The 108696-nt window shown below is 36.1% G+C and overlaps 2 protein-coding genes and 1 long non-coding RNA gene across 4 annotated transcripts; 1 reads left to right on the top strand and 2 right to left on the bottom strand.

Moving 5' to 3' along the window:
• Positions 1-3535: 3535 nt before the first annotated feature.
• LOC105750854 lies at positions 3536-4791 on the bottom strand. Its single transcript, XR_001121263.1, has 2 exons — positions 4476-4791; positions 3536-3869 (listed from the first exon to the last, which is right to left on the bottom strand). It is a non-coding gene; the product is annotated as an uncharacterized LOC105750854 (long non-coding RNA).
• Positions 4673-39168, top strand: COPS4 (COP9 signalosome subunit 4). The gene is made up of 10 exons (XM_003772878.4): positions 4673-4795; positions 16455-16534; positions 20461-20612; positions 21553-21656; positions 23773-23926; positions 25372-25522; positions 28189-28359; positions 30398-30513; positions 37819-37903; positions 38640-39168. Exons 1-10 carry the CDS (start codon positions 4722-4724, stop codon positions 38771-38773), a joined length of 1221 nt encoding a protein of 406 aa, XP_003772926.1. The 5' UTR covers positions 4673-4721; the 3' UTR covers positions 38774-39168.
• A 383-nt stretch (positions 39169-39551) lies between these two features.
• Positions 39552-68332, bottom strand: PLAC8 (placenta associated 8). Of its 2 annotated transcripts, XM_012551979.3 has the most exons (6): positions 68185-68316; positions 51590-51683; positions 50124-50256; positions 44102-44226; positions 41962-42077; positions 39552-39815 (listed from the first exon to the last, which is right to left on the bottom strand). In XM_012551979.3, exons 2-5 carry the CDS (start codon positions 51590-51592, stop codon positions 41973-41975), a joined length of 366 nt encoding a protein of 121 aa, XP_012407433.1. In that variant the 5' UTR covers positions 51593-51683; positions 68185-68316; the 3' UTR covers positions 39552-39815; positions 41962-41972. The 2 variants fall into 2 exon arrangements, with proteins under 2 accessions (XP_012407433.1, XP_003772930.1); XM_003772882.4 differs by lacking the exon at positions 51590-51683 and having other exon boundaries at positions 68185-68332.
• Between the last annotated feature and the right edge of the window lie 40364 nt (positions 68333-108696).

Raw genomic sequence — 108696 nt, forward strand, 5'->3', positions numbered from 1 at the left:
GTGTTCATGTAGTTCCTGACTTTGCCTTGGCAGATAGACTCCCAAATTTTATATATTGTCTACAGTTATTTTAAATGGAATTTCTCTTTGTATCTCTTGCTGCTGGATTTTGTTGGTAATACATAAAAATACTGATGATTTATGTAGATTTACTTTGTATCCTGCAACTTTGCTAAAGTTGTGAATTGTTTCTAGTAGTTTTTTAGTTGGTTCTCTAGGGTTCTCTAAGTATAGCCACATATATCATTTGTAAAGAGTGACAATCTGGTTTCCTTATTAACTACTATAATTTTTTTTTCTTTTATTGCCAAAGCTAACATTTCTAATACAACATTGAATAGTAATGGTGATAATGGGCAACCTTTTTTCACCCCTGATCTTATTGGGAATAGTTCTAATTTATCCCTATTATATATGATGCTTGCTGATAGCTTTAAGTAGATACTGTTGAGCATTTTAAGGAAAACTCCATTTATTCTTATACTCTCTAGTGTTTTTAATAGGAATGGTTGTTGGATTTTGTCAAATGCTTTTTTCTGCATCTATTCAGATATATGATTTTTGTTAATCTGGTTATTGATATAGTCAATTGTGCTAATAGTTTTCCTAATATTGAACCAGCCATGCATTCATTGTATAAATCTTACTTGGTCATGGTATATTATCCTGGGGATAATTTACTGTAATCTCTTTGCTAGTATTTTAGTTAAGATTTTTACATCAATATTCATTAGGGAACTTGGTCTATAATTTTCTTTCTGATTTAACACTTTCTGGTTTAGGTATTAGCACCATGTCTGTGATATAAAAAGGATTTGGTAGGATTCCTTCTATTCTATTTTTCCAAATAGTTTGCATAGTATTGGAATTAGTTGTTCTTTAAATGTTTGGTAGAAGTCACATATAAATCCATCTGGCCCTGGAGATTTTTTTCTAATGGAATTAATTAACTTGTCCAATTTCTTTTTCTAATGAGACTAAGTAATTTATTTCCTCCTCTGTTAATCTAGGCAATTTATATTTTTGTAAGTATTCATCCATTTCACTTAGATTATCAGATTTATTGGCATACAGTTGGACAAAATAGCTCTTAATTATTGCTCTAATTTCCTCTTCATTGGTGGAAAGTTCACTCTTTTCATTTTGATACTAAGAATTTGATTTTCTTATTTCCTTTTTTCAAATTAAATTAACTAAAAGCTTATATATTTTGTTGGGGTTTTTTTATGTAACCAACTCTAAGTTTTATTAATTCAATAGTTTTTTTTTTCTTTCAGTTTTATTACTCTCCTCTTTTATTTTCAGAATTTCAAATTTGGTATTTAAATGGGGGTACCATTCATGTTGAGCCCCACAATCAAGAGATGTTATTATCTCCATTTCACAGATGAGGAAGCTGAGGCAGGTAGGGGTGAAGGGATCTGACCAGGATCACAGAACTAGTAAAGCTGATTTTGAATTCAGTCATCCTCACTCCAGGTCCAACATTTTACCCACTGTGCCACCTCAAATTCTGGCAGTGCTAATAATACAAATAATGGCAAAATGATAAATAATAATAATAATAGCTTTGAATTGGGTGGACTTGTGGCATGCCAGCTTCAGAATTTGGCTTTTAACGCCAGAAGGAGTAGGATCTGAGACAGTGGGGTGATCTATTACTTCTAGATGTTGAATCAGGAAAGACCTGAATTTGAATTCTGTCTAACATAGTAGCCTGTGTGACCATGAACAAATCATTTAATCTCTTTCAGCCTCAGTTTCTCTCTTTTGTAAAATGGGTCCAATAAATAGCTCTTGCTTTACAATATTGTGAGAATCACATGAAATAATGTATATGCATGTACTTTGCAAACCTGGTTGTTCTTTGTCTTTCATTTTTGAAAAGGGCAATGACTTCATGAGTGAGGTCCCGATTTGCCTGTAAATTGGATTTAAGTGAGGCAGAGTTATACAAAGTCAGCCTCATTTTCTCTTCCAGAGTCATCAAAGTCCCAGTGGCAGGACAAAAGTTAGTTGTTTTGATATTCAGTGGATTTCTTGGTGTCTTTGATGTTGGATCAAGCTCTAAGCACTTCACGGTGCCATTTGAACAAATTATTTTCATCTGTTCATTCTACTAGAGAGAATCTTTATATCCTTGGAGTGGACAGATCCCATAACTGATAAGTTTGAGGCCTGTCAAGCTTTTTAGCTCATCTATTTTAGTAGGGTGTGGCCACATGCATGTACAGCTTCTTGGAGCCATAGGTGAGAAAATGCAATAGTCATAAACATGAAATGTCAGAGAGAACTTGCAAGAGGTTTAGGAGGAATGAAATAAAACCTGGCATCAAGGACAGAGAAAGAGGAAGAAAAGAGCTGCAATAGAAACAAGCTATTTTGCTTATAATTACAAGAGTAAAACTCTCCCTGTTACTAACTTTATTTGTAGAGCAGAGTGGGATGATCAAAGAGAAAAAAATGTCAAGAAAATAATACATTTGAGAGAAATATACATTTAACATGAATATGAATGGGATGAACTCACTCAATAAAACGGAAGAGGATAACAAAATGAATTAGAAAAGATAATTCAACAATGTTTAAAAAAAACACTTGAAACACAAAGATTCCAATAGCTAAAATGAGGAGTTGAAGAAAAATCTGTTATACTTCTCCAGAATTAAAAAAAAGGAGACACAGCCATCATAATTCCAGATAAGTTTATAGCAAATATAGACATGATAGAAATAGATAAGCAGGGAGTTTATGCTTAAAGTTACTATGGATCAACTTCAGTACTTAATATACATGTACCTAAATAGCACAGGAATTAAATATTTAAAGGAAAAGTTAACTGGAGAGAGATAATGAATGGATAATAAATAGATAACTGCTGGGAAAAGTGGACAGTTGCCTGGAAGAAAAAAGGTTGAGAACATCTGACATCAAATACCAAGATAAATTACAAATGCATACATTAAAAGAATACAACATAAATTAAGAGAAGCAGGGAAGAAATTGCCTTTCAGTTCTATACATAGAGGAAGAATAAATTAATAAAGAAGCATGCTAACATAATAGAAAATGAACAATTCTGGTTTTATGAAATTAAATTTTTTCTTTGGGAAAAACCCAATTTGGTCAAAAATGAAAGAAAAGAAAACCATAGAAAATATTCACAATCCACCATAACATATTCCCAGATTCATGTTGCCTAAAATCGTTTGTCTCATGAAGTGGGTGGTGTATTTCATCTTTAGTCTTCTGGACTCAAGGTTTATCAGTGCTTGATCAGAGAGAACAGCTTTTAGCTTGTTTTTCCTTTGTAATGTGGTCATTTATAAATTATTCTCCTGGATTTTATTTATCTCTACCTCTGTTTATGGAATTCTCTTCTTTGAAAACTGTCCATTTCATTATTTCTTTAGGCATAATAACATTTCATTAAATTAATATAAGTAAAATAATATAATTAATAATAAGTACATAATTTATGTAATTTAGTTTCTAAAGTTTGATAACAATGAAAAGAGCTTCTTTGAATGTTTTTAAACTTGAGATTTTTCTCTTTATTTCTTTGAGGTAGAATCTTAGCAATGATAAAAGTGGGTCACAAGTATGAACATAAACATTTCTTTCTTTCTATTTATTTCTATTTATTTATTTTTAAATTTAAATAACTTTTTATTGACAGAACCCATTATCCCTTGCACTCACTTCCGTTCTGATTTTTCCCCTCCCTTCCTCCACCCCCTCCCCCAGATGGCAAGCAGTCTTATACATGTTAAATAGGTTACAGTAGATCTTGGATACAATATATGTGTGCAGAACCGAACAGTTCTCTTGTTGCAGAGGGAGAATTGGATTTAGAAGGTATAAATAACCTGGGAAGAAGAACAAAAATGCAAATAGTTTACATTAATTTCCTAGTGTTCTTTCTTTGGGTGTAGCTGCTTCTGTCCATCCTTGATCAATTGAAACTAAGTTAGATCTGAACACAAACATTTCTAATAACTTTTTGGGAATACTTCCAAATTGCTTTCCAGAGTGTCTGCAACAGTTTATAGCTCCACCAGTAGCACAAATGTCCCTGTTTTCCCACAACCCCTCCTGTTAGTCATTTTCCTTTTTTTAAGAATCTTTGCCAATATTCTGAGTCAGGTGCATCCTCAAAGTCGCTTTAATTTGCATTTTTTCTAATTAGTGATTTAGAACTTTTTGATTTGTCGGTAGTCTGGATTTTTTTCCTTTTAAACGTTCGCATTTTTTGACTATTCGTTTATCGGATGAATGGTTCTTAAATCTTAATAAATTAATTCCTTATGGATCTTGACTATGACACCTTTAATAGAGATTCCGTAAATATATATATATATATTTTTTTTTTTTTGGCAATCTTAAAAGTGTTATTTAAGCGTTAGCTTTATTATTGTAACTGTTGTTGCATCACCTCTGCCACTAGTTGCCTCTTTGGGATTCCGTTTCCCCACCTGTAAAATAAGGAGATCCCAACTCCCAAGACTTGACTTCCACTGAGGGGCTGTCCCTGTCCAGGGCTTCCGGTTCCCCCCACTTCCGGCGGGGGGAGGAGGAAGGAAGAGAGATACTCTAGCCTTCTCCCGGCTTCTCGATGATCCTTCTGGCCGAGTGCTGGAGGCTCGCTCTCGTATTCTCTCTTCCGGGAAAAAGTGACGTTCTTCGCCTGTGTTGGGGGCGGGGCCGAAGCCGGAGCGAAGATGGCGGCGGCAGTGCGACAGGACTTGGGCCAGCTTATGAACTCGAGCGGGTCTCACAAGGACCTAGCGGGCAAGTGAGTGCCAAACGGGAAAGGCTGGAGGAGGCGCTGCGGGCAGAAGCAGGAGGGTCCAGGCCGCGGCGGGCCGGCGGGGAGCGGCGGGGAGCGGAGGCGGAGCCCGCCCGGGCCTTTAGAGGCGTTAGGATGGGATGGGATGGGATAGGATGGAGGGGGAGGGGGAGGGAAGGAGGGGACGCTCTAGAAGGTGCGCGTGCGCGCGAGACCCGGCCTGGCTTGGGGCTGGGGCGCTGGGGGTCCTGCCCCGCGCTCCGGAGCGCGCTCGGAGCGGGCCTCGGGCCTGCCCTGAAGACGTCGTGGTCGGAGCCTGCGGTTTCTCGTATTTGTGCACCTCCCCGATACACCTCCCTCACCCTCTTACCTGTCGGATGCGTTGACACCTTCTGCCCCTCTTTCTGCCCCCGTACCCCGCTATCGAGGAATACTGGCTTCCTCCTGCGTCCTCTAACATCCCCTCCGTCATCCGCTTCGGTGACGCCTCCCTGGCGTCCTCCTGTCCTCCGTTCTCAGCCACATCTTACAGCTTCTTATTTGTTCTCCCCCCTTCCGCTTGTTTATTATTTGTTCATAATATTTTACATGTTGTCTCTTCTGTGGGCTCCTCACCCAGCCTTCTCTCCCTCCCGTAGTGGAGGCTTCATAAAGGCTTGTTTGAGGGACTGACTGACTTTTTGGGGCACTTTCCCCCTGAATCCAGGGAAGGGATCGTTCTGGCACAATGGTGGTCAGTGTCAGCTGAGCCCACCCAGTCATCAGAATGGATTGAAGTTGGAAAGTAGCATTTCTTCTACCTGGATAATTCTATTAATCAGACCTGTTAATCATGAAACATGTATCCAGTATCTACTTTGTGTCGGGCACTATGCTAAACAAGGGGGATACAAAAAGTATCAAAAGACCCCTCAGGAAGCTGAAAACTTAATGCATCTCTCCAAGAGAGGCGCTTAAACATCTGTTTATTCTTTTCATATTCTGTGTGTTGAAAATATAATGATAAGAGACAGGATCGAGGGAAGAGGAGTAGGAAAAAGCACTGAATTTGGAGTCTGGGAACCCTTCATGTTTGGTCCCCTGTTCTGAACCTTAGCATTCCCATCTGCAAAATAAAGAGTTTGGACTAGTTGACTTAAGAAGATCCTTCCAGTTCTAAATCCTAATTATTTTCAAAAAGCTTACTGGGGGAATACTCTCTCTTTAAAAATAAGTACCATAAATGGTAGCATTCTTGATGTCCTTAAAACCCAGCTCATGTTCCTGAGATTAAGACCCATTCCCCAGTAATTGAATGGTGGAAGCATGTTTTTTGGATGTAGATTGAGGACAGATTCATAATACAATAAGTATATCAGTGGGACACATTGACGAAACTAATAATAACTACTTCTCAGGATGTACTACTACTTTTGTCAAAAAGAGAAATTGCCCAATAATTGGTTTTGACAGGAACATAAAACAGCTTTACATACCTTGAATGTAAGAATGAATCTTCAAATATTCTCTCTAGTAAATAAGAGTGTAGAAATTTTGTCAGCATATAAAAGTTCCCCTTCTAGATCATGTGCCTCTGGATCCACAATTAGGTAGAAGTTGTGATAGTGGACAAGCCTTTTTTAATAAAAAGGCTGACTCACCTGTGACATTATCTTCTGTAAATATAATCCAAAGAAGAAATGCTGATTGACTCCTGAAACAAATGTGTATTTTATGAACCCTAGTCATGTTCATAAACAAACTGAGAAACAAGTCATCAGTTCAGTATATTGGAATGCAGATCTTGGGAAGTATAAAGTTCCCCCCAGTGGGGATGTTCAAGTGAAAACTGGAGGAGCTTTTTTATCTTTTGTTGAGCCTGAGTGTCATGTAGCCCAATGAACTAGATTAGATTAAATGTAGGTTAATTAAATGAGATGTAAATCAGAAATATTTAATAACATAAAAATACAGCATAGATAATATTACATTTTAAAACTAAGTCAATATGAGATAATTTCCCCATCCTTTCCTACATTTGTCTAGTTGCATGGTTCTCTCCTCTATTCAGATATATAATTTAAAATATATTAGAAAGGTGAAAAGTGTGCAGTGATTTGCTTTTGACAGTAGTGAACTTGGATACTCATTCAACAGGCATGAGGCACTTTATATGTACCAGGCATTGCTAGGTACTTGGGATATAATAACAAAAAAGAAAAGAGCCCTTACCACCAAGGATCTAATATTTTATTAGTGGGGAAAAGCAGGGGGTGGGGGGAGGACACTACACAATAGATTCACAGGGATTGTGCAGAGGGAAGATTAGCACCTGGGAGGGTTCAGAACAGCACCAGTAGGGTGTGATACTAGAGTGAGCTTTAGGAAGCAGGGGTGAGGTGGTGGTGTACATTAGGGTAAAGACAAAGGCTTGGAGGCAGGAGTTAGACTGTCTCTGGAGATAGCTTTAAATACCAAACAAGGAATTTGTTTTTTCTACTAGAGGCACTACCCAAGGTTTCCGGGCAGGAGAGTTGTGCCACATGGTCAGAGTTGGGCTTTAGGAATGTCTCTTTGACATGGGTCTGAAGGGAGACTAAGAAAGACAGTGTTCTCATCTCTAAGAGGTTGTGACTGTAAGGAGAGGACAGATAGGAAAGATGTTTTGGAGGTGACAACAACCAGGCCTTTCATCTGAGACTCTGTGGAGTAATGTTGTGCTAAATTTGTAGATCTTGGTGCCTGGAAGGATGGGGGTGTCCTGAATTTGATAATTTACAGGTTATTCAAGTTCTCTATCCTTTCTCATGAAAAAACTATTTGTTGCTTTTTCCTATCCATTCACTTTCACGCTTTGAATTACAGCTCTCCAAATTTGTCAGTGTTTTTTTTTTTGATTTCCTAATTCTTTAGTAATTAAAATTGGAGTAATCCTAGTCCTTGGCCCTTCTACAGAATTTTCCAGTGTTGGGTTTTTGTGATATTGCTTACCATGTCTTTCTTCTGCTGAAAAAGTTCCATTCTGCCTCAGGATATAATTATATCCTTTTTGACATATAAACCTTGACATAAACCTGCTTATTCCTGTTTGACATATAAACCTCATAAACTGGCTTCAGTCTAATTTCCTATACTTACTATAAAACATGCCTCTTCACAGAACTCTTTATGTTTGGGCCAAATTGCCTACTATTCCTACTATTCACTATGCAGAAAGTTGCAAAGTCTCATTTCCATACTTTTGTACAGGATCTTAAGTATACTTCTGCATTATCTCAACCTATTAGAATTCTTAACTTTCTTCACAATACTGCTTAATTGCCAACTATTGCATAATGACTTTATCTCTCCAGCTGCTAGTGCTTCCTTTTGAAATTACCTTGTGTACTTGTTGGTTCCCTAGTAGATGAAAACTCCATCACAAATACTTTAACATTTTTGCCTTTGTATACTCAGTATTTAGTATGTCATTCAGTTGTCTTGAAGGAGCTCACAAACTACCTGACACACAAATTAGGTGATCAATAAGTGATTATAATAAATAATTGGAGTCCCTACTATGATAAAATCACAGATCCACCACTTTAGTATTGTTTGGTATCACTCGTTGAACTGTGTATTTTATTTGAATTTTGCTTAAGTTCCTAGCAGTCTTCTGGATGCAGTAGGCACTTACTGGACATTTCAAAAGAGTCTCACCTTACATACCCTGCTCAGATCATATCTGAATGTTTTGTTAAGTTTTGAATGTCTGCCAGAGTTTTGACCCAGACTCTCTTCTCTCTACAGTATTCTTGGAGAGCTCTTCAATTACCATAAGTTCACTTATCTCTGTGACAATGATTCCCAGATCTCACTAACCAGCCCAGATTTCTCCTGGGTTCCTATATCATCTGTGGATCTTCAGTAAAAACCAAAAGCTCAACAAATCCCAGACTGATTTTATTACCTTTTCTTTCTAAACCCATTCCTCTTTCATACTTTTTTTGGAGGGTGCCACCATCTTTAGAGAACCTAGGCATTCTTGTTGACTTCTCTTTGCCTCATCTTCCTCTGTTTAATCAGTGGCCAGCTATTTTCAATTCTACTTCCATACCATAGGAAGTATTCATCCCTTTCTTTTTACCACTTTAGTTCAGATCTTGTCTTAGCCTCTTTCCTTGTCTTTCCCCTTCAAGGTATGTTCTCCACCTAGCTGGCCAAATCAGCTGCTTAAAGTACAAATTGCCATTGTCACTTTCTTGTCCTCAGGAACCTTCAGTGAATCCCTGTGGGCTATAGGAGAAAATACAAATTTATCAACTTGCCATATAAAGTCACAGTCTTACTCTTATCTTTCCTTTCCAGGTTTATTACATATTATTTCCATACATGAACTTCAGCCTATTAGTCTGCTCACTGTTCTTCTAATTCTGCTTCCAACATTTATGCCTTTTCAATCTCTTAAGTCCTTTTGCTTTCTTCAACACATACTACTACCTATGAGGTTCCTTCCTGATTCTTCTGCATCTTCAAATAATAATTACAATGTACATATATTTATATTTATCTGTTTACATGTTGTATTTTACTCTACCCCCAGTAAAATATGAGCTGTTTGATAGTAGGGATTTTCTAGTTTTGTCTTTGAATCCCTAGCTCCCAGTACACCGTCTTATATATAGTAGGTAATAAGTGCCTGTTGATTGACAAAGATATTAACTAGCTGGAGTAAATGCAGCCAAGGAAACCATGCTGACACAGCCCTGTTACCTCAACAGTGCCATATTGGTTGAAGGAATTGGGTACATTGATTGAAGAAGACTTGAGAGTCTTGATAGCTCTTTCTGTTTTAGGTTATCATTTTCATTAGAGATTAGAATCAAGTGTGTGATCCTTTATTTTTCCAGCTTTCATGAGAAGGAAGTATTTTGAATTGAAAATAAAATTGGATTTTAAAAAAGAAAGTAAAATGGAATTATAAAAGTCCTGGATTTAATAACTATATTATCTGGAAGTACAAAGAGCCTCAGGAATTATAGTCCAATCCATACCTAAACATATGTATAATATGCAAAACAAATTCCCACATTAGTCATATCTAAATAGAAAGAAGGAAAAACATGCTTTGGTCTGCCCTCTGAGACCATCAATTTAGTCTCTAGAGGTGAATAGCATTTCATCATCAGCCCTTTGAAATTGTGGTAGATCATTCCACTGTCTTTTTTGCTTACAGTTATTTTTTCTTTCTCATTGCCTACCAAACCAGAAAAATAGAACTTTGTCTTTAAAATATGAAAAAAGTAGAACGTTGAAATAGATGCCAGTTCCAAATATAAATTTTAATCATTAAGAACTGAACTATGCCTGTGCTCTTAGAAAATCAAATTGCAAACTGACAATTTTTGAGCTTCTGTGGCCTGTTTAGGTAAACTGACCATGTCTGTAGTTCCAGAGAAGAACATAATTTGATTATGATTATATGTCTCTAAAAGAAGTTTTTAGGATTTAATATCTTGCTGTTTTATGGAAAAGATGGAGAAAGATGGAGTAGGTTTAAGTACAAGTCAGAAGAGTGTTTAGATAGGAGTTAGAGAAGAAAAAGATCTGTGAATTGGAGTGAACCCTTCCCCACTGTGAGCTCACAGTGCCTTGTGGCAGTGGTGCCAGAAAGTTAATGTGAACATGAGCTGCATTAAGAGAGGCACAGTTTCTAGGGAGAAGCAGGAATACTACTTTGCTGATCAGACTAAAACTATAATTCATTTCTGAGTGTCATATTTTAGGAAGAAGTTTGATAAGCTGGAGAGTTTCTAGACAAAGATGAATTTAGGTTAGATGGTAGTGGCATAGCAAAAGTGGAATTATTTGGCCATAGTCTATTGGCCTTCCTTCCTCCTCCCTCTGCCTTTCCAAACCAGACCCTACTATAGACCATTATGATTGGGTCTACCACAAATGTTAAACAATTTCATTTGGGCCTTTGCTGCTTCTAGACTATCCTACTATGTCTCCCTTACTGACTTGCTCTCCCATTCTCCATAGTGGCTCTTCTATAACTTTTAAAGCTTCCTCATATTTGTGTCCTTCCTGTGTCATTCTCCCTCCCCCAATTCTGTCAGGTGAAAACTGCCTCATATTATACAGCAAAAATTGAAGCCATTTACAATGAGTAATTTCTCCCCTCTTCTTCATTTCTTTCTGCCACTATTTCCTTCACCCCCAACTCACATGAAGATGTGGCCCTATTCCTTGTGATCTTATTTCATCCCATCTTCTCCAGCAGATTGTCCCCTTTGTCATCCTCTTTCAGATTCTTTCCCTATTGTTTAACAATATGCCCATGTTTTCCCCTTTTTCCAAAAAAATCCTCACTTGATCTTTCCATCTCTATTGTCATCCTATATCTGAAATTTTCTGCCCTTTATGGCTTCATCTCCTCCTTGATATACTTCCTAGGTTTTGGGGACACCACTCTTCTGGTTCTCTTCCTACTTCTCTGAAAATCCTTCTCAGTCACTTTTGTTGGATTTTCATCCAGCTCTCTCCCACCATCAGAGTCCCACAGAGGTCTGTCCTGGGTCCTCTTCTCTGACACTCACAGGTTCCCTTGGATTTGATGATTATCTTTGTGCTGATTCTCAGATCTGCCCCTCCTGCCCTCACTTCTCTGCTGATTTCCAGACTTGCATCTCTGTCTTTCAGACATCTTAAATTGGATGTCCAGTTGACATTTTCAATTCAGCATATCTAAAAGTGAACTTAATATCCTTCCCCTTATCTTTCCCACTCCAAACTTCCCTATCATATAATATTTTCTTAGATACAAGGTAATACCATCCTCTCTACTCCTTCATTCTCAGAACCTAGGTATTATCCTTTGATCTTCTGTCTTTCATCCCTCCTTGCTAATCTGTTGCCAAGGCCTATTGATTTCACCTTTGCGGCATCTCTTCAATATCTCCCCTACTCTCCTTTGATACTGCCTCTCACCTACCCTACTGCAGGCCCTCATTTTCTCACATGATATTACAATAGCCTATTGGGGGGTCTGCCTGCCTCAAGTCTCCCTGCTCTCCAATCCATTATCCATTAAGTTAGCAAAGTGATTTTTCTTATAAATTCTTAACATATTGTAGGATTCTGACTTAATCTACTCTGCTCTCTGCTTTTATTTTATGGGAGAATTCATCCCACTCACATTCACAGTTAAGATTACTAACTCTGTATTTTCCAGCATCTTATTTTTTCTCATTTAAACATTTCTCTTTCCTTTCACCCTTTCCCTCCTTACCAGTATTTTGCTTTTGACCCCCATCTCCCTCAATCTGCCTTTCCTTTTATTAATCCTCCCCTTCTTTATCCCTTTCTCCTTCTACTTTTGCCCTCCCTTCTCTTAGCTTCTTCCTTTCCTTTTCCCTTTCCCCCCCTGCTTCCCTGTTGGGTGAGACAAATTTCTATATCAAATTGAGTATGTATGTTATTCCCTTTTTGAGCCAAATCTAATGAAATTAAAATTAAAACAATGCTTATCCCCCTTCTTTTTTTCCCTCCACTGTTAAAGGTCTTTTGTGCCTTTTCATGTGATGTAGTTTACCACATTTTACCTCCCCTTTCCTATTCTCCCAGTACATTCCTTTTTTTTAATCCCTTAATTTCTTTTTCATATCACCACTAAAATCAACTTATACACACACCTTCACTATATGTATACCCCTTCTAACTACCCTGTCAAAGATATTCTTTTTTTATTCTTTTTGTTTTTTTTTTAAAAAAAGCTTTTTATTTTCAAAACCTATCTATAATTTTCAAAACCTTTGCAAAACCTTGTGTTCCAAATTTTTTCTCTCTCCCCCCGTGCTCTCCCCAGATGACAAGTGATCCAATATGTTAAACATGTGCAATTCTTCTATATATATTTCCACAATTGTCATGCTGCACAAGAAAAATGAGATCAAAAAGGGGAAAAAAATCAGAAAAAAAACCAAAAAGCAAGCAAAAAACAACCAAAAAAAGTGAAAAACTATGTTGTGATTCACACAGTCTCCACGGTCCTCTCTCAGGTTGCAGATGGCTGTCTTCATCATGAGTCTATCGGAACTGCCCTGAATCACCTCGATAATGAAAAGAGCCACATCTCTCAGAGTTGAACATTGTATAATCTTTTTGCTGCTGTATGATATTCTCTTGGTTCTACTCATTTCACTTAGCATCAGTTCATATAAGTCTCTCCAGGCTTTTATGAAATCATCCTGCTGATTGTTTGTTATAGAACAATAATATTCCATAATATCCACATACCACAACTTATTCAGCCATTCCCCAACTGATGGGCATCTACTTAGTTTCCAGTTTCTTGTCACTACCAAAAGGGCTGCTACGAACATTTTTGCACATGTGGGTCCTTTTCCCCAAAGATAAAGTTCTCAAGAGTTAGAAGTATCATCTTCTCATGTAAGAATCTAAACATTTTAACTTTCAAAAAAAAAGGAAAAACTTCTTTAACTTTTTATGCTTCTCTTGAGTCTTATATTTGAAAATCAAATATTCTGTTCAACTCTAACCTTTTCATCAGAAATGATTGAAAATCACCTATTTCATTGAATGTTCATCTTTCCCCCTGAAAGATAATACTTAATTTTGCTGGGTAGTTGATTCTTGGTTGGAGTCCAAGCTCTTCTTTAAATACAGCTTTGAGCTTTCTATATCAATTCATTTTGTTGTTGTTATTGTTGTTTATTTTTGTGGGATCATAGATTTAGAGTAGGAGAGGACCCCATAGGTCACCAATTCTAATCTTCTGGTTTCCTGAATTTTTATGTTACAGTTTAGTTGGCTTTATTTATATTTTATTGGTATGTTCTTTCTCTCTTTTACTGATGAAAGTGTTTAAGGAAAAGTTTTTTTCTTAACAACATATTTCAAGTTGTAAAGTCCAGACTAGCTCCTTGGAGGCCTCAGGAACAGCCGGAGTCAGGATAAGTAAAAGTCCTTGGTCTTCAGGGGGAGAAGTGAAGGAGACAAACAAACTGCAGCAAGCTCACCACCAACCTCCCTTCTCCTGGTCCTGCTGCAAAGTGAACTTCTCTCTCCTCTCTCACCCCACCCCTTAATCCTTACCTACAATTATCTGTTTACACCAAACATCGAGCCAGTATGGAACAGTGAGAAGGGTCATTTTTCCAAACATATGCTAATAGAATCATTGTCCTATAGGTAATTAGCTTTAAGTGCTCAGTTGTCTGATTCAAGCAAACCTTTTAAGAGTTTCAGCCTTTTACAACTAGTTTTGTTGCACTCCAGTTGTTTTTGTAATTTACTTTCATTATTGTAATCTTTCGGAAATTATCTATTGTTTCTGTGATTTGTTCTTTGACCCACAAAGTATTTAGAATCAAGTTATTTGAACTTAAGATTGAATCCCAAAGATCCTTTATTGATTACAATTATTATTTCATTATGGTCAATAAAAGGATATGTTTAGTATTTCTTCTTTTCTCTATTCTTTCATGAGGCTTTTATAAATATGTAGTCAATTTTTATGATGGTTCTAAGTGTAGTTGAGATTATGTATTCTCCTTTTGATTCCATGATTGTGGTTCTTGAAAGTTACATCAGCCAGCAAGTTTTGGCAGAATTTCCTGAGCCTTCCTTAAAGGTTTCAAGTATGAACTTTGTGACAAAATTTTGAAGACCCTCCTGGCCAAAATTCAGAGTCTTGCTATTAAAAGATTGATCCTTAGGTGATGAATTTATCTTAGTCATAGCAGTTCGTGGGGAGCAATTTGTCAGGGGAGTGATTATTCCACATTGATAAAATAACATATTTGTTACTAATGTGGAAGTGTGAAAAATGAGGGTGAGAAATCCCCTGGCTGGTCCCACTGGCTTTGCAAAGAATTCACAGTCCTGAATGAATTGAGACAAGGTTTGTGGCAAAAATGGGTTTATTGCACTGAGAAGAAAATATCTTCATCAGTGGGCAAAATCCTGTTAGGATCTTTTGCAGAGATGGGTTTACAGGCTTTTGGTTACATTGGATTTTTATTCCCCTGAGCTAGGGAGCAATTTGAGGGACTAATTTTCAACCCAATGGAGGGTGGTAATTATGCTCCCAGGCCAAGATCTCCAATTGAATAGGAGATTACAGTTTGGGAATTTCCCCTATGAACTGGAAGGTGGTGCCCCTCCCAGAGGTCAGGACCGGTTTGAGATTTTAGGGTTTCTCTCACCCAGGACCACCCTTCCCCCAAAGATCAAAGGGGACACAGTTTACATTATTCCCTCCTCAGGCAGCCACCCGAAATTCATTTGGGGCAAAAGGATGAAGTTCTCATCTTCTGGAGCTACTTCAAGCTGACAAGGGCCATAGAACTGTCACTGTGTTCATTGGGGTTTCAGGCCTGGAGGGGAAGTGTGAAATCTGTAGGTGGCAGTAGCATCTAGGAGATGTTGGTGTCCAAGTCAGTTGTCCCATGATCTTCAGAGTGATCGAGTATCTGGAAGTTTGTAGCTTGGAGCCTGGAGGAAAAAAAATTTCACAAACAAGTTAAAAATGGAGTGGCATCCAGGGTGGATATGGTGACATTTGGGAATGGGGGCCTTTGCAAATAATGCATCAGGTCCCATCTGTGGGCTGCCTTTAGGATGCTGAGGGTCTACCTAACAATCCTCAATTCCCCACTGCCCACGGAGCTCCCCAGGGTAAGGAGGAGTCAACTACTGGTAGGGGCCATAGAGTGACATCAAGAAAAGTAGGAGAGAAAATGCTGGGAGCAAAATTCTCATTCTTGGAGTGGGAAAAAGGAAGGAAATTATAGTGAGAGAAAGAAGGATACAGACAATTTCACCCTTGTTTCTCCAGAGTGTTTTCAGAGGTTCTACGGAAGACTAAGATTCAGGTGAACCCCTCTATGGATTCACAGGAATATTCTGAGATATCTGAAGGAGAGATAACAAGCATCATTTTTACCACTCTTGGACACAGTTTATATTACTAATGATCTAAAAAAAATCAGTGGCTATGGTTTCAGTTGAATATGAAGTGAGAATGTTATTTGATATTTCTTGGGTAATAGTTATGTCTGTTTCCCTATCAGTTCTTTTTCAGAATTTCAGAAAGTCTTGCTTTTTCATCTAAACTGTTGAGAAAGCACCTAGAAAACTTTCAGAGGTGTATGTCTAAAAAAGATAAAATATAATTTAAATTAGCTTAAGTATAACTATCTTTATGTTTCAAAGTAATGGAAACTTATAGACTAAATATGTTCTGTGTTATAGGATCTTAGGAAATTACATAATTCAGTGTTGTCATGCTCATAGAAACTGAGCCTTGCTTGACTGCATATTGATTTAGAAAACCAAAAATTAACATTATCTTTGTGTTTTATTTTTATCTATTTGGTTAAACACTAATTACATTTTAATCTGGCTGACCACATCAGAAGAGCAGTTGGCTGTCTGGGAAGTTTGACACTTGCCTGTTTTGTAGATATTCTCTGACACCTAGAGAAGTAAAAGTCATGGCCAAGGTCTTGCATATATTAAAATAGCAGAGCTTGAATTCAAGGTCATATCCTCTTGAAATACAAATCTAGTATTCTTCCCACATTATCACACTGTCCAGAGATCAGTTAATTAAGGCACTGTAAAGAGAAAGTAAGTCCACTGAGCATCTGTTACAGTAATTTTAATTTTGTCTTATTAGATATCGGCAGATATTGGAAAAAGCCATTCAGTTGCCTGGGGCAGAACAGCTTGAGGCTTTAAAAGCCTTTGTGGAAGCAAGTAAGTGGAATTGAAATTTAACACTTGGGTTTCCTATGTATTATTGAGCTTTGAAAATAAAAACTTTTTAATAATGAAGCTAATCATTATCAATTTTGGTGACCCTATGTATTTTTCAAAATACCATCTAGAGATTTTTAAACTATGTATGTCCTAGGATTTATTTTGAAATAGATTGAAATTTAAGGACAGATTGCATATTTATAGTCGGTAATTTCTGAATTATGAAATGTCTTATCAAATATTACTTCAAGCATTACTCAGATTTTATACATTTAATTTGTAGTAAAATTTTCTTGTAGTCTGTAATTCAATTTCATAATCATTTGTTAAGCATATACTGTAGCCTCAAGCAAAGTTTCTTAAACTGTGGGTAGAGACCCTATATGAGGTTGCAACTGTATAAGATATCTGATGTTCTGCCAAGATTTAATTCTTGTGTAAAAATAAACAAGCATATCCAATCTCAGTATACAATTTACTTTTCATCTTTAGGATTTATTGATTACCAAAGAATTGTTTTAAGATAAAGTTCCTTATTTATTTGCAATTTCAGTAATTGTTTGATTTGTGTACCTATTGTATATCCAAATAGGGATATTTGTGTACAATAGGTATACAAATCAATTATTGATAATAAATCATAAATTTCTTTGGGATTGCACAAAAATTTCTTGGATGAAAAGAGATTGTGAATTGAAAAAGTTTAAGAAGTCCTGCTCCAGAGATTATTAGACACTAAATTATTAGGATTAAAGAAAATCTGGAAGCAGTGCCTACCCTCTAGGAATCTGCCTCCCATTGGGAGAATGAGACAGTGTTGATATAAGTAAACTTCTGATGATTTGAGGAAGGGGAGAGCATTAACAAGTGGAAGGGACCAGCAAGTATTTGGTAAAGATTTCTTATTTGAGATGAGCCTCGAGGGAATTAATGAATAAGTGCCCAGTATTGTGTTATGTGCTGGGGATCGAAATAAAAATCATCAACAGTTCCTGCTTTCAAGGATCTTAAGTTCTACTGATGCCAGGAAGAGTTCTAAGGATCATTGGTGGGGCCATGGGAAGAGGATTTTAATATACCCTTTTCCAGGATTAATAATAAAGCTGAGTTAACAATAATAGTAGTGGTAGTAGGAGCTATGTGTTATCTCAACTGATCATCACAATAACCTTGGAAAATAGGTATGATTATTTTCTCCATTTTACAGATGAGGAAACAGGAGAACCAGGATAGGTAGGTGGCTTGCCCAGGGTCACATGTATTTGAGGACAGAATATATTCAAGTCTTCCGGGTTCCAGGCCCAGCACTCTAGCCACCATTATTCCACAATTTGATTTGAGTAGGGTTTTAAAACTGGAATGCGGGGGAGGGTGGTGCTGACAAGGTGGTAGTCATTGAGTGGGAAAAGAAATGAAATCAGGGCTGGAATGAACCCTAAAAGGTAGTGAATCATCAGCCAGGGTGTGGGGTCTGGTCTTAGAATTGGCAGCTGTTGAGGTAGCCTGGGAAGGAAGGATTTTGAAAAGTAGGGGAGATAGGGAACTCATAAAAAATAAAGATGGCATCAGCTTTCTTTGGCAAGTAGAAGGCCAAGTCATATGAGAAAGATTGGAGATGTTTCATAACCAAGGAAATTTGGAACACTTTTTGTGAGGCTTGTGCTAGAGAATGTTGGCAGCTAAGTCAAAGGATTTGCTATGATGGAGGCGAAGTGGGATAACATGAGTTTGTGGCTCACCAGTTGGCATGGTTTCATGACCTTTTCTAGAAAAGGAGGGACTGAAGGTTGAAACTGGACTGGATATGAGTAGCAGACAGTTTTAAATGACATTTCTTGGAATAGCTGCTTTAGCTGCTGCTATTATTCCATAATAAGCCAGAGCTGATGACGGGTTCTGGTAGGACATTTGAATAGCTTCTGAATTCCTCTAAGAAAGAAGCCAGGGACTAAGGCTGATGGTATTGTGTGGAGGAGCAGAGCACTGGGGGAGCAACATTAGTGATCAGGAAGAGGGCTTCTGGGCTGGGGCAAAGCTGCTGGGGTCCAGACCGTGGGTGGCTCTAGGACTGAGGAGGGAGCCCTGACATTGGCTCTTAAAGCTGCATGGCTCCTCAGAGGCAGTCCTACAGGCCAGTTCCTGAGATGAGATAGCTCCAGTACCAGAGGGGTCCTTGGGGCTAGGCTCGATGGGGGAAGGAGACAGGGGGCCATACCTTCCTGGTGACCTATTCAAGGAATCTCTTGAAAAGCCTGGGACCCTTCCCATCTTCCAGATTTTTATAAATCTGGGACAATCATCCCAAATGAGCTGCTCCCCAAATTCAAGTGAGGAAAAAAACAAAAGAATTCTTGGGTACCTCAGTTCTTTCTCAAGGAGTTTGGTTTTGTCATATGGAAAATGGGAAAGTAGTATAGTGCAGTGGAACAGGTGCAGAATTTGAAGCCATTCTTAGGCCTCAGGTTATCCATTTAATGGACAAAAGCTAGAAATTGGCTCCTGCAAGTGCCTCTTTAGGCTTAGGAGGTAACCACATACTCTCTGCATTCTTCCCTGAGAAAAATATTATCTCCTGGTCCTACCTCCACCTGTCCCATGTAGTGTAGTCTGGGGGAAGTGTACCTTCCTCATCTGCTTCAGGCTTTCTGGGTGTTGCTGGTGATCTTGGAGCAGGAAGGAGAGAGAGTTCTCTTTTGTGCTCAGCTGTTTGTTCTGAGTTTTGACACCAGCGGTGATGCTCCGGAAGAGCAGCCCTCCAGAGGTGCCCAAATGTCAGCAGCCTGGCAGAGAGACCAGAGCTGTGCAAGGCACTGACTGCGTCCCTCTTTCCCCCTCTGTAAAATGAGATTAAACAAAGGTTCCCTTGCAGGCTTGACATCTGTCAGTCTGTTTCACCTCAATCTCAATTTCATTAGTGTCTCTGTGACCTCAGGCAAGGCTTTTCTTCTTTTGGGGATTTAATTTTCTCTTTTGTAAAATCAATGAATTGAACTAAGTGATCCCTTCTGTCTCTTAATACCTTGTTGTTTTTATTGGGAGGTGGGTGTTGAAAGAGGGGGTGGCCTTTTTCAATCCCTTTCCCCAAAACATCTTTGTTATAGAGCATCTACTACCTCTTGGCTTAAGTAGTAAGTGTGAAGAAGTAGGTAATGTTTCTGTGGAAGTCTGTGGGAGGATCAGTTTCAGTTTAAAGCTTCCTTATGACTCTTTCATTGGGATGGGAGATTGGATAATCCTTGCCTTGGCCTTGTGGGGTCTGGAGGCTCTAAAGAGGAGGGTCTGCTCTCCCCATCCCTTCCCAAAGTAAGGGAATTTGGCATACCATTTGCTCCTCACTGCAGGTCTGGTACTGACATCAAGGTCAATAATTTGCCAGCTAGTGTTTCTGATCGTAATCTATTCCATTTAATGTTATCAATTAATGAACAAAAAATACATTATCAGCTTTGTGTTTTAAAAATAGGATCTTCACCCTAGTTCTTAAAAGCAGCTTGTTTATAGCATAGATATTAATTGATTTTAATAGTGCTTGATTAATTTCATTGTGGAGAACTGCGTAACCATTTCTGTTAAATTTTGCTTTTTTATATTAGATTCCTAGCTATTATGTTTAGTAATTTAAAAAAAACAAGTAAATGTAGGTAGGGAAAAGAATGCTTTCTCAGTTCTTAACTCCTTATGAAAATTATCTTTGAATATTATTTTTTAAAAATCAAATGTTTAAGTTGGTGCAGATAATGTTTTTTTTCATATTTTTGTCATCAAGATAAAATCTTAATGGTTTTGTGAGATGAGTTAATTCATTTCAGTAAATATAAGATGCTTCCTGTGTAAGAATTAAACAAATGAAAAATTTGTCTTGTGAAATATTTGCAAAGTATGTAAGTTACTCATATTTCTTTGTCTCATGTTTTCAAACCAAGTGGTAAATGAGAATGTCAGTCTAGTGATCTCTCGGCAGTTGCTGACTGATTTCTGCACACACCTACCTAATCTGCCTGACAGCACGGCCAAAGAAATCTATCATTTCACCTTGGAAAAGATCCAGCCCAGAGTCATTTCATTTGAGGAGCAGGTAAAAGCAAGGAACCAGATCCTATTTATAAAGTCGAGAGCAGTGATTCCAAACCTTGATTATCTGTCAGCTTTCAAAATTGCTGAGGCAGTTGGGGTTAAGTGACTTGCTCAGGGTCACACAGCCAGAAAGTGTTAAGTGTCTGAGACCATATTTGAACTCAGGTCCTCCTGACTTCAGGGCTGGTGCTCTATCCACTGTGGCTCCAAAGAGTTTTTTAAGGGATGTCATGAAATTCTGAAAAATAAAATGCACATTAAAGAGACGTGAGATTATCAAGTAATAGGATTTATACACACTCCAGAAAGTTTGGGAATTACTAGTGAATTTCCAAGTACTTAGCACTGTGATTTTTGAAATGCTACTAAAAATAATCAGTAATGCCAAGCTTGTGCTCAGAGTTTAGAACTAAGAAAATTTACCTTTCTTTTCATTGAAGAAGTTGGTATCTGTGGCTATGAAACGTTGCACAGATTCTCAGATTTGGGGAGGCATTTACTGCTCTTATCCAGGGTTTTTTATCTTTTAATCTTTTTTACAAAGATTAAAGGAGGGAAGAAATATATTTGGAATAAATGTTTTAAAAAATGTTTCAATAAGAATTAGGAACAGTGCTAATCAACTATACAATGTAAATAATGTTGATCAGATGTTTTTATAGTAATAATCTACAGGGGAATTTTTAATGAATTGTCATTTCTCTTTAAGGAATATTACTAGAACTGTAGCACATCACTAGTTCTGTATAGTAGATTAGTTTGAAGTTTTAACTTTTTAAAAATATCTCTGAAAAAATAATGGTGTTTTATGATAATTTTTATTATTTGAGAGCTTCAGGTCACTAATATTTGAGATTGTTTACTCTGGACAATTAAAAATAACTATCATTTGAAATTGGATCAAATTAACAGTTGGATTTTTTTCTTTTTAAATTATTAAGGTTGCTTCAATAAGACAGCATCTTGCATCAATATATGAGAAAGAAGAAGACTGGAGAAATGCAGCACAAGTGTTGGTGGGAATTCCCTTGGAAACAGGACAAAAGTATAGTAAATACTGAAAGATGCTTTTTTTCTTTCTAAAATTTGCTTTACATGTTCTACTAGTACTTAAGTGCTAATGGGTTCTAATTGTTTAAAATGAAGATTTTTAAAAAAAATTTATTTAAAGAATTCTGAACTTAGATGCAGATAAGACATTTTTCTATATAAAACAGAATAGAAGAATAATATCGATAGCATGAATGGCCATGAATTTATACCGCGGAGAACTTTGCTTCATTCTCCCTTTAAGTATACATCAAATCTGAGATGTATTTTTCAGACCTGTCCTGCTTGACTGTATTTACAACTGACCTTTCTTCTGTGCATTTTAAAAACCACTTCAAAGACACATTTATTTATATTTTTGTTATTTATTTACATTTTGGTGACCCTGTTGCTATCCTCAGTTTCCCCCAACAAAAAAATTGAATGAAAGAAAAACAAAAATCCTTATAAAAGAAACCTCACATGGGCTGTTTCTGAAGAACTCTAGATATTTTACATTTTGACTTCACCTGTCTCTTCGAAAGTAGGTAGCATGTATAAGTATCAGTTTTCTGAAATTGTGGTTGGTTACTGCATTGATTAGATTTCTTCCTAATTCTTTGTTAATTATTTTTCCTTATGGTGTTGTTTTTGAGCAACTTACTTTAAATCTATTCTTTTTTCTTATTATTGAGTCATTTAAAAAAAAATTTAGTCTTGTTTATTGCTTGACTGGTAATTTATTGATTTATTTGCTAATAAGAATACTACCTCAGTAAGTATAGGTCAGCATCTTCTTTGCAATTGATAGTCTTAGACTGTTGTCACCCAGGTAGTGAAAACTTAATTGATTTGCCCACAGTCTCACACACCTGTATATGTCATAATTGGGAATTAAACTTAGGTCTTCCTCTTTTCAAGGACAACTACATTCTACTTCTTTATATAGATTAATGTGTATTAAATCATATTCATGGCTTTTTCTTTGAATATTGAAAAGATAAAGGCCATATTTCTGTTCATTCATAAACTAGTCTTTTCTTCACAATGGATGTGGATTACTACATGCCTAGGAAGCTGGAGTACTCAAAATCAAATAATCACTTGGCCCGAAATCCACTTTCTCTAATTCACTGACCAGGCCTTCTGGATAGGATGGCTGGGTTCTTGAGAGTTCACTTTGATTTTCTCATGGTAAAAGATTGTCAGACATAACCATTATGTTCCAACTGATTTTATCACTTCCAGTTTTAATTTTTTACCTTATTTGTAAGTTTTGAACATAGGAAGTACTTTGGTTTGAAAGTGTGTGTGTGTGTGTGTGTGTGTGTGTGAGATTTCCAAGTATTTCGCATCTTTTCCAGTTGATGGTAGGTTCTGTCTACATAAATTTTGTAATGGTGAAAAAGATACCAGTATAGACTTTTGTTCCATTAACATTTATGTTATGAAACAGCTTGGTAGTGACACTACTGAAAAGAAGCTAATTGAAAGAGATCTTTTTAGTATATAATAAACCATTCTTGTCTTAAAAGCATATTTGGTGACACACATTTATTCCTTCAGTAGTTGTGAAATGCAAGGCTTCTGACAATATTTCTTATAGATTTTTGTTATTTTTTTAATTTAAAAATAATTTCTCTTGGTTTTTCTTACAGCATAGATTGATAAGGGAATTGCATATTGGCCATTTGGTTTAATTGATTTTTTTCTTAATAGCAGTGGAATTACTGTCTTCCTTGTTTGGGAAAACGGATACTGTGTTGTTGTTGTTGTTGTTGTTTTAATTTTAAATTAAAGTAGTAAGCATTAAAGCAAATATCTGCCATAGAAGGTTGGCAACTTTTTGAGTATTTAGGTAAAGGAGCTAAGATATAGTGTAAATAAAGCAAAAAAGGAAGAACATTAAAATATAACCAAGCACTATGATGTAAGATAGAGGTCTAAATGATATACATTTACTAAGCTCAATAATATTTTGTTTCTAATGATATGAAAATATTGTATTAATTGTGATACATCGGATAACATTTAAGCTTGTGGGTCTTCTTTGAGAAGTTAGGATTCCATATAAGAGAATGGATATTGTTTTTTAAAGTTGACATGCTGGGTTTTTAATTTTTTAATTGCAGGCAGTACAATGTGGATTATAAATTGGAGACCTATCTGAAAATTGCCAGACTCTATCTGGAGGATGATGATCCTGTTCAGGCAGAGGCTTACATCAACCGAGCTTCCCTGCTCCAGAATGAATCAACCAATGAACAGTTGCAGATCCATTACAAGGTGATCCTACTTTGGCACTTACTTGTTTTCTTTTTTTCTCTTTAAACAGCTCATAATATAAATATTTGAATAATTATTTAATGGAATCAGGTTCCAGAGTAGAAGGAAAGATTCCGTGAAAGTACAATGGAACAATTTACAAATTAGAGGACCTAGAAGAAAAGAGCAGTTATATTGAAGATCCAACAGTTTGTTTTTGTTAAGCTTACCCCATTATTTTGTTGGACTTGCTTTTTAAATTTTATTTTTGGAATTTTTCTCCATTAAGAATGGTGATAAAGGATAGAGAAAACTTCCCAAACAGAAAAATCCCATTTAATTTCTTTTTAAATTCAGAGTCATTTGTTGTATGGACATGTTTTTAACTTACTAAACCTACCCTTTGAAAAAGTTATTTAGGAATCAGCCAGACTCATGTTGTAATAAAAATGTTAAAGATTGATACTGGGTTTGGTTTTTTTGGTTGTTATTAATGTATAAATTTTAATTGTTAATATCTTTTTCAGTCTTGTCAGAGCTCCAGCTACAAATTGAAAGGGTGAGGAGATGTGTAAAGTGGGATTATGAGTATATGAGTACAACATGCAGAAATCAAAAAAATGTAGTTAAAGAAGTTCTTAGTAGAAAAGGCTTTACAAATGACTTCCACCAGAGAACCTTAAGAGCAGGTTGATCCCCCAAGCATCTTGGGGAATTCTTAAGTTTTGAGGTGAGGAGGGAAGCCTGCAGAAGAAAACCCAGTTAACGTATAAATATGTATACATATATTGTATTTAACATATACGTTAACATATTTAACATGTATAGTACTACCTGCCATCTAGAGGAGAGGATGGGGGAAGGAGGGGAAAAGTTGGAACAGAAGGTTTTGCAAAGGTCAATGTTGAAAAATTACCCATGCATATGTTTTGTAATTTAAAAGCTATAATTAAAAAAAAAAAGGAAAGAAAACCCAGTTACCTGCCTCAGAAGCTGAAGAAGGAAGTAGTGCAGAGGTTTTCCCTCTCTTCTTTTTCTTCTTTCCTTACTCTATCCCTTCTTTTCTTCCTTCCTCTCTGCTTCCTCCATTCCTTCCTTCTGTAGCATTATTTGCACAGTGTAATTTCAGGAAAAGTGGATGATAGAATGATTGTGAAACGTGTTCTAGAGAAAATTTTAATTATCGGTTGGATTAGAGTAGAGATTCTTAATCTGGCATCTGGGAAGTTGGCTTTTGTTATATTTTGATAAATGGATTTCAGTACAGTTGGTTGTTGGAGTCCTTTGTATTTCATCTTATACATAATAGAACTTCATTCTAAGAAGGAGATAATTAGCTGTCCAAGATTCCACAATACACACAAGTCATGGACCCTTTGACTGGATGGATATGAAGGGAGACCCATTGATCCTTCGATTTTTAATTTTAATTTTTTGCTAATTTAGACATACTCTTGCTGCTGCAGGTGTGCTATGCTCGTGTTCTTGATTATAGAAGAAAATTCATTGAAGCTGCCCAAAGATACAATGAGCTCTCATATAAGACAATAGTCCATGAAAGTGAGAGACTAGAGGCCTTAAAACATGCTTTGCATTGTACCATCTTAGCATCAGCAGGTAAGTACATTATTCAGTATCTGAATCCCCTGTATCAAATGATGACTCTTCAATAACTTTCAGCTAGTTGTTATTAACAAATTTTGTAGAGAGAATCATCTACATATGATGAATAGCTAATATTTTTGGTAGATAAAAGTCGTGTTAACAAAAGGGAGGTCAATGTACTGAATAACTGCTTTTTTCTTTAATGTCTTATTTCTAAATATATACTTATGTTTAATGACTCATATATCATACTGGTACTTAAGCATTGTGCCTTGCTGTACTCTAAAGAGTTCTAAACAAGGAATCAGACACCATTTAAGGCTATTGTGAAGGTTAAGGTTTAAGAATTTAAGTTTAAGGTAATTGTGAAGATTATGTAAGATTTATCTCTGTGGAAGTGCTTTGTGAATTTTCAAAAGGTAATGAATGACGTGACATAAAATTGATTGTAACAAATAAGGCATGCTCAGATAAAAACTAAGAGTCTTCCTTAATTTGGGGGTGAATTGTTAACATTTTTAGAAAGCTATTTATACCAATCTACATAATGTAATCACTCCAGTTCAAAAAAATAAGAAAGGAATTGATAAGCATAAGTTTTAATCGCATTAAACACGACTTTTTGAAATATGAAATCTTTTAATCTTGGTCTCTGTTTGCTTAAGAAATTACATTAAAGACAATACTATCTAAACTAATCTATTTATTTAGCGCTATGCCAGTCAGACTCCCAAAAAACTGTTTTAATGTAACAACAACAATAGTTCATATGGAAAAACAAAAGGTCAAGAATTTCAAGGGAATTAATGAAAAAACAATCAAATGAAGGTGGCCTAGCTATACCAGATCTAAAATTATATTATAAAGCAGCAGTTATCAAAACCATTTGGTATTGGCTAAGAAATAGATTAGTTGATCAGTTAGGTTAGGTTCAAAGGACAAAACAGTTAATAACTTTAATAATCTAGTGTTTGACAAACCCAAAGACTCCAGCTTTTGGGATAAGAACTCACTGTTTGGCAAAAATTACTGGGAAAATTGGAAATTATTATGGCAGAAACTAGGCATTGACCCACACTAACACCATACACCAAGATAAGGTCAAAATGGATTCATGACTTAGGCATAACGAATGAGATTATAAATAAATTAGAGGAACATATGATAGTTTACCTCTCAGACCTGTGGAAGAGGAAGGAATTTATGATCAAAGAAGAACTAAAGATCATTATTGATCATAAAATAGAAAATTTTGATTATATCAAATTGAAAAGTTTTTGTACAAACAAAACTAATGCAGACAAAATTAGAAGGGAAGCAATAAACTGGGAAAACATTTTCACAGTTAAAGGTTCTATTAAAGGCCTAATTTCCAAAATATATAGAGAATTGACTCTAATTTATAAGAAATCAAGCCATTCTCCAATTGATAAATGGTCAAAGGATATGAACAGACAGTTCTCAGATGAAGAAATTGAAACTGTTTCTAGCCATATGAAAAGATGCTCCAAATCATCATTAATCAGAGAAGTGCAAATTAAGACAACTTTGAGATACCACTACACACCTGTCAGACTAGCTAGAATGACAGGAAAAGATAATGCGGAATATTGGAGAGATGTGGGAAAACGAGGACACTGATACATTGTTGGTGGAATTGTGAATACATCCAGCCATTCTGGAGAGCGATTTGGAACTATGCTCAAAAAGTTATCAAACAGTGCATACCCTTTGGTCTAGCAGTGCTACTACTGGGCTTATATCCCAAAGAGATCATAAAGAAGGGAAAGGGACCTCTATGTGCAAGAATGTTTGTGGCAGCCTTCTTTATAGTGGCCAGAAACTGAAAACTAAGTGAATGCCCATCAATTGGAGAATGACTGAATAAATTGTGGTATATGAATATTATGGAATATTATTGTTCTGTAAGAAATGACCAGCAGGATGATTTCAGAAAGTCCTGGAGAGACTTAAATGAACTGATGCTGAGTGAAATGAGCAGGACCAGGAGATCATTATATACTTCAACAACAATACTATGTGATGATCAATTCTGATGCATGTGTCCCTCTTCAACAATGAGATGAACCAAATCAGTTCCAATAGAGCAGTAATGAATTGAACCAGCTACATCAGCAAAAGAACTTTGGGAAATTAGTGTGAACCACTACATAGCATTTCCAATCCCTCTGTTTTTGTCTGCCTGCACTTTTGATTTCCTTCATAGGCTAATTGTATACTATTTCAAAGTCCAATTGTTTTAGTACAGCAAAATAACTGTTTGGACATGCATACATATATTGTATTTAACATATACTTTAACATATTTAGCATGTATTGGTCAACCTACCTCTGGGAGAAGGGAGTAGGGGGAAGGAGGGGAAAAGTTGGAACAGAAGGTTTTGCAATTGTCAATGCTGAAAAATTACCTATTCATATATCTTGTAAATAAAAAGCTATAATAATAATAAATAAAGTTGACAAATTACCTTCTCTTAAAAAAAAAAAGTAAATTACATTAAAGATATTTGAGCTAGACTCTTCATGTAAAGCCAGCAGTCCAATTTTTAAGAAACATCTTAACAAATTCCATATAGTTTATTAATGCTTAAAGGCATAAATAATAAGTTTTCTACTACAGAAATGTATTGATGATGCTTTTGTTTGTTTTTCTCTAGGACAACAGCGCTCTCGAATGCTAGCCACTCTTTTTAAAGATGAAAGGTGTCAGCAGCTTGCAGCCTATGGAATCCTAGAGAAAATGTATCTGGATAGGATTATCAGAGGAAATCAGCTTCAAGAATTTGCTGCTATGTTGATGCCTCACCAAAAAGCAACTACAGCTGATGGTATAGATTTTATGAATAGCAGTAATACTGATAATCTGATTTATAAATGTCATGGTCCTGTGAGTTTTTAAACATTTTTACGCTAGTAGATATCAGGCTAACTTTAATTGTAATTTTAATTTATATGTCATACATCTTGAACTGTTAAAAATGTTACATGTGTTATGTACAAAGTTAATTCTACTAGGGAAAATTACTGCAAGCCAGTAGATTTTTTTTTTTAAATGCCATGTACAAACGCAGTGTCTACTTTTTCATATCTTAAGGCACTTAAACATCGTAATTATCCTCAAACATCATGAATCAATATGAGCACATATATTATTAATTTTGTTTTATTTGGAGAAAAATTAAGTACATTATCATTTGAGCACCTCCATATAGTGAAGTAGGGGCAAAGGCCAGTAATTTAGCCCTTATTGTCTTCATTATCCTCTTATTTCTTGGCCTTCTTTAAAGTGCTTTATAAGAGACAGTATGATCTAGAGAAAAGAACAAATGATATAGTTTTAACTCTGAAAGTGATCAGCCATATGACTTTGGGTGAGTCACCACTACAAAGCTTTCATCCAGGTTTTATCAACTTTATATCTTAAGACAATAATCCATACTCTGATTTAGAATTTTTTGTGAGGGTTAAATAAGATTTTTCTTTTTGTAAATACAAATCAGTATTTTTTAATTCAGTGAGCTGCTTTTTGTTACTCCCTATCATTTCATCTAATCTAGAGAGCCTTTTCTTAGGGTATCTAAAATCCAGGAGAAAAAGAGTCATCTTTCCTAGGTTCTTTGTTATCCTATAGTGACTTTGGCCCTGTAGATATTTGGTAAAGCACCTGTTGTTGGCTTGTGAATGGATTTTTTCCTACTTTTTGATTTTCATAGACTCTATTTGATTTTTGCTGAAATCTTTTTCAAGTCAGGAAAACAAGGAGTAGATAGTAGATATTACCCTTAAAAATGAAACCTTCATTTTTAAGTATATATTTTTATTCAACTTTTATGGATTATTGATTGAATAGTAGTTATATTTTACCCCCTTAGAAGCAAGAGAAATATATTGAAAGCTTTCTTTACTCAGTAATTCCCTGTGTAAGGGAAACGAGTTTTCTTGCCTTTGATAGAGATCTCTAAGCAAAGCCCTGATGACCGTTTGTCAGAGATATTGTGAGAGTACTTCTTAGTCAGTTATGAGCTAAACCTTCTGGCCTTTAATCTCCTGCCACGCTCTGAGATTCTGTCACTGTGATTAGTTATGGCTAAAATAACTGAATGCCTGGAAAAATAATGCAGTTAAGTTTGACCAAGGATTGCTTAGGTTCTGTATGTTTTAACCAAATTGGTTTGTATTTTTACTAATATTTTATTTATTAGGAATATACTGTGTGGTCAAAACTTTAGATTAGATTTAGATTAGAATTAGAAACTTTAGATTAGATTAGAAATCTATAAATGCCTACAATAATATTTCTGATTCAAATTATGTGTATTTTTTTCATTTCTTTTTTAAAGGTAAAAAGTCATTTTTTGAAAAAAGTCACCATTTACTCTTATCTTGAAAAATGTTCAATATTTTTTTTTTCTCTTTTAAAAAGTAACAAGATCTGCCTTGGTGTTTTTGTTTGTTTTGTATGAGGTACTATGGGTTAAGTAACTTCCCCAGTGTCACATATCTAGTAATGATCCAAGTTTCTGAGGCTGAATGTGATCCTCGGGGGCTTGCTTTCTGATTCTGGCGCCAGTTCTTTATTCACTGTACCATCTTATTATGCCTTATCTTGGTTTTAAGAAGAGCCCAAAAGTTGAATTCATTCAGCCAATTAGCATTTTTCAAAATTAGTTCCACTTGATTGAATTTAGAACTAATATTTTGCTAAAGCCAGTATGTGGTGACAGCCTAAACTGACTTTTTTTTGTGTGTGGTTGGAAGGATCATACAGATAATGGTATAGTATTACATGCAAAGAAATTAATGTAATTTTGGAATACAGAACAAAATTAGTTGAGAGCTTATCATTATCTATTTAAATTTATAAAGGTTCCAGCATCTTGGACAGAGCTGTCATTGAGCACAATTTGTTGTCTGCAAGCAAGTTATATAATAATATCACATTTGAAGAGCTCGGAGCTCTATTAGAGATCCCTGCAGCTAAGGTATTTCCTTATATTGTATATCAAATAATAGTAATAAAATTTCAGGGGGGGCAGAATGTTAGAATTAATTCCTTTGTCATTGAGCATCTGCCAAGTGTCAGATGCTGGGAAATTTACAAAGATGAATACAACAATCTGTGTCCTTAAGAAGTTCAGGATCAATGGTTATTGATATAGGCCCAGATGAAAAACTGTGGTAAATGGCAGAATATATTTGGTATCTTAAGGCATACAAAGGGCTGGGGAAATTTGTTTGATTTGGCCTTGAAGGATTGGCAGCTATTACCGATACATATGGGTAGTATGGAGAAGGATATTCATTATAAGTATAGGGAACTGTATGAACAAAGACAGAAAAGCAAAGAACCTAGCCACAAAAAAGAGAGTTTGGTTTAGCTAGAGCCTGGTGCTTACATGGAAGAATGGGGAATAAAACTGGAATGATTAGATCTTCTCTCCCTCAACATCTCATGGTCTTCTAGCATTCACAGAAATCTGGCCAGAGGCATCCCAGGACACGATACAGAGTTGAGAAAGTTTCTGTACATGATTATACTCTTCCATCCTCCAGGCCTCATTCCTCTTAATGATGTCCTTTGTACTTCCTGTGATATCTTCATTCTACTCCTTAGTGCTCCCCCAGGACATTTTCTTTATTAAGTCTCACTTTACTCATATCACTTTGGAACCTGTAGTTAACCAATTCAACTGTACAGTCTTATATTCTCCCATTTTTCCCCCCTTTGCCTTGTGCCTCCTAATGTCTTGCCAGGCTTTGAACCCTCTTGTGCTACTGATGGCAATGAAGGTAGATGTCCAACCACAGTTGTGTAATCTCACATCAGCTGGGCTCTGGCTGCTCCACAGCAGTGCTTTACTTTTTTCCTTATTGATTCATCACACTCTGCAAAGTAGTTATTTCAGATATTCTCTTCTTCCTTGTGAATTTCCTCTTCTGTACCTCACAATCCCTTAACATCATTTCCCTTTTTTTTCTCTTTTGATCTAGTCTCTGATAAAGAGGTAGCCCTTCTCACCAAGACCAGCCCCATTACTTGTGCCTTTGGTTCCATCCTGCTCTGTCTCCTCCAGCAGACTGCCTTTTTGTTTGTATTGTCTGTTTCAAATTGTCAGTTTCCCTATCTACTGATTCTTCTGCTACCTCCAAACATGTTTAGGCCTCCCTCCATCCTTGAATAATCTTTACCTAACTGTACCATTTCTTCATGCTTTTATTCATTCTTTCACAGTTTCAGAAAAAAGCCTCTCATTGTTTCTGCTTTTCTTTAACCTACTTGACTTTGACTTTAGACCTCATTGCTTAGATGAAACTCCCTCTGCAGTGGTTACTAGCAGTTCATTAATTGCTAAATCCAGTGACCTTTCTCATTCTTTTTTGCCCCTTTGCAGCATGTTATTTCCTTCCTGAGTTTTCATATTGTTCTTACCTAGCTTTCTTCTTGTTTGCTTCTTTTTAGTCCCCTTTGCCTAAATCATGATTTGTATCCTACTTTCTTAACCTGAACATTTCACAAAGATCTCTTCCTTTCTCTCTCTATAGCCATTCTTTTGATGATCTCATCGTTTCCTCATTTCTACACAAGTGACTTGCAAATCTAGCCCTAGTTTTTCTTAGTTTTGTTCATGTGTCACCAGTTGTCTCTTGGACATTTCCAATAAGATGTTTGGACTTAACATGTCCAAAATAAAACTCCTCTTTCAGTCTTTTCACACATCCCTATTTCTCCTGAAGGCATCACTCACCTAGAGGTCCCTGGGTTTTTGAAGTCATGGTCAGATCATCTTTCTCCCCATCACCTGTATTTTTCCTATTACTAAGACTTGTGAGTTATACTAACATGTGAGAAGCAGCATTCCCTTTCCCCTTCTACAGACACCTTTATTCAGGCCCCCATAAACTCTCTCCTAAACCATGTTATTTTCTAACTGGATTCTCAGCTTCTGTTTTCTCCCCTTTCCAATACATCCTCCAACCAAGCCGATGTAATAATTTCCCTATAGCCTAAGTTTAACTGCATTGTTCTCTCTTCAGGAGCCTCAGTGGTTTTATGTTGCTGACTTCTCTGTTGGTCATTTCAAGTCCTTTCTGGTTATGTCAGCATACTAGCCTGCCTACAGTATTAATCCATGTCACTACTGCGCAAACTAACCTGTTCTCTGTTCTCTAGTCTCCACATTCATTCCACATCTTGTATAGATGCCTTTGTACCCGACTGTGCTTCCTGCCTGGACAATGCTTCTTCCTTGAATCCCCTGAGCTGCTTCTTCATCTTTTAAGTGCTCACTCTTCCAGGAAGCAGTTTTGGAGCCATGTGCTTCCTCAAATTATCAAGTGTCGATCTGTTTGAAGTTGTAGCCACAATTCTTCACATGTGGTAGATATAATAAATTTATGTTGGAATGGGCTAGTTTGCAATTTAATTTTGAAATCCCTTAAGATTTTTGAGCAAGGGAATGACTTGGTGAAATTTGTTTTTTGAGAGTATGTATAATTTGGGTGGAGGAAAAGAGAATGGAGAAGTTATAGATTCCTTAGAGCTTCACAGAATTGAGGGGATATGAGGGAAGCTTAATGAAATGGAAAGTAATAAATGATGTAGCATAAAAGTGAAATTATTTTTGTTTTTAAAAAATATATTTTGCAACAAGAGTAACATAAAATGGAAACTTACATATTTTAATGTTCTATAATTTGGCAAGCAAAAAGTAAAGTGATACTCAAGAACAAGGATTCCTAACCTTTACTGTGTAATGGCGTAGTGTGATTAAAAAAAAATTAATATGACATTTGAAAGTTTGCAAGGAAAGGACTTTAAAAATAGTATCTCATTGGCTTCTCACAACAGATAGATGGTATTATACCCATTTTGTGGCTGAGAAAACGAGACAGACAAGGGGTAGATAACTTGCCCAGATTCACACAGCTAAATCCGGGCCCATCATTCTTTCCACTGTGCAATTAGCTCCCTATAAAAATTTATAGGAAACTTATGGATCCCTTTCAGAATAATGTTTGGTTTCCTACATATAATTGAAGGAAATTCTGAATTTCAGTTAGATAAAAACAAATAAAAATGTAAATTTTTTCCTATTCAAACCCAAGATATTCTGAAATCTTAGGTTAAGAATCCCTGCTCTCAAGTTTCTTATTAAAACTTTTCCCCTTAATTTAATTTATAATTCTACTTGTTAGGTAATTTAATTTTGTCCTAAAATTGTCTTTAAAAGTGAGGGTCAGATCTCAAGAGTGCCAGTGTTTAAGAGACAGTAAATTGGTAAAAAACATATGTGGTGAATCTTGAGATTGTCAAGGAAAAAAACCCATCTCCTGCAGTACATTAATTATCAGTTCATATTTTATTTTATATTCCCTAAGCCTTGGTCAGGGAAAGAAAAGGAAATATCTTTTTTCTTTTTTTTTTCTTTGTAAACTTTTTTTTTTTAAATAACTTTATTGACAGAACCCATGCCAGGGTAATTTTTTACAACATTATCCCTTGCACTCACTTCTGTTCCGATTTTTTCCCTCCCTTCCTCCACCCCCTTCCCCAGATGGCAAGAAGTTTTATATATGTTAAATAGGTTACAGTATATCTTAGATACAATATATGTGTGCAGAACCGAACAGTTCTCTTGTAGCACGGGGAGATTTGGATTCAGAAGGTGGAAATAACCCAGGAAGAAAAACAAAAATGCAAGCAGTTTACATTCAATTCCCAGTGTTCTTTCTTTGGGTGTAGCTGCTTCTGTCCATGAAAAGGAAATATCTTAAGTGATTACTTGCCAAGTTGCTCACCAAACTTCATTCTTCCCTTACATGCATATGAATATATATCTGTAAACCCACATTGGTTTCTATTTACTTTAAATGTTGAAAAGTCAGCTAATAAACAAAAGTTGTGAACCCTATTCCAGTCGCTGTCTCCCTCCCCACTCACTCCCTACCCCCGCTTTCTAATTGTAGCCTTCAAATAGCATAAAACTATTTATTTAGTTCCAGATACAAATAGAAAAAATAGTAAGTGATTTTGATATTTACTTGTGTAATAATGAATAGTAGGTATGTGAAATAGACACACACACACACACAGGCTCATTTGTGTACATTTACATAAATGTATGTATACACACTGAAAGACTAAAACAGTGAAAATAGAAAATTGAATTTTTGGTTTTCTTTTATCCTATTTGAGCAATTTTCAAATATCATCAGAAAAAATTAAATTTCTAAGTGACCTGGTAAATAATCCATATCCTAACTGTCTCACAGAATCTTTTATGAGAGTTGAATGACATCTTTCTTTTTGTAAACAAAACAGTATTTTTAACCTACCTCAAAGATGATGACCAAATATTTGTTATATTTGTCATTCTTTGGTATGTGTGTGTGGTGTGTTGTTTTTTTTTTCTCCCACCAGAAGGAAGCCTTTTCTTAGGAAGATTAATGAAACTCCTCGGTAGCACAGTAGTCAGAGAACTGGGCCTACAGTTAGGGAGACCCAGTGGCCCTGGGCAAACCTCTGTTTGTCTATTTTTCCTCAACTGTAAAATGGGGCTAACAGCACTTAGCTTGCAGGGTGGTTGTATGGATCAAAAGAGATAACATATGGCTAAGATGACAGGAAAAAGATAATGTCAAATGTTCGAGGGGATGTGGGAAAATTGGGACACTGATACACTGATACAGTGTTGGTGGAATTGTGAACGAATCCAAACATTCTGGAGAGCGATTTGAAACTATGCCCAAAGGGCTATAAAACTTTGTGTACCCTAGGATCCAGCAGTGTTTCTACTGGGCTTATGTTCCAAAGGGATATAAAAGAATATATAATATATATATATAAAGAAGGGAAAGGGACTCACACTTGCAAAAATGTGGCAGCCCTTTTTACAGTGGCTAGAAACTGGAAACTGAGGGGATGCCCATCAATTGGAGAATGGCTGAATAAATTGTGGTATATGAATGTTATGGAATATTATTGTTCTGTAAGAAATGGTCAGCAGGATGATTTCAGAAAGGCCTGGAAAGACTTACATGAACTAATGCTTAGTGAAGTGAGTAGAAGCAGGAGATCATTGTACACGGCAACAACAAGACTATACAATGATCAGATCTGATGAATGTGACTCTCTTCAACAATGAGAGGATTCAGACCAATTCTAATGATCTTGTGATGAAGAGAGCCATAGAGAGGACCATGGGAATTAAGTGTGGAACATAATATAGCATTTTCACTCTTTGTTATTGTTTGCTTGCATTTTTGTTTTCCTTCTCAGATTTTTTTTTTTCCTAGAACCGATTTTTCTTGTGCAGCAAGATAACTGTATAAATATGTATACATGTATTGGATTTAATATACATTTTGACATATTTAACATGTATTGGACTACCTGCCAGCTGGGGGAGGGTGTGGGGGGAAGAGGAGAAAATTTGGAACAGAAGGTTTTGCAAGGGTCAGTGTTGAAAAATTACCCATGCATATGGTTTGTAAATAAAAAAATAAAATTAAAAAAAAGATATTATAATAGTAGGTGTAATAGAAATGCTTATTTCTGAAAGAAGATACTGGGCCAAAACACTCAGAATGAGGAGGCCTTCATGGCATGAGAGAGAAATCAAATCACCCTGAAGCTCTGGAAGCCAAGAAAAAGACTGCCATCCTTATAGCTTGCCCCATTTTGATCACATCACCTATTTTTGATTCTGTACTGCTTGGTCACCAAGCCAATCTGGCTCTTGCCCAGTTTTCTTCTCTAGGAACTCTTCTTTCAGTTGAGTCTTGATGAAAATAAGGATTCCAAAGGGTGGAAAGCCCTCTCTGAAAAATGCTAGAATAAAAATGCCTGCAAATTTCTGGGAAGACAGTGGAATGAGAAAGGTTGCAAAGAAGCCAGATTCCTAATGTTCTACCTCAAAAATTTCAATAGAAATGCTGAAAACAAAATTACCAGAAATCTTTACAAGAAAATTAAAACTTGCCAAAAGACAGTGACCAAACTGAAGAAAAGCACACTTTCTTTTTTTTTTTTTTTTTTAATTAAAGAAAAAGAGAAACAAGGGAGGGAAATATTAGAAGTGCAAAAACAATATGAAAAGTTGCATGAGGAACAAAATAATAGAGGTGGACTCAAGTGGATAACAGAATAAAAGGAAAATTTTACATATTCCTTCCCCCATCACCAAAAATATAGCTTAATGCAGCAGAGAAATCTCAAGAGGAATTAAAGTAAGAATTAAGAGATCATAGAAAAACTTATCAAGATGGATAATGGAGAGAATTTGGAAAAATTCAATGGGTCTGGCCAAAAAACAATGCATTGGAGGAAAAAACATAGCTGAAGTAGAAAAACAAGGTCAGAAAGTAACCCAACTGGAAAAAATATTTGGAAGCCATGCAGGTGCAAATTTCAGATTTGGAAGATGGGTCTAGGAGAAAAACAATCTCAAAATTTAGGAGTGAAGGAGCACCAGAAAATATTGGAGATATTAACCTTCCCCCTCCTTTTTTTAAATTTTTTTTTTTAATGTAGACACAAAGGCGGCTTTAATCATGAGCATGAGTAATCATGAACAAATCATAAAACTTTCCGACATTTAATTTCCAGATCTGTAAAATGGGTGGAGGGAAAAAAAAGGAGGCAAGTAGTAGTAAGAAACCTAGAGAACTTAAATTCAAGGTTATGAAGAGCAAATGTAATGAAGCCATTTTTAAATGTCAAAATTTCCTAACTTAATTTAATAACAATGAATACTTGGATTAAAAAAAAAAATGCTTATTTCTTCCCTTCTTTTCTAAATCCCAGAAAGAGGTAAATTACCTTCCTTAAGTCTTCTGCTATTCTGTGACAATGTGGGAATTTAGTAAAACTCCAGTGGATAAATTCTGAATACCTTTTTTCATACCACTCTGGTATGCATAGACTCCCTCCCCTTTGAATCTTTTTCAGTTTAGGAAAATGAGGACAGAGATTTTAAATGCTTTAAAAAAAAAAAAAAGCCCTATAAAATTACACTTTTAAGTTTTTTTTCCCCCCAGACTTTGCATTATAGATTTAGAAGTCTTGAATTATACCTGTTGAGAAGTTAATCTTAATTCATTATTGAATTTTATATTATGGGAATGGGCCTGCCCCAAGACATTGTAGATTCTCCTTGTTAGAAATCTCCCAGCAGAGAATGGGTGATGAATCACTTTTTGTTGGGGTGTTAAGAGTATTGTTGTCAGGGGTGGGTAGAACTCCCAGTTCTGAGATTCTATTATTTTTTAAATTTTTGCTTTTCAGGCAGAAAAGATTGCATCTCAAATGATTACAGAAGGCCGAATGAATGGATTTATTGATCAAATTGATGGAATAGTTCATTTTGAAAGTAAGAAGAATTTTCATTTTATTGTTATTGTTAAAATGCAAGTCAGTAAGTGGACATATGAAAAAAGAATTCTTTCCCCAATAGATGGCAGTAATTTTATTCATAGGAAGACTGTGACATTGTACCCAATATAAGGAGACTGTCTAATAATTATTATGATTTTCTAAGAATAGTAATAATCTTTGTGCTTTTTTGCTTTGGTGACACATTTTTATACTATTCTTAATGATTGTTTCATAATCAATTTATTCTTTTGTGTTAGAAGAAATTGTAGGAGAGGTCTGATCTTGAATCTGTAGTCTTGTTTTGACTCAAAGGCAGCTTGGTATAATGGAGAGAGAGAGAGCTGTCCTGAAGACAAAAAGATCTGGATGCATGTCCTGCCTGGGTGACTCATGGCAGCTCCCTCATACTGTAAATTATAAAGCAGACACCAGTCTACATGGATGGAGGGAGGACCTAGGAAAGCCCCTAGGCCAGTGGTGTCAAATGGAAATGGATCTCTGAAGGCACAGTGACTTAGAAAACCACAATTAAGTTTTGTCTGTGTTGTGCTGTGTTATTATTTAATTTGTTAAAACATTTCCCATTTACATTATAATCTGGTTCCTATATTCTTCCTATATATCTCTATCTTAAACCAGTGGAATCACAAGTCTAGTCCTTGTCCCTATCTTTCTACTTAGAAGTACTGCAGATCAATGAAGTTTTTATGTTTTTCCTTTTTTTACTTTAGCTCGTGAGGCTTTGCCAACATGGGACAAACAGATTCAATCACTTTGTTTCCAAGTGAATAACCTTTTGGAGAAGATAAGTCAGACAGCACCAGAGTGGACAGCACAGGCCATGGAAGCTCAGATGGCTCAGTGACTCAACACTAATTTGATGGTTTCTATAGTGTCTCCTTTATTATACAGATTAATTTCACTACAACTCCAAAGAATCTGTGTTATGACCCTTCACATTTCAGAGTCCTCTTACAGCAGAATCTATTTAAAGAAGCATTATTTAAGAGGAGATGGTATGAATGAACACTTTAAAATTTCTAAATCCTTAGTACCCGTTTGGTGGGTGTCTATGAGACTAATTCAATTGTTTTGAAAGTGTTTGTTTAAATTGATGGAGTGAAATCTCTGTGACTAAAAAGATTTGTTACAGTTCTTTACTTTGTGGTATGTTGTATATGTGCTTTCTTCCTCTCAGATGTTCCAATAAAGAGGGGAATGAGCCAAATAAAAAAATTTTTGTGTGTTTTAGTTATTAAATATTTTTTCTCTTCAGTTTCCTATAGTTATATAAGAAAAAAGTTCCTTTCTATGGCTTCACATCTGTTCCTAATTTTTTTTTATTTAAAAAAACCATATCATTACGTGTTCCATATTTACATGCTTAAATATTTATTATATCTCAAAAAATGGGCCATATATATAGCCCATTGCTAAAGTTGAGATTTAGAGAGTTAGGGTATCATTATTAAGTCATTTAGAGAATTTCCTCAAAAGGATGCAAAATCTTATTTTTTGTAACATATACACTAGAGTTCATTGTCAGTAAACTAAAGATTTCTGAGAGAATTAAATTATTGTTATATGAATAAAAAGTATAAAAATTAGTTATCACTTGAATAATATAAAATGTATGCAGAAAATCTTATCTGAATATTCTTTATTTGTTTTACATTCAAAAAGGTCAAGCCACATGTTACAAATCAAAAATTATTATAAGAATCACAGTAAGTTGCAGGTTAAATAAAGTCTTCTGGGCAGAGGTCTTAGAAATAAAGAAGAGCTTCACTTCCATGGCACTCATTTGTGATTAAACATCTTTTTGGCATGTAGCAATTTAGAAGCAAGAATTAGAGGAATATCTAAAGAAATAATTTTTCAGTTGTTTCTTCATTAACAAACTTCATCTGCAAAGACAAAAAATAGCTGGATTAGAATCTAAGGTAATTTAAAAATATAACCTTGTTCTAATTCTCATGTCTTTAATTCTTCTCCAATATTTTGTTTATTTAAAGTCTTAAAAGTTTGGGGAACAGGAGAGTGGGTCAAAGAAATGAGCAAGTTTTAAGATTGACTTAAAGGAGATTCTTACTTTAAGCCAGATCAGAGAGATAGTCACTGTAGTTTCCTCTATACTAAAATCTTAGGAATCATTGAGTCCTCTAAAAATTCATATTACCTAATCTCCAATGAACCCTCATACTCCTGCTGATTCTAGTTTTTCTTGTGACACAACGAAACAAACACAAGATTGCATATGAAACCGAATTCTTCACTTCATACCACTTTAAAAAATTAAATAGCAAATTCCACACATTACTTTCAAGACATGTATTTTCTTCTCTTTTTTAAAATTAAAAAAAATTTTTTTTGCAATTAGATGTAAAAACAATTTATACCCTTTTAAATGTTGTAAATTCCAACTTCTATACCTTCCTTTCTATGTCCTTCCAAATTTCTGCTTGTTCATTAAAAAAAAAAAATTCCAACACCTCCTCCTCCCTTTGTTTTTCTGACATCAATAATACCCACTTGACCTTCCTGCCTTTAGTTTTCTCTCTCCACCATTGTCAAAATCTGTCCAAAGCCCAAGAAACTGCCTCAGTAGCTTACTTGTAGCCTCAGAAGTAAAAGACTACCTTTATTTGACATTTCAGGCCTTTCATGAGCTGTCTCCCTCTCATCGTTTCAGACTCATCATATATGATTTCTCATGCTGTGTTTCAGCCAAGTTCCTCTTCTCTGTATGATTTAAAGGCTACTCTTCTGCCCATTGCCTCCTCTTGAGACTCAGGCCCAGTGCTAACCCCTTACACAAAGCTTTTCATAATCCCCTAGTTGTTAATACTTTTTTTTTTTTTTTTAAATAATAGCCTTTTATTTTCAAAATACATGCAAAGATAAAGTTCAACATTCACAAAACCTTGTTCCAAGTTTTTTCCCTACCTTTCCCTCCCTCCCCAGACAGCAAGTAATCCAGTTATATGTTAAATATGTGCAATTCTTCTATACATATTTCCACAATTATCATTCTGCACTAGAAAAATCAGATTAAAAAGGAAAAAAAATTGCAAACAACAAAAAAAGTGAAAATACTATGTTGTGATCCACATTCGGTCCCCTCTTTCTCTCTGGTGTAGATGGCTCTCTCCATCACAACATCATTGGAACTGGCTGGAATCATCTCATTGTTGAAAGCCACAAATGTAAGAATTGATCATTGTACAATCTTGCTTTGGCCGTGTACAATGTTCTCCTGGTTCTGCTCATTTCACTATTTCACTTATCATCAGTTCATGCAAGTCTCTCCAGGCCTCTCTGAAATCATCCTGCTGGTCATTTCTTACAGAACAGTAATATTCCATAGCATTCATACCCATAATTTATTCAGCTGTTCAACACTGTCCATTAAATTGACCTAATCTAACCCTTTTATTTTTACAAATGAGATTGAGGCTCATGGAAGTTCAACATTCATATGAAAGTGCTTTGAGTGCAAATCCTCTACTGGATTTTAGTCTATCAAAATATAAAATTGAGTGGGGAAGGAAGAGAACACACAGAACAATGTTTTAAGGACATTAGATACTGGCTCTAGTGCATAGGGGAGCCAGTTTATGATTATGATAATGATTGCTTTATTTAGTTCAAGACTCAAATCTTGCCAAGTAAGCTTTTATTTTGATCAGTCCCTTCATTTATAGCCATCGCAAACTCAGATTGACATTTTGCAGTTGTCACTCCAATCTGACTCCCTGAAGTCAGAGATAATACTGCATTTGTTTTATTTCTTTTTGGTACCTGGTAAAGGATTTGTTACATGTTGGAAGGGCTTAATGATTTTTGACAGATTGACCAAATCCTGAGTAGGCTCCTGGGAAATCAACCATTCTAATTAATTGTACCTGTCCACTGAAATGGGGTGCCAAACTAAACCAAATTTATTTCCCCTGAAGAAATCAACCTTTATGATAGCGAGAGATCTGTTTTCTTGATTGAAAAATGCCAAATTTAAGAAGTCCAGAGTTCTTAAAAGACCTGTAGGAGACTCACCGTTAGCTTATTCAGAAAACATTCATATTCTTTCTCTTGTTAATATCTCTCTTAATTTGGCAAAGGGAACATGTAGTACAGAACACAGTCGCCATGAAATCATTGCAAATAGATCCCTGTTGAAAGAAATCAGAATCAAAATCATTAAGCTCATGACTTTTATTTATTTTTGTTTGCTTTGTTTTAAGATTCAATCAGGATTAAGTGTCTTGCCCAGAGTCATACAGAGCTAATTGTCAAATGTCTGAAGCTTATGACTTAAATGGTTTCAAAATATGTTGGAAGCAAAACCAGACAGTGAATCCAATTTGATAAAATCAAATTCGTTGGTTTTAGTAAAGGAAGTTTCCTGTTTTTTCATGCAAATTTCCCTTTTTATATTTTTTCCAATACTTCATAGTATTGGGTGCAGGAGATCCTGATATATTGGGGTTCAGGACTGGTATCATGGGTGTCCCAAAAGATTTGGAAGCTTAGATAATTTTTAAGTCAAGAGGCAAAGTTTTATTATAAATGTAGCACCAATTAATGCAGGCTAAATCCCAAAACTTGAAGATAGCCAAGAGCAAGGAACAAGCTGGTAAATTTGGAGGAGGAGGAGTTGGGGAGTACAGAACAAAGAGCAGAGCAGGGTAAGTGCCATCATGGATTTGGGGTTCATAGGACTAGTGGGAAGTTTGGTCATGGGGGCTAACAATGACTCCCCCCCCCCTTTCTTCTTTCATGGAACTAAGTGTTTATTGTTTGGGTCCAGGTGCAAGATAGCAGCCCAGGCTTTGGGATGACAAACCATACATCCTTGAAAGATAGCTCAGTAAAACAAAGATATTAGGCCCAACTCCCTTTCTTTCACACACATCTCAAGGCTGGGCCACATCACTCCCAGTAGCTACATTCCGAAGGTGATTACATCATTCCCAGGGTCTGATCGGCTGGGATTTCTTGAAAAAGATTGGGATCCCGACTCCTCTTGGGATTTCCACTATTTCATTCCCAAAATCAGGTAGTTATCCCAACATTCCTAAAGGATCTTCCACATCAATGCTATTAGGAAGACTCCAATATTTCAAAGACCCGTCATTTTGACCCATGGATAGAGAGCCATATAATTCAGTGTGTGATCTTTAGCACTGTATCCACACTGGTCCAGGGATGGCAGACAGAGCGGAAATCATAGGAGCCACACTTAGGCCTTTCCAGCTCCTGCTGACCCTGTCTGCCAAGATCCCCGGTCACTTCTCCACCAAAGACTTGGGGGCAAGTACATGAACGGTGTCAGTTAGGAAGCAGCTAGGTGTCCCAGGGGGAGAGTGCTGGGCCTGAAGGGAGAAAAACCTGCTTTCAGACAGCTGAGTGACACTGGGGAAGTCACTGAATCTTTGTTCAGTTTGCTCAGCTCTAAAATCGGGTCTGTCATTCAGATAAAATGAAAAAATATTTGTAAACACAGCACAACACCTTGCACCTAGTAGGCTTTTTTTCTTCCTTTTTTAATCCTCCCCCCCATTTCTCCCTCTATTCCAATCACTATAGAACAAACACTTCATGTTTATTTGTACCAGTATTGCCTAGGGTATGGCTACTACAATAGCTGAAATATAATGGACATTATATGTACCAATAGGATGCAAAAAGTAAATGCAGGGATTGTTAAGTACATCCTAAGGCATTCAGTTATGTCCTAGAGCCAGGGATTCTTAACCCAAGATCCACGAACTTGGTTGTTTTTAAACTGGAAAACAACATAATTGCTTTCTTTGACTCTTATGTATTTTATACATTTAAAGACACCGTGAGAAGTGGTCAAATTGCCAAAGGAACCCATGAAAAACAATCTAAGAATCCTTGCCCTAAAAGAATTTCAGTGAGTAAAGCAGAGACAGCCCTAGTTCTCTTCCCCACCCCACGGTGCATTTTAATTCTTTTATTCAAACAAGAAATGAAGAAGGAGGCAACATTGCTGGGCAGCCAGTGAGTTGCAAATAATTCAGGATCTCCCCCACTAGGTCAAATTTTATCAATCAATATTTAAGTCCCTATTGTGTTCCTGGTACGGAGGTAAAAGCACAATTTCTAATAATATGAACATATAACGTCCGTTTGTATAGCAGGCATCACTTAAGCGGAGGAGCTGACTCACAGGGATGCCGTATCTGGTCCGGTAGAGGGTCCTCATGGCTACACTTGTTCCACACAAACAGCATTCGTTCATGTCAGAAGCCACTTGGCAGGACAGGCAGATAGTACAGAAGGTCCCACAGAGGCCTTAGGGAAGAAACCACAGGCAAGAGTTATCTTATTAAATCTTGAATTCTCCCTTAAAGAGAAACTTATATCCAGTGTATTTGGGGCGAGGGGGAGGGATAAAATACATCATAATGCACGAAATAGCCATTATTTCGACAGTGATGAAGCATTCCATGCTCTCCTTATTTTCCTAGCTTGCTCTTATATACCATTTAGCATGTACAAACTTTCATAAGATCTGCATGAATAATAATATGTTGAGCTCCCATAGTGGTCCAACATGGCTTATGAAAAACCTGAGTATGGTCTCTAATTAATATTATTTCTTGTGCATGTATAGGTGATTAATTATAGATCCATGCATTTGTTGTATAAAAATAAGGTAACAAAGGTGATGGTAAAATCTTTTTTTTAATTGTAGTATTTTTAATACACATTGCTTTATGAATCATACTTGGAGAGAAAAATCAGAGCAAAAGGAAAAAAAAAACATGGGAGAGATTAAAAAAGAAGTGAATATAGCATGTGGTGATTTACATTCAGTCTCCTTAATTCTTTTTCTGGATGCAGATGGCATTTTCTGTCCAATCTATTGGGATTGCTTTGGATCACTTGAACCAGTAAGAAGAACCAAGCCTTTCATAGTTGATCAAATATTCCTGCTATTATTATGTACATTATATTCCTGGTTCTGTTTCTTGCTCTCAGCATCAGTTTGTGTAAATCTTTCCAAACCTTTCTATAATCAGTTACCTTTTTTTAATAGAATATAAATATTATATATATATATGTATAATATTGTAATATTCCATTTATATACTACAGCTTGTTTAGCCAGTCCCCAACTGATGGGCATCTACTCCTTTTCCAATTCTTTACTACCATAAAAACAGGATTCTACAAACATTTTTGCACATATGGGTCCTTTCCCTCTTTTATTATTTCCTTGTGATACAGACCCAGTAATAGCACTGCTGGGTCAAAGGGCATGCACAGTTTGATAGCCCTTTTTGACAAATTGCTCTCCAGAATGGTCGGATCGTTTCACAACTCCACCAACAATGCATCAGTGTCCCAGTTTTCCCACATCCCCTCCAACATTTATCATTATCTTTTCCTGTCATTTTAGCCAATCTGAGAGGTAGGAGGTGGTACCTCAGAGTTATTTTAATTTACATTTCTCTAATCAATAGTGATTTAGAGCATTTTTTCCATATAACTATAAATGGCTTTAATTTTGTCATCTGGAAATTGTCTGTTCATATCCTTTGACCATTTATCAATTGGGGAATGACTTGATTTCTTATAAATTTAACACAGTTCTTTATGTATTTTAGAAATGAGACCTTTATCAGAAATACTGGCTATAAAGACTTTTTCCCACCTTTGTACTTCCTTTTTAATCTTGTTTCTATTGGTTTTATTTGTGCAAAACCTTTTTAATTTAATGTATTAAAAGTGGTCCATTTTGCCTTTCATAATGTTCTCTAGTTCTTCTTTGGTTATAAATTTCTCCCTTTTTCAAAGATCTGAAGGTAAATTATCCCTTGTTCTCCTAATTTGTTTATGGTATCATCCTTTATCCCCAAAGCATGTATCTATTTTGACCTTATTTTGGTCTGGGGTGTGAGATGTAGGTCTATGCTGAGTTTCTGACATATTATTTTCCAGTTTTCCCAGAAATTTTTGTCAAGAGTGAGTTCTTATTCTAGAAGCTGGAGTTTGGGGATTTATCAAATACTAGATTGCCATAGGCCTTGATCATAGATGGTGGTAAATTCTTAATGAAACTGTGTCATTTCTAAAGAATAGAGTGATTCAGGCAGATTGAGAAAATTTAGAGATGGAATAAGGAAGGACAGACTAAAATTGAAAACCAAAAACAAACCAGCAGTCCTCATAAGGCAGAATTCTGCAAGTCTAAAGAATTAGGTGAATTAGATGATTAGATCTCTATTTACTCTATATTCTATATTAATCAGCTAGTGATTTTATAATGGTGATTAGCAGTAATTATTAATATATCAGTATATCTATAATCACTATACACTTAGTCAATCAAATTAACCAAATAAATCAATATACATTTAGTCAATCAATATATCTGTTATCAGTATACATGTGCTTAATCAATTAACATTACTTATCACTGTATATTTAATCAAGAATGATCAAATAAAATATATTCTTTCTTTTAAAGGATTTTTTTCATAAAAAATCTTTTATGAAAGGCCTCGAACTGTATATCATATAATTAGAAAGTCATTTACCAAGAAGTTTGCTTACTTAATAGAAAGCTAACTAGAAAACCTTCCTCTTCTCTTCCTGCTGAGTAGGAGTGACAGATGTGGCTTAATTACACAGAAACTCCCCCAGCCATTCTATTGCCCCTCTACCATTAGCTTTTTATTGGCCAATGAGGAAATGACTATGAGCTTTGGCCAAAGAGTGACCATGGTTGCCTGGCTGCAGCACATGCAGATATTTTAACATCTGTTCATCAGCCCAGTCCCATGAGTCTGCTCCTCCATTTTGGAAGGACCTCTTGGAAAGTCAAAAGAGGTCTCTTAAGGTCAGTTTGCAAGTCTGTCAGCTAATGGGATTCTATATTTTGTGTAGATCCTCTGGAAGGTCAAGGGCAAAATTTATCCATCAATTAGACTATATTTTTGATCTGTTCCTTTGTACTGTCTGGGAAGCAAGTAAGGTCCTGGAGGGTAAGGAGGTTAATCTCCAATTGTGAGGAAAGTCTGAGGACCCATTCATTAAATGGGGCCAGGTCCCTAAATGGCTAATTAGCTTGAAGTTCTGCCTCAGTGATTTTTCTTGCAAATTAGATGTTATAGCATCTATGTGGTGGATAGAATGTCAGTCCTGGAATCAGGAAGATTCATCTTCCTAAGTTCAAATGTGGCTCAGATACTTACTAGCTGGGTGACCCTGGGCCATTGTCATTGTTGTTTCCTGATTTGTAAAATGAACTAGAGAAAGAAAAGGCAAACCACTCCAGGACCTTTGCCAAGAAAATGCCAAATGGGGTCATGAAACATTAAACACAACTAAAACTGCTCAATTAAAGAAATTGAGTCCCATTTTCCAGTACCACATACAAGTAAATTGCCTAGAAATAATGGAGACAGTCCACTGATAGAAACCAAAGAATGCTGACCAAGAGGAGCTCTAATTTTTATTCTCCCAGTAGTCCCATGTCCCAGGGCTTCAAATCAAAAAATAAATCTTACAAGCAGCCAAAAAGATGAGATTTACATATCAACATTGTGGTGGGAGCAATATCTTAAATCTTCCCGGTATGGCTGGTTTTTCCTTTAAATGTATTGAGATAATCCTTGAGATTTGGTTGTTTTGGGGGACTAAAGGCTGAAACCATTGGACACTGTTTTTTCATCATCAAGAGTTCAAAGCATCTACAATGAGCTCTGATACGTGGCTAGGGAATTAAGACTGAAGCTTTCTTTGCTTAACTAAGTCACTTCAAGGGCTTCTCAATGCTTATACTTGTTGAAAGATTTTTCGTGATACAAATAAATACATCTCCTTTTGTTAACTGTTGAATGACCCAAGAATGTTTCCTTTTGTTCCAAAATCAATCTAAACTACCCAAAAAACCTAGCCCAAGTCGGGCCCAGCTTAGACAAAACAAGTACACATTTACATCATGTAGAATAATTTAAAAATACAGGAGGGGGCTGGAATATGACATTTGGAAAATAAGAGAAATCTGCTGCCCCCTAAAATTGCTTCTGAAAAACTGAGCATACTAAGATCATGAATAAAGGTGATTTTTCAATGAGATTAGAGGGGGAAAAATTTATATATATATATATATATATATATATATATATATACACACACACACATACACATATTTTATTATTATTTTTTGGCACATCAAAATTCCAAAAGTACCAAGGAATTGATACTTCAACCAGATAATCTTGAATACAACTAGAAAGTAAAGAACAACTCAACGTTCCAGCTTGATAAGTCTACTGTAGCTTCTAAACCACACTTAATATGAGTGTCATTGAAAAAACAAACAATAATGTAAAATGAGGATCAAAATTAAAAAGCTAAGAATTTGTGGGAGAGATCATTTAAACATTATCTTAAAAATAGTTAGCATTTATATATTACTTTGTTGTTGAGTTATTTTGGTTGTGTCTAACTCTCCACATGACTTCATTTGGGGTTTTCTTGAAAACCATACTAGAGTGGTTTGCCATTTCCTTCTCTAGTTCATTTTAAATAAAGGTTAATCAGATCATGTGGTAGGGTTATTTGGACCATGCCAGAAGGATAAGCAAAAACAAAGATAATGCAATTAAAGAGGTTAGGGGATTTGCCCACTTTATAGGGTGGGAAAGAGATTCAAGGCTTTTGACAGTTTTCTGACATTTCTCCTACACTGCAGTATCATTATAAAGTAACATGGTTGATTTTTGTGTAGGGATTTGATATGCATTTAGAAGTAAGTAGAGCAATCTAGTTCTTCCTCACATATGACTTTCCATATCTCCTCCCTCTGACCTCAACTTATGCAAAATGTGGCAGGAATGCTTTCCCTACTCCGTCTCCAAGAATTCTACCTTTTTTTAAATGCCATCTCTTACTTGAGATCTTTTCAAATGTCTTTTTATTTAAATTAATGAACTCAATTAATTAAATTAATTTTAATTGATTAATCCAAAATTACTTTTTATTTAAATAGCAAATGCTACATGTATTTGTATGTACATGTTGTTTTCCCCTAGTGGACATTTAATTTAAATTTTTGATATTTTATGTCCAGAAGTTAGCCATTCCTGACACATGATGGGTATTTTAAAAATGGTTGTTTATTGATTGACAATATTCTATTTAATAAAAATGAAAGAAAATAAATTTTAGATCTAATTATGAACTATATACTTACTTATCAGTGGTCAGTGATCAGTTGTTTCCTCAACTTTTAAATATATTCCAGGATAATCTGGGGCTCAAGGTTATTTGCACAAAATTCTCCTCTTTGGTAGAGAGAGGCTTCAATGCATTTTGTTTCTTTATGTGAGAATCAGTGAGAACTTGGGAGAGAACCTAGTTAACATTTTCCATCAATAAGGAGAATCTTATGCAAATAATCTTTTTTTTTTTAAAATTAAAGCTTTTTATTTCAAACCTTGTGTTCCAATTTTCCTCCCTCCCCACCCTCCTCCCTTAGATGGCAGGTATATGTTAAACATGGTAGAAATGTATGTTAAATCCAATATATGCATACATATTTACAGAGTTATTTTTTTATGCAAATAATCTTGAGCCATACGTAAGATTCCTCACTGACAAGTACAAAGATGGTGTATAAATCCTTTGGTGACCATTATTAGATGCTTTTTTTTTTTTTTTTTTTTTTTAAATTTAATAGCCTTTTATTTACAGGTTATATGCATGGGTAACTTTACAGCATTAACAATTGCCAAACCTCTTGTTCCAATTCTTCCCCTCCCTCCCCCCACCCCCTCCCCCAGATGGCAGGATGACCAGTAGATGTTAAATATATTAAAATATAAATTAGATACACAATAAGTATACATGACCAAACCGTTATTTTGCTGTACAAAAAGAATCAGACTCTGAAATATTGTACAATTAGCTTGTGAAGGAAATCAAAAATGCAGGTGGGCATAAATATAGGGATTGGGAATTCAATGTAACGGTTTTTGGTCATCTCCCAGAGTTCTTTCTCTGGGCGTAGCTGGTTCAGTTATTAGATGCTTTTAAAAAAGACAACATTACATTGACTAGGAATGGATATATGTCATTTGGAACATGCTCTATAGAGACAGAAGAATGAGAAAGGATGATTGGAAATTTGATTTTAAATCAATGACGTTCAATATTAACTCAGCCTAAGGACTCACAGACTCCACAGTCACTGAAACAGTCTAGAAGACCCGTCTGCCAGGTGGAGCTCTGAGGACAGATACCCCCCCTCTGGGGCTGAGTCATGATGACCACCGGCTGTGTTTGTTGCATTTTTGAGACGTCTACAGCCTGAAAAGAAAAGAGAGAAATGATGTGTCTTCAGAAACTCAAGGTTATTGATGGCCTGGGGCCATTAGATCCTCTGGATCGAGCTGCTTCTCAGTGTATGTGAACGAGATGAGATGAGATCTTTCAAGGCAGTTGTGAAAATCGAGTAAGGTTCATCTACTTCATAGTTTGAGTCGATCTGAAGGACTTTGAGTCAAGGGCATATTTAAGTCCCCTTCCTGCTATCCTCCCATGACATCAATTTCTCCCTATTTCAGTCAAATATGGGCAACTATGTACTTATCGGTCAAGTTCAATTTCTTGGGTAGTTCCCGCGTTAGAATGTAAGACCCTCAGCCAATGAGGATGAGGGTCAGTGGTGGGAGTGGGTATTTGCATTAGGGTTTGTTGTTGACCCCGTCCCAGAAGGTGCTTCCTCCCTTCCATTGTCTGCTCGACGGGAAAATGAATAATAAATTTTGCTTTGCTTCTAGAGATCTCTCCAGCTTTTTTATTAAATGGTGACCCTTACCATTTCTGCACCATACATATGGGATAATGCAAGAAGCATCTTTGGAAAACTTTAGTCTTTCTTAGCTATAGAACATGATAATTAGTAATAATAATAATAATAAATTAAGGGGTCAGTAAGGTGCTACATTACTGATGTAAAATAGAAGGCATCAATAAAACATTTTTAAAGTAATAAAAATTAAATGGGAATAACATTGGTACTAGCTAACTCATGAAGTTGTTTGCATGTTTTCATTTATTTATTCACTTAGTCAATCAGCTCAGACCTATGCAATTGCTGGGAAAGGAAACTCCCCATTAGCAAACTTTCTCTACCAATATAGACCAGTCTGTGCTATGAAATTTATAGTCAGGGAGTTCCCTAGGGGGATTAAGTTTCTTATGAAATTCAACATGTCAAAAGAGAATTTATTATCTTTTCCTCATTCTTTTTTTATATCCAGTTCTTTTTTTTTTTTTTAAATCAATAATAGACTTTCCTTATTTCTATCTCAGGTACCTTCATTTCTCTAGTCTATCAGCATAATCTCAGCTTCATCCTGGACTCCTCACTCTCACTCCACCAATAGCCAAGTCTGGTTGCTTAAACATCCACAAGATATCTCAAAATCTTGACCCACACAGAATACTACCCAAATTCAAGCCCCCCCCCCCCCAATCACTTCTTACTTAGACTATTATAATGGTTTCCTAATTGTTCTTGCCTCAAGTCTCACCTCTTCCAGTCTATCATCTACATAGCTGCCAAAATGATTTTCCTTAAGTACAGCTCTAACCATGTTATTTTAAAAAACAAAAACAAAAAACTCCAGTGCCTTACCATTGTCTCTAGAATAAAAGATAAATTCCTTTGTTTAGCTTAAAAATGTTTCTCCAATTATTGGGCATTCACTTTTTTCTTCCCTTGCTTCCTCCTTACACAATAAAGGAAGGAAAAAAAGAAGAAAGGAAAAGGAAGGAAGGAAGAAAAAAAAGAAAGAATATATATATATATATATAAAATCAATTCATCATCTCCCTGTCACTAAGTGGGCAATTCTTTGGAATCATTGTTGATCATTCAGTTAGTAAATATTCTTAAGTCTCACCCAATTGGTTGATTTTATAATATTGATATTTTATTATAAATTATTCTAGTTTTGCTCACCTCATTTTGTGTAAGTACTTACCTGTACGTGTCTCTTTGAAACCACTTTTCCCCCTAATTTCTTTTAGCACAGAAATACTCCAACATGTTCATGCATGATAATTTGTTTAGCCATTTAGCCATTCCCCAGTGGGAACTCCTTCACCCCTCATTTCCAGAGGTTTGTGTAGCCATGAAAGGAGTTGTGACAAATATTTTGCACATGTAAGATCATCTCTTTCTTTGATCTCTTTAGTCTGTAAACCTAGCAGTGATATAGGTCTAAGGGCATGCAGAATTTAGTAATTTGGGGGGCATAGTCACAAAATGCTTTCCAGAATGGCTGGACCCATTCACAACTCCTTGCTTTCCTACAGGCTTGCCAACATTTGTCATTTTTTTCTCTCATCATCTTTGCCAATCTGATGGGTGTGAGATAGAACCTCAGAATGAGGTTTGCATTTCGCTAATGATTAATGATTTAAGGCATTTTTTGTGTGTGTGTGATCTAAATAGCCTGAGTTTCTTCCTTTTAAAATTGCCTGTTCATATCCTTAAAGTATTTATCAATTGAGAAAAGTTCTTATTATAAATTTGAATTAGTTCCTCATATATTTTAGAAATGAGAATTTTATCAGAGAAACAAGTTTCAAAGTTTCTTCCTGGTTGTTTCCTTACTAATCTTAGTCATATAAGTTTTTGTTTTTTTACCAAACTAATTATTTATTTTTGAAAACTTTTTTATTTTATTTTATTTTCTGGTTATACATGTATATTTATTTTAAATAAACACACACTTTTTAAATGAATCATGTTGGGAGAGAAAAATAAGAATAAAAGAGAAAAACCACGGGAAAAAAAAAAGAAAAAACATGAAAAAACTGAACATAGCAAGTGTTGATTTATATTCAGTCTCCAGTAAGGTTTGTTTTTGCAAAAAATTTGATTTTATTTTATGCAATCAAAATTATTGATTTTATCTTCTCTGATGCCATCTCTTGTTTGATCATGAATAATCTACCCTCTACACAAAGATCCCATTCGTGATTTCTTACTCATTTCTCTAATTTATTTATTATGTGAACTTTTATATCTAGGTCATATGTCTATTTAGAGCTTATTTTGTATAAATTTTATAGGTGTAACCTATATAGGTAGAGGTATAAATCAAATGTCTTTTGTGCAGTTTTCCAATTTCCCCAGACATTTTTTATCAAATTGGTTTATTTCTATGAAACAATAGCTTATAGTTGCATTCACAGAGTTCCTAAGTGAGCTGTGGTAGGTAGACTCCCAAGTGTTTTATACATTCTGTGTTATTTTTATTTTTTTGTTTTGTAATCAAGTTTAGTTGCCTTTGGTATTCTAAGAGAAAATGAAAAGACGTTTGTCTCCCCTATTCTTCCATCCCTTTGTGGCCCTTCTTCTTTTTTTTTTTTTTTTTTTTTTTTTTATTAAGAAGGATTGTCCTTTTTTATTGAATGAAAATCTCCACCTGTCCATCATTACCACTGCCTTCTTTTTTCTTTTTTTTTTAAATTTATTTAATAGCCTATTTAGTTACATGGGTAACTTTACAGCATTAACAATTGTGTGGCCCTTCTTCTAGGCCCACACTAAGCTTACTGGAATGGGAGGAGAGGAAAGGAGGATATCACAGAAACTCCCTGGCTGGTACGCCCTAAGAGGTAGCTAAGGTGTGAAGTGAGGGACAGTTCACGCTATAATCTGAGGGATTCCTGGTGAGGTCCCAAGGTATATTCCTTAAGTCTTCTGTGGTTATTTTAAATAAAATTTCATTTTCTATCTCTTCTTCCTGGGTTATACTGCAAAGCTGATAATTTGTATGGATTATATCCTTATATATATCTTATATCCTTCAACTCTACTGAAGTTATTGCTTCTCCAAGTATTCTATCATACCATATGCAATTATTTTGTTTTATTTCATTGCTGCCTATTTCTACAATTTCTTTTTTTTCTGTCTTGATGGCATAGTCAATATTTCTAGCACTGTGTCAGATAGAAGTGGTGACAATGAATATTCTTGTTTCATCTCTGGTTTTAATGGAAATGATTCTAGTATATAATGCTGGCTCTTCTTTTAGATATATATTATATATTTCATAAAAAAGGTACATTTATCCTTGTGTTTTTGTGTGTGTGTGTGTGTGTTTTAACAAAAATGGTTGTAGTTTAAGGCTAATTCTGCATCTATCAATATAATCATATGATTTCTTTTTTTAATATTAACATGGTTAATTAAGTTTATAGTTTTTAAAATATTAAACCAATCTTGCATTTCTGATATAAACCCAACCTGGTAATGACCTATGATTGTAGCCTTTTTGCTAATATTAAAATTTTTGCATCAATATTGGTCTTTGGTTTTCTTTTTTCTGTTTTTTCTCTCCCTAGTTCAGATATCAAGACCATATTTGCGTCATAGAAGGAATTTGAGAGAATCCATCTTTTGCTATATTTACCACAGTTTATGCTATATTAGGCTGAATTATTTTCTGAAAGTTTGAGAGTGAATTCACTTTTGAATCCATCTGGTCCTGGTTTTGCTCCTCATTCCCTTTTGGTAGTTCATTTATAGCTAACTCAGTTTCTTTTTCTGAAGTTATTTGGCTTTATAAAGCCCTTTGCACCCTTGCCCCAATATGTCTTTACATCCCTTTTGTACATTATTCCCCTTTCTTCACTTTAGTACAGCCAAACTGGCCTTCTTTCTATTTCTCATATCTAACATTGTCATCTCTGCTTCTTTGCACTGGCTATTCTACAAGGCTAGAAAGCATCCCTTTTCACTCCCACCTCATAGAATTTCTCTCTTCCTTCAAGACTCATATTCTACAATAAAGCCTTTTTTGATCTTAATTTCAAATCTTCCCTCCCTAACTACCTCATTTTTTATTTTGTGTATATTTATAAATGTGCATCTTGTTGCCTTTTAGAATGTAAGTTCCTTGAGAGCAGGAATTCTTTCTTTCTCCCTCCCTCTTTTTTTTCTGGAGTGATTCCTTCCTCAGTTCATTTTATAGATCAGGAATCTGAGGCGATGAGGGTTAAGTGACTTGCACAGGGTCACACAGCTAGTAAATGTCTGAGGCAGGATTTGGACTCGGGAAAATGAGTCTTCCTGATCCCCCTACACCCCTAACTCCATCATATCACACCTAAAGTGCTACATAAACAGAAGCTAATACGGTTACTACCCTTGTTTCAATGTAGAACAAAACCTAAGATATTTCTGATGAAGAAATGGTATTTACTAAGCTGTTACCATAGCACAAAAAATGAATTGGAGAGCCTTGAATATCGCCATGTATTCTGTGTCTCCATCCTTCTCCCTCTTTGTTCCCCTCCCCAGATTCCCCGCCATCAGGGCTGTGGAGATAAATGAGCCATTTTTATAACTACCCTGTGATGTGTGCCTTTAGGTTTTATGGAAATAGTTTTCCTATAAAGCAATAAATCAAGGAAAATAAGGAAAGCAACAAGTCAAGTCAGTAAATTCTGAAAAGGTGTTACATTTTGGTAGGCAATGGTCTGTTCACTAAATTAGTTTCCTTTTAATGAACCATTTTGACTTTTACATATGCAATGCGTGAAGCTAGAGGGAGAACACCTTCACATATCAGAACTCAGATACTAGAGGGGGTTCATGGCTTTAACTGACCACTGTGCCCTTCTAATAAACTGGACAAGTCTCATTTTTTGTGGAATTGATGAGGTTTAGACTTAAGGAACCCAAATGAAATTAGGGTTTCTGGTGGTCAGGGAGTTAAATGATAAGGTCTAGTGGCAGCTTTGGGTTTCAGGGAATAAAATGGACCTCCTTTGCAACCCCTTGGGATTCGGTGCAATGGTAGGGAGTTTTGGGAACTCCCTTCTGGTGGCACAGTGGTTCTCCGTAAAGGAATTTACAGACCCAAAAACCTAGATTGAGAAAAGACATTTATTCTGGGGTTGGAAGCATAAAGTCTGGTTAGGGAAATAGGTGAGGATAATGAGAGGATGGCACTGGAAAAGAATATTATTCCAGTGGGCAGATCTATGGACAGTGGAGTTTTACATTGAGAATGCAGTTCTCAATGGACAGAAGGTCCTGGCAGTAAAGGGAACTGCCAAGGTCCATCTGCAAAGACCTTAGTTGATGGAAGTTCATTATATTAATTGTCTTGGTGGGGGTTGGGAAACCTGAGCAGATCAGAATGGGAGCTGGGACAACCAGAGCAGATCAGAACCAAGAGCTCAAGTTGACTCAGATCCAGTGGGGACTGGGACAAGCCCGGATCTCCTATTGGAATTCAGAGGGATGCGTTTGACCAGGATTTGACCAGGGAATAATCTGAAAGGAATCACAAATCAATAGGAAATACAGTTTCTTAAAGGGATAAGAAAGATCTCCTCCCTCATCTCTACCTCCTAGCTTCCCTGATTTTCAAGTTTCAGCCAAAGTTGCCCTTTTTGCTAGCAGAATCTCTGAGTCTGAAGCGGGTTGTGTTCCCTTTAAGAAACTACATTTGTGATTCCTTTCAGATTGATTTATTCCTTTCTGATTCCCAGCCCCTCCTGCCTGATGCATTATCAATTCAGGAAGCTAGGACCTAGGTTTTCAGGTCTGTAAATTCCTTTACAGAGAACCTCTGCACCACCAGGAGGGAGATCCCCCAAACTCCCTACCCTTGTGCCAAATCCCAAGGGATTTCAGGGGAGGTCCATTTGACTCCCTGAACCCCAAACCTGCCACTAGACCTCATTTAACTCCCTGACCCACCAGTAACCCTAATTTCATTTGGGTACCCCAAATCTAAACCTCATCATTATCACAATATCTGACAGATGCTTAATGAATGCTAACTAGTTGATGAACTCATTTTCCTTGTCTGTAAAATGGGGATAATAATAATATTTGTATTACCTACCTAAGAAAGATGCTGACCATATAAACGTGAGTTATATCTCAAAGGATTATGGCAAATCTCTTTTCTTTTCTTGGAAAGCAGAAGTTTACAAAGGCAGAGTGGTTTCTTAGGTGGAATCCTACTGAAATTGAAGTCAGGAAGAGCCTAGGCAATACAGACTCTGGATCTCAGTTTCTTCATCAATAAAATGGGGATGTTGGACTAGACAAATTCTAAGGTCCCTTGCTAATTTAAGGGAATGGCATTTACTTTTCAATATTATCATTGATATTATCACCAATAACTGTTGAGTCCTGGATAATAAGCCATAGCCACCCTCACTTTCTTGCCATTAGGACTGGGAAAATTTAGTTTAGAAAAGAGCCCAGGAAACCCTTGAAGCTCTGAGACTCCTTTACATCCATTGTGTCATAAACATCCAGATGCATTGTCTCAATCCTTGCTAGGATAATTTCCTCCTCCGTTTGAGTATTCCCCTATCTCCTGTCCTTGACCTTCTTATCTGGACCCCTATCTTGTCAGGATTGTTATGATCCTTTTCTGGAATTATGGCTTGTCCATCCTCCCAGTGTCCTCGCTCCCCTTTATCTGCTTTTGTTTCCCTTAAAGTTAACAGCTGTTAGGATAAAATAGTATACTCAGGTTATATATTCTGTTTGCAAACCCTAGTTAGCCAAAACCCTATATAATCTCTCTGCTTCTGTTTATCTGCACCAAATACTTTGGATTGTAGTCCCATTCAGTGAGCTAGCTTAAGCTCTCCACATTAAAAACTAAAAAACAATCTTTACTTGCCTCAGTCTCTCTGGTATTACATAACATTTCAAGAAATGTTTCAAGAAACATTCAAAGAAAATTTGGGGAAGAGTACACATACACAGGTATGTGTTTTATAGATTCAAAACACAAAAATCAATGATTCATTGTCACAAACCTGCTGATGGAAAAAGGAGATGGCAGATGGTAAGAATAAGTACTAAAACAGAAAAAACCAAACCAAACCAAAAAACCTTTTATCCCTGAAGTATTTAAGGTTCTTTAAAACCATTTTTGTTTGAAGTTTTGAGTTCAAAATTCTCTTTCCTTCCTCTCTTCTCTCCCTTAGACAGTAAGCATGTTCAATTATAAAAACATTTTCATGATTATTATTTTGTACAAGAAGACTCAAATAATAGAAAAAAATGAAAAAAAAAAGTTAAAAATAGCTTGCTTCAGTCTATATTTAGTCAATGTCAGTTCTTCCTCTGGAGGCTGATGATATACTTCATCATTAGTCCACAAGGATTATCTTGGATCATTGCTGAGAGTAGCTGTCATTTTCAATTTACAAAGAATTTACAATTCTTCATCAAAGATGTGCACAATGTTCTCCTGGTTCTATTCACTATACATCAGTTCTTAGCCACAACAAAAAGAACTGCTATAATTATTTTTGTACAAATAGGTCCTTTTTCTTTTTTTCTTTTTTCTTTTTTGATTATCTTTGGGATATAGACCTAGCAACGGTACTCCTAGTTCAAAGAGTATGCAGTTTTATAGCCCTTTGGGCAGTGTTCCAAATTATTCTCCAGAATGATTAGATCAGTTCACAATTCCATGAACAGTTCATTAATTTATGGTTCTTAAAAGGCAACAGAATAAAGATTTAGTCAAGCAATCTCTAGTTTCATCTTGATAAAAAGCAACAACACCCTTTTTAAGAACTTCAAACCCATTTTCCCTAATCAAGAGTACAGGGAAATAAAAGGGAAAAAAAGTTCAATTTCTATTACTCACACTATTACTCACACTTTTTACGATAATGTTAGGAAGACTTAAACACACCCTTTCTTCTCAAATAGATAGGAGTTACCTTTGCCAATCTTCCTTTTTTTCCTAGAGCTCTTATTTTTAGATTCAACTTAAATTAAATGGACTAGCATTCATTCATATAAAAAAAAAATCAGGGCTTAATAAAAATAAATAACAAATAACAATAACTCACCTTTACCAAGCAATTTAGGATTAAAATAATAATAATAGCTAGTATTTCTATAACCCTCTAAGGTTATATAGCACTTACAAAGATTGTTTCATTTGATTTTCACAACAACCCCTGAGATAGGTGCTACTATTTTCCCCATTTTACAGATGGAGAAACTGAGGCTGAAGGAGCCAAAGTCCCCACAACTAGCAAATATTAGGGGAAATATTTGAACTCAGTGTTTTTCTGACTTAAGTCCAGCATTCTACAGCCACAATATCCATCCGCTAATCAGTAAACACTTATTTAGTACCTACTATGTGTCAGGCTAAGTTAATTGACAAAGAAAGAGAAAAGATAAAAGAAAAAGAACATTACCCCCCTCTATTATTAAAGGCAGGTAGAGGGATTTGAGTCCCAACCTTAGAAACTTGATACCTCTGAGTCTCTAGGGGAGTCACTTTGCTTTTCTCAATCTCGGTTTACCTATCTGTAAAATGACCATAGAGTTATGAAAATCAAATGAGATGATATTTGTAAAGCACTTTGCAAACCTTAAAAGGTTATTGTTATTATTATAATGACCAAATTTGACCCAAAAGATGAATTGAGACAATATACTTTCTTTTGTTGCGGAAGTAAAGAAGTATCAATATGAAATATTATATATATATGTACATATATATACATATTATATGTTATCAGATGTGGTTGATTTTGCTAAATTGCTTTTTTCCTTTTTTTTTTTTTTTTTAAACAAACTGATTAAAAAGTATGTCTTGCTGCTGGGGGAGGAATATATGTGTAAATTGGACGATGTTAAGCAAAAACATTAAGAAAAATCAGATTTCTTTTTTCTTTTCTTTTTCTTTTTTTTCTTTTTTAAAGAAAACTCAGCTTGAAAATCTGGTTATTCCTAAAATTCTGGGGTTCAGGGTCCTGGGCTATCTCCATCAGGACCTGAAGGGAGATGGTGGTCCAGCTGGTGGTGGTTTGCCTAGTCTGCCCCGTGATGCCTCAGCTGGACTGGGTGCCCACTGGGTGGGTAGCCACTGGTTGGCAGTTAGTGGGCACGACTGGGCCCTTCTCCATAGGATTCACTCCCCTGGATGATGGCTCTTAGAGTTCGGAGGTCTGGTGGGGTTGCCTGCCATCCCCAGGACTCCCTGCTTGGTTCTCCTGTCTCCGATTAATTCACTGCATCAGTGTTTGGCACCTGGTAGATATTTAATAGGCACTCAGACACGAACTAACTGGGTGACCCCGTCATTTTGTGGAGGTTCAGAAAGGAGACCCTAAAATGTTGGAGTCTCAGACTGGCAACATCAGGTGTCTCAAAAGAATTTGCAGGCTCGAACCCATCTCCAAATCAAGGGGCAAAATAAAGTGTAATTGTAAAGCCAATTCAAGTGGGCTAAGTTCCAAAAGGATTTAGCAAAGAATCAGGGGCAAGAAGACAAATTTATAAGAAAAGCTATAGAAACTAGAGCTTCTCGTTATTTATTTGCTAATTTTATGGCTTATGGGTTTGAGGAGTGGTCTATTCACTATTATCTCAGGAACTTGGTTATCACTGACCAGCAGATTATCTGTATTACAGTTATCAATGTTTGTAAAACTAATCTTAAAGCCAGAGGACATTAGAATCATTGACAGACAGATTGTTAGAACAATAGTACTCTAAGGTCAGTGGACTTTAGGATTACTGCTATATTTCCCTAACATCTAGGAAAAGAAATATATAGCTATATGATTATATTTCTATTTTTTTAATCAAAAAATCTTTTTTTGTTAAAGATTTTTATTTTCAAAACTTATGCAACGTAATTTTCAACATTCATCCTTGCAAAATCTTGTGTTCCAGATTTTTCCCTTTCCTTCCCTCCACCCCTCTCCTAGATGGCAACTTATCCAATATATGTTAAATATGTGCAATTCTTCTATATACATTTCTACAATTATCATCCTGCCAAGAAAAATATGATTATATTTCGAAGTCCAGAATCATTGACAGACATTGTTAGATCTATAGCACTCTCAGGTCAGCGGACCTTAGGATTACTGCTATATTTCTCCTGGAAGCTGTACCATATCAATGTCATCCTGTTCACTTCAGTTTTCTCATCTGTAAAATGGAGAAGATTTCCCAAGAAAACCCCAAATGGGGTCAGGAAGAGTTGGACTTGACTGAAACAACTGAACAACAGGCACTTAATAAATGCTTGTTAATAGATTTTCTGAGGGTAAATACAAGAAAGTTGTAGCATATTTCTGATGATGGTCTGTGGATGTGATTAGCAAGAATTACATATGAGTGGAAAATGAAGTGACCCACTCATTTAGTAAGAATGCACACCTTAAGTTTTATACTGTTGCGTGGGAAATCTAATGTGAGAGGGAAAGTAGGGAATAAGCATTTACAGAGCACCTATTCTGCCCCAGGCACTATGCTAAATTCTTCACAAATATCTCATTTAATCCTTACAAGGTAAGTGCTATTTTTATCCTTATTTTACAATGGAGGAAACTGAGGCAGACAGCGATTTAAATGACTTCTCAAAGCTAATAAATGTCTGAAATAAGACCTAGAAAAAGTTTTCTACTATGCTGAATAGATTCCCTGTGGAAAATCTTTGGAAGAACAGGGAGAAAAATCCATTAGGATTAGTAATTATATATATATATATATATGTATATATAAATGTTAATATACATATTAATATTTATACACTGCCTCCTGTGCTAGGCACTATACCTATCATGTGCTCAGTACTGTGCTAAGTACTTTACAAATATTGTCTTTTTTGATCCTCACAACAACAATGGGAAGTAGGTGCTATTATCATTTTATCCCCATTTTACAGTTGAGGAAATTGAGGCAGACAAGTGACCTTGTCCAAGGTCACACAGCTAGTAAAAGTTTAAGCTATCTAGCTGCCTCCTGACACTTATTCTATCAAGATTCCCAAATCCCTCAACTCTAAAAACCTAGAAAAGAAACTGATAAAATGCACTTAGCTGGAAATGACCTCCTATGTATACTCATTCGGTCATCTTTACTACTTTTAATCTCAACAAGTCTTAGTTGGTTTGTGACCCAAGAATTCACTAAGCTTTTTTTGTCAGGTGGAAGGTTTGACCGGGGTGGTCTGGTCAATTGAGCAGCTAGGTAGTGGGGAGAGTGTCAGGTCTGAAGTTAGAAACATTCATCAACCTGAGTTCAAATCTGACCTCAGACACTTACTGTGTGACCCTGGGCAAGTCATTTAACCTGTTTGCCTCAGTTTCCTCATCTATAAAATGAACTGGAGAAGCAAATGGCTTTCCATTCCAGTATCTTTACCAAGAAAACCCCAAATAAGGTCACAAAGAGTCAGGATTGAAAATGAACAACAATCAGTTGAGAGTTAAGGAGTTGACTTCTTTATTCTGTTCTAGGAGAGATTTTTTGGTAAAGGGAATAAAAGAGAGAATCTTGTTATTGTGTCTGTTGATGGGCTCTGCCCCCACCTCACTGCTACCATCTCTTTGGCTGGCTGGTTCCCTCTTCCTCAGGGACTTCTCTGTCCTCCCTTTTCTCTCCTCCCGGCTCTGAGCTAAGAAAGTTCTTGGATTAGATGGGGAGGATTTGTAAGCTTCTCTGACCTGAGCCTGCCAGGATATAGTATCTTTTTGTCTTTGATCCTGCTGTACTTGACTCTCAGGTCAGCATTTTATGGACCAGGTTGGAAGGTCTTGGGTTCAATTCACAACTGTCCATGTCACCAGACATGTTCGTGACTTTGGGCAAATTAGTCTCTCTGGACTTCAGTTAGTTACCTCTTAACCAGCAAAATAACAATGACATTTTTTGAGTGTTTACTATATGCCAGGAACTATGAACTCCAAGAAAAGGATGAAAAACTGCTCTTTCCCCAAGGAAGATGCTTTTTGAGAGGGATATATCATTAAATGGGTAAATGTGTACATATATGGCAATTTGAGAAGGAAGAATAGACAGCAATAAGCAGTGGACAAGGAAAGGTTTATCATGGCAGGTGGCTTGTAAGTTGACTTGGAAGGAGGGGAGGATTCTAAGTGGTAGAAATGGAGATGAAGTTTTTTCTAGACTTGAGATGAGGAGCAAATCCACTGGGAATTCAGGGCAGAAAGACAAGATGGTTCCATCTAGAAGTTTGAGAGTTATCAACATGGAGATGAGAACTGAAATCATGGGAAATGACTAGGATACCAAGAAACAAGGATAGAGAAAGAGCAAAATTAAAAGTTCCACAACATCACCTTATCAAGACATGAAGACCCAGAAAAGAAGGATAAAAAGGATTGGTCAGACAATTAGAAGAATCAACTGCAGGGATCCCTGAAACCCAGGAAAGACCCAATCATGGTCCAGGAGGACTGTCAGATGTTGCAGGAAGCTCAAGATAGATGAAGACAGAGAAATCACTGAATTTAGCAATTAAGAAACACTTGGAGGAAGCAGTTTCAGCTGAGTGGTGAACTAAAAAGTAACCCAGAGTGACAGAAGAAACAGTCAAGGAAGTAGAAGGCTTTTGTTTGGTTGTTAGGAAAGAGAAATGCAGCACAAAAGCCTGAGACGATTGGCAGGGTCAAGTGATGGGGTTTTGTTTGTTTTTAAAGAATGGGGAACATTTGAGTATATTTGAGGGCAACAATAAAGGAACCAGGTGACAGCAAAATACTGAAGATTGTCGAGTGAGGGGGATGACTGAGGATTTACACATAAAGATGATTTTTTTTTTTGGCAAGATAATTGCGGTTAAGTGACTTGCCTAAGATCACACAGCTAACAAATGTTAATTGTCAGACTACACATTTGAACTCAGGTCTTTCTGTCTCTAAGGCTGGTGCTCTATCCACTGTGCCATCTAGCTTCCTCTAAAGACTATTTTCAACATTCATTTTTTGGAAAGATTTTGAGTTTCAACATTTTCTCCCTTCCTCTCTCCCTTCCCCATTCCTCAAGATGGCAAGCCATCATGGCAAACATATTTACACATTAGTTACATTGTGAAAAAAAGAAATGGAACAAAAGGAAAAAATCATGAAAAAAAAAAAAAAACAGGTGAAAATAGTAGGCTCTGATTTGCCTTCAGACTCCATCAGTTCTTTCTCTAAATGTGGCTAGTATTTTTCATCATCGTTTTTTGGGAATTATTCCTTCCTTTCCTGTTCTCCCCAATACTAATGTCCTTTCCGGACAAAATTACCTTGTATTTATTTTGTTATACTGAGAATGTCCTACTTATAGGTATTCAAAAAAGCAGCGTGGGTGAGAAGTGGAAGAGGAACATAAGTAAAATAGGACATTCGTCCTCTGTGTGAATGAGGACAAAGGGACTGATATGGGCAGCTTGAAGGGGGAAAGACTGTTGGAGGGTGCATTAGTGAGTCAATAAAGGGGAGAAGGTTTGCCTCAGGAAAGCTCAATTGGTCACTCAATCAGTCGGTCAACGGGCCTTTACTGAGTTCTTAATAGGTGTCAGGCTGCCCAAATGAGATCAAAGAACACAGGTTCTTCCTGCACCGATGGACAAAGCCTAAGGTTCAGATATGGCCTGAGTGCAAATAAGGTGGGTGGGGGGTGACCCAGGGCTTGGGTTGAGCAATACAGGACTGTTGATAAGACTTTACGTCAAGAGATTCTAGAGCAGAGGTCAGAGGATAATTGGAATGGTTGGACACACAAAAACACACACACAAATGTATAATATACCTTTATATGTATATGACACATGTTACACATACACATCATACATAAACATGTGTGTATAAGTATATGCACATACATGTAGGTATATATATATGTTTGTGTGTATATATGTGTGTGTATTGTATACACCTACATATTTATCTTTTTGTTCTTGGTACTCCAAAAAGACCAATGACATCAAGAAAGTGCTATATTGACACACACTTATATACTCATACATATACACATATTCATATATACTTAATTTCTTGTTATTCTAAATGTGAAAAACAAACCTGCATGAATCTCTCACATATAAAGAGGAATAGAAAAAGAATTGTATGTGGAACTGTGAATAACTGTTCTGTTGTTGTTCATTTGTTTTAATGGTGTACAACTCTTTGTGACCCTATTTAGTGTTTTCTTGGCAAAGATACTTGGAATGGTTTGGTATTTCCTTTTTTAGCTCATTTTAGAGATGAGGAACTAAATTACACAGCTAGTGAGTATTGGAGGCCAGATAGGAATTCAGGATTATGAGTAAGGATTCCTGACTCCAGGTCTGGCATTCTAGCCACAGTGGAATAATAATAATGATAATGATAATAATAATAATAATATCAACATTGCATTTTAAGGTTTGCAAAGCAATTTACTTATACAGGGTATCCCAAAAGTTTATTTAAAGCTTAAAGGGTAGTTTAAATAAAATTTAAATTTATTCAAAACTTGGGACACCAAATAAATATTAAGAATACATATTGGGGTAACTAGATGGCACAGTGTATACAGCACCAGTCCTGAAGTCAGGAGGACCTGAGTTCAAATTTGACCTCAGACATCTAATACTTCCTAGCTGTATGACCCTAGGCAAGTCACTTGACCCCAATTGCCTCAGCAAAAATACAAACAAAAAGGAATATAAGTCATTACAAACTCTTGGAGGTCAGGAATTATTTTCCCCATTGTAACTGATATTTGTGGAACATTTTAACTGTTTTCAAAGTGTTAATCATACATTATCTCATCCAATTCTTACAGTCACTGTTGGAAGCCACTATTATTCCCATTGAATAGATACACACAGTGAGGCTCAACAGAGAGGGAGATGACTGCTGAAAAGTGTCCTTTACCGTAAGATGGTGTTAGAGGTAATGAAGACTATAGATCCCCGTCCAAGAGCAAGCCCTGGGATTCCGGCCCTGTGAAGGAACAGAAGGCCTGGTCTAGGCCAGCAGCCATGGGGGCTGACCTATCTGCAGGCCAGCAGCCCTGCTAGACTGCTTCCTCACAGGAAATGTCCTTTCAGTTGGACTTTCTCTGTGACAGCGGGCAAGGGGCCGATTCCTCTCCGGGAAGTAAAAGGCTTGTACTGGATGGTTTCTAATGACCCTTTCCCTTCCATATCTAAGACCCTATGGCAGTGGTTCTCAAAGTAAAGTCCAGAGATTCTCTGATGGTCTCTGAAACTCTTTCAGAGTCTGCAAATTCAAATTTTTTTTCTAATATGGTAAATATCTATCAATATAACCCACATAAACAAAAATTCTTCAGACAGATGCTCAATAGTTTTTTAAATAGTATAAAGATAGTGAAAACAAAAGTTTGAGAACCACTGCCCTATGGTTAAGTTCACAAAATTATCAAGAATCTCGGTCAGAATTCAAATTCCGGTTCTCTAACTTCAAATCTAGCTCCTTCTGCAAACATCAATTTAATGAATAAAAATTCCCTACCAAAACTCTCCTTGAAATCTTATTTTTTTTTTTGAAATCTCATTTTTCTAAACAAAACGCCTTTTTGCTTCCTTGAAAGAAGTGTTCCTTTTACTGCTTTCCATTTGAGAGGATGTGAAAGGAGAAAGTGTTGAAGATCCATTCATTTGTGACCTTTGGAAAGCTTCAGGAAGTTCAGAATGAGCCTCTCTTAATGGTAAGCCAGATAAAGCCCACAGGATATCCCCATCATGAAACTGCTCCCATCCATTTCCACCCGTTCAAGAAACTGCCCAAAGTGACCCAAACTTCAAGTAACTGGAGAGATGCTTTGGGGCAAACTTTAAAGGCATGATACAATTAGGCTGTTAAATCAGTAGGTCAGTAAACATTTGTTAAGTGTCAGGCACAATGCTAAATAAACCCTGAGAGGTCTCGAGGGGATATAAGGAAAGGTAGAAAAATAATCCCTACTCACAGGTAATGAGAGTGAGATCATATAAATTGTTGTTCAGTCCTGTCTGACTCTTTGTGACCCCATTTGGGGTTTTCTTGGGAAAGATATTATAGAGGTTTGTCATTTTCCTCTCCAACTCATTTTACAGATGAGGAAACTGAGGCAGGCAGAGTTAAGTGAATTGTTCAGGATCACCCAAAGAAGCTGAGGCTAAATTTGAATTTAGTAAAATAAGTCAGCCTGACTCTTCAGTTACCTAGCTGCCCATAACTCAGTACAAACAATTACTGGGTAAAATGTAGACAATTAACAAAGAGTTAGTGTCTCAGCTGAAAGTTAACCCCCATCTTCTACTTGCCTATTTTATTTTTCAATTATTTTCATTATTCCAGAGTTAGACCTCCCCTTATTTAATGCTTCCTACCTCATGGGTCTGAATTTATAGCCAGAGTATCTCATTTTCTCTCCTTTGCAGGTCTAGCATATGAGTTAAGAAGAATAGTGCTTGGATTTTTCTTACTGATGTCACTCATACTCCCTCATTTCGGTTTTTGATGGATAAAATTTCTCATTCTAATGCTATCATTTCACATGGTAGGCATTCTCCCACAAATAAGAATTAGGCAAGGCAAGAAGTATTCTAAATACTAAAAAATGACACCCAGAAACCAAGCTAGAAAGCAGTAAATGACAATGATCCATGATGCTTCCAAAAATACTCAAAAAAAACCTCTCCCACCTCCAGAGATATTTTATTTTTAATATTTTTTTGTAATATAGCTATTGTGAAAATAGGTTTTACATGATCTTACATATATAATTTATATATTGCTTGCTATCAGTGGGTGGGAGAGGAGTAGAAGAGAGGGAAAGAATTTGGAATTCAAAATTTAAAAAGAAAAGAATGTTTAAAATAAATAAAATAATAAACATTTAAAACAATAATAATAACAAGAAAGCAACAAATTGTCCCATCCAAAGGTAAAAATTTTAGTACCTCATGCTCTTAACCTCAGTGAAACCTCAGACCACACAGATGTCACATCTTCTTTCAATTTTAAAAATAATTTGTGCAGACGAAATGTGAGAATATATCTTAAGACACACCAGGACCCTTAATAAATTTTCGTGAAAAAATTTAAATCAGGCAGTTATACTTAAATATGAATACACTTGGAAATGAATAGTGATACTAAGAAATAAAATCTGTAATTATTACCAGTTAAACAATTCAAGGATTTAGACTTGAAGAGAAAGTCAGTCCCCCTTTTCATTTGAACAACAGAATATAAGGTATTGCCTGCCCATCCGACAAAGTCTTTTTTTAATATTATCTTAAGAAACAATTAATCAACAATTGTTTCCCAAATGCCTTCTATATACTAGTTACATACAAAGTCAAGTGCTTGAGAAAGATAATGTTAAAGAAAAAAAATGCTTTTTGTGTTGAGAGATAATAATCACAAAAGCACTTATTTATTGTTTATTTTACCAAATAAATACTCACAGTCCAAAGCCAGTTGCAGAGTTGGAGAGCGAGCTCTTCTCTGCTGGGTGTTCACAACAGAAGTGAAACCTATGTAAAGCAGGGGGAAAGTACAAATGTTTCTTCTACAGTAATTAAGTGGAACAAAGGATAAGCTCAGAGGCACTCGAGTTTTAGAGTGTGTTTATGATACCCAGTGGAAAAAAAGTGAAAAAACAGTCTTCTAGAAGAGGTGTATTTATTTACATATTTTGAGCCTACCTAAGATTTTACTAGAAGTGGTCAAAGAAAAGAGAAGTATATTTGCATCCAAATTTGTATCTCACAACTGATAGGTTTTATCTAAATATTTCTACTTCCCCAGTATCTGAATAGCAAATATGTTACCATGGGGTTATAGAAAAACGGATATAGAAAAACATACCAGTATGTTTTGCCACATATCAAGCCACTGTCACTTAATTTTTTTTATTATTATAATTTTTTTTTTAGTGTATAAAAATACCATCATATTCTAGATGAGGTGAAAATATCCTGAAGCAAAGAGAGAAATCAGTCACATAGCAGACTAGAGGATCATCTCCTTGTCAATATGATCAAAAAAACCCTCCATGAGCCTCATTTTCTCCCCCTGTAAAATAAAGGATTTTAATTCTATGCCTGAAAGTTCTGCAAGTTCTAGAAGTATGAATTGCACATATTTAACTTCTATCAGATTGCTTACTGTATTGGGGAGGGGGAAAGATAAGGAAGGGAGAAAAATCTGGAACACAAAAGTCTTTTTTTTTTAAATTAAAGCCTTTTATTTTCAAAACATATACACGGATAATTTTTCGACAATGACCCTTGCAAAATCTTGTTTTTCAAATTTTTCTCCTCCATCCCCCCATTCCCTCCCCTAAATGTCAAGTAATCCAATATATGTTATAAATGTTAAAAAATATATGTTTAAATCCAATATACATATACATATTTATATAATTGTGATGGAACACAAAGTCTGACAAAAATGAATGTGAAAAACTATTTTTACATGTATTTGGAAAAATAAAATACTACTCAAATTTTTTTAAAAAAAGAAAGCCATAATAAAAAATAGAGAAAATAATTTTAAAAAAAGTTATAGGTCCATGATCCTCTGATTCCTCATGTGATATGATTAGAAGATAAATCTAGAAAAGGAGGAAAGGAAGGTTTATTTTGGGTTTTTTTTCAAAAGCTGTCTGACAATTCTGCTTTCGGTCCTGGAGACAGAGCCCAACCCAGAAGCAAATTCTCTACACTGGAGCTGTAAAAGAACACACATTTGTGGAGTGAATTGTACCCTCTGCCAAAGCCTTCTGGCATCTGTGGTATCTCTCGAGTCCAGCAGCCCTCAAGAGATCCCCCACTTCCTTCATCCTTCCCAGAAGTGCACCATTGCTGTGGGAGAGCCTTTGGTTGGGAGTGGGAGTGAGAACATTCTCTCAAGATTTTCTTTAGGTCAAAAGTTTCATTTGGCCAAAGTGGGCAGGCCAAATAGCATGGATAACTAATTGGCAATTAGGGTCCAGGGGAAATAAAGTTTTTCTGCCATAATTCTGGCTCTAAGTCATGTTAGAAATGTTTAAAACTGCTAAAAACAAAATCTCTTTTTATGTTAAAAGCAACTTGGTACCTGAATTCAAAAAACAGGGCAAGTGTTTCTTCTATGGCTCAACAAATCTAAACTTGTTCTAACATATATATATATATATATATATATATATATATATATATATATATATATATTATAATTTATGTTAGTGATTTTAGAAAATCACTAGAAACATTTAGAAAAAAATTAGAAAATGTTTGTTAGTAATTTTCATAAGCTAGAATAGGCCCAGGGTCAGGGTCCAGCAGGTCTCTACAGCATCTGCCCCAAGATCACTCATGGCAGCCCTCAGTCAATAAAGAGACAAAGGGAGAGGGGGAGGGATATTTTGCCTTGTAGAAAGGTGCAAAGAATTCCCAGTCCCACTCCCACTCCCTGTTGGGGAAGAGGCCTAGAATCAGGCCCCTGAATTTCAGGGACCACATTAACCAAGAACTTTAAGGCAAGCTCTTGGGGATTAAGGGGGACAGAACTGAAAAGGAGGCCTGCCAGTCCTAAGTCCTTGTAGGAATGAATTTGCCATTCCCTTAAAAATGGAACGAAGTTAAATGACTTGGAACAGGAATGTTTGTACCCTTGGGCCCAATAGCATTTTTTTCCTGCTTCCATTTTGTGGTAGAAAGTGAAAATGAATGGAAGGACAAAGTAGGGCCAGTCAGGGCAACCTACCCACTTCCAGGGTAACTTTTGGCCGAAGAATTTGTTATAACTATTATAATTTTAAAAAAGCGAACTGAGCCTTTCCCTTCCTCTTTCCCTCAACTGCTCCCTCCACTCCAGTGTAGCTGCTGGGAATCACCAGGAAATGAAATAGCTTCTTTTATAGTAATAGGTAACAGATTAATACCCTAGCTGAGTAGGGAGAGTCTCCTACTGCCTCTGGTCTGTTTACAATGAATGATAAACATGGATTCAAATTTCACTGCAGCATCTAGTGGAAAAGTCATAAGGGGTATAAGAAGGAAAATAAACCAGTTATACTCAAGAGGGAATGCTAACACATCACAATCTGTGATCAGCCTTAATGAAAGTTCTCATTTTGACCTGATGTATAATTTAAGATGTTAAAATTTGTGTAATACAAATGTAATCATCTGGAATTGTAGAAAAATATCATTTTGTTAATAATGATGGAAGCTGCTATTCTATGCTATGGTGTAATTAAAAAATAACTTTTGTGTCTTACCTCATTGTTGCTTTTAATATATTTACTTTTTTTGCCCTGGAGATGGTGTGGGCAACATTGTCTATACTGATAGTTTGGATTCAGAGATTAGACTATTTGGAACTTTGCAAATCAGAGGTGCATATTACTTAGTCATTCCCCTGACTCCTTGGGCCTTTTCCATCATGATGGTGAACCTATCATTTATATAGATATTTCAGGGTAGTGAAGTACTTTATAAATGTTATTTCATTATATATTCACAACAATTCTAGGAGATAGGTTCGATTATTATCCCCATATTACAGAAAAGAGCACTAAAGTTAAGTGATAACCTGGGATGTCATAGCTAGAAAGTATCCAAGCCTAGAGCTGAACTCCTAAAAATGAATTCATGATTTTGAGTCTATTGCTCTACTTATTGCACCACCTAGTTGCCTCAGAGAGTAGCAGGTTTTCTCTTTTTTATGTGTGATAGGAGTGGAGATTATATATATATATATATATATATATATATATATATATATATTTATAAAGAAAGAGAGAGACAGAGAGAGAGACAGCTAGCTCATGGACAACATGGGTAGATTTAATCTGAAATCTGATCCACGTGTCCAGAGGTTAGAAGGAGGGATCTGCCCACCAAGCATGTGAGTGGAGAAAGTGGCAGGATCCAGGGAGGTTGAGGCTGAAAGCTAGTGTTCAAGAAAGATATCAAAATACATCATGACCAAGTAGGAGTTATACCAGGAATGCAGGGCTGGTTCAAAATTAGAAAAATTATTAGCATAATTGGCTACATAAATAACCAAATTAACAAAAACCATATGATTACCTCAATAGATGCCAAAAAAGCATTTGATAAAATCCAACATCTATTTCTATTAAAAACACTAGAGAGTATAGGAATAAATGGACTTTTCCTTAAAATAGTCAGTAGCATCTATTTAAAACCATCAGTAAGCATAATAGGTAATGGGGATAAACTGGAACCATTCCCAATAACATCAGGAGTAAAGCAAGGTTGCCTGTTATCACCATTACTATTCAACATTGTATTAGAAATGCTAGCTTCAGCAATAAGAGAAGAAAGATAACAAGCTAGGCTTATTTCTGCCAGCCACCTACATATATCTCTAGTCCAGGGATACAATTCTAAGATTCAGAACAAAAGTCCCTTTCAGGTGAATAAACCTACAATCAACATTTTAGTCCCTTCTACCAAATGCTAGTTACAAAAGGAAACTCTTTGTCAGTGAAAAGAGCAAATAGAAATTAGGGAAATTTTTACAAATTAGAATATACAGAGAAAACACAAGTGTAAATGATTTCCTCAATTGGAAGCAAAATAAAGATTTCAGCTAAACCAAGATCTTGGCTAAAAAGGGTATGATTTCACCAGGGGAGTCCATCCATTTTAGAAGCTAAGGAATATGTAGAAGGCTGGCTTCAACACATGTGGACAACAGAAGGGATTTCTGGTGATTATGCACAAGTTCCCTTGCCTTTCACAACCCCCTTCCTGGAATCCTACTGCAAAGTTTCTTTCAAAAATCTCAATTACATGAGTACAAGGCATTGTGCGCAGCCAATCAGGAGTCATGTCTCCTTCCATATGTGTAGCAGAGGTGACAGGATTATATTCAATTAGAAATATTCTAAACTAAAACACTAAATGAAATAAGCATTCCATATACAGAACAGAATAGAAATAGATGATTACATTTATATTATATTATATTTTTATATTATATTACATATATACATATATAAAATAAAATAAATTCATCATATTACCTTTAAAACCCTTTTACTTGTCTATTTCCTTCTGGCTTTCCTTCATACAAAAACAGCAACAAAATAACATATTGTTTGAAAAATTGAAAAACTCTAGTAACTGCTGTAAGGACTCACTATTCAATAAAAACAACTGGGAATTTTGCAGTCTGGCAGAAATTAAATTTAGATTAATATTTCATACTATAACCTAAGTTAAACTCTAAATGGACACATGACGTAGATATAAAAGGACAGTTGGTCAACAGACATTTATGAAACATTTGTTATGTGCTAGGCATTGTGTCAAGTGCTGGGGATAGAAGGAAAAGCAAAAACACAGTCTGTTATCAAGGAGCTCACTTTTTAATGGGGGAGACAATATGCAAATGATAATGTACAATCAAGATTTTCACAGGGTAAAGTGGAGATAGTCTCAGAAGGAAGACACAAACAGTGGGTAGGACTGGGAAATGTCACATCATAAACAAAATTGTGAAGCAAGGAACACATATAAGAGAAAATATTTATATAGTATTTGCTATGTGCCAGGAATTATGCTAAGGGCTTTATAATTATTATTTCACTGGTTCCTCACAGCAACCCTGGGAAATGGGAAGTCTTATCATCCCCATCTTACAGATGAAGAAATAGAATTACATATAATGATTGGGGAAGAATTCATTACTAAATAAATGATGGAGATTATACAATATAAAATAATTTTGATTGCATAACCTTTTTATTTTTCCAAATACATACAAAAAATAGTTTTTAATATTTATCTTTGCAAAACATTGTGTTCCAAATTTTTCTCTTTCCCTCCCTCCTCCTTCCCATAGATAACAAGCAATCCAATATAAGTTAAATGTGTAATTCTTCTAAACATATTTCCTTATTTGTGTGCATAATATTTTTAAAAAAAGCAATTTGGAATTATGTACCAAAAGTCACTAAACTGTGCATGCCTCAAAGAGATCAAAGGAGGGAAAGGAAGCACTTATATATACAAAAATATTTATAATAAGTCTTTTTTTGGGTAATAGCAAAAAACCAGAAACTGAGAAAAAATTATAAACTAAGAAGATGCCTATTACTTAGAAATATATATGCAATGGAATATTGGGAATTAGAATGTAATAGAATATGCTGTTTCAGGAAAAGCAGAGAAGTATGAAGTGGTACATAATGAAGTGAATAAACCAATGAAAAAATTTACACAATAACAACAATTTTGAAAAGCTTAAGAATTGTGATTAGTGAAATGATCAGCCATAAAGCGAGAAAACTGATGATAAATCATACTAAACATAAGATATACGTTTTCAGACATGGCTAATGTGGGAATTTGTATTGCTTGATTATGGCTATTTGTTACAAAGGCTTTGTTTTTCTTTCTTTCTTTTTTTGGGGAAAGGGAGATGTGTCACAGTGAATTAGGATAGGGTTGCTCCCCTCAAAGAAAAAATCTCATTGTCTTGGGGCTAGTCGGAATTTGTGAAAAATCTGAATTATATAATAAATAAAAATCTTTATTTCCTGAATGCCAACTCACTTTATTTAAGCACTTGGAAGGCTAGTCCTCAAAATTTCTCTGCCAACTAACTTGGGCTACATACCCAGGACAGCTTTTAGAAACTGCTGCCCATATCTCACAGGGTTGAAAACTTGTGTACTGTAACTCAGCCAATCAATCATTTACCAGGTTTGTTACTAACAGGAGAAGTAGGTTCCCCATTTCTAATACTCATTGGGTTAAACCATGAGAATAACCTTACTGAGCTAATCTGGAAAGCTGATATTTTTATGTTTCCTCAATGTCTGTCTCTATTGCACAACAATTTGAATTAAACTTAGAATGGGTCTTCATTCCCTCACAGAAAATGATAAGTTTAAGAGAATCACAGTGTATATTAACAGATTAAACAAAATTCAATATAGAAAGACAGTGGTTAAATAGTGCATTTATTAAATACTACATGCCAAGCACTGTGCTAAGAGCTTTGGGTTAGAAATGCAAGAAAGGAAGAAAATTTCTGCTCTCAAAAAATTTATGTTTTAATAGAAGAAGACTTTACATAAGGGGGAGGTAGAGAAAGGGATACTCCAGTGGCAACATAGCAGGGAAATATTGTGGAAAAACAGGTCTTGATAAGATAAAGCAAAAGCTGACATGTCAGAGCTGATGGATTCATGGGTAGAGTCTAGTTTACCAATAGGGAGGAGGTGGAGTAAAGTAATAGTGACGTGGCTGAAGCAGAACAGGAATTAATATCGCTAGATCAAAAGATAGAAACAATTTAATAACTTTGAGATATAGTTGCAAATTAATTCCACTCTGGAAAATGGTTGACAGCTTCACCAAGAGTGGATTAGTGGATTAATGTGCCTGTTTCCCCATAATCCACCTAACAATTTATATTTCCTTCTTTTTCCATCTTTTGCCAATCTTATAACTGGAAGTGGAACCTTAGAATTGTCATAATTCACCAATGACCTTTTTTTTTTTTCCTTAGGGATGTTTTCTTTTTTTTTTTTTATTTAAAACTTTTTATTTTTTAAAACATATTCATGGATAATTCTTCATCATTGACCCTTTCAAAACCTCATGTTCCATTTTCCCCCTTCCTTTCCCCCTCCCCTTCCCAAGATGGCAAGTAGTCCAATATATGTTAAACACATCTAAGACCTCTTAAAAGTAAAACTGAAGACTTTTTTTCAGGCATCTTTCTTGATCTTCCTCTCCAGTTCCTGTATTTTGGGGAGGCTCCAGACCTTTGGATATTCATAAAGACAATCAGTGGTCTAAGTATATGACCAGCTAGCTGAGTTCATGACTAGGTTATAAACTCCTTGAAGGCAAGGATTGTCTTTTGCCTCTTTTTGTAGCCCCAGTTTAGCTCCATACCCATATATGACACATAGAAGGCAATTAATAAGTGTTCATTGATTGACTGAGAATTTATGTCAGAAGTGGTGGCTTCCATTACCAATGTATCAGGTGGAGAGAGGCTGTCTTCCTCTACCCCTTACTGAAATCATATTTTGTCACTGGAGGACTGTATTCAAGAGGCAGGAATGGTACCACATTTCATCACCTCTCCTAGATCAGAAACCAATCAGGGGACTTTCCTCACTGAATCATAAATGGCTTTCCCCCCCAAACTGCACCAGATGTAGGCAATGAATATTTTCATATTCTGAAATGGGGATGGGGGGGGCGGAGATAATTCCATTACATATATAAATAGAATAACATGGAAACTGAAGCAGGTATATAGTGTCTGAAAGTTGGCAGAGAAGCAACATTATTATTTGGGATTGTGATCTTTTCCTAGAGAGAGAATACATAGAATGCAAACACTTGGCTTTGGTTAATTCATATATAAAATGGTGGGCTTGGATTCTATGACTTCAATGATTTAGGTCCCTTTTAACTTTAAATTTAAAATCCTATGATCTTGCTACCCATAAAATACTGAGAAAATCCCTTAATCTCTCTGGACTTCAGGTAATTTATCTGGGAAATTAAGAAGTTGTATTACTAAGATTCCTTCTAGTACTAAATCAGTAATCCTAGTCAAGTCAAAAGGTAAAATGTAAAATTGGATACTTCATAAATATTAAATTGGGGCAGCTGGATGGTGAGTGGAGCACCAGCCCTGAAGTCAGGAAGACCTGAGTTCAAATCTGACCTCAGACACTTAATATGTTCTAGCTATGTGACCCTGGGCAAGTCACTTAACCCCAATTGCCTCAGGAAAAAAAAAGAATAAATATAATATTTTAATATTCTTATGTAATAAGAATAAGAATCATCACTGTTGTTTATCACTCCTGAGTTTAGTTCATATCATTTCATATAATCAGGTTCTGCCCTAAGTGAGTGTGGGGAAAACTCTGGAAGAAGTCAAGGACAACTATTTGCTATGAGAGACGCAAAAGAAGTAGAAGATATAGGTTTTGCCCTCAAGCAGTTGATAATCTACTTAGAGAGAAGTTAAAGAATAGTATAAAACAATATCTTGCTAGATAGCTATGCCACATCTGCAGCCTTTAAGTACTCCTGATATTGAGAAATGGAAAGATCACTATGGTCTGCAGCAGAAATAGAAAATTTTCACCTCACAACAATCTCTGCACAGATAATAGTGGTGATAATAACTCATCATATCAAGTATTTTTAAAATCTTTTTTTATTGAAGTTTTTTGTTTTCAAAACATATGCAAGGATAACTTTTTACCATTGATTCTTGCAATGCCTTGTATTCCAATTTCTTCCCTTTCCTCCCATCCCCTCTCCTCAGTGGCAAGTAATCCAATATATGTTAAGCATGGTAAAAATTACATCAAGTATTTTAAAACTCATCAAGGACTTTCCCCATGACAACCTGGGAGGTAGGTACAAGTCCAACCTAGAGAGAAGTGCTATTGGATACCTAGGGGATGGTATACTATACCAGTCCCTCTTTTGTACCCACTCATGTGGCTTAGACCAGTTTCAGTCTGAGAACTGCCTTCTAAAAAAAGAAGGTTCCCTTTTCTCACCTTTTCTGACTTATTAAACACCACCCTACTGCCCAGAGATGATCTTACTTATGATTTACTTAATGGTTCACATCTAGAGTTTCCTCAAAAGGGGGGAGAAAGGGTACTCAACATATAAAATGAATTGAGTATTGAGTGTAGGGCAGGTAGTTGGTTTTTATACACACAAAAGAAACACTAACAATGAAAGTACACATCAGTAAAAAAACAAATAGGATTCTGTAACTTGCAATTACTCTTGTAATGCGCTGGGAAACTGATATTTCAACTTCATGGGAGTATAAAGAAGTTTTCAGGACTGCAAATTAAGCATTCTATATTTTACTTCATTTCAACATTGTCCAAACAACTCTGGGTACATACCTATAGCTAAAATGTCTACTTTAGGCTGATTCTCTTGTGGGTGATACTTTCCAAGAACATGGGAGCAGTTCCCAGGGACTCTTCCCCTACTGTACCATTACAACAACCAAAGGGGTTTCTTTGTAGTTGTTTAGTCATTTTAGCCATGTCTGATTCTTCATGACCCCATTGGAGATTTTCTTGACAAAGATACTAGAATGGTTTTCTGTTTCCTTTCCCAGCTCATTTTACAGAGGAAGAACTGAGGCAATCAGGGTAAAGTGACTTGCCCTGTATCGCACAGCTACAGTGTCTGAGGTTGGATTTGAACTGAGGTCCTCCTGACTCTAGGCCCAGTGCTCTATCTGCTGCTACATCTAGCTGCCCCAAAGAGACTTCTAGGATCTCTTAAACTCATAAGGTTATACCTTCAAGAACCATGCTCAGTCAACTATTATTATTATTTTTATTGAGGCGATTGGGGTTAAGTAACTTGCCCAAGATCTCACAACTAGGAAATGTTAAGTATCTGAAACCAGATTTAAGCTCAGGTCCTCCTGACTTCAAGTCTGGTGTTCTGTCCACTGCTTCTCAATCAACTATAAATAAAGGAAATACAAAATACACATAATCACGCAGAAGCCCCATGTGGGAGAGGAGTGGGAGGAAGAGCACTGCTACTTTTCCTCCCCTCCCTGTACATAGAGAAACTATCTGCCATGTTGGTGAATCAAGTAAGAAGCCAGAATCAGGCTCTTCTCTTAATTTTATTTATTTATTATTTTTTTTCTGAGGCAATTGGGATTAAGTGATTTGCCCAGGGTTGTCACAGGTAGGAAGTGTTGAATGTCTGAGAACAGATTTGAACTCTCTTAATTTTATGTTTAATAGGGAAGGACCAAGACACTATCAAAGTTTATCCTCTTTTACTAAAATTCCCGATCCTCCCAGTGCTAGGCCACCCATGGCCAAAAGCAGGAGCCAGCTTTGACGTGGCTAATGGAGTCAAGAAGGGCCCTTAGCACATTTTAAGGAAATGCACATGCATGACTAATATGTCAAACAAGCAGTATCATTCCAGCTTTATGGATAAGGAAGTTAGGTCTGAGAAGGGAGACAACTTGTTCAAGTCGTAGGGGTCAGAGCAAAAAAACCCAAAACCCTTCGGGTTGGAGTAATGGGACAGGAGGGGGGGAGTCCCTTGGAACTGGCCTGAGCCAAGTTTTAATCCTATGCCAATGCAAAATATCCACCAGGCAGTTAGTTTGATGGGGCTGATGCTTGGGAGAGAGACTGGATCTCTCCATCTGGGAGTCATCAGCATAAAGATTATCAGTGAACTTGTGGGACCTAATGGGGATCACTGAGTGAGAGTCCAAGGTAAAGGGAAGAAGGTCCACTTCAGACCATTGGGAGTCATCCACATTTAATGGACATACAAGAGTGGGCACAATATTTCCCTAAGGAGTTAGAGGAGGTAAACATATGTTGGTTCTTGCTACATCTTTGAAGTAAATATACCTTAGTAAAAGCTAATTTAATATTAAGGGGATAAATGGAACTAAAGGTGTTAGTCCCCATACCCATGAAAAATTGAAGGGAACACAATTGGTGGTGGTGGTTGGGGGGGGGGGGGGTTTGAGCTGATAGCAGAGAAGAGAGATACATACAAATGTCTTAGGATGCCTTAAAACCCTGACTGCAGATATATGGCTTGTCCAGCTTTGAAAAGGGGGTTGCTATAAAGGAAAGAAATAACTAGTTAAATTTGATATACTGTCACTTAAGCATTTATTAAGTGCTTACTGTATGTAAGACACTGTGCTAAGTGCTGCATAAAGACAAAAAAAAAAAAAAAAAAAAACAGTCCCTGTACTCAAGGAGCTTATATTCTTGTAGGGGAGATAGCACATAAATAAATAAGTACCTACAAGATATATTCAGAATAGAAAAGTAACCTTAGAGAAAGTTTCTTGCAAATAATGGCATTTAAGCTAAATCTTGGTTTTTCTTCTTCACAATATGATGAAATGTGTGATCTCCCTATCTGACAATTCCAAGTTTTTAAAAGATAATAGTCCTTTTTTTCTTTTTTATTATAACTTTTTATTGACAGAACATGTGCCTGGATAATTTTATACAACATTATCCCTTGCACTCACTTCTGTTCTGACTTTTCCCTTTCCTCTCTTCACTCCCTCCCCTAGATGGCAAGCAGTCTTATATATGTTAAATATGTTATATATATATCCTAGATACAATATATGTGTGCAGAACCAAACAGTTCTCTTGTTGCACAGGGAGAATTGGATTCAGAAGGTAAAAATAACCTGGGAAGAATAACAAAAATGCAAACAGTTTACACTCATTTCCCAGTGTTCCTTCTCTGGGTGTAGCTGCTTCTGTGCATCATTGATCAATTGGAACTGAGTTAGATCTTCTCTTTGTCGAAGATATCCACTTCCATCAGAATACATCCTCATATAGTATCATTCTTGAAGTATGTAATGATCTCCTGGTTCTGCTCATTTCACTCAGCATCAGTTCATGTGAGTCTCTCCAGCCCTCTCTGAAATCATCCTGCTGGTCATTTCTTACAGAACAATAATATTCCATAACATTCCTATACCACTATTTATTCAGCCATTCTCCAACTGATGGGCATCCACTCAGTTTCCAGTTTCTTGCCAAGGGCTGCCACAAAGATCTTTGCACATGTGGGTCCCTTTCCCTCCTTTATGATCTTTTTGGGATATAAGCCCAGTAGAAACACTGCTGGATCTAAGGATATGCACAGTTTGATAACTTTTTGAGCACAGTTCCAAATTGCTCTCCAGAATGGTTGGATCTGTTCACAATTCCACCAACAATGCATTAGTGGACAGACACTTTCAAGGTCGAACTACAGTCTTTGGTCCACTACCTTGGCAGTTTCTTATTTCAAAAGCATAGAAACACTTCTTGAATGTGATGGGATTCAATGAAAGATACTCTGATGTAGGAGTTGTTCCAGATATTTGGGGAGCTGGAGTTGGAGAGAATGAGACCAATTTAGACACAATTTTGAACATCATCATAGGTTAGGATAATTCCCCGCTTATATATTGGAGCATTTTGCTTAGAAAGCTTTTTTTTAAGTATTAACTTTCCAAGAAATAATATTTAAAGAGAACAGAACAATGATCAATATCATTAATGGGAAGAGATCAATCTCCTCATGTAGAAGAGTCATAAGAAGAACATTTTTTGGTACTTCTTAGGACAAATTATGAATTGCTTGTGGGTCCCAAAATAAGACTGAAGAGAGTCAACTGACTTTGTTCCATAATTCATTAGCTAGAGACAAGTAAGCACTCAACTGAATAAGCTGATAACAAAACAATAACCAATTCCAGGTCTTTTATGTTGCCAAAAAATGCAGGTTTGATCTATAATATGAAGACTCAGAAAAAGAATTCAGTTCTCAGGTCTGTTTTCTTACTAAGATTCCATTCAATCTCACGCTTTTTCTATTAGAGTCTAAATGACTAGCTCTATCTCAACACCAAATTGTTTACTTTATTTAAAGATCAAAAACAATTGTGACCCAATGGCTTAGGGTAACACATGAGAGATGTTATAGCGAGAGTTAAGCTGAAATTTAGACATTTAGAAAGGTTTATCAAGGAGTTCATAGCAAAACTCTTGAGGTAGGGTATGATAGATTATTTATTCATCTTACAAATGAAGAAACTGAGGTTTAGTGACATGATCACAGAGCTAGTAACTGGAAATCTATGTTTTCCCCCATCTCTCTACCCCCTTCCTTCCCCCATTAGTACAGGGACTCTATCCTTTTGGTAAGATTCAGGTGATTTCTCTGGAGTTTTAGAAGAATTTCTAGAAGTATATAATCCATTTGTAATACCAGCCCATTTATTATTAGTCTTCTACTCAGATAGTCAAATTAGTTTCACAGTGAGGTTACCTTTGTACCTTTGTACTCCATTTGCATCCAGTTCTCAGCAAAGACATCCGCTATTGCAAATTGATTCTAAAAATATCAGTCAGCCAATTCTGGTCCCAAGGCAGGTGAGGAAATAGAACAATGGGGAAAATCCTGCTTCCCTCCAACCTCTTCCCCATCCCAAACACCCATATAACTGATATATGGTGACCTAGGGAATGGTAAACTCGTTCTGGGAAGTGCAGCAACTGAAAAAGAATGGAAGCTGGCAGCCGACTGAGTTGCTTCCATTAGGAATGGAGTAGCTCATTTTACTTAACAGAGCAAACAGTGGCTCTGAATGAAAGCGTGACTTTGTGGCTGCTACAAATAAAATAGCTTGGAGATGAACAGGATTTCAGATCAGCAGATAGGGACTGACCCTGGAAAAACAACAGAGTTCTGAGACCAGAATCCCTTCAAGTTTACATTTTACAACTAAAATGAAATTTAGAGAGCTACCTTTCCTGCCTGGAGGCAAGAATTAGTCCTGGAGACTTAGGACATAGAAATTTATCATTTTTCATTCAGTCACTAAAATCACAGTGATTTTTTAGGGATGAATTAGTAATGATATTTTAGAAAGTCAATATTAAAGCATCAGACATAGCAGCTTTCTAGGGGAACTCAGTTATAATAAAATCTGGAATTTCAACTGCATTACCTTTTTGCATTTGTTGTTTTAGTACAACCCTTAATTTAAACTGGATTACTTTCCATAAAATGTCCGCACAGAGTACATGAGACTGAACAAGCAGGATCTAGAACACTTGTCTAATTTCAAGGCTCTGCTGCTTCATCTATGCCATTATTCCCTGAAAATCTATATGGAACAGGATCACAATTTTCAACAGAAAGGGGAGAAATATCCATTCAAAGCTAATTTCATGAACCGATAAATTAGCTGAATTTATATTAAGAATCTCAAATCCACAGTTTAATTAGGGTTAGTTTTAAATGAATGTAAGCAGAAGGACTGAAAATCAACTTAAAATATTTAATCTAACTGGGAATTAGTTTTTTCCCCTCAGAATTAATCTGAAAGGCCAAACTATTTATGATGTTTCTATGGCATGGATGTGTTTGGGACAAGACTCCAGATAAATCAAGGAGATTTCTCAAGGCAAAAGCAGAAAGGAATTTTATTACTATAGCGAGAGAAAGGGCATCTTCCTTCCCACAAACAGCCAGACAAGAAGAGGGGGGCACAGCTAACAGACAAGAATTATATAGGGGCCTGGGCTAACACTTCCTATAGGCAGGATCTTGGCCCTTTTTAGCCAGGGCAAATGACCTCACTTCTAAGTCATAAATGAGGAAAAACTTGCAACCCGACCACACCTTTAGGATGACTAAATTATCTTCTATGGGAGTTTTTCAATGTTCAGGTGGCCCCAACTTAGTTTGGGGCAGCTAGGTGGTGCAGTAGTTAAAGTACCAAGTCAGGAAGATCTGAGTTCAAAACTGGTCTCAGGCACTTAATACTTTCTGGCTGTGTGACCCTGGGCAAGTCACTTAACCCTAATTGCCTCAGGGAGAAAAAAATCTTACTCCTTGTAAATCCTGTGATTTCTGGAAAAAGAAATCTGGCCCTGGACCCCAGCCGACCTTCATTCAGTCTTTAGAATGCTGTGTCCATCTTGTGAGACAACTTTCACAGTTCATTTCATTCAGTTCCCCCCTTCTTTGATCAGTTGAAAGCTTCTCACACCAAAGTATACACATTTCTTTGACTCCTTGACCGACTTCATTTTTGGGGTCTGACCTATCCTCCCAGGTCCTGGTTCCCATCTTTGAGAGCACCATCAATTGCACTAATACCATGATTGTATCTTCTATTTTAATGATTTTGGACAGAGTTTTCTAAACCACATGGGTAATAAGTTATATTGTTCAGGAGGAACATAACTCCACTGAGGGCTCTCAGGATAAACCATAGAGCCTATCTCCAACAGGCTCCTCCAAACCAAGACCACCAAGAGGCTTTATTAAAAGGAGAGGTCCAAGCTTGAATCAGAACATGTGCTAATTTTCTGGTGTCTTTATATATATAAAATCATTTATAGGGTTTTACATAACCATAAAAGATGGTTATATCTTTTACCAAGGCAATAGTCAGGATTTTCTCCTGGAAACATAATCTTTTCTCATGGGAATATTAACTATGAAATCACCCAGACAGTTTCCTCCCTTCCTGGCCCTTCATTCTAATCATCTTGAATAATACAGATGGGAATAGGAGGATCCCAACAAGTGCTACAAAGATAACCTTCCACACACATCCCCTCCTTATTGATTGGAGTTTTCCTCTTGGGCTTAGGTAGCAGGGCCATCTATTATCCCAACCACTTATGCCCCCTATGATTGGGGTAAGTAACCTTTCACAAATAAAGATGCCCTTCACAAAAGCCAACAGATAGATAGGTGACTAGGTCAAATACTCACCTACGTTAGGCTATAATGACCACATATTTTTTTGAATTGTGCTCATGGCTTCTACTGACCATTTGCTCTGATTATATAAACTTGCCCTAAGAGAAAAAAACAGGGACATGATTATAATAGCATCAAAACATGTCTTTCAGGGCTTGATAGTAACAATTCCACCTTATATCAGACTCAGGAACAATTAGGTGGTTTCTTATTCAAAAGAACATCAATGGGAAACTGAGTCAGAAGGCTCCACCGTAAGCAGAGATCAAGGTCGTCCTCACAACTCTTGCCCAGATACCAATTTCCACCTGTAACAATTCAGGATTGCATTCTTCTGAGTAGCTTGTGGCACATTTCTTTCAGATGGTGGATTACTGGCTTGATGATCCATCAGACAATCATCCCTGAATATAAAACTCCAAATAATATCAGCTACAGCCCCAGGAGAATTCCAATAGCAAATCTCATCATCAAAACTTCAGGTGAATGTAGCTCTCAAGGATCACACCTAAAGAGGTATTGACTATGACCTTACATTGATATCAGTAAGAAATTCATCCTAGAAGGTTTTCACTTATCTTTCATATCTAAGTAGATGGTTTTAAGCTCACCATTACACAAATCATTTTGCTTTTAAAATGCTTAATGCATAGAAATGCTCAATAAATAAATAAATATGCTCAATAGATAAAACGCTCAATATATAGAAAAATTCTAAATTGCATATTGTCCATAACAGATACATGGTCAAAGGGACAAAAACAAAAATGATTATTCCCAGAGTCCCTTTAAATAATGGGTATAACTTTAAGATGACACAATACAACCTATTAAACCATATACAGAATATAGAATATTCTAATTTCACATAAAAGAACCTCATTAGAATTAACATTAATGATTTCTTCATTCTAAAAAAATCTTAATTCAACTTTCTCCAATTGAGAAATCCTTTTAAACTTTTTTTTGAAATACAAATATTATATTATTAAATAAATATAAATATTAATACAACACTAATATTATTACATTTGTCTAAGTACAAACATTCCTATTTCCTACCTAAACATTCCTAATTGCAAAGTCAATTTTAGAGATTATAAATTGTCCTTAATAGTTCATTCTTGAGGTCCTCCACAGGTCCTGTAAGCCAGGTGTTATTCAGGCTCCAGACTGCAATCACAGTCATCTGTACCAGGTTTTGGAATTATTTCTCACATTGTTACATACTATGCAGGCAAAAAAGAACCTTTTGGCTACATGGGGATAGTGTGAGCAATGATATCCATTGGGTTCCTAGGCTTCATTGTATGGGCTCACCATATATTTACTGTCGGACTAGATGTTGATACACAAGCATACTTCACATCAGCCACAATAATCATTGCTATCCCCACAGTCTGGTAAGCTCCTTCCCACTCTGCTTCTTCCAGGACTTAATAAGTGTCCACTCTCCTGAAAACTGCAAAGTCCAAAGGTATTGCCTGGGTCAGCAATCCTTGTTTCCTAAGGGCTAAAGAGGGATAAGAACATAACCAGTAAATGATTCCTTAAAAACTTATCCTTTGTTTCAAAAGAGGGCCTTTCCCTTTCTACTCCCAAATAAAATAAACAAATTTCATATGAGGAAAGTCTTCTTTTTGGGAACCATTCTAATTCTTTAACAAAGCAATAAACAAACATTTGGTCCAAGGCAATTTAGTCTCTAACATCAATTTAGCAATCAGTTTCTTATGAATCTGATTCATTCTGTCACTCCCCATTATTTCTTATAAAACCTTAAAATAAAAATATGTTCTTTTATCAAAATCAATATTCTCTTCCAATTCATACTTAGGTACAATTTGTTCCAATGTTATTCCACTAAGCCTGCTGAAAGCAGCAGAGCTCAGGGGAAAGCTTCCATTCATCGCCCTATATCTCAGTTTCTCCACTGTGTCATTTCATTAAAACCTAACCTAAATATCTTGGAGCCAGACTCCCTTTCTCTCCGGGAGATACCTCCTCAATACCTCCCTATTTATCTTTAGACATGTTACACATCTTTCACCGACACAATTTGTTCTGCAATTACACACATCCCCATACACCAAATTTTCTAGCTTTTACTTCTTTGTTAAAGGGAGAAAGCAAGACAAATCTTAAGATTAACATTCTAAATAGCTTTGCATCAAATTTCACAACATTTATACCACATATCCAGCTGGATCAACAAAATATTAATAATTAATGATGGAATGGGGGCAGCTAGTTGGTGCAGTGGATAAAGCATCAGCCCTGAAGTCAGGAGGTTCAAATCTGGTCTCAGATACTTAACATGTCCTGGCTGTGTGACCCTGGGCAAGTCACTTAACCCCAATTGCCTCAGTGGAAAAAAAAAAATGATGGAATGGGCAAGTTCTCTGGGGGAACTTGCTATTTACCAGGTCAAAGGAAACACCTCATGAGGTTGAGGTTGTAGAAAGGACATAGCATCCCAAAAGAGTTAGCTAGCTGTAAGGAGAAATGGGTTGGGAGAGACAGCATGAGGAATGGGGAAGGGCAAGGGGAAAAACATTTATCAATTCCTCTGCAAACCCCACCTAACAATGAAGACCTCATTGAAGACCACATCATATTAACCCTTGCTTTCTACAAGCTGGGTTCATAGTGTCAAACTCTCCCAATGCAGATGAGACTACAAAGATTTATTCCTTGTCTGGGTACCCAGTTTGTATCCAAGGATCCCCTTATTGCTTTCGAGTGCTGAGAATAATATGTAAAACAATGGGAATCAATTCAATGTAAAGCTCTATTGCTTGCAATGGGGAGGAAGAGGAAGGAAAGAGTAGAAAGGGGGACCCAGGAAAAAACAAAATAAGAGTATGACTCATATAAGGGTAAGGCTGCATCAGGGAACACAAAGACACAAGTCCATTCAGCAGGAAGGGTGTGTTCCTTTGGGAGGGGAAGGTATGCTCCAAAGCACCCTTCTTTTTACAAACAACTTATTATTTATTTATTTAAAGTATTCTTTTCTTTTTGAATTTTGAGTTCCAAATTCTCTCCCTCCCCCAAATGCTGAGAAGATAAGCAATATATCGATTATTCATATGAAATTATGCAAAACATAATTTCATATTAGCCATCTTTCCAAAAAAAAGGCAAGAAAAAGAGAGAAAATTATATTTCAATTCATCACTCTATCTCTGGACAATAACTCCTGGAGAAATATCTTTTTTTCATTATGAGTCCTTTGGAATTGTCTTGGATCATTGTATTGATCAGAGTAGCCAAGTTTTTCAACAGTTGATCATCATTGCAACCCTGCTGTTATTATGCACAATGAATTCCCGGTTCTTCTCATTTTATTTTACATCACATAGATCTTGTCATGCTTTTTCCTATCATTTCCCACAACACAATAGTACTCCATCACAACCATATGCCACAACTTGTTCAACCATTTCCCAACTGATGAGCATTCTCTGATTTCCAATAATTTGCCACCACAAAGAGCATTCTAAATATTATATATATAATATATATTATTATTTATCTATATATATATATAGATAAATATAGATTCTTTTCCTTCTTCCTTGAATTTTTTAAGATACAACTCTATTATGGCATTCATAGGGTACAGCTTCTAGGGGAAACATAACAATAATCCTAAAGTCCCCTGCCCTTAGAGTGTTATTGTTCTAACAATCTGTTAATGATTTTATAGTTTTCTGGCCTTTGGATATCCTACAAACATTGTCAGATACATAATCTGCTGATGAGTAATAACCAAATTCCTGAGACCACTCCTCAGTTCTGCCTCTGGGCCATAAAATTAGCATGTCAGGGACATGAAGAACTGTATTGCTTCTGGTTCTTTGCCAAATTCTTTTGGAACTTATCCCATTTCAATTGGAACCACAATCACAATAAACTTTGCCCCTTGATTAGGAGGTAGGTCCAAACCTCCAAATCCTTTTGAGACACCTCAAGACATTAATTTGTGACCCCAACCTTTTGGGATATCCTTTTGAACCTCAACAGCATTGCTGGGTCAAAGGATATGCCCAGTTTTATAGTTCTTTGGGCCGAGTCCCATTATTCTCCAGAATGATAGGATCAATTCACTATTCCACCAAGAGTTCATTACTGTATTTATTTTTCCCTCATTCCTTCCAGCATTTGTTATTTCTCCTAGGTTGAGAGAGTAGCTCAGAGTTATTTTAATATTCCTTTCTCTAATCAGTAGTGTTTTAGAGTATTTCTTCCATATGATTATAGATAGCTTTAATTTCTTCTTAAAATCTTTAATATTACTTCTTTGTCTATGGTACCTTTTACCAAAATGTAGCTCCTCTGATTATCCCTTTTAATCAGATCTATTTGCTTTGTCTAAGATCATGATTGCTAGGCCTATCTTTTATTTTTAAGTTTGGGATGAAGTATTAGATTCTGCTCCAATCCTTTATTTTATCATCTTTTCTTTCTTTCTTTTTTTTTTTCCTAAAAGCTATTGGATTTAAAACCAGGTCCTGAAACCAGAGCTGATACTGTATCCACTGCACCACCTAGCTATTCCTCAATTCCTTATTTTAACTCTGTATGTGTTTTTCTGTAAAACAAATGAACAGATTTTTGCCTAACAACAAATGCCTCCTTTTGTGCCTATAATTCACCACTTCTTTGCTAAGAAAGAGGACTCTCATTTCTCCATCATACTTCTTTTTCTTGAAGGAAATTGAGGTTAAATAACTTGCCCAGGGTCGGGCAACTAGTAAATGTCTGAGACAGGATTTGAACTTGGGTTCTCATGGCTCTAGAACTGGTGCCATATCCATTGAACCACTTAGCTGCTTCATTTCTGGCCTATTTCTAAAGTCATGGTGAGTTACTGCATTGGGTAGCATTCTGGTATTTCACTGTTTTGAGTTGCCTTTTTTTTTTTTAAACATTATTATTGTTCTTATATAAAGGGTTCCCCCAGTTCTGTTTACTTTGTATTAATTCATGGAAGTTTTTTTAATCACATTTCCTTGAATTCTTATTATTTTTTTTTTTTTGGAAATACAATAAATGACTATTATATAGTCATTTCCCAATTGATTGGTATCCATTTTGTTTCCAATTTTTTGCTACCACAAAAAACAAAATGTTATAAATATACATATGTATGCATATTTATATATGTAATATACTCTTGTCACTGATTCCCTTTGGGTATATATACTCAGTTGAGGAATTTTTAATCACTTTTCTTGCATAATTCCAAGTTGTTTCCCAGAATGGTTGGATCAGTTCTCAGCCAAGCCAATAGTATGCTCATTCACCTGTCTTCCCACAGTCCCTTCAACACCAATTTTCAAGGGTATGTAAGTAAATGTTTATCATCTATTTCTGGGATGGGTGGGGGATAAGAGGTAAAGCTGTACACATGAAAAACTTTCAGGTTCAATTAACATTATTAACATTTTATCTATCACTTTCTTGAGTCTAGATAATGACCAAGTCAATAAAGCAAGCCAGATTTGAGTGTTTACCCATTTCTAATTCATATTTGTAGAGGTGGAATGAGAATAATGATGATATCAAGAATTTATGGATTTCTAGTTTGAGAAGTACTTTATATAGATTGCTTCATTTAAGTCTCCCAATAATCTTAATAATAGGTATTATTATTTCCATTTTTCCAGATAAGGAAACTAAGAGTCTGGTAGGTTAAGTTACTTGCCCATGATCAAGCCCCAGAAAAATGTTAGAGGTGGGGTTTGGATTTTCTTGATTCAAGTATAGCCCTCAGGTCACCAAGCATTTATTAATCACTTACTCTGTGCCAGGCATTCAATTAAATATTGGGGTTACCAAAAAAGGGCAAAAAAACAGTTCCTCCCCTCAAGGAGGTTAAGGTCTTAATTGGGATGAAAACATGCAAACAAGATAAATATACAGAATGAAAGGAAGATAAGCATAGAGGGAAAGCACAAGCTGCTATGCCATGCTTCTCTTCTTCCCCCACTTAATATTTTATTTTTTTTCCAATTACATATAAAGATAGTTTTCAACATTTATTTGAAAATAATAGGTTTTTCTTTTTTTTCTCCAAATTTATTTTATTTAAAGAAACAGAATAAGGGAAAAAAAAAAAAACAGAAAAGAAATACAAAACAAAATGAAACAAAAGAGAACATTGTCATGTGTCCAGCAGAACATGAGGGAGGATTCAAAATATATAATAACAAATATCAATTCAAGAAAGTGTATGTATTAGTAGAAGAAATTATATTCATCAGTTCAAGAAAGTATATGTATTAGTAGAAGAAATTATATTCATGAGTGTCCATATTTTCTTTACTTCCTTGTAAATTGTTCTTTGGTTCTCTGCTGCTTACCTTTTTTGCTTTATTCTTTTCCCCCCTTTCATCCCCACCTCCCAAGCAGGCTATAATTAAGAAAGGATATATTTATGTATACATATTTAAATATATGCATACACATACACACACTCTCCTATCCCTGCTGACTCTTTGGTTTAATTTTACTCCTAACTTGCCTTACTATTATTTAACCTCCCCCCACCCATGGATTCCTTCCCTCTTCCCTCACCCTTTGCTTCCCTCTATGTCCATCCTTCCCTCCTTCTTTCTTTATAGATTTTGGAGAGTGCTATCCCCTTCATATGTATGTAATGTTGCCTATTTAACCCATTCCAGAGGTGAGGTTTTCAGAACTACAAGTTCTCCTCCCCCTCTATTTCCTCTGTGTCTTTTCTTCCTCTGAACTTTATTTGTATAACATGATTATTATTTTTACTTTAATTCTGTCCCAATCTTTCTTTTGAGCTGTTGTATTGTTGATGTAAATCTTAAACATATGCTATAAATTGTCCATGTGAAAAACATGAAGTTTATCCATGTTAAGTTCCTTGAAATTACTCTTTGATATTGGCTCTTATATATTAAATTTTCTGTTAAATTTGGGTTTGGTTGATAGAAAGTTCTGGAAATTTGCAAGTTCATTGAATGTCTTTTTTTTTTAACTGAGGCAATTGGGGTTAAATGACTTGCCCAGGGTCACACAGCTAGGAAGTGTTAAGTATCTGAGGCCAGATTTGAACTTGGGTCCTCCTGGCTTCAGGGCTAGTGCTCTATCCATGTGTCACCTCCCTGCCCTGACTGCCTATTTTTTCTCGTTCAATATTATAAATAATTTTGCTTGATATGATATTTTTGGCTGCAGACCTAGTTTTTTTGATTGTTAGTAGATACGATTCCAGGACCTGCGGTCTTTTATTGTGGCTGCTGCTAAGTCCTGTACAATTGTAATTCCAGCATATTTAAATTGTTTTTTTCTTGTTTCTTACAAAATGTTCTCTTTGATCTGGGGGTTTCAAAATTTGGCAATAATATTCTTACGCGTTTTCTACAAAGGATCTCGTTGAGGTGTTGATTGGTGGATTTTTTTCTATTTCTACTTTCTCCTCACATTCTATCACTTCAGGACAATTTTCTCAGATTATTTCTTGCATTATTATGTCAAGATCCTCTTTTTGGTCACACTTTTCAGGTAGTCCAATTATTCTTATTTTTTTTTTGTCTTGATCTATTCTCCAGATCTGTCATTTTTCTTAGAAGATATTTCACATTTTATTCTATTTTTTCATTCTTTATAATCTATTTTGTTATTTCTTTGTCTTTCATAGCTTCACTTGCTTCCCCTTGCCCAATTCTAATTTTCAAAGATTATTTTCTTCTTTAAGACTCTGTATCTCCTTTTCCAATTTAATTTTTTTTCATAATCTTGTTTTTCTTGGATAATTTTTATTTTTAGTTTTTCCTCACTGTCTCTCATTTGACTTCTAAATTCTTTTTTGAGTTCTTCGATAAATTCTCTCTGGGCAGGGAGCCATTTCACATTATTCTTTGGGGTGGAAGCTTTTTTTTCAGTGTCCTACTCTGAAGATGAAGTCTTCCCTCTTCCCATAGTATGTTGCCCAGTAATGTCCATATGTTCCCATAGTGCCCAGCAGAGCGCCATCCCACTGTTTCTGCCTTAGCCAAGTTCTGGGTCCTTCTCACCTAGGGCTGTGTCACAGCAGCACAGGTGGGCCTGGCATTCCCAATTAGCCGAGGTACACTCAGTCTTCCCGGACTTAAACCCCCAACTTAAAATACAGTCCACAGGTGAAAGTCTCTTTGGTTCCTGCTGAGGCTCCAGCCAACTGGCTCCGTTTGGGGGTCCCCACTTGGAGTTCCTGTGGAGCTGGCCCAGAAGTGAGTTAATCCCCAGCCTTTCTTCATATCTTGGTTTGCACCAGGAAGATCCTGTTCTGTCTCAAGTCTTTTGATTTTTCACCAGTCTCTGTCCTGAGGCAAATTTGTTCTATTTGTGGGGGAAATCTGGAGAGCTTGAAATTTACCAATTTACTCCTCCATCTTCCCGTAATCTTCCCCACTTTTTATTTTCAAAATACATGCAAAGAGTTTTCAACATTCACCCTTGCAAAACTTTGTGTTCTAAATTTTTCTCCCTTTCTTCCTCCATCTCCCCCTTAGACTGCAAATAATTTGATATAGATTAAATATATACAATTCTCCTATATATATTTTTACAGTTATCATGTTGCACAAGAAAAATCAGATCAAAAAGAACAAAAAAAAATGAGAAAGGAAAAAAAAGTAAGCAAACAACAAAAAAGGTGAAAATACTATGTTGTGATCCCTTTCTCGTATATAGTAAGGGGAAACATCCCCCAACTTAATGTCATTTCCAGGTAAGAGTCATACAAATAGCCAATTGTACTAACAAAATGGGATAACTAGGCTTAGAATTTTAGCTATTTGGGAAAATTCTCCATTCAAGAGGAAATGCTACCATAAAGAATTTAGGTCAGAAGAGTCCTATCTCAACCCATGCTAAAAGTTGCCCTCCCTACTTTTTCTTGAGACAAAACTCCACCTGAAATAGTTTGCATATGTCATTTTTTTGTTTGTTTGTTTGCTGGTCTCATAGATCACTGGACCATTAGAATTTCTTGATGTTCATACCCGGAATCAGACTCAGAATAGTATCTATTACAGTCTTATTAGATCTACATGCAAGTTCCAATAATCATAGCTTTGGGTGAATTCAGTGAATAAGGATTATATATCCTTGATGGAAATGAAAAAAAGTTCAAATATTCATATTGTACTGAAATTCACTCAGCCTTGTAATTGTATATTGTTGAAACAAATTCTTGGGTCAGCTCTAGAGAGCCTTTTGACTTCTGGATCTGCTTCTCTGGCTCCAAGACTTAACACAAACCCAATATAAAATAGTTCTTGTAGCTACAAGAAGAATCATTGTATTAAGAATGCATAATTCACCTGGAACTTCAGAGAATTTCAATTGTCATATCATGAGCACTTTAACTGAAAAATAACTCTTTGTCCCTTTTAATATTAGCAATGTGCTTCAAATGGTTTTTAACATGTAAAATTCTTAACCCAATTTTGAAAAATGTGTCACATTCCTCATTAATTCACCATTATAAAAATATCATTATTATAATGAAAGAATGTTATAGTCATTATTTTTGGTTCAAATGGCAATTCAAAATGATTTCTTACTACAGTAGTATTATATTAGCATATAATCAAAAGTCACTAATGCAGTTCATCTCTTTTATACTTGCTCTTATCAATGTAATTTGCTATGTGAGAAGAAATACAAGGACACAGCAGCATGAATTCTGTTTGATTTCTAGTATGTGTCATAGCCAATTGTAAGAAAATTATCATAGCCAGTCTCAGAATTAACCAGGTTGTGTGCAGTGAATAGGCAAGTCACTCAATCCCAATTTCCTCACAAAAACAAGAAAATTAACCAGGTGGAGAAATATCTTAGATGAGAAACTGAGTCAAGAGTGTCCCTATCTTAGTCTTCCTAATGTTACACCCTTCCCAACTATTCCCTAGAAACAGATAGATATGGGTTCACAGATTAACGCCTTACTGAATAGTTGACATTTTCCTGAAATGATGGAGTAGTATTTTATGAGAAGTCAAACATTTATATTTGAATGTATGAAATTAAAGTCCCAGAAGATTCTGCCTCAAATAGAAAAACTTCATTAATTACAGTATAGGGTCAGAGTATTTTTATTCTCCTCATATTCTCAAATTTTCATCTAAAATTTCATCTATTTTCAATATCCCTCCTTGGTCTGCTGATGAAGCCAAAGGGAGACCACCAGGCCATAATTGTTAAGAAATTTATTCTCCCTCTCTCCATTAAATTGACCCACTAACTTCTCCCTATAATTTTTAGTTCTTAATTTTATGCCTGACTTTCCAGAATAATCACAACTAATTTAATTCAACTTGATTCAATTAGTATTTATCAAATTTCTATCAATTTTCTATCAAATTATTTATCAAATTTCAAATCAAATCAAAGTATTTATCAAATTTCTATCAAATATCAGGCATTTTATTTGGGAACCAAAATAGGCTCTTTCATTAAGCAGCCTAAATTTTGCCAAGAAGAAATAATGTATACAAAGATAAATAAATTTCAAATATATACAAAATAAATATAAATTAATTAGTGAATGTCAGATTGCTTGCTGTCTTGGAGGCGGAAGTAAGAGTTGGAGGGAGAAAAAATGTGGCCCTTAAAATCTTACAAAAACGATGTTGAAAACCATTTTTACATGTAATTGGAAAAATCATATATTATTAAAATATATATGTTTTAATGTAATTAGTGAGGTAGAATAGAAACACAAAATGGGAGGGGACGATTGTCAAGAAATGTTTTATTTTTACATTGTTTACTGATCCAAAATATGTAACACATTTGATAGTGTTTACATATACTTTAATATAATCCATTACTAAAGCTAAATTTATTTAGATGATATTAATGAGAAACTGTCATATACTCCTTGTATATCCTTGTAGGATAGAGAAAACTATTACTATTTTCTCTAAACATGTTCCCTATAAAGTATGATATTACTAATTTGACTTGATTTTGAATTCTAGGAATGGCTTAATGAAATGACAACAAAATAATAAATTATGGTTGTATAAATAGAAAAAACTTTTAGTCTATGATTTTTCCACTTGATTTTGAATTTGTTGGCATTTCATGCTAATTAAAGAAAGTACTTGTGTTCAACCAAATTTTACCTAAGCCAAGCCCTTCACAACCATGTGCTTCTCCCAACAATCCTAACAATTAATTGCAAATATTTACTATTCCCTTGCAGTACAAAGTAAATTATTCTAATTTACAACAAAATTTTCAACTCAATCAATAACTGATTTATTATTACTATTGCACAGTATTTAAATCTCAGGATCCATTGTTTTAGTTAGCTCATATTCAACAAATTCATGGTGACACTCTCAATTTCCCATAATGGGTTCTTATTTCTGTTAGTCACCCAAAGATTCAAATAATTTTTTTGAAGGAATTAAAAAACCTTCAAAACTGGACCTACTAGAAAAGAGACAGAGACAGAGAAGAAGAGGAAGAGGGAGGAAGAGAGACAGAGACAGAGAGTGAGAGACAAAGACACAGAGAGAGAGACAGAGACAGAGACAGAGGCAGAGAGCCACACAGAGAGAGAAGGGGAAAAAGAGAGGGGAGGCGGGGAGAGGGATCACAGCATGGTATGGTAGTTTGGTTCATTATTTCAGAGCCAGGTTGGCTCTATCTCCCCCTCAGGGTACAAGAAACTCTGAGAAAACCTGACATATGTTTGGACTCCTAGATTCCCAGAGGCTGACTCTTCTGACCTGTCAAAATTCACAAAGTCAGAGTCTCCACATTAATCTCTTTTGTCTAAAATGGAAAAGAATACACGGCTAGACAAGAAAACCAACGCTCCTTTTCCCAGGGCCACATATTGACCACAGAGAAAAAACCCCAAGCTTCTTCCTAAGGGCGTCATCTCTGACTGGAAACCATCAGCAAATGAGCCCATTGAAAAGAGAGAGAAGCTCTAGAGAACTGTGGAGCTTCTAATGATCACCCCCAGCTCCTGGTCCATAAGCAATTAAGAAAGTATCTCCCAACAACATGGGACTAGTGGACTAGAACCAACCACAGAATGTCTGCATATGCTCTGTCTTCCTAAGGCCATCCTTATATTTATTCCAGTATGAAAGCTTCCCAGCCTCTACCATAAAGAGAATTTACATACTCTCTCCTTGCATCTGTCCTCTCTTACATTACACTTTAGGAAACCAGATTTTAAAGAAAAGGTAAGAAAATCTCAGTGGTCTGAAGCTCTAATAGAGACATTATCTCACCAGGAATAAGGGGCTCACAAAAATTAGATTCTGCTAATGTAATTGTAAGTGATTCTATTAGAAAAACAATAAATAACAACCAATCAATAACAAAATCTTCTTATACTAATTTCATGGAAATTGATGTGACTTTATAAGGTTCCAATTTTCAATCCAATTCAATGAGAACTTATTAATTACCTATATGTATCAGTGAATTTGTGTCAACACATTGACTATGTCAAACCAATGTACATGCTAATTATATAGAAAGTTCCCTTTGAAGGTATATTAGACACTGGAGCCGACAGCTCAGTGACAGGTGTTGGAGGCGCCCCGATGGCAAGGCAGGCTGCTGTTCCACTTACCTGGAACGCAGATGGAAAACAAGGGACATTTCAACCCCTTATTGTCCATGGACTAAGAAATTCATTATGGGGGAGAGATATATTGAAAGCTTTAGGGGTTTCTTTGGTCACATTGAACCCAAATGGGTAGGGGCCACTGCCTGTAGAATTGTTTGTTGTAGAATTGTACAACAACCAGCTTTGAAATGGAAAACGGAGCCTGTCTGGATAGAGCAGCAGCGCATGAATAGAGAGAAGTTACAGGCTTTGCACGACATTGTGCAACAGTTACAGCATGGACACATAGAGGAAACATTTAGTCCATATAATAGTCCTGTTTTGTAATCAAAAAGAAATCTGGTGAGTTTAGGATGATGATTGATTTAAGAGCAGTTAATGCTATTATGGAGCTAATGGAGGCTTTGCAACTGGGGCTCCCGCTCCATGTTTCCCGCCATGATTCCAAAGAATATGCATATTGTTGTGTTAGATATAAAAGATTGTTTCTATTCCATTCCATTGCATCCCAACGATTATGAAAAATTTGTCTTTACTCTACCTGCCATCAATTGTAATGCACCTTCTTTGCAGTTTCATTGGAAAGTACTGCCACAACTAAGCATGCAAAACAGTCCAACTTTGTATCAGTGGTATGTTAACAGGGTAATACAGGAATTAGGCAGGAATTTCCCAATGCTTTGATTGTCCATTACATGGATGATTTATTGCTGGCATATAGTGATGAAACTCAGTTACAACATGTGCACCAAGCAATCCTTACTGCACTGCAGCTCAATGGCTTATACCCTGCTTCTGATAAAACTCAAACTCAATCTCCTTTTTCTTACCTGGGTTATGTGGCAGACAGAGTGTATGTTTCTCTACTTCCTACCCAATTGGATATGATCAAAGTGAAGACTCTGAAAGATTTTCAAAAGGTGATTGGGCTGATACAATGGATGAGGTCAGTAGTTCCCATTCCACCTTCACTAATGAAGGCCTTATCTGATGTTCTACCTGGTGATCCTTCACTATTGTCCCCCCATCAGTGGACTCCAGCAGCCAGAGACAGTTTTCACTCCATTCAACAATTATGGTCTAAACGGCTCACATGCACAGATCCCACCCTTCCAATTGGGTTAAGCATACAAAAAGATGCCACTATGTATGCCATGCTCCATCAAAGAGAGGACCTTACCGAGTGGTTGTACCCTCGAAGAGCCACAAAGGTCATAGTATCTTGGACAGACTTGCTGGCTGAATTTCTTTGGTCCTGCATACAAAGGACACTATGGCTTAACGGGACCTACCAATTGTACATTCTCCCATACCAGAACAACACATTTTAGTTATTGCACAGGATAATTTGTTGTGGGCCTCCATAATGTCTGTTGTAAACTTCAAACCTACTTGTGATAGTCTGTATCAGATGACCAGTCCCCTATGGGTCCCCCTAAAATAATATCTACAGAACCAGTTGTGGGCCCAACAGTGTTCACTGATGCTACTAAATCAGGGAAAGCTGCCATAGTATGCCCTAATACCAATCTACAATGGGTCCTCCACACCCCCTATGAATCTACTCAACAGAATGAACTGTTTGCTATAATTAAAGCTTTAGAATTCTTTCCTTAGGCATGTAACACGGTTTTGGACAGTGCCTATGCTGTAAATAAAGGCTCTTCTTCATTTGCCTTCTGCCTACATTGAAGACAGAAATATTAATATATCTTTTTTGCTTCAAACAGCTCAATCAGCGTTCCTCTCCCAAACCTCCACAGATCCTGTGGCTACTGTCCTAATACCCTCTGGCAAATGGACAATACCCATTGGGGCAAGCAGCTTATTCACATTACAGTAGAGACCTTTTCCAGGTTCCTATGGGCAGCTATTCAACCAGATGAGACAACCAGGTATGCCATCTCACATCTGTATCACTGTTTCTCTCTTGCAGGCCCTCTGTCATGCCTTAAAACTGACAATGGTCCCGCATATTCCTCCAGAGGCTTTGCTCTTTTTTTATAGGAATTTGGGATTCACCACCTCACAGGCCTTCCTTATAACCCCACAGGCCAGGCAGTGGTTAAACATTCCAAATGCACACTGAAGACTGTCTGCAAAAGCAAAAAGGAGGTGGAGGTGGAGGGATGGGATGCTTAGCTCAGTCCCAATTGCCACCGGTCTCTACACACTTAATTTTCTTCAATTTTCAGCTATCGATAGATACCCTTACACCAGCTTTATGCTTCTTTGCTATGCCACAGGTCAAGGATTCACAGGTTTCACAGGATTTCACAGGGAACCAGGACTGCTCCCACACAATGGCGAGCAATGTGGAAAGACATACCAGACCAGTCATGGAAGGGGCTGGGGCTGGTGCTCAAATGGGGGATATGGTATGTTTATGTCATTCCAGCTGGACAGTGGGTGCCCACCCACTTCTTGCGACTCCTGGAACCTCAAGAACAAGAAGAAAAGCAAAAGGAGGTGGAAAAGGAGGACCAGGACACACCAGTCAGCAGAAAAGAGAGTGGAAGAGAAGACTGAAATGGTTGTGTCATGGACTTGCTCTAATCAAATCCAAGAATTGACAGAGTTTTATAGCTGACATTAATGTATTAGCAAAAAATTTCAGCCTCCCTAACGATGTTTCTCATGATCTTATTGATTGGATATACCAACACACAATGCCAATACCCTCATGGTTGGCTCATATTTTATTTTTATTGCCTTTTTTATTGTATTGCTGTTGCTTTTACCTTGTATTTTCCAATGCTTTCTCTCTCTCTTACAACAGTCCCTTGTAGGACTGATGGCCAAGTGGCACCCTCTTCATAGAAAACAAAAAAGGGGAGATGCTAGAGTACCTAGCAACAAGAATGCTAGGGAACAGAATAACAAGAGTCTGCATTAATCTTGAGACCCGTCATCATGTACCTTGCACACAATGGCCCGTTTTGTATAGGCAACAAGTCTGTGCAAAGACAAGTCTTGTGCAAACCTGTCCCTTGTGGTCTGTGGATCTCAGTCAGCACACTCTTGGGAATGGATTTTGAGGCCTCGGATGTAAGTTCTGCCTGGCTGGCTAAAGGTCCAGGGTACACACCCTGTAGACACGCCAGAACAGGCATCGAATATGCATCAAATCGAGATTGCCCCCACCGTCTCAGGAGTTGGGCTCCTGGATATACAAGCTAAACACATACCTGTTGTGGGGGCCCATTGGCAGGGGAGATGAGAGGGGTATAAGAACAGGACAGTAGAGGGAGAGAGAAGAAGCAGGGAAGCAGGGAACCAGGAAAAGAGACAAGATGATGTAACCAAGCAATAAAGCTTCTTTAATTGCATAAGGGGTGTCAGAGCTGCTCTGTTGTATCCGGAGACTTCCGTCTTCCAAAGGTCATAAAGGTGAAGATAATTGTGGGTGAGTGCTCAGACACCAGCTGGTGTCAGCAGGTTTGCATTAGATGAGGACCCCAACAATACTGAAATAAGTGTTTGAGATAATAAAAACAAAAATGAAAAGAGTTTTCTCTTCCATATCCATATCCCCTGCAATCTGAAAAATCTACATAAAATTTTTTGGCCTTTTCTTTCATACCAAAGAAAAAGTCTGAATTATTATGGTATTAAAAGATAAAATGTTAATATTATATAATTCTCTACACATATTTTATGCATTTCTGAGTTTCTAAATTTTTTCTGTCATCTGCTGGCCTTCATGTGCCATCTGCAGCTTCTGCAACATTCCCTCAAAATTGCTATTTAATTTCTTATGCTGACCTGCAGTATATCAAAATCACAATGGGGAAGTTGTATTGTGGAAGGAATAACTGTAGTCCCTGACCTGAAGGAGCCTACATTTGTAAAGGCTTGGGATTTGGCTTCTCTTTCCACTCCATGTGATTATTCACAGAAATCAGGGAGCAGATGACTAAGGTAATGACATATGAATAGGTTAACGAAGTACAAAGATGGGTTAAAAGTCTGTTGTCCCTCTACCAAGTTCTTGACTGAATTGGAAGGGGTGTTGTCACTGACTGAAGACTGACCATATTGCAACTTAGGTCTATCTAGGCAGGAGTCAGCAGTCCACAAGAACCCAGCTCCCAGGAGAAACTCACTGTTCATTTTCTTGGGAGAAAGGAGGAATTTTCACCTTTCTTCTCTCATAATTAGATCAATTCTCCTTCTCACTCAGTTCCAGGAGTAGTGAGAAGAAAAGAATTTCTTCTTTCTAGAAGAAATAGATGAACTCAAACATGGCAAATTTAGGGGAAACCAGCTTCTCTTTCCTCCTCTAACGTTTAAAAGTAACTTTACAGGTCCGCAGGCTTGTATAAATATAAGCAGATTCTCAGTCTGCATTCTGATTTTATCTCAAAAGTGAAGCCTCCATTATCTTAGGCTGATGTTCCTATCTAGACACTGATAAAATTAACTACAGGGAAATAGCTCCACTGATAACAGATCAAGAAATAAATAACAACCTCAAGGTTAATACATTCTCCTTCCAAATCACTACACATCTATTACTCAACCTCCTAAATGCTAAAAGTAGCAGTCTTACTTTTAGCCACCCCTATCCCAAGGCTGTGTAAAATCCTAAATATGTGTATATCTCCCTTCATTTTGGGGAGCTGCTATCCACTTGACCCATTAGCTGCTGTTAATTAAACCTTTTCTCTCCCAGCCTTGCCACTTGATTTACTGACTTCCAGTTATAAGGATCAAGGCAGGAAAATTTTCAGAGGATTTCTTGTTTAAGTAATTCTCCAAAACAAGAAAAAGAAAGAGAAGGGGAGCTCATTCTTTGTTGGACTTCCAGTATCTGCTTTAGCCATCTTCATCAGATTTGTGCCCCAGTGAGCAGAGGGAGGATATGGCCACTGGAATCAAGCCTTGAAGTAGCCACTGTGGAAAAGTAAGATAGAAAGTCATTTAAGGCAAAGGGAAAAGATTGTCTTGCTAGAATGAAAACCAGATGAGATTAAGAAACAGAGATTTGTAGCCTATTCAATCAGAATGGGTATGGGATTTATTTCAGTTCTGTTTTTATCATCTTCAGACTTTTACTGAAGAAGGTAGATTGTGGGAATAATTCAAGGCTGGGAGTTGGCAAAATGCATGTGGTGATATTACAAGCAAGGGAATCTAGAGGGGAGGAGAGTGTAGAGTTAAGATAATTTAGCGAGGGATCCTAATAAACTAAGAGATTTTTAATAAGGAAAAAGCATAACCAGACCAGGGGTGATGGCCTGGGAAGCACTTGCAGGCTGCACAAACTGGATGCCGTGGTGAACTCAAAGACTGGAAGAGAATTAAGGTTTTAGGAGAGATGATATAATGGAAGATTCTCAGATAAAGGGATTTTAGAATTCTTGATCATGCTTTGGGTGATGGCAAAATCACTGGTCACCATCTTCTTGTAAAGTTGAGGTATCATGAAGGACATGGGAAATGATTAGTTAGATTGAGGAAGTGGTGAATTAGGGTATTTCAAAATAAAAGAGAGCCTCAGTTTTCTATATATCCTCTTTTTTGTTCTTTCAATATATATATACCTATATACAAATATAGGGGTTATTGTATTGATCTTTTCTGCCTTGATTACATTTGGGCACATCTGGTTCCCTTCTGATACCTCATCTTAAGGAAGAGCATAGAGAAAGCTATTAAGTGTCCAGAAGAGGAAACCAAGATGGTGAAAAGTCATAATAAAATTCAATGAAGGAAATGGGTGGAACAGCTTGGGACTAGAGAAAGGAAGAAGGGATGAACACAAAAATGCTCTTCAAATATTTAAAGGACTGGAATGTTTAAAAGAGATTAGAGAGAGCAAAGCTAAGTGTAAAGGGTAAAAACTAGAAAAAAATAAATGACACAATGTCAAGAAAAATGTCCTGATAATTTACACCATTCCAAATGGATTGTCTTTAAGGTAGAAGGTGGTTCTAATTGGAACTCTTTAAGAAGAGCTTGGTGCAACGAGATCAACCAAATCATTTCCAATGGAGCAGTAATGAACTGAACCAGTTATGCCCAGAGAAAGAACTCTGGGAGATGACTAAAAACCATTACATTGAATTCCCAATCTCTATATTTATGCCCACCTGCATTTTTTATTTCCTTCACAAGCTAATTGTACAATATTTCAGAGTCTGATTCTTTTTGTACAGCAAAATAACGTTTTGGTCATGTATACTTACTGTGTATCTAATTTATATTTTAATGTACTTAACATCTACTGGTCATCCTGCCATCTGGGGGAGGGGGTGGGGGGTAAGAGGTGAAAAATTGGAACAAGAGGTTTGGCAATTGTTAATGCTGTAAAGTTACCCATGCATATATCCTGTAAATAAAAGGCTATTAAATTAAAAATAATAATAATAATAATATCTATCCACCTTCAGAGAGATAACTGATGAGTGCTAAGTGCAAACTTAAAAATGAATAAAAATAATGATTTATTGAAAAAAAAAAAAAAGAAGAGCTTGGTGGTGATTGTTAGAAAGGAATTTTCAATCAGATATAGATTGGACTAAATGGTTCCTTCTAATTCTGAGATCCTGGGATTCTGATTCCACATCTCTCTTTCTCCTGAAGAGGGAAAGAAACAAGAATGAAGAATTCTCCATCTCTTTGTCTTTAGCCCTTTGTCTGAGCTAACTTCCTTATCTTCTCCATCCAACTGCCCCCTCTCTCATCTACAGAATATAATATATGCAAATAGGCCTTCATTTATGCAACTCTGTCGATCTCTGTAGATTTATTTCTTCCTATATACACAAAGCATCAGGTATTTTGTTTCTACTTAATGATTTTGGTCAGTTTGTTGAACTGGATGGAATTCACATTTTTTTCTCCCTTTCTCCAAACCAATGCTGCAGATGTATATAGGAAGCACTTGTTAGTCTGCTCTTTTGGGGTGCCTTGCCTGATTAAAGAGATTCAATGTCATCTATTTTCCTTCCAATGACCCATTTTACAGATGAGGAGAGCTCAAAAAAAAGGTTGACTTCTTTGTAATCAAATATTAACTAGCAATATTGGAATGAGGATCCTTCTGGGTATTTTCTTAGGAGGTTCCTTTTGGCTCTCTGATTCTATGCCATAATTTATAGAATTCAGATGAAACCCATTCCCTATGGAGAGTAGTAGGAGGTTAGGCACTAGCTGTGACAAAAATACAAGTTTAGCTATTGAGAATTAGATCTGTCTTCTCTTTTAGACCCAGAGTGGAAGATGAAACTTTTCTACATGGAACCTGACAACACAAAAAACAACCAAGAAGAACATAGAACTTCCATTTTAGTTTCTTAGGTATAAATTTGATTTTAGTTTTGAAATCTGAGCTCCTTGGATAGCTATGGTATTTTGTTTCTTTCTTAACTTTTTTCCTCATTCTGTCTCCCAAAAGGAAAAAAGATGAAATGCTAAGTAAGTGGAAAGATGAGGTTGGATGACTTATACCAGTCTATAGGATGAAGTAAATTGGAGCTGATTTTTAATGCTTTCTCTAAGTTATCACTTGTTTACTCAAAAATAATAGTTTTTGAACCTGTTTTAAGTTTCGTTTCCTAGTTCATTTTTTCTTCCCTTTTCTTTTAGCCAAAGTTTCCTGTTTGAACTAAAGTCCAAAGGTATGTTGACTTCCCTCTAAATTGCACAACACTATCACTCTGTTGCACCATCTCTGGAATATTAATCAAAGCCATATATTAAAGGGAGAGTCACTGAAAAATGATGGCTTTTGATGTGGCTTAATCCCTCAAGTCAAGATCAAAAAAGACGCTTAAATGAAAAGTGATCTTAGATATAAAACTTTAAACTTGACTCAGTTTTTTAAAAAAAGTTGTAACTATGAGGGAATTTTTAGAACAAATTTATGAAGAGTAAAATGAATATCAATGAGGCAGTATAATATAGTTAATTATGGTCTTTGGGTTAGGAAGATTTGAGTTCAAAACCTGTCTCAGATACTATATACCTACATGACCTTTGGTAAATCAGTTAAACCTTTTTTTAAAGTTTTTTTTTTCCCATCTCTGAAATGGGGATGATCAGAATTATATTACCTACTGCCCAGCTCAAATGAGATGATGTAACACACTTTACAAGTTTTATATACTTTACAAACTTTGAAGCTATATATGACTGGCAAATACTATTATTCAAAGACACTTGCAATGAAACAAAATTTTATTTCTGTTTATTTGCCTTTTATTGAATCACAGAATTTCAGAATCGAAAGGAATCTTGTGGCACATCAGAAAGAGCATTGGATTTTAAGTCAGAGCAATATGCAGCCTAAGATTTAATTACTTGTTTAGATTATGTATGGTAGCACATGATTTACTTAAGTGAAGACCCTCAGATCTTCTTCAGATAAATTTCTGCCTTTCATGCCTCATCCATCTTTGTACTTTTGAAGTTGATTTAAATTTTTTTTTTTTTTTTTTTTTTTTGCTGAGGCAATTGAGGTTAAGTAACTTCTCAAAGGTCATATAGCCAGGAAATATTAAGTGTCTGAGATCATATTTGAACTCAGGTCCTCCTGACTTCAGGGCTAGTGCTCTATACACTGTACCACCTAGCTGCCCCAAAGTTGATTTTTTAAACACAGGGATAAGATCTTTATTTTTCCCCCCTCTGATAAATTTAATTTGATTCTATTTGGTTCAATATTATAGCCTATCACTAATCCTTGTGAATTCTGATTCTGCCATCCATTTTATTAGTGATCTCTCCAGGTATCAAGTTTGATAAATCTGTTATCTATAACTCTATCCAAATCACTGTTTAAAGACAAACATAGAAATTTAGTGTACCTCTCTGGAAACTTTTCTTATATTGCTATAATATTCATTATATATATGAAATTATACAAAACATATCTCCGTATAAACCATACTCAATTTTTTTATAAGAGAAAATAACAATTTTTTTAGATTAAATTTTTTAAATTATCAAGCACTTAAACCCTACCTCCCAACTAAAAAGAAAAACCAAATCCTTGCAACAGATACATAAGCAAACAGATACTAAGCAAAACAAATATGATGGCCATGTCCAAATATATATCTGTATATGGAATCCATCATCTCTCTCTCTTGGGAAGCAGATATCAGGTTTCATGATCGGCCCTCTGCAATCATGATTGATCATTGTGTTCATTAGAGTTCTTAAAGTCTTTCAGAATTGTTTGTTTTTCAGAAACAAAGTCAAGATGGTGGAGTAAAAGAGGGACTCACCTAAGCTCTCCCCAACTTCTCAAATACCTTTAAATAATGACTCTAAACAAATTCTAGACCTGCAGAACACACAGACAAATGGACAGAAACAAATTTCCAGTCCAAAACAGCTTAGAAAGTCAGCAGGAAAGGTCTATTGCACCAGGATGAGAGAGGAGCACAATCCTGCACAAGGAGACTGAACCCCAGAAAACCTGGAACAGGTCTTTTGGCAGCAGTTGTGGTTTTCAAATCTCTCAGTCTAGACTGTAAGGATATTGGAAAATGGGTCAGAAGGAGATTTGTAGGAGTCTCTTTGCTAGTACCAGGGGCATCTGTTGCATTGTCTATACTTGGATTTGGGTCAGGGTCCTCAGTCTTAATCCCACTGCCAGGAGAAGCACTAGTACAGCAGAACTGTGGCAAGCTATAGAGAAGCAGGGACCCTGGTCACAGTTCCAGGGTTGAAAGGAGTTCTTGTAACTGCTCACAGACAGAAAGGTAAACATACCTTTCCTTAGATCATCCCTCCTCGGAAGAGCCAAAAACTTATTAGGTCCCCAGAATTACATTTGAAAACAGCTGTACAAAAACCCCTGAAACTTGGGATAGTGCCCCCTTCATCTGGGGAGCATACCTCCATCTTAGCATAGAGATAAAAATTAAGATGTGAGCTGGAAAATGAGCAGAGAAAGTTACTGTGGTGATAAGGAAGATCAAAACACACACATTCAGAAGAAGGCAAAAAAACAAAATCCCTGCATCCAAATTCACAAAGTAAAATATGAATTAATCTCAGGCCATGGAAGAGCTCACAAGAAATTTTTAAAATCAAGTGAGGGAGGTAAAATAAAAGTGGTAAGAGAAATGAGAATGATGCAAAAAAAATCATGAAAAAAGAGTCAATAGCTTGGTAAAGGAGACATACACACACTCACACACACACAAAAAAAATACTGAAGAAAATAACACTAAAAAAAAAAACCCAGAATAAACCAAAAGACAAAAGAAGCACAAAAATCAAATGAAATGAAGAATGTCTTGAAAAGCAGAATTGGACAAATGGAAAAAAGATATTAAAAAATTCACTGAAAAGAAGAGCTTCTTAAAAGGTAAAATTGACCAAGTGGAAAAGGAGGTATAAAAAACTTACTGAAGAAAATAATTCTTTAAAAGTTAAAATTGGGCAAGTGGAGGCTGATAACTTTATGAAACATTAAGAAACAATCAAACAAAATCAAAAGAATGAAAAAATAGAAGAAAATGAGAAATATCTCATTGGAAAAATCAATTGACCTGGAAAATATATCCAGAAGGAAAAATTTAAGAATTATTGGATTTCTTGAAATTTATGATAAAAAAGGAGTTGACATAATCTTTCAAGAAATTGTCAAGGAAAACTGTCCTGATATTCTAGAACCAGAAGATAAAATAAAAATTGAAAAAAAATCCACTGATCACTTCATGAAAGAGATCCCAAAATGAAAACTTCCAGGAATATTAAGTCCCAGTCAGAATAACACAAGATTTAGAAGTTTCTACTTTTAAAGACTGAAGGGCTTGGAAGATGATTTTCTGAAGGGCAAAAGATTTTGGATAGCATCCAAGAATCATTTACCCAGAAATGCTGAGTATATATAATACTTCAGGAGAAAAAAAGATATTCAATGAAATAGAGGACTTTGGGGCATTCCATGATAAAAAGTTCAGAACAGAACAGAAAATTTGGCTTTCAAATATATTGCAAAAAAAAAGCATAAAAAGGCAAACAAGAAAGAGAAATCATAAGAGACTTGATAAGGTTAAACTGTTTAAATTTCTACATGGGAAAATGATACTTTAAACTCTGAAGATCTTTCTCATTATTAGGGCATAGACAGGAAGCAGAAGTATGAGTTGAATGTGATGATATGATTTTTTAAAAAAATTAAATTAAGGAATGAGAAAGAAGGATGCACTGGGAGAATGGGAAAATGAGGTAAAGTGGGATAAATTATTTACACAAAAGATGCCTGAAAGAGATTTTACAGTGGGAGATGGGGGAATGGAGGAAGCTGGGAGGGGAACACATGAATCTCTTACTCTCATAGCACTGGCTCAAAGAAGAAATGATATATACACTCAATTGGGTATACAAATCTCTCTTATCATATGGGAAAGTAGGAAGGAAAAGGAATGAGAGAAAGGGTGAGGAGGACTGTTAGAAGGGAGGGTAGTTTGGGGGAAATAAAAGTCAGAGGCAAAACACTTGAGAATGGACAGGGTAAAAGGAGGGAGAATAAGATAAATGGGGGAAAATAGGATGGAGGGAAATGTATAGTTGGCGATCAGTGAGAAAAAATTTTAATTGAGTTTCTCTGATAAAGGCTTCATTTCTCAAACACAGAAAACTGCATCAGATTTATAGAAATAAAAGCTATTCCTCAATTGATAAATAATTAAAAAATATGAACAAGCAGTGTTCAAAGTAATAAAAGCCATCTATAGTCATTTTAAAATGCTCTAAATCACTATTGATGAGAGAAATACAAATAAAAATAATTCTAAATTACTATCTCATACCTGTCAGATTGACTACTATGACAGAAAAGGAAAATAATAAATGTTAGATGTGACATGGGAAAATTAAAACAGTAACGTACTCTTGGTAAAGTTGTATAGTGATTCAACTACTATAGAAAACAATTTGCAATTATGCTCAAAACGGTATAAAACCATACTACAAAAAACAAAACATACATCAAGCAATAACACTAATAGGTCTGTATCACAAAAACATGAAAAACAAAAAGGAAAAGGATCCGT

The sequence above is a fragment of the Sarcophilus harrisii genome, chromosome 6 (assembly GCF_902635505.1).
Source record: "Sarcophilus harrisii chromosome 6, mSarHar1.11, whole genome shotgun sequence".
Taxonomy (NCBI): domain Eukaryota; kingdom Metazoa; phylum Chordata; class Mammalia; order Dasyuromorphia; family Dasyuridae; genus Sarcophilus; species Sarcophilus harrisii.

What these genes read in the sequence shown, in the direction of transcription:
- COPS4 (XM_003772878.4), top strand. Translation starts at nt 4,722, where the DNA reads ATGGCGGCGGCAGTGCGACAGGACTTGGGCCAGCTTATGAACTCGAGC. An exon ending in CCCTTGGAAACAGGACAAAA is followed by an intron (nt 21,657 to 23,772) that starts GTATAGTAAATA and finishes TTTTAATTGCAG; the next exon opens with GCAGTACAATGTGGATTATA. An exon ending in AAAAGCAACTACAGCTGATG is followed by an intron (nt 28,360 to 30,397) that starts GTATAGATTTTA and finishes AAATTTATAAAG; the next exon opens with GTTCCAGCATCTTGGACAGA.
- PLAC8 (XM_012551979.3), bottom strand. An exon ending in TTTCAGTGACTGTGGAGTCT is followed by an intron (nt 44,227 to 50,123) that starts GTGAGTCCTTAG and finishes TTCTTCCCTAAG; the next exon opens with GCCTCTGTGGGACCTTCTGT. An exon ending in GGACCAGATACGGCATCCCT is followed by an intron (nt 42,078 to 44,101) that starts GTGAGTCAGCTC and finishes TTCTTTCAACAG; the next exon opens with GGATCTATTTGCAATGATTT.